The sequence below is a fragment of the Rhipicephalus sanguineus genome, chromosome 11, assembly GCF_013339695.2.
Source record: "Rhipicephalus sanguineus isolate Rsan-2018 chromosome 11, BIME_Rsan_1.4, whole genome shotgun sequence".
Classification (NCBI taxonomy): Eukaryota; Metazoa; Arthropoda; class Arachnida; order Ixodida; family Ixodidae; genus Rhipicephalus; species Rhipicephalus sanguineus.
The window spans coordinates 99,396,004-99,525,014 of record NC_051186.1 but is presented as its reverse complement, the minus strand read 5'-3'; the positions used below and the strand labels follow the sequence as shown (position 1 = coordinate 99,525,014).

General features: G+C 45.8%; 3 protein-coding genes across 4 annotated transcripts; 2 read left to right on the top strand and 1 right to left on the bottom strand.

The window, feature by feature from the left end:
- Window positions 1-7,324: 7,324 nt before the first annotated feature.
- Window positions 7,325-9,827, bottom strand: LOC119374480 (KIF-binding protein-like). Its single transcript, XM_037644587.2, is given in 3 exon segments — window positions 7,325-8,824; window positions 8,826-9,044; window positions 9,046-9,827. Coding segments are annotated over 3 exon segments (1,779 nt in total). The 5' UTR covers window positions 9,811-9,827; the 3' UTR covers window positions 7,325-8,029.
- A 109-nt stretch (window positions 9,828-9,936) lies between these two features.
- LOC119373672 (cytoplasmic dynein 2 light intermediate chain 1) lies at window positions 9,937-33,821 on the top strand. The gene is made up of 13 exons (XM_037643732.2): window positions 9,937-10,047; window positions 10,494-10,546; window positions 10,699-10,751; window positions 11,445-11,549; window positions 13,261-13,349; window positions 15,283-15,469; window positions 18,029-18,097; window positions 20,159-20,322; window positions 22,122-22,192; window positions 26,551-26,587; window positions 28,570-28,618; window positions 29,859-29,948; window positions 31,367-33,821. Exons 1-13 carry the CDS (start codon window positions 10,040-10,042, stop codon window positions 31,433-31,435), a joined length of 1,044 nt encoding a protein of 347 aa, XP_037499660.1. The 5' UTR covers window positions 9,937-10,039; the 3' UTR covers window positions 31,436-33,821.
- Window positions 33,822-38,037: 4,216 nt separating this feature from the next.
- LOC119374048 (dihydroxyacetone phosphate acyltransferase) lies at window positions 38,038-111,000 on the top strand. 2 transcript variants are annotated; one of them, XM_037644113.2, is made up of 14 exons: window positions 38,038-38,205; window positions 40,204-40,453; window positions 44,210-44,386; window positions 47,883-48,012; window positions 52,101-52,304; window positions 56,328-56,479; window positions 66,167-66,297; window positions 73,356-73,606; window positions 77,973-78,284; window positions 82,324-82,403; window positions 84,576-84,713; window positions 101,968-102,167; window positions 107,910-107,971; window positions 109,252-111,000. In XM_037644113.2, exons 2-14 carry the CDS (start codon window positions 40,259-40,261, stop codon window positions 109,317-109,319), a joined length of 2,100 nt encoding a protein of 699 aa, XP_037500041.1. In that variant the 5' UTR covers window positions 38,038-38,205; window positions 40,204-40,258; the 3' UTR covers window positions 109,320-111,000. The 2 variants fall into 2 exon arrangements, with proteins under 2 accessions (XP_037500041.1, XP_037500040.1); XM_037644112.2 differs by having other exon boundaries at window positions 38,038-38,208.
- Window positions 111,001-129,011: the final 18,011 nt, after the last annotated feature.

The following is a 129,011-nucleotide window of genomic DNA, read 5'->3' as shown; positions in this document are numbered from 1 at the left end:
CAAATTGTTTTTCGTCAAATTTCTCTAGTATGTACTCCTTCTGGTCGAGAAGAGCAAGTTCTGTTGAGCGGTGTTTTCAAAATCCATACTGACATTTCGTTATGACGTACTTGTTACAATAGGGATATAGTCGATTATAAATAATTTTCTTGAGACCTTTGGAAAATATCGGCAATATTGATACTGGCCTTTAATTAGAAACGTCTGTTTTATCTCCTTTCTTATATAACGCCACTACACGAGCAACTTGCATTTTGGATGGGAAAACGCCGGTTGAAATACATAAGTTAAATATAAATGTCAGCACTGAAGCAATTTTAATCTATTACGTATTTGACAGGTCTTACTTGCAGGCCATCCGCATCACAACTGCAACTGTTTTTAAGGCCCAGGAAAACTGCACGAACTTCATGTTCTACCTGTTGCTTCTAAAAAGAGTGTCTTTACATTATCAGGATCTAGACTTGTGTAAGGTGCACGTGGTCCGGTGTCAAAGTCCCGGTACACAAAATAGTCGTTAAACGCATTTACCATGCGATCGCCACTAATAATTTCCCCAACATGTGAAATTTCCGTCACCAATTCTTTTCCCTTGTTCCGTCCAGTAAGTGAGTTCAATTTGTTCCATAATACGTCCGTTTGTTTAAAGGAGGAAGAAAACAGATTAAAGTAATACATGTCTCTCGTCTTTCTAAGTTCTTTATCCAGGGCATTTCTAATCCGTTTAAATGTAATCAGGTCTGTTTCATTACGCGTACGCATAAATTTCTTAAATAAACAATCTTTCTTGTCGATTTTGCGCAAAAGCTCGCGTGTCATCCATGTCTTTCGACAACCTGTCCTCCTTTCCGAACGTTTGTGAATGAAGTGCTTTTTGTACACTGCCGTGAAACAACTCAGAAAAGCATCATAGGCAGCGTTTGCATCAGTCGAATGATAAACATGGTCTCAATGTACATTATTGATATCCGAATAAAAGGCATCCAGAGCTTTTTGTGAGACACACTGAAAACCAGGAGCAACATCAGTGGGCACCCTAGGACTATTAGTCATAATACAGCAGCATATTGGCCTATGGTCACTGATAGGGTACGAAAGAACTCTTGTTCTAACCAATGACGCATTAAAATTTGTAATAAACAAATCTATGATAGCCTGCGAAAACATGGTTGCCCTTGTAGGAACGTTTACAGTGTTTACGCAGTTGTGGCATGAAAGCAAATTTTCGAACTCGAACTTTCTTGCGTTATCGCACTTCATATCTATATTGCAATCTCCGCCAATGACAACATTATACGGATTTTCATTCACAAATGCAAGCAAGTTGTCCATGAAAAGAAGAAACGCCCGAATGTTGCCACCTGGAGGACGACGACATCAGACAATGACGACATTGTTGAAAAGAACACATACTGCTTCGTAATCAGCAGTTAGACAAGAAAAATCCTCAAGTAGAACTGCTTTAAAGGAACTTTTCATTAATAGACAGGCGCCTCCGCCTCGTCGGGTTAACCTACGCACGAAGAACGTTTTCATGTTGGGAATTTGAAAAACATCTAAGTCATTGGACTGCCAAGTTTCTGTAAACATTATAATATCGAAGCAGTACTTGATCCTTTTGAAAAGACATTCAAGTTCCGCTGTCTTGTTTCCAATGGACTGCACATTTAAATGAAGGCAACGAAGAAAACCACGATCGTAAAGAAATTCTCGGACTAATTCAGATAGTGTAACGCATCTTAAGGAATCCATTTCAAGTACCATAGCACGTTACTGAAACACGTAGGCTGGGACAAAAGAAAAATCAGGCACTCAGGGCAGATAAATCGTCCTCGCACTTGATAACTGTGGCAGGTTCGCCGCTCTTTCTCCGCACCAGAATCTTCCCGTTTGAGTGCCACGCGTAAGCATATCCAGCCTTTGTGGCCCATGCTCTTGCTGCCGCCAGGAGAGTCCTTGCATGCCTTGTCATGTTCTCCGTTATATAAAGGCTCTCACTAGACTGGCGAAGTACCTTCCTTTAATCACTCACACTCCTAAATCAGCACTCAGCACTCCTAAAATACCTTCCTTTAATCTAGCCAAGTGTGACGTAGGTCCTGGTGCACAAAACGAACCATCACGCCCCTTGCTTTTCCTGGCTTTGGTGCCATCCTGTGAAGGGCGGAAATGTCTGCACGGGCAAGTTTATTGACACCCAGCTTTGTAGCAATATCATTGACTTTAGCAAGAAGTATAGAGAGCTGTGATTTAGTATAGAGAGCTGTGATTGGATCTCCTAAAGGTAGACAGCTCACGTGATTTGTGCCAATCATCTTTCTAGGAAGCTCGCATTTAGTTTGCATCGCAAGGGGAGGCCAATCAAAAGCAAGACCATGGAAGGAGCTCTTCTTCTGGTTCTGTTTCATGTTTGACTGTAGCAACCTGTAGCTTTCACTGTACTGCAAGGTTTTGCTGCAACGGGGACAGCCAATTTAGATGCAGCACACACAATTACGTGCACCAGGATCATGCTTCAGTTACAAGAGAATTGATGAAAAATAACGGTGTCACCAAGGTGTGTTGCAAACATCTCAAAGCACTTCTGATTGGGCTGGTCTTGTGAGCATCAATTTCAACGTGCAAGGCTCTTTGAGCAAGGCAAGTTCAAATGCAGGCAGTTGTGTTTCATCTCGGTATCGGTACGTCACAACATAGTGGATCCACTGCTTTCATTATTCTTTACAATGTTCTACATGGAGCACACTTGGGGAAGGTATTTCTAGAGTATGCTTTGAAATAGTTAATGTTCTTGTATATGAATGCCCCATTGATGGTTACTGTTTAGAGTCCAGATTTCGTAAACATATCTGGCAAAACTCACTGAGGAATGGAAAATTCTTCATATGTTCCACAGCAGCAAACAAGTTATAGTTCTCGCGTTGCAAAAAAAAAAAAAGTACCAAAACTAAATTTTTCATTGACAAAACTAATCGCTCCCTAAAGAGGACAGACTGAAGTGAAGATCGTGTTTCAGCAACGTTCTAACATACTTTAAACTGCAGTTTTATAACTAGACAGCCTATCTGCTGGAAAGTGTTGGAATAGAGTTCAAGAGCTCATCGGGTAGATACTCCGAGAGGTGTTATAGAAGAGGAACTCCAGCTGCCCTTCACAGTAAGTGCAGTCCAACGAGTCAACGCAATTTTGACATGAGGCCTGTTTGTGAACTTGATTTTAATTTTGGTGAAACATGCCCAGTTCATAAACTCCAGCCTTTCAATCTTTGTAGTGATGTGACTCTACCACTTGTTTTTCATACAGTGAGTAGCCTGCAAGACACAATTGTTTCAATGGGCTTCTCTCCAAGGTGAACTAAAGCATCGTCCTAGCTGATGGTTATCAGTTTTATTACTGTTAAGGAAGTTCCTGCTACTTAGGCTTGTTTCTCTGCCATGCAAAAATTATAGTTAAGGCTATGTGATGGCAGACGAATGTGGCCTTGTAACTAGTAGATGTAGAGCTTACAGAAGAGCAATGGGCATCGGCAGGGGGATGCAAAAGGGGCACTTCCCCCTCAAGCTACACCAACGCTACCCCCTCCCCCAGCACTGATGCAACACGGCTTTGCACCCCACAAGACAAAATCCTGCCGATGACCCCATGACAAGAGCTATCAGCTATTGCTACAGATAACCTTGAGTGTCTCACCTGCGGTGTTATCATAAACAGTGTAAGCTTCAGCATGACGTACCGAAGGACACTGATATGTGGTTGCTATATCCATATTATAGTCTTTAAAAGAGCGCTACTATCTAGCAATACCTGCCTTGTTGGCCAGGCAACCTTGCAGTGGGTGCAGCCAAGGCTTGTATCAGCTATTTAGTAATGAGTACTGTGACTGCATCTCCCAAGAAGGGTGGACAGCTCACCCGTTTTGTGCCACTCATTTTTATACCAAGCTCACTTTTTTAGTTGGAATTGCGAAGGGGGGGGGGTTCAAAAGTGTACAGTGAGGGGAGCTCTTCTGAATCTTAATCATAGTTGACTGATGCGACCTGTAGCTTTCACCATATTGCATGGTTTTGTTGCAACGGAGACAGCCAATTTAGGTGCAGGCACACACAATTGTGTGCACCAGGATCATGCTTCAATGGCAAGAGCATTGATGAAAATCATATCACCAAGGTACGATGCAAACATCTCGAAGCACTTCTGAGTGGGCCAGTGTTGTGAGCTGCAGTTTTAATGTGTGAGGTTCTCTTGGCAAGGTAAGTTCGAAAGCAGGCAGTTGTGTGTTTCATCTCATTATCAATGCGTCAAAACGTAGTGTATTCACTTATTTTGTTATCCTAAGCCCTTTACTTTTTTGTCTGATGATGTGAAGTTCTTGTCACACTTTTCATAATCTACTTTACTTTTCTCAATGTGGTTAACCTCTCATGAAGCCTCTTTTCTGCCTTTATGCCCTAATGAAGAAAATTAAGACATTTTCTAATGAATAACGATGTGAACAGAGTGGCTAAACAAAGAATACAGTGCAAGCTTTGATCCCAATCTGGTTTATTTCACTACATCAGCACACAGAATCCAGCAGAACACATCACTACAAAGTTGTGGCCCAGAATTGTGCTTTAAGGAGATGGGGAAGGCGACATGTCTTTGACCCCTTTTCGTTGCTTCAAAGGCAACATTCGGTATGTTTGTAGCTGCCCTGTTGAAATGTTGCTTCAAAATGTTGCGCAAAGATTTGCAATACGACAGGTGTCTGCTCTGCATATTGATGACTAGCACAGACACAATGGCGTTAAGATCTTGGAAGAGCACTACCACAATTACCGATTACACCCAAACCTCGATGTAACGAACATGTATATAACGAATTATCGGTTATAACTAAGTAAATGAAGAATATTGTCATAGATACAGTGTTACAAATAAACGTTTATAACGAATTTTTGGATATAACGAACTTATTTTCGTGGCAGATGTGACTTTTTTATAATGAGCTTTGAGTGTACTTACAGCTAATGAAGTCGCGAAGCATTACTACAAGAACAAAAGGGAATTCCCAGTGCCACACGCTAAGCTCAATAGAGCTCAAGCGGTGACTCTGAGATTGTTACAGACAGGCACTTACCCGAATCCAAACTTTATTAGCAAGATATATCCAGAGAGAGAGTTACAAATCAATTGTGAGAAGTGTAATGGCATCATTACTCTGGATCATATGCTTTGGCAGTGTCCTGTCGCCTCCACAGACTGTAGCAAGGCGAGAGACTGGTGGCAATGAGTCGTTCACAGTGGAGTTCTCTTAGATCAGGTACAGGCCACCCAGAAGGCCCACGATATGGCGGCAAGGTTAAACCTTGCTGTGCTGACATGCGAGCTGCCTGCATGACCCAAGGGTCGATATTCAGGGCCTGGATGAAGTGCATCATACCATACCACAGAGAAAAAGTGGTGCCTCATCTGATCTGTCTATCTCCATTAATGCTTATCTGCCTGTCTCTGGTCTTCTGTAATGCCCACAAGGGCCTTGAAAGAAGCATTTGAAAGTGATTGAACAAGCAAATAAACAGCATGGAAGGTACGAATTATGCTCCAGCACGATGTTTTTGACATCGCTTACGTGCCACCTACAAGCACGCTGCAAAAAAAAAAAAATTTTAAGGGGGTACTGACACCTTTTTTTTCGAAGGAGAGTTTACTCTGCCATACAAATCTGTATGCAGAGCCAGCTCTGAGCTAGTGTGAAGCGCATCAAATGCTGATAAGATATGTTATTTTGGTATTAAAGTAAATTTTTTCATGGCGCACCTACCAGCATCGACAGTAGCTTGATGTCAGGCTACAGTACTAATTCTGGTGACTTCACGCAGCAGTCTGGCTAGTTGTCGTGATGTCGGGTACCAAAACTTCCAAGATGGCCACTTGTGCATCACCAAAACATTCAAAATGGTCGCTTGTGCGTCATCAATGGAGCCACGGTGTGGAGCGGCTGTGGAAACGTCACCATATGTTGTGCGAGCACGTGACGAGAAGCTCATACCGCGTTGCGACGTTGGGGTACCGTATACGGACAGAAACTAACTTTTAAAAACATGTTTAATTACTTTTTTAGGGTGTACTTGCGCTTAACGCTACCTTTTCTAAGCACTTGAGGCCTTTCATTTGACGCGAAAAAACGACAACTGAAACTTTTTGTGTCAGTACCCCTTTAAAGGTAGAACTTGGTGAACATCCTTGCCATGACCTTTTTTAGTTTCTTGATCGGATGGCTGCAAGCTAATCATGGTACCATTTCAATGCCGCCAGTTCAAAATGCACTCGTGTGCTTTGCCACTTGGAACATGAAAAAGGAGACTTCACTTGTCTCCAAAACATGGTGTGGTGATCTTGTCAAAGGAGGCACCACTGATGTTTACACACATGCTACAACAGCACTCCTGAAAGCCCAGTACATTCAGCACTCCATGGGACAAGAGGGGACAGTAGGCTCCCACTTGTTCCTAACAAAAGTGCACTTCCATGTTGTGACACTAGGTGAACGACTCGTTCAGTCACCTATATAGTCTCCCTTTTCGTGCCCAAATCTGCACTACACATGGGACATGTTATGTATGGGTTGCATTAAAGGTGCCATAATTAGTTCAAGCACTGCCAAGGAATCGGGGCTTCATGCGGCTATCAAAGAGGCCACAGCTGCATAAGGAACCAAAAAAAAAGAAGGCAAAGTGACGAATTTTTGACATCAGTAAAGCCAGCCATACTGAAATTACACTTTTTACTGATCATAGATGTGTTATCCAAGTGTGACTGACAAAGCTGCTGATAATTGCTTAATTTATTTAATGAGCTGCCTTGAAGTAGCACCTTAGAAAGAGATGCAGGCACATGGCAATTAAAGGCTGTGATGCACATTGAGAGCTGTGCATGTGATCATGCTGCCCCTTCTCACCATACATTAAACTGCATTGCTTGTTTAATGTTAACAGGTTGCACCTAATTGTGATGCACATTAGTTATGCGTTTTCTAGGCAATTATAGAAGCAAGCTTCTAGTTTTTTGTGTCAGCTTTCTACCATACAATGATACATATTTCAAATGTGAAATTTTGCATTCTTTGCCCAGTATCTATGCTGTTGGACACTACAATTTTGATGTGTTCCAGTGTTTCATTGCAGACCAAGCGCAGGCATTCAAGATGCACCGAAGAACCATATAAGCTTTTCATGTAATTTACTCATCATGCAAGGTTAGGCCACTGACAACTTGGCACAAATGTGCAAGCCTCTGTACACTTGGTAACAGCACATACGAGAGCACGGTGAAGTGAACGCTAATACAGGCACATCTACAGTGAGATCAAACACTAGGTTTATTAAATACACACAGGAAGAATGGCAGCATACATAAGTCAAGGGGCTCAACCAATGCCTCCTCTAGAAAGATGCCTGCCACGTGAGCCAAAAACCTCCTGCCCTACCCTTTCCCTTCTTCCTCGTTTCTAATGGAGGTGGTAGCTGGCGATCCTTGCGGTGGCCGCTTCCAACACACATATGCGCATGCGCACATTACACCCCCGATGTCACACCATGCTAGCCCCATTGAAAACAATAGGGCAGTACGTGGCGCCATCTCTCTACAAGCGACCACAACTCACTGCCGGACGGCTACAATGGGACAGCCAGCGACGCCGCAGGCATCTTTTTAGAGGAGGCGTTGGCTCAACACAAGCTCTAATATAGAGCAATGTCCATGGGTGCATTGTATTTGTTATGAATGAGCAAAATACATTCACAAGGCTCCCATGGCAGCATCACTGAGCTGCCACAGCTTTTGCAGCAGCATCACAGCAAAACGATGAAGGGTCGTATTCAGCAGTTTGTTCTTGGTGCTAACTAGAAGATGTAATGCATACAAATGTGGATTGCACTGGTCTCTGGCAGGTAGTCCTATTGTATATAAGCATTAAGCAAGTGAGCAAGAGGAAGTACACTTATTCATAATCCACTGACAGATTGCCCATCGCACGAAATAAATGAGATCAGTAAAGCGTCGTGCTCATCATCTGCTGCAGCTTCGCTGGAATAAGCTGCAACAGTTCGGCCATGATCTGAAGTTCATCCCTCACGAGTTGTCCGTGTTCCAGAACCCTCTTGCAGTACTCCTGAACGAACTCGTAGTGTTCCTTGGTCTTCTCGAAGTTCTCAAACTGCTCTCGCGGCTCCTGCGCTATTATGCTGGAGTAGAGCCGGCCGATGTAGAAGTGCGCCACCAGCACGGGACGTGCGAGGTCCTCCGGAAGTCTCTCCGGAAGCTTGCCTCCGGGATCCCTGACCGTGTCTATGAACGACGTGTAGTGCCGAATGGCCTTGTCGATGATGGAGTTGACCTTCTTGACGGCCGGCGACTGCGGACTGACGGCCGGAGGCAGTGCTGCCAGCTTCAGGCTCATCATCTCGCTGTAGACTTCGCCGAGTTCGAACATGATCTGGCGGCAGACTCCCAGGTAGTACCGTGGGTTGACTTCCTTAAGGACCTCTTCGTGCATGTCGATGCGTCGCTTGTGCATCTTGCACTTCCTGTCAGGCGCGGGTTCGAAGGAGGCGAGCTCCCTGTAAAGCTTGCTTATTTCCTGTACGATCTCGATGTAGTCGGTAGCGTGGTCCTTGAGAGTGTAGTAGCGCTTCGCATCTTCCAGCCACTTCTGAGACTTGAGGAACACGGGACGAGCGCCTTCGAAATCCGTGACGAGCTTGTCGGTGATGTCTTCCTCGATGCGGCTCACCTCCGGCGACTTGATCAAGACGTGGGGCTTCTTGTCCGTCCCCCAAGCCGTTAGGCTTAGCGCTCGTCGTCTTGGAATCTGTCAGATTTTCCCTGGACGCTATCAGCAGGAAGAGGCCGTACTTTGCCCAGCAGCGGGCCACGTCCGCGAACCTGTGTCGCAGCTTGTCCTCTTTCTCCGCCTTCTCCTCGGGTGACGTCGACGTCTCGGTGTCCAACTTCTTTTCGTACTCGTTCAGGACGTGACTTGAGCAAGCCAGGAGATGCCTTCCAGGCCGCGAAGTCTCCCCTGGCAATGAAGAACTGAGACAGCGTGGCGGCATTGATGGACCAGTCGATGCTGTCGAAGTTCTCCAGGGTCAGCTCCTTCTTCAGGGTGCTGTGACAGTACATGGCGGCCTTGGCATTCTCGCCCAGGTTCTCGTAGACTTGTGCGAGGTAGTAGAGCGTGTGGGCGTTCGCGAGCTCGAAGTTTGGATTGTTAGCTCCGCGTTGCGTCCCCTCGGCTTGTTCGGCCGCAGCGTCGGGAAGAAAGAGGTCCGCCGGGTTAACGGTCTTCGCCAACTCCCCCGGCGATGAGCTCACCTTGGCGTAGATAGCCTCGGCTTTCTTCAAGTATTCCAACGCCTTGGTCGCGTCTCCGCGCCTGACGTGAACAATTCCGAGCTGGTTGAGGGCGCACACGACGGTCAGCCGGCTCTCTGGATCCGCATACCGTTCTTCCCCGACGATCCTGAGACATTCTTCCAAGTATTCCTGACCGAGCGAGACTTCTTCGGTGTCTGTGGCGATGACTCCGAGCTCGTACTTTGCGAGCGCGCGGATGAAGTCCTTGCGCGGTGCGTCGCCGAACTCCACTCGGCTCAGGTCTTCGAGGAGCTCCTTGAGGATGCGTCTCGCTTCGTACTTGGACCGGTAGGGCTCGGTCGCCGGGTCGGAGCCGCTTTCGACGTCGATCAACTTTCGCACGCGCTCGTACTGAGACCGATATTCGGCTAGCTTCGCGGTCCACGCCGTTGCGGCGTCGGAGGTCGCCATTGCGGGTTTTGGATTTCAGCCAGCAGCTATGGCTATGGACGGCACGTGAAGCGGCTTGTTGTCGCGTTGGTCGCCATGGCGACCGCGAAATGCCGCGGCGTGGTTTCGCGTCTCGAGTTGCTTGTCAAGTCGCTTGTCAAGTCTCACGCCGTTAACGCTCGTCACCTCTCTCCTAGACCGCTGAGCGCTTCGCGAAGCGTTGAACTCCGTTCTAACGGAGGCGCTTGACATGCCAACGTAAGTCGGCATTACATCTCCGCGCCGTTGCGTAACGGCGGAGGATTTATTTTTAGCTGAACGGAGAAGGCTAGCGTGCGGCCGCTTCATTGCCTTTATAAGTCGCGGTCCGGAGCAGAACACACCTGACCCCACTCCGCCGACTGCACCTCTTTCGCAGCGTGCTCATGTTTGCTCGCTTGGGTGCGCATTCGATCGCGATCGAACCCCGATTAAAATCGTATTTCTCGACTCTTCCCTTCCGCATATTGCACAGATGAACAGCCGATTGCGCTCGAAAAAATCTCTAATGCGATCGAAATCACACCGTGTGACACCCGTATTGGGATTAGCCGATATTCCCGCATTGCGTGCTGTTACCACACTGTCAGCTAAGCTGTTCGTTTTATCACAAGCGCTCAAAGCGCTGTGTATATGCATTGACTGACGCATGGTATTGTTTTCAGGGAAACGATTTGGGACGCTGCAGTAAGACTCAGCAAAGAGGCTGAGAAGAATGGTAATTGTCCTTACTTGCTTCCTGCTTGCAGAGACTGCTTGTACCTTAATCACTGCATATCTATCCTTAATCAAGCTTTTTATTGTCCTTTTATGTAGAAAACACCCCCACCAGAAATGAAACGTCAGAAATGAAACGTTCTTAATGTGCAGGTACTTCGAAGAATATTGAGACTACATTCCTTGTTGTTGGCAATAAGCAGAGTGTAAGTATTTCAGCTCAATTAGATTTATGTAATTACAGCAAGTTGCTATGATGCAGCAGACAGTTAACGTGCACGCTGTTAGTGAGATGCAGCATGCTTTTTTCATCTACATAATGCATCTAATTACACAAGATGGATAGCTTAGTAAGCAATAATAAAAGGTTGCAGCGAACACAGTATGAATATTAATAATAAGCACCACTGTAATATTGCATCGAACACCATGACAATAACACCTATCGCTTTAATTGCAGCTGTAGTAAAGTAATTATCTCAGTAAGCTTATGAAATTAAGCAAAAAGTACACATCAATTTTGCTGGTCATAACATGAGCATGGTGAAGTTGTGCACATAATGTACATCATAATGTGCGCATGTCGTTGCACGTCTGTTCAACATTCGCTGGATAATTGTTCCTTGTTGACGGGGCGGTAAAAGATTGTGAAGAGCTGTTCTGTCAAACACAACTCCTGCATGCCAGTTGCTGTATGACATATTCCCACATGATAAGTGGGCACTATGCAATGTGCATGTTGAAGCCAATAGCTGCCATATACTGTGTATGCTATTACATGCACTGATGTTTAGCATATGTGATAACCATGGAATCTTTGCCTAGCTGCTACTTCTTTTTCTGCAGGCGCTTCACTGTCTCATACCAGTCTGTTTTGTTGGCGCATGATTGGGTTTCAGGGAAAGACAACGCTTCTGCACCGTTTTCTCGACAAGACGGACACTCCGAAGCCGTCGCTGGCTCTCGAGTATATGTTTGGACGACGGTCACATGGTGCCGGCGTGGTATGGCTTCCACAGTATTTTGCACAAATACTAGTCATTTGATACGTTGAGGCAAGACGTACAGCCTCGCACAAGCAACCTAAAGCGTAATGTGGCAACGGTGAAACGGAGTAAGAACTGCGTTGGCTTCCCCTGTATAGCACTCGCAGATTGAAATGCAAACTTTAAAAGAGTTGAATGTTGGGCGAGTTGGTGCTTTGACATTAAAATTCATCGTAAATAGTGCAATGAAATAGGGGCAGCTCATTATGGGCACAGAAAGGACAGCTAACACAGGCACAAACATTTAGGGTAAGTAATGCTTGTACTTTTGTTCCCAGTGTCAACAGTTTGTGTCATATTGGCGTAATTTTGACTCAAAACACTTATATGAGAGTGAACAGTTACCAATAGTGGCCAGATTTGCAGTGACATGATGTGGTTATCATGAGCAATTTCTCATCTCAGTCATACTAAAAAACATGATGTCACATATCAGTCCATGAGTACTGTACCTCGCATTCACACATTTTACAGATAGGAACAGGTTTGTGTGTTACTAAGTGAAGTTACCTCAAGTTTTCTTCTGCATTTATTCTAAAAAACACCAGTGCTCTTCGTCGTACAATGCCAATGATAGGAGCCCTAATTACATAAATGTTTACCTGCTTGTTGCGGCTTATACTCACTTTCGCATATCATTTTTTAATCTTCCTTCCCACCGTGAGATCACAGAGACGGGGGCCTATCACTGCATAATTTAACAGATGTGTCACAAAGCGATTCTTAATTATCTTAGGATAGAAAACTGAGCAAGTTGGTATGAACTCATAGTGAGTGTTGTGCAGCGCTCACAAAAAAAAAAGAAAGGATGAAAACTAACTCAAGAAAGGCTAAAGCATTTGTCACGTGGTCTGATGAATTTCCTAGATTTTTTCTTTTGTGTTTTTCTGAATAAAAATTCAGTTGAGAGCCACCACATGTCGTGTGCACTTCATGTTTTTAGATTTTTTGTGATTGCTGCACAAGCCTCACTATGGGTTCTTGATTAGATGTGAAGCGTCTTATAGCGGAGTTCAATCCGGTGGTGGTGGTGGTGGTGGTGGTGTGCGGCGTGACCACCCTTACTGCGCATGCGCAAACCTTCCCCACTTCCCCTCTCCACTCCCTCTCTCCCCTTTCCCTCTCCACATCACCTCTCCCTTTCCCAACCACTCTCCACTGCCCCTCTCCACTCCTCCTCTCCCCTTCCATCCCTCCTCCCCTCCCCTTTCCCACTTTCCCCCTCTCCCCTCCCCCTCTCTCCACCCCTTTACCCTCCCCCTCTCCGCATCACCTCTCACCTTCCCCTCCCCCTGCCCCTTCCCTTTCCCTTTCCCATCCCCTCTCCACTATCCCTCTCCCCTTCCCTCTCACCACTCCACCTCTGAAACGCGGGCTCTACATGCCGAAACACTGCTTCACAGCGCCTCATGGTCCCCTTTAGCGGGAGATGTTGTTCCTATGGTTTTTACTGTAATTGAAAGGGCCGTTGCACACACATCATTGCATCAGTGTTGCTTACAGCATCAGTATCAGCTTATATGAAATTGTCTGATATATTGGTATCAGACTTTCCTGCATTACATAGGAACACAGATAACATCTTCGTTCAGGACTGTAATGTTTGTGCATTTTCGTTGAGGTGACTATCTTGCATGGATATCATGATACGTGTGTACTTTAATTTCAGCTCAAGGACATTTGCCACATATGGGAGCTGGCTGGAGGTGCACTTGCCACCGACCTGCTGGAAATCCCAATCACCATGGAAACACTGCGGTGAGTATGTTGGTGCACGCCTCTGTATTAAATCAAGCGCATCTTGTTGAGAGAACTTTCTGCAGCTGATGGCAGCTGTGGGTTTTCGAACGGCGCACATGGTGACCTATTAATTTTGGTGCTCGCTTATAGACTTGCGATTTGAAGGATTGCATTTTCATATTTATACTTAATTAAGTATAGCATGAAAGTATAGTATGAAAGTATAACATGTCATAATTAACCCCTTATTAAATGTTAATTATGACATGTTACTGCAATGTCTGTCATAAGTGGCAACCAATTGGATGTTAATTTTGACATGTTCCCAGTGTTGTGCTGTACGCCACTGGGGGCACAGATATTGCGAAGCCATTGTAATATTTGGCTTTTTAAGTTAAGCGAATCTCCTGTGAGTTGCAGATTTCGGTAGTGGCAGCAGCATAATTTGTGAAGAACTCGGTGCTGGTGAGTTACATAAGTGCTATTGTATGCACGGGGTAGCCTCAAAGGTGTACCATTCCCATGCGTGTTTGTATGCGCCATTTTCCAATAACTGATGCCCTCTCGATCGTGGGCTTCTCTGCGGGCAGCCGTTTCCGATGTGGAAATCTGATCTTTCATCGAGGTAACTTCTCACTTCACACTGCCATGTTCATTGTGGCCTTCCAATTGTTGCCCTTCATTGTTTCATTCATGACTGTCGTTGTTGCCTGTAGCTACAGAAGTGTTGCGCTGCTGAGCACGTTGGTGAAGGCGCGATTTTGGCATGGAGGAAGAAAACAGTTAGGAGGGAGCATTGCGCAATGCAACAAAATGAAATAGTAGGTCAGGCACGCACACACCAAGCTTCGCTTGCCCCCATTTTACCGGTATAAAGGAAGAGCTCCTCATTTTTTGTTTTGGCCGCGCCTATAGTGCCGGCAGCCGGCATTTTATCCCGGAAAAAATAGTTGCCGGCAGTTTTTCCCCATTGGATGCCCATTACCATGTAACTTATCTGCCGGCACATTTCCGGTGAGCCTGTCGTGCCGGCAATACATGTGCATGATTGTGCATGATGCCCGTGTCACTGAGGCGCTTTGCCTGGCTTCGAGAGACGTTTCAACGCTATTGACATCGATGGTTTTCCACAAACGAGAGTACATTATTTTCCTGTTGCTCAGTGAAGGCCCTCTGCGCCCTTCGGGCGCGGAAAACTAATCGTGGCTTTGCCCTCTCTTCGCGAATGCGGCCATTTCGCTGCCACTCAATGGGCGGTTGGCAGGGTCTCCGTCACGCGCTACTGGCCACTGCCAAGGCCACGCGCTGTTTAGCCCGCACGCCTGCCCGAAGCGGTCTGGTCAATTTGAGGAGTCAAAGGACGCCCGAGGCTGGCACCTCCGGTATCGCGAGGCCGCCAATCCATCGTCAATTTGACTGGCTCTGCAGGAAACGTGCACTTCTTCTGTTACCAAGTGGCAGCGACCAGAAAAAGCCACGTTCACGTGGAGTGCCGTTACCGACTACACGTGCGGACAGCCGATGGCGTACGATCCGACACACGAACAAAAGCTCGAAAGGGGCCGTCCCGCAGAGGTCACGTGGTCGCGGGTGGCCAATAGGAAAGAACTGCCGGTAACCGGTCGACCGATATAATTGACCGGCAGCCGGCAATATAGACACTACCTTTTTTTTTTTCTCTCAGCATCTGAGGTGTTCAATAAATATTATGGACAATATTTTGCTTTGCTTAGTTGCCATATATAAATAAACAAATGCTCTTTCACCTGCCTAAGTTCTGAAAGCGCCTGTTTTCAGGCTCTTGCTCAAATGCACTTGTTAGCACGATAGCTCTCCGAAAGTCCTGAGCAGCCGTGGCGCACTGCTTGCAACACGTTGAATTACTCAGATATGAGTGGCTCTCATACTGCCGACTACTGTTTGCACTTTAACTGGTCATAAAAAATCGCAGGTCACTGTCGGTCGTCATGGTGTTGGACCTGTCCGCGCCCGAGGTCCTGTGCATCTTGTTTGAGACGTTGCTCAAGGCGCTGCAGTCCCGTATTGACCGAGTCCTCGACACGGCTCTGAAGAACGATGCCGGCATAAACGAGGCGATTCACGAGGCCACCTCATCTCGGCTACCAGAAGACCACCCTGTAAGCCACGGTGGTGTTTTTCCGATTGTTTAATGTGACCGCACCACTTCTAACACATTGGGCAGAAATTTGGAGATTAACGAGGAAGCTCGCGAAGGAGTTAAGAACCATGCAGGTTGTGACGGAGTGGAAAACGATAGGCATAACTCTGACATATGAAGATAGCAGAGTGGTTCAGAGCATGGAGTTTTCTAAAATTAACTCGAGGGGACTCTGGCGCTGCGATCGTTCAGCCACCATGAGAATGATGGGTAGTACACGGATTTGCCTAGTCTTCGTACTTGCGGGCTTCGAACGCACTTGTGGCTTTCTTTATTGCCGTGTTTGGGTTTTCTTCCGGATAAAAGAATGGATCGTTGTGAACTTCGTAACCAGATTTGAATTGGTGAGCCTAAAAAAAAGTTAAAGTGGTGAAGTGGAACTGCTGACTTTTTGCTGAACTTCGTTTTGCGACAAAGCGGATGCAGGCGACGCGGAGCCAAACGGAGCCGAAAGAACGAAGTTTAGACAAATCCGTGTACCACCCATCATTCCCATGCTGGCTGAAGCACCATGCGTTGCAGCTCCCATAGACACTAGCGCCAGGGTTCCCTCTAGTAAGTATGGTAGGGAACTCTATGGATACTAAAAGAAATAAATGGACATGAGCAGGTCACGTCATGAGAAGGACAGTCAACAGCTGGTCTGTTAGAGCGACTAAACGGATACCAAGAATAGGGAAACAGCCAGGGATGATAAAGTGGCAACCAGTGAAAAAACTCGCAGGAAAAAACTCACAGGGTCCCTTAAGCATTCGCCTAAGACGACCCAAAGGCGAAAGCCTTCTTTTTTTTCTTCTCAGTCGATGCATTGCTCCTGCCCCGCCTCCCTTCCATAAGCTGTTTGCACCTCACCTCATTTTGCACTGCCTCCGTGATCGGCCAATCTTTCGCCAAGCAATGACAATGTCCTGCAATGACATAATCACGTGACATCAGCATGACGTCGTAATGATGTCACTATATGATGTCAAACATTCTAGTGGTCTGTGAGGTCATGATGACGCCACAGGGTGATGCTACTGATAGTGTCATGTTACACTGAGGTCGTGTGACTTTTGGTACGCCGACGGCACACACACGGTCACTTGAGTATCACGTGACTTTGGACCGACTTTTATTACTTAGTTGTTTTTTGCATCATTCGTGTTGACGCCGATGCCGGTCTCATGATGTATCGCCAGGTCTCGTGAAATCTTGGCAGGTTTTGCAAAATCTTCAAGACGCTGACGCCGATGATCAATTTTCACATTTGATGAGGCATCTAAGCCTTTCGCCTTAAAAATTTGCGTGCATAAAATTTGCACTCGCAAAGTGGCAATTTGTTGATTTATTCAGTTATTTTAAGTACTCATGCCTTGCGCATAAATACATAAACCAGACACAGTACTGGAAAGGAGGGCTGTAATCGGAGAGGGAAAATACAATTTGAGCACTTTCGTGATCGCAACCTAGTCCACTCTCTCAGGTCTTAGACCTGAGATGGTGGTTTTGGGACGTTAAACCCCAGATATTATTATTATTAGAGGTATGGTAAGGCAACATCTTTTGAAGGTAACAGTGCAAAAGACGGGACAAGCCATACTTGAATGCACATGCAGAGCGATGAGTCCCAACCGAATGTAGCGTTGACATGAAGTGACCAATTGTTTACGCATTTATAGACAGGACAGCAGTTCAAGCCCCTGCACACGCACGTACAATGCAGTCTAATGCATTTACCGTCAAATCAACTTTTTCTCAGTGCAATTTATTCTCGTTCTTTAAAGAATGGTTGCACATGTAAACTCATGGCAGGCAATGGTTGGAACACGCCATATGCAATATTTTATATACTATTTATTTATTTATTTCGACACACTGCAGCCCATCATGGGGTATGGTGTGAGTGGTGACATGTCAATTGCAGTCAGAAAACCTGTCGCGGGCAAAGAGCAAGCATTTCCGGGCCACGCATTCCAACTTTAAATTGCCAAGGGAAAATAGCGACTAAATTTGTATAGTAAATTAATTCTAGATTCCAATGGCAGAAGGTTAATGTTGTGAAAGCTACAAATACAAGGAAGGTTGAGCAAACTTAAAGTACTGTATTTATCTAAGTTGGTACAGCGTGGGGAGTTCATTAAGGCCTCAGATGGCGTGAGATGGCCGTGTGCACTGGCATTCATCTCAGAGGCCATGATACAGGCAACCGCTCTTCACTATTGCGGATCTGTTTTTTTGCTCTGTTTTCTTAGAATATTTTGTGTATCATGTCGTGTGAAGAACTGTTCTATATAGTAGTAGCATCAGTGTATTTTACAAGCTAAAGTTATTTGATGCTTTTGATCAAATAAAGTAGCATCACTGTATTTTACAAGCTGAAGTTATTTGGTGCTTTTGATCAAATTTTGGAAGAAGAAATGCTTTTGTTGCTGTAGTGCTTATCTAGCTGGCACAGCCCACATCGAGTCTGTGCTGTGGTGTTCTCTCCTAACATCAAAGCTAACCTCTACAGTGACAGATAGCCTGTTGTTTTCAGGACAAGAAGGCAGTAACACCATTTCCAGTCCCGCTACTGATCATTGGCTCCAAGTACGACATCTTTCAGGTGTGTATTCCCTGTATTCTAATGCCTCATAGCACGTTTGACTCTTTCTGTACGAGGTGGGGTCGAACCTGTCTTTTTATATGTGTAATAAAGCAGAGTTCAGAGCGGGGTTGTATGAGGTTTTCTAAATTGAATACTCAACACTAGAGACCGGATTTTAGGCAAATGCCTGTTTTGTTCCTTGCGCTCCTATCATGCCACTTTGATATATGAGCATGAATTAGAGGTTAAGAAAGGCTTTTATAGTGTTTTTATAGTGCCTATAAATGCCTATTTTTGGCAATTGTGCCTAAATGCTCACAAATGCCTATAAATGCCTATTTTCAAAATTGGCACTTGTATTAACACTATTTAGCCTCAAGTTGCGCTCCCGGGAGCAGTTTGTGACCGTTATTCATGCTACCGCGCAACACTGGCTGTCGGGAACTATGAGGTACAACCTAGTCCTGTAGTTCAACCGACTCCCAGAAACAACTGCTAGCAGCCGTGAAGTGGGACACGCACATTCGCCGCCGCAGAGACATGGCGTGCGCGGTTCGTGAATGCGAGACCATGGAGGGCCGTCAGCAGAAGGGAGAGCGAAGAGCAAAAAAAAGAAAGGAAAATATGATGTGCACGCGGCTTTTGTTTTTGTAAGTTAACTTGTAAGGTGTTCACTGCGTCAGCGTAGCCAGAAATTTTTTTTCGGAAGGGAGGGGGGTTGGGGGGGCCGTGTTTCAACCATACTCTATGTATGTTCGTGAGTGCGCTTGTATGCATGCGTGCATATATACGCATGCAAAACTGAAAAGTTTGGGGGTGGGGGGGATGTTGCACCCCCTCTCCCCCCTGGCTACGCCAGTGATTCACCTACAGGGGAGAAATTGGCTCTACGCGATTCGACACAGACGATAGGAGGAACCCCTCGCTTCTGGTGTCTTAGCAATCTGGCTATCTGCTCGAGCTCTGCTCTTCTTAGTCATGGCGAGAAGACACCCAGGAGTGTATTGATTCGACAGTGGAATCTTGAATTACCGTGCAGAACACGGGAGAGACGTGTTCTGCGAACTGTGTGGGACAAAGCACATTGCACGGCTATGTTCAACTGTTTAACGCCTTTGTGCCATCTTAAGCAATAACATTTTTGTTTTCCTTTTGTAGGTAGAGCTCGCACACGTCTTCGTTTCAAATTATTTGCATTTATGTGAAAATTTATTGCGCCTATATTTACTATTTTGGAAACCTAAAACATTGTTTTGCCTGCCTATTTTTGGTGCCTAAAACAACCTTTTTTAGTGCCTAAAAATCCGGCCTCTACTCATCACTGTTCGTAATAAAGTAATAAAGTGTAAAAAAAAGCATCACTGTTTGTAATAAAGTAATAAAGAGTAAAAAAAAAAGCAAAGTGATTAGTTTAGCTTTACAATCAGTGAGTAAAGTGTCATACTAAGCAGTTCAGTCATTGTGTACACCATGAAGCACACTGAAAAAGTCTACAATTACCAATGACAAACCTTTCCCAGTTTCCTGTTTTATCGTTCTCGTGATGCTTTCATTCTTGCCTCTCAAAAAAGAAGGAATGAACGCATACTGGAAGGTGTTCTCCGAATACTGAAGGGCTTAGTGCTACGAGAACATGAATAATAACTAGCACATGAAAGGGAGAATGAATTGTCAAGGGATCATTCCACATGTTAAAACCAAGCAAATAATGCTCATCAAAATACCAGTAAAAACAAGCTACATTTTCACGCAATGACTTTACTATGCCCTTTTAAGGTACGTGATCTCTGTTCTAATTTGTGCTATGAATTGGGTGATTACACAGACATTACGCTGCTTTTTATGAACGTGCAGGCTTACGCTTTAAGCTGAAGTGCATTTGAGGTGATATTTCGGTGCTTCATGGTGTTTACTCATTCCATGCTATTTTTCATTTGTCTCTGCATCTGCTTTGCCATCAAAGGCCACATTCATCTGACCATTCTTCTAGTGTTGCATGGTGCTTTAATTTAACTAGCACCCACGTTCCTTTTACAGCTCGGTCTGGATGTATGACACTGATGTGTTCTATTGCCCCAGAACTACGAGCCTGAGAAGCGGAAGGTGACCTGCCGCTACCTCCGTCACGTAGCTCACGCTAACGGGGCGTCCCTTCTGTTGACGAGCTCCAAGAACGAGTCCCTCATCTCGAGGCTTAAGACCAACCTGACGTACCTGGCTTTTGGTTCCAGCGCTGGTCCCACGTAAGCACTCGCACTTCACGTCTAATCTGTTGCTTGTAAGGTAACCATCCACCCCGTATTTTGCCAGGCTGCCGCAGCACTACACAAAAATGCAGAATCCCAACATGACCTCGTTAGGACAACTATTTGTACCTAATCACTACATCCACCAGCATTTTCAGACCGTCGCTGTGCCACGAACGTAAAGGGCCAGTAAACAACCTCGCAGGCCCAAATGTGTGATGGAGAGATAACTGCATACGTATACAACATGAACATGCTGCCGTAAGAATTTTGCGAATAAGTGCTGTAATAAGGAAGCCACAGGGCGTAGAACAACCCTCTTCGGCTGGTTTCAGTCTCTCGTTCGGCCTTCCCACCCTTCTTGGCAGCCAAGAGGGGAAGGCGTAGCCTGTTGTCATGACTACGCCCAGTTCGTCAACGTAACACATGAACAATTACGTCATTGGCACACAGCCATCGACCAAGCAAGGCTTCCTCCACATGTTGCTCGTTTCAGAGCGGTGGCGAGGAAGTGCGCTGCGAGGGGTGCGAGGTACTGACAAGGTAAAGAAATGCGCCACAGCGCATGCGCCGTTCCCCTAGCTGTCAAATCGCGAGACGCCTCTCGATCTCGGAGGCTTTTGTTCTGGCGACATCACTTGTGCCAGTAGTCTCGGATCTACCAAAACGGCAGAGGGCAGCACAGGAAATTAAAAATGCGAACTGCGCAGCCAAAACTTCATCACCGCAGGGCTAGGGCAACATTTCGTAGTGCAAAGGACCAATCAGCGAAGTTGGTGCTACGTAGTGTTGCTACCCGTGGGCATGATTACATCACTGTGCGGGCGAAAAGGACTGGTCAGGTGCAGGAGAGGGGTCGGGCATTGTTTTTCGAAATGGAGCGCCTGTGCAGCACAAGGTGCTGTGATATTCGCAAACTGTAATTGCTGTGACCTTCTGCACAAGTTAGTGAGCTTGTTTGTGGGGCCGTAAAAAAGAAAATTGTATGCGATAAAAAAACCTTGGAACACGGGTTGTCGTTTAGGCCAATGTTTCGATAAGCAGGCATGTCTTTTTCAAGGCTGCAACTAAGGAAGATGGAAACTTCCCCTGTACTTCGACCTTAGTTGTACTAGAGTCACTGTATATGCTACCTTTAGGTAGCAGAGTTGCGCATAGGTCTGGCTAGCAACCACAGCTATGCGGTGAAGTCGCACTTCGTTTTTGCAGGCGACATTGCCACCGTGTCGCCGATTAACCTGTCTGGCGTGTCGAAGACCGGCGATAAAGTTTGGCTGTCGATGGCTAGTGTTAATTCAGTTCGCTGCAGTGGCAGCGTCATGAAATAAAAAAAATTGGCCCAAGCGGCAGCTTCTCCGCAATGCATGGTTGCTAGCGGCGTTGGAAGACAGATGCGCAACTCTGCTACCTAAAGGTAGCATATACAGTAACTCTAAGTTGTACATGATGGCAGTGCCATCTCTTGGTACTCATAACACACACTGCTGTGCTTGTCAACTCCCATTTAATAGTTTGTATGTACCGAGACAGGTACCACTGCAGTTCAAGAGAGTGGTTATGCACGAAATTGGGAGTGCATAATGTTCATGTTATTGATCACATGTGTTCAGCGCATGTTTTACTATATGTGATGGGCTCATTGAGTCCCTTCTCACCAACACTGTGACCCATTGGTGCCATCACACCCTGATGCATTGCTTCTCTACACGAATCGTGCAGGTAGTTCTGGAAGAGCTATGTTTACCGAACATTTTTCGTTTAAAAAATTTTGTCTGAAATTTGCCTGTTCTTTTCAGCAAGGCATCGCATGCAGATTATAACAAGCCCCTGCACATAACGTTTGGAGAGGATTCCTTTGAGAGGATTGGTAAGATTAAATTTTACACGCATTGTACAGGTTTATAGTTTCATTAACGGTTTCACTCGATGCTATAGGATGTTTCTGCAAATTTACTGCTCTTTCAAAGGATTCCTGACAGAAAATTTTTGTCTCGTTTTTTTATCGCTTTGTTGGACAGTCGTCAACCAAATAATTACACTTCAAAGCCTCATTTTCCTGCAAGTGCAACGAAGAAGTAGTTACATCTGTTTTTAATCTAACCATTTCGAAATGCACATCAGGCCAGCACAGCCTTGTATGTGCAAAATGGGACTCAGTTCGTCATTGAAACCAGTTGTGGTGGTCACGTGGTACCAGATACCACCGGAATGTAGGTATCCGGTACCACCTGGAATGCGGCATGTGTGCACACTCAGTGGATGGGTTGCTCAGCATAGGCTTAGCCCAGAAATTTTTTTTAACATGGGGGAATGTGTGTGTGTGTTTGATCCCCGTTTATGTAGCATGTTCGTGCTTGTGTTTGTATGTGTGTGCATATATATACACATACAAAATGTAAAACTTTTGAGGGGTGGGTTGAGCCCCCCAAAACACCCCCCCCTCCCCGGCTACGCCACTGGTGCCCAGGGTGTGGAAAGCCGAGTTAACTCCGCACTTGAGGAGACAAAAGGGGAAAACGCGTCCCCCTGCCTTTTCTAAGAAAATCGAGCAGTCAATTTCACAGCTTTCCTTATCGCCTCCAAGTGCTTGTGACTGTCACCTTGTCTGTGATCGTCGCCTCTGGTTTCGGTGACATGTTGAGACTTCTTTTTCAAGTCCAAAGCAACAATGTGCTTAATGTTTTTTTTTTAATGGGTCGTTCAAATGGCGCTGCATTGAAATATTTTGTGGCGCTCTTGAGAGATTGAGGCTTCATACTGTAATTACAAGGTCAACAGCTACCTCAAAAATATGCATATTGAGATTGCACAGTCCAAAGGGCATCACATTAAATTCAAAGAGCCCGTCAGGGGTCACAAAGGCAGTCTTTTCCTTGTCCTCAGGATGCATCGGAATTTGCCAGTAGCCGGATCGTAAGTCTACTGAGGAAAAGTAAGAGGCCGAATGTAGGCAGTCTATTGCGTCATCAATACGTGGGAGTGGGTACACGTCTTTTTTTGTCACGGCATTCAACCGGCGATAGTCCACGCAAAATCTCCAAGATCCATCTTTCTTTTTAACGAGAATCACTGGAGCTGCCCACGGACTGGCTGACTCTTGTATGACTCCCTTTTTCACCATCTCCTGCACTTGATCGTTGATAATTTGGCGCTCTGATGGTGAAACACGATATGGCTTTTGTCGAATCGGATTGGCCGAACCCGTGTTGATGGTATGGCGTGTTCGAGACGCAGGGATGGAGGGTATGTTGTCCATCTGCGCAAAGTCAAATACCGAAACGTGCTTCGAAAGCACACCCACTAATGTTCGCCGTTCGCTTGTGTTAAGCGACTTATTTATCATTGACAAAAGGGCCGATTCCGAACTGTGAACTCCAGGTTCTTCCGTTACATCTGTTAGTTCGGCCACCGATAAGGGCGCGTGGTCTCTGCTGACCCAGGCCAATTTCAAACCATCTGGTAACATCACAGGCTCTGAAGAACAGTTTACGGTCCATAAGCCAGTGCGTCCGCTGTTGATAGACACCACACAATGGGGAACCAACACATTCTTCTTCACGCAGTTAACGTGCATCGGCTCTACGCTTGCGTCGAAGCTGTCGCAATCGGCGCCGCAACAGACAACAGGCACACGAACGGTAGATGACGCGGGTATGACAGTATCGCCACAAACACACAATGTAGTTTCGCCTTCCGCAGAGTTTTCCAGGAGCCCTGATGGAAGACCACTCACAAATATCTTCCCTGTGCGGCAGTCGACAGTGGCACCACACTCCCGCAAAAAGTCCATGCCCAGAATAACGTCATGGGTCGACCGAGGAATAATTGTGAATTCCGTTGTAATAACATGACCTCCCAAAAGCACGTCAGCACTGCACACACCAATAGGACGCAACGGCTCGCCACTCACTCCGCAGAACTTTGAAGTTTCGTCCCACTTAAAAACAACTTTGCGCCCTAACACGTCTTTAAAAGAAACACTCATTACCGAAATTGTCGCCCCTGTGTCCACCAGGGCCATCACAGGCACATCATCCACAAGAACACGCACTTTGTTTTTGATCATCCATACAGGAGGTATTTCTGTCCGTAGCACATCACCAGCGACCTCACCTGCATCGGCCGCGCTAGCTAGTTTTCCGGTGGCGAAGGGGACGTGGTGCGACGCAGCGGTGAGGGAGAACGAGGAGCACGCGGTCGCGGTGGAGGCGTCAAACTCCTGTCAGATGCCGGGGAGTGATTCCGGAAGCTGCTTGGCCAATAATCGTTGCCAGATGGTGGTGGCCGCGGGACACCGCGAGGCCGTTCGGAGGGTCGTGAAAATTCTGGCGGTGGGCCGTATCGCGGAGCTACACGACGGTTGCAAAACCGTGATATATGGCCCGGAACACCGCAGGAGTAGCACACCGGCAGAGGTCGAAACCTTGGTTGCTCTTCAGTGAAATGAGCGTCACCATTTGCTCTTGTATAGCGGATGGGTTCGTCGGGAATGTCATGACGATACGTCGGTCGTTGGGGAGGCATGCGCTGAGCGCGTCGATCATAGCGCGGAGCTGGAACGCGCGTTGTCACCCTTGACTGTGGGGCTGGGTTGTACTCTACAGCCGCTGCGCTAATCGTCGGTTGCCAGGGGCCCGAAAGAGGCGCAGTCATAGCATCACGTTGCATGTACACCTCATGATGGTCGGCAGTTGAACGCAGCATTTCTTGGCGGGAGAGTTCCTCGCGGACAATCTGTCGAATGGTCGAGGAAATGTCGAGGCAAGGGCTCGTATCTACACTGGCAACAGTCGTCACGTTAGCCAGCCGACCAAACTTTGGCATGATCCGACGCATCTTCAACGTTTCAAAAGTTCTGCAGTGCCGAATGAAGTCGGACACAGAACTGAGGGTATCTTTTCTGATTAGAAACGTGTAGACGTCCTCAGCCACACCTTTTAGCAAATGCCCGACTTTATCTTCCTCCGACATATTAGCGCTGACTACCTTGCACAGCCTTAATACTTCTTCGATATATGTCGTGCACGTCTCACCTGGTAGCTGCGCTCTTTGCGACAGCGTCTGCTCAGCACGCTTCTTTTTCGCGACAGAGTCCCCGAAACACGCCTGTAGCTCCTCAACGAAAAGATCCCACGTTGTAAGCGCGTCCTCGTGGTTTTCGTACCACACAAGTGCGGTGTCGGTCAGGGAGAAAACCACGTTGGTGAGCTGAGCGGCTGTGTCCCATCCATTGGACTTGCTCACTCGCTTGTACTGGATGAGCCACGCGTCGACGTCTTCACCCGCTTTTCCTCCGAAGGGCGGTGGAACTCGGTAGTACTGCAACGGACCGCAAGGTGCTGCCCTGGGAGCATCTCCTTCTTCGGGCATGTCGGAGACAACCTCGTCAGATGGCGGGAGGCCGGCGAGTCGACGGCTTCGACGAAGCTGCAGCAGTGATGGTTCCGTCGTCGTGAGCGCGTACCCAGCACCTCCACCACGCTGTTACGCTCGAAGGAGGCCGAGACGTATACGACTGAAGGGGCCGTTTATTTGGTCGCGAAGGTGAGCGCAGGAGCGGCCAACAGGTTGAATCTCCGAGCGTCGTCGTCTTCTTCTTCAGCTGCCTCGGAGCGGCCAGCACGTTCACCGGCCTTCGTTTTCTTTGTCCATATGCGTAACAATATATAAAAACGAAGGATTTTTTGGTCAGTTCTTTAGACACACGACACATCAAAACTACAGAACGTCAAGTGGTACTTCGACAGCTGAAGAAAGACGTCTTGTCTATGTGAATATTAGCAGTGTAGACATAAAGTTGCTGTGTATACAGAAGAGATGGGGAGGGGGGGGGGCGTTGTACGACCAGTATCTGAGAAAGCCAGCAAAAATAACACTATACGACTTACATGAAAAGTTTTTTTAAGACGATTTCTTAATTAGAAGTAATAGGTGCTATGTACGTGTAGTGTGTCATTATGGGTACTTGCGACATACCAAATCCGGGAATGCTTGCAGATACAGCCACAGCCCACTGCAGCAAAGTCACGCATGACACAAAAATACCTTCATAATATCTGATATCTGTTATTAACATGTATTTGTTACACACTGACATAGGCAAAAAACATTTCTGATTTACTTCATGATGTTCATTAACCTACTGTATCTTTGTTTGCTATGCTGAGGTTTTTCTGTGCCACCTGTCTTTGTTCACAACACTCCAATGCTTTCTGTTGCCCTTAGATGGTTCCTCACCGGCCAATTCCACTCAAGTTTCAAAGTGAGTATAAATTGTTCAGTGGCCGTGATGATGGCGTTCTTGCTTTATTGTGTGGAAATTGAATTTGCAAGCATTTTCTAAAACTTTTAGGTGAAAGAGAGCACAATGCAATATGGTATAATGTTTGGAAGGCAGCAGTAGGACAGGCGTACTTACTGTATAAGTGCTGACCTTTTGCTGTTTCCCATGTCTCATTTCACATACCAAAACTTTAAAATTTGCACCGATGCACTCTGCAGTCTTAAAGGCGCACCGACGTGTCTTCCTTATTTTTCAGCATTAAATGAAGGTCCGAGACCTCGGAACTATAGAAAGAGCATTGGAAGAAAAGCCAAATGTCAGAGCACCCTAACTATTTCAGTATGTCTGCTATGTCTCGTTCTATCTAGATAGCAGTATTTGTAAATAAATAAATAAATATAATAGTTTCAAACAGCCAGTTTCAGGCGGCAGCCCCCCTCCCCCCTTGGCCGCCTTTGATTTCTCTTGTTGAAGTCTGTGTTGAAGTACACTGTTAAGTTAACAATTCATGAAAGGCTTTTTGTTAACTGTTGTGGCATGTCCACAGGAAGTTGATACTGCTGTTTTGGTGTTCACTATAGAAATAGTATCTCATAGCTCAAGAATAGCTCATAGTAATAAATAATAATAATATCTGGGGTTTAACGTCCCAAAACCACGATATGATTATGAGAGACGCCGTAGTGGAGGGCTCCGGAAATTTCGACCACCTGGGGTTCTTTAACGTGCACCTAAATATAAGTACACGGGCCTCAGACATTTTCGCCTCCATCGAAAATGCAGCCGCCACGGCCGGGATTCGATCCCACGACCTTCGGGTCAGCAGTTGAGCGCCATAACCACTAGACCACCGTGGCGGGGCAATAGCTCATAGTAGCCGCGGCATGGCGCAGCATTGGTTTGAAGGCATGTTGCCGTTTGCCAACGTTAAGTTACCTTGCATGCATATTTTAACTGGATGTGTAGCCTCTCCAAGTGCAGTGTTGTGGGAGAATGCAAACGAAGTGCTGCATTTGTGTCAATGCTGCTACCCAAACAGTTGCCTTAAATAACTGCTGTATGTCCACCTTTGATTAATTTAGCTCTTAACTACGTCATCTGTGTTGGTAGCAAATTTTTTCAATATCGCTGATGGCTAGCCCTGTTGAAGCAAAAGTCACAGCGTGCATGTGTGCTCTCACTGCCTGAGATTTTCAGATTTAGTGTGCTTACAGCAATTTTTAAAAAAATTTACCTAATTGACGTAAACACACAGTTTCTCTTGCATTCTTCTGCAAACTTTCAGCAGGAACAGTTAATAAGCTTGCTGAAACATAGATTTAAATTAGCCTTCCCAGACTGAAGGTTGTACTTTCTCATGTATAAACCACACAAAATGTACAGAAAATTCGGAGCTCAAGTCGGGGTCAAGTAGTAATCTGCAAATTTTGATGCGCAAGTTGGCTTCACGGCACTGCTTCGTGGTAATGGAAAAAAAAAAAAGGTGGCTACACGACAATACATGGCGATCTCTTTTTTTTTTCCTTTTAATTTTTATTTTTCTGGGGTTTGTAGTAGGCGGTGTAACTTACACAGTGTAAGGGGCCCTCTAACCGACACAGTGTCAGATCACAGCTCTTTTGGGAATCATGCAAAGCGTTTCTACATGTTATAGGAGTTTTGTGATCAGAAAAAAGATGTCCCTTGTTAAAAAACTCTCATTTTAATGAGCTCTGGGATGCGTAAATAATTGCAGAATTGGGTTCTTTATGTCATCACCCGTGTGCCAGGGCAGCCACATTTGTAGCGGGCTATGAGGATATGGCCGGTGGTCTCATGTCATGTTTATATGTCAATGATGGTAGTATTTTTGTTGTGAAAATCGTACATTCTTGCATGATTACTTCATGAATGTATTGTAATCACGCATGCAGAAACTCGCTTTGTCCTCCAACATCTTGTTTTATGTACTAATATTACAGCTGCTACGCGGTAGTGAAGAAGGCATTTACGGAGATCTTCCCACAAGTCGTATGTATGAGCATGGGAACGCACTTAGTGTAAAGCGTGAGGGACAGTTTGCATTGCTTTAATTAGTTCTGTAATTAATATTTATGCTATGGCACTACTACTCATAGGAGAAATATAATTTTATCGGGTGTTGCAGCACTGCTTATAATGCGCAGTGTGTTTCTTAATGAACTCGGCATGAAAATGATTAAACGTTCTCTTGGCCTGCACACAAAGCTTAGAATCTAAGGGGAATGCCACTACTTAATCATGATGTCTTTTTATGCTATGGCATCAGTTTTTTAAACTGCTTTGTGAAATGCTTTCTCTATTTTTAGTTCCCCACCTGTAACCGTTACAGTTTCTTTTTTTTTCGTTTGTTTTTATTGCTCGCATGTAGCATTTTCCGTCACTTTTCAGTGCTTCCTGTAGTAGGCACAATTCTTTTGCATTTCTTGGTGCTCAAATTTGACTTCAACAAATTTCGAACCGTTGCAGTTCTGTGTTTTGGCAGTTACCACCTGAACTGAAAAACATGTTTATGATGCTTCATCTGTGTAGCACAGCCGCAAGACAAAATTGTTTAAATAGATCACTGGTATATGTACACTAGCAGCTCAGCAAGCCACTGTGCCTTCGATTGGCATGTTCATTTTTGTCAAAATAATTAAAAGAAAATGTGGCCAACTTTGCCAATGGGAACTCTTGTGTTTGGTTGCATCTTTATTATTATTATTATTATTGTTATTATTATTGTTATTATATTATTATTATTATTATTATTATTATTATTATTATTATTATTATTATTATTATTATTATTATTATTATTATTATTATTATTATTATTATTATTATTATTATTATTATTATATACAGTCATTCCTTGACTGCAGGGTATGTGTGAAGCATTTTATAGAGCAATGTCGACAGATGCACTAAGGAGACAAAATGTGGGCAAATGTGGCTGTTATATAGAGAGGCAGTTATAATGAGAGGCAGTCGAAGTATTATGCAAGTAAATGTGGTAGACTTCACTAGCAGGCTTGATACAAACTCGTGTATTTTTAATCTTCTAGTGTATAATATTTCATCTTTATCGTAGTTTTATACCACATAGTTTAGTACTTTCTACTTAAAGGGTTACGTAAAGGGTTAATGAAGGGTTAATGGTTTCTACTTAAAGGGTTAATGAAGACTTCTTCCCAGCATTGTTTCTGTGACATCGGTTGGCTAAACTTCCAACTCTTGTTGTCTTCAGGAACAAAAGATGACAATTCCAGAAGATCCCAGTCGTGATCCTAAGTTCAAGGAAAAGGACATCGACGTCATGAAAGCACAGAAAGAAGCAGTAAGCTTGCATGAAATCTTGTTTTGTGTGTGATGTTAATTTGTTTAAACTTGGCAAGCTCTGTTGATTAAGGGAAATTCATGATGGCAACAGTAGCCAGAAAACACACGAGACGTGAGAAAGGAATATTGAAAAATGAAAACATCAGTGACATAATTTATTCTGTATAACTTATCCTGCCATAATTTATTCTGACATTGTTTGTAGTTTGGTGTTGCAAATGTGATGCTCTCTAGGGCACAGGATACATGGAACCCATCATGCCATTAACTCTTAAAAATCTAGGATAAGTTCTAAATCGATGCATTTAAGCTCAGAAAATTGTACCTCGCCTGCTGCATTCCATTTGATTTTAAGTGAGACTTTTGATTAATACTATATAAGTTCCTTGATTTTTTTTTTGCTTCCCTGGGCAACGCAATACTGAAAGAATGCAGGTTTCTCAACTTAAACACACCTAAAAAAATGTTGATAAGCATGTTAACAGCTACTGTTACTGCTTCTGATTAATATATTCTGAACTACTTGAAAGATTTCTGAGTCTTTGAAAGATTTCTTGAAGAATGGAGGTACTCATTGGGAACTGACTTTAAATGGATGTTGACTCATTCACTCATTCATTCCTAACAACTCGCACAAATTGTCTTGAACAGGAAGTTGTTCCACAGAATTTTCACTAGACTTTTATATATGCAAACCTGATTTTACCTAGGGTACTGCAGAAAAAATGTCTAAAAGTATTCTTGTGTGTACTGCTTTGTACTTTATGATGTAAAACAACATCTCGATTCAGCACCCTTCCCTGACACACTGCCTACTGCATGCCTTTTCTAACAAAGTTGAATTTTTTTGTTTATCGAAACGTTGCTGTCATGTGTTATTGTTCCTTAGCGTAGCTCCGGTGTTTCGGCCAGCCATTATGCTGACATAACGCTTTAGCTATAACTTCATTTTTATTGTGTTTGTTTGCTTGTGCATGTTCATTGTTTTGCTTTTGTATGCAGTTCTAAGCAACTACCGTTTACACGATGTCAAAGAACACACTTAATACAGGAGACATTTTCAATGCCATCACGACATGTGTACCAAGAGAAGTAGTGTTGGTTTCACATTTGTATGGTGTGATGAACTTTATTCGGGTCCTGAAGGTCAACCCTTAGGTTGACACGGGTGGCTCCCACGTCGGGACAGTAAGGTTTAACTTTACCGCCATATCGTGGGCCTTCTGGATGGCCTGTACTTGATCTGAAAGAGCTCCACTGTCAAGGACTCTTTGCCAATAGTCTCTATCCTTATCACAGTCTTTGAAAGCCACAGGACACTACGAAAGCATATGATTGAGTTCACATTTGTGTATAAGTATTCATTTGAGCATTTGTCCGGGCCTAGGGTAACGATATCGTGTCCTCTCGTTTCAGGAACTGGCTGAACTTCGCAAAAGGCGCCAAGACGAGGAACGAGCGAGGGAGCTGCCAGATTTCGACTAGGCAGAGTCTGTGGGTGGCCAGGAATTTCGTAACGAAACATTGTCTACGCATTCCTACTTTTAAGTGTAGAGCAGTTTTAAGGGACCACCCCGTCGTCATCTCATGCCTCGCGTTAGCGTCACGCAGGTTGCACGTTTGATGCACACGAGCCTAACAGGCTGCACGTTTGGAACGCTAGTGCGCACTTGCCCGTAAACGCCAGCGTCGGCGAAGAGCTAATTCATCTGTCCGAGCCAGCGAAGCAACAGTGAAACGCCAGCATGGGGAGTTGGACTAAGATCTACGGAAGAGAGAAGCGGAGGCGAAACACCAGTGCCGGGAGTTAGACGCTCGGAGCAGCAAACAGTAGAAAAACAGTAAAAAGGAGACCATACAGCAGAAAATAGATAATTGCAAAACAAATCAGATAATCACAAAAAAAAAGGAACACAAAAGGATGTAAAATATCACATAATCACATAAACACAACAGAAAACAGTGGATAAGCAGAAAAGGAACGCAGGTGAATCAATGCTCTGCAGTTTGTACAGCTTTCACTTGGGATGGAACTGGCTTTGATTTTTTGCATTCTGCCAGCTTCTGCACTGCAAAGCACCGCACCCATTTAGTCTCCATGTGGTCACCTGTACTACCATACCACCTTGCAACACTACTCCTCTGGGTTTGTTGCATCAAGAAGCTTGCAAACCCACATCAGTGATGCAGCGTTATCTGCTGGCGTTGCACACGTTGACCGCTATGTGTTGCCACTGATAACTGCCACTCGTGAAAGCCTGCTATTCGGATAGAAGGATCACCGTCAACATGTTCAGAACGTTACTGGTTGCTGACCTCAGCATGACTAAAGAAGTCACAAGCCAAGGGGCTGACATTACAAAGATTTCCAAGCAATATTGTTCACTAACAACTGCTCTGTGACATTCGACACTTTCATTGTCATCATCCTCCTATGCACTGTCCACGGCAGGATACAGTCTTCACCCAGTGATCTCCAATTTACCATCTCACACAGGCTGGTTTCATTTTATGCCTCCAGCCTTCTTAAGGCGAAAGCCTCAGATGCCTCATCAAATGTGAAAAGCAACCGTTGGCGGTAGCCTCGTCAACACGAGTGATGCAAAAAATCATCGTCATGTGGTCACGTCAACCTTTGACGTCATCGTGATGTCACGGGTCACCAAAATTTATGACGTCATCATTATGTCAGCCTCTGATGTCACGTACCGTGACGTCATCACATGACATCATTGCTTGCTCAAAGGTGGGCTAATTCCAGAGCCAGTGCAGAACAACGTTGGGCGCAGAAAGCTTTCGGGTAGGGAAGGGGGGAGGGTGGTCGATGAATACAAATTGACTGAGAAGGAAATGGAGAAGAAGATGGCTTTCACTTTCAAGTCGTCTTAGGCATATGTATAAGGGACCGTGCGACTTTTAATTTCATCACACCACATAACCTTCTGCCGTCCTAGGCTGCATTTCGCCCATCCCTTGTTATGAACTGCTGCTCAGGTATGTGATGCTCTGTGGAAATTGAATTCATGTAGCCAGCTGTAGGTGCCCAGAAAGTGGCAGCTTTTCTTGTTACGTCAAAGCAATCGAGCCAAGCACAAAATGATAATCGCGCGCTTTGTTTATTTTGATCTGCAGCTACTACTGCTAAAAAAAAAAGGTGTCAAAACACTGAGGCTGTAATAGTGAGCTTTGTTCATCTGGTAATTAAAATGGCATAATTAAATCTGAGTGCTCGGTGCCAGTGATAACAACAACACCCAAGCCGGTGACAACATCCATGATGTGTCATGGCATGACCATGTCCAGGCCAATAACCAAGCCTGGAAGGGTTGAAATTAAATGGGAATCACTATAAAATGAAGCCACTTGCAAGGATAGTCTGAATGCAGGGAGCCATGCTGCATTTTAGTTACTGCGTATATTTGGCCTGCAAGTTTGTTATGGATTGCAGATTATAAAGCATTTATTTATTTATTTATTTATCTCAAAGTACATAATAGGTTTGTAATGCCAGTGCTTGAAGTCAGATACGAATATACTAATGTATAGCTCAAATTTAATGCGTCCATTTAGACGTAAACATTTGTACACTTTACTGATATTTACGTTTCCCATGGCCTTGCATACATTTTTTATTTTGAAGGATGTGAAACTGCAGTTTGAAGCTTTCGTAATCAATGCTCATTGTAGAGACCTTGTTTTTTTAATGAATAAAACTGAATAGGGAGTAAACCGGGATTTCTGTGCACCACTATAGAGCACCAAAAAATTAAAGATTAAATAATACTATTCACTATGAGACTAAGAGTGTATGAGCTCTGCCTGCTGTGTAAAAGCTACCATAATTGCTCGCATAATACCAGCATTGCCTAATTCTGGCTCTCCGCTTTTTATAAAAAGTGTAATAAAATGATACTTGTGCACTGCTATGCCTTGGCCTCACTATATAAAGTGCTTTTCACGCTTCTACTGTTCACCTTAGGGAAATTAACTGCAAAAATTTATTCATGTCTCTATTATACAGTAGACTCCCGTTAAGACGAACTCGAAGGGACCGCGGTCATCTGTTCGTCTTATCAGGAGTTCGGCTTATCAGAAGTGCCCCCAAAAAGAGACATGCTAACATGCCAAGTGCATCCAAATATGTTACTTGAAAACGCTGAATGGAGTAGACTTACAAAAAAAATTAAGAGACAAGCACAATTTTCCTTCAAAGAATGTAAAATTTATTGTCCTGGCAGTTCGTTTTCTTCTGTGAGCCTGTTTTGCTGGCTCTAAGATCACTTCTGGATACGCCTCGGTCGCGTGCTGTTGCCTTGACAAAGTCATTATACGCTGAGTTGCTTAAGAAAGTCTGCAAGGTATTCTTCGAGGTCCGGATATTTTCCCGTTTTCGGCCCGTAGTAACTTTTCCTGATCGATGTGCAGCTGAAGATATCCCATCGGGCTACTCACGGTCACAAGCCTTGCCACGAAAAAGACACGACGCAGCTATATTCACTGTGCAAAATAGCCTTCCTTTGTCGTGCGCTTCCGTAATCAAAATGTCTCATCACAATTTGCACTTCACTGGGAACAGATAGGACGCGCATAGGTCCCATCATAGCCTCCTATAAGTTATATAGGAGGCTATGGTCTCCCATGTGCTCGGCGATGGCGATGGCGATCTGGCTATACCCTTTGAATCGGGTCGCCTGCGCTCAATGCGCGGCGTAGCCGGGGAAAAAAAAAAGAAAAAAGAAGAAGAATGAAAAAGAAAACGTATTTGTCGTGTACCTTCCATGCTCTGTGGCTGTCACCTTTTATTTATTTATGTATTTTTGATTGGCCTTGTATTTTTAAACCTGCCGAACTTCCTTGGTTGGTCCAAAGAGCTGCTGTAGTGTCCCTGGGCGGTTCGTCTTAAGCGAATTTTTTTTGCATTGAGTCTATGGGAAACCAAACAAATGGTCCCGTGTTGTTCGGTATAAGCGAGAATTCGTCTTAACCGAGTTCGTCCACCATTGTGTGATGGCGATGCCAATGCGCCTGGCCCCTCTGACGGGAGTGCGCCGCGATCGTGGTTTCGGTTTCGTACTCGATTGTAATGCACTGACCATTTTTGTTCCTGTTGTCGCTTTCTTTTTCTTTTTCCCCACTCCCCTTGCGTTTGCCCCTCAGACCACGGCAGAGGGGCCCCAAGCTTTTGTGTTGTTCTGTTCTCCTTTGTACTCCAGCTGGGAAACCGAAGAACAAACAGGGGGGGGGGGGTACAAAAGGACCCAATGGCTTGGGGGTCCCACTTGTAAATCCCCCTACTCTTTTTGTTGCTTTCTTTGCTGATAAAGCCCACACCTCCCCCACCCATAGGCTGGGGGTGAGAGGGGATACAGGCTTTATCCGCTGACCAGTCTTCTTCATTTATCTCGAGCCCTCCGCGTCGTCGCGATTTGCTTCGCGTCTTTGCTCCAGGAAGCACTTTTTTTCATCTTTTTTTGCTTTTTCTCGGTCCCCTGAATGCCCCACCAAGACTGCAGTGTTCGTTTCGCAGAATCGCTAGCGTTGTTGATCACCGCGAAAGTTCGTCTTAACAGAAGAGTACAGTTGGGCGGTTCGTCTTAAGCGAATTTTTTTTGCATTGAGTCTATGGGAAACCAAACAAATGGTCCCGTGTTGTTCGGTATAAGCGAGAATTCGTCTTAACCGAGTTCGTCTTAACAGGAGTTCACTGTATTGTGAAAAAGAAATGTGTACCTTCCATGCTCTGTGGCTGTCACCTTTTATTTATTTATGTATTTTTGATTGGCCTTGTATTTTTAAACCTGCCGAACTTCCTTGGTTGGTCCAAAGAGCTGCTGTAGTGTCCCTATATGGCTACAGAACAGTGTAACGGGTTTTAATTGCTGACCACTGCAGCTGCGTTCTACCTGGGGCTTAATTAAATAATGCCCCGAGCTTCGTTTGCACGTGAAAGAACTCTATGTGGACTCTCGCGTATGTCATAATGTTCCTGTTGCATTGGGATCATCAGGCCGAGTCAACCAGTCAATCACGCAAGTAATGTATCTTTATTTCTCTTAGTTCTTTTGACTCTTAAGTCTCTCGTATTATCGGCATAGTAGATGTCTAATCTTTTTGCTTTGATGTGAGGGATTTGATAAAGGGTTGGGAGGGAGAGCACTGGCAAAATTAAAACAATTTTTTATATACCAGGAAAGGATACAGGAGATATTTCATGAAACTTTTCTGTGTGGGTCACAGCTGCTTGTCAAGAGGCACTGTGGACATGTGCCTAGTTTGCGAAACACTTCATGTACACAGCTGTAGTAGACAACCGTATGAAGTCAGCCATATGAAGCTATAGCTTGGAAGCTTTACAAGACATAATTGCAGTATACAGAAAGGTGACTTGCATAGGCAAGCTAGCCAACGCATAACTTTTTTTTCACTCCTGCAAAATTTAGAAATGTAAAGGACATACCTTCTCTATGTTTGCTGGCATGGGGAATTCTTGTGGCAGTACATATTTCTACCCACCTTTTCTTCTCGTATAGATGTGGTGTGTACGTTGTTTAGAATAACAGAGAGCTGAGCTAGTTGGTAAGTATTCATTCTAAAAAGACAGGGCGTGCAAACACGGACACAAGAAAGAAGTCAGGACACCACAAACGCCGACTAACGTTGTTTGAAATTGACTTGCTGCTTACATTTTTCTTAGTGAGAGAAGATGGTGCGGGTTTTAAAAGAATGCAAAGCTAAGGACTGCTAGAAGATGTCTGCTGTGGCAGTGTTTTGTATTGTCAGTCAAGGCAAGCAAATCGTATCGGGTATGGTGTACACACCCAATGCAGAAGCACACATGGTCAAGTGCTAGAGGTACCAACGTAAGCGTTCTAAATTATAGAATCTAAGCCTGCAGTTTTTTCATGCATCTTGTTGTGTGTACTGCAGTGAACTTCCTAATTAACACTGTTAATCGAATAAGTGGGACCTAAGACTCTTATGAACACAAATCTTGGTCATCCTGTTGGTCTTTGTACAGATGTACCGGTGCTTTCTGGTCAGTGGTTGGTTATGACTCTTTGTTGCTCACCAGCATCCTGATATGAAATAAAACAGTCAACAATCCAGCTAGTCATCAAGGCTGGCTGACAAAAGATTTATGTTGATGTTCAACAACTGCAAGCTTTGGGAAATTATACACGAGGGATGTTAGGAGGTGAAACCTTATGTGAGGTTCGTATGCTATTTCCATGGAAGCAAACCAAGCACTGAAGAATCGAGACAGAGAAACGTTTTTCTTACGTGCATGTCACAAAGGGTTCATATGCTATAACATCTATTAAATTTTCTTTAATGCTACACTGCACAAGTAATGCAAGTGCACTAAACTACTGAGTTAGTTGTATTAGCTAGTTAATAATTAAGCTCATGATACAGTTGAATTTTTCTGCTCATGGTCTGTAATGTATCTTGTCTCCCTCCCACTCCCTGATTATTATTACTGTTACTATTATTTATTTTGTTTATTAATGTTACAGTCAAACTTGGATATAGATCACAAAAGAGTTCTTAAATCGGTAATTCGATATATAAAATATTTTACATATCGAAAATATATTCAAGGAGATCTTTCAACTGTCCGATACACACAATAATTCGTTATATGTGGGTTCGACATGCTTTTGAATAAAATCTTCGAGATGAAAATTAATATAGGAGTCTTGCCGCACGCTGGCATCGGTCCCTGCTTTTCATGTACAACACATTTTAATAGCATCACGGAACACGGCGAAAAGAAAAAAAGGCAAATAAACGCAAAAAAAGTAGGCTGCTCTACGCGGTTTTGGTTTCGGTTTCAGGACTCAGTCTCGTCTCATTCAATTGACGGCGACGGCAAGGATGAACCGTTTTCGAGTAGTCACACTGTTGAGCAATTAAACAGGGACAGCTGCGACGCATTGTAGCTGCAACCACAACGTCGTTGTTGACATAAGAGATGAGATCGCAAACACCGAAACACTCAAGCAAGTGAGTCGATCGGCTAACGAGTGGCGTGATGGCCGACGAGCCAATCCGGTAAGCGTGCAACATCGAAGAAAAAAGCAGCAAAAAAATGCAAAACAGAAAGGAGAACCACGCCTGCCGTGGTTCTTTCTGCCGGCTAAACATCATCGATGCTTAGGCAACGATCCTACGCTCGTTTGAGCGATAATCGCATCGACTGAAGAAAGAAAAGAAGCGTCGATTCGTACACCGCTATGTCGTCGACGTGAAAGGTAGTACGTAACTGGTTTTTCTCTTCTCATTTGCAAGGGCATACCGTCGATGCATGCCGTTTTTCCTGGATGCCTGCGGCATTTTAGAAGTGTGTGCTGTTCTCTCTCCCACCGGCGCGATTTTGCGGTTTTTACGGAGATCTTGGCGATTGTATAGATCCTTCAGCGATCGGCGCGTTCGGTAAGGTATTCCGAAGGTTTTCGTGAAATGCCTACGCTAAATGCAGCCTTGCTTGCATGTTGCTCCTGTGTTTACACCGGCATATTTGCTGGGACATATTCGCTAGCTGTGTCGGGAGATAACCCCTGCCAATGTTCGCGCTAATATTCAACGAGCTTGTGAAGCTGTCCTTTCGGAACACACCTTTTTCTCTTCCACGCTATGCCCTGCGAGCCGGTCAAATACACACCTGTGCGCGCTGCAATCACAGCAACTGCTGTTGCTGATCGGTTTGGGCTGTTTACCGGTACATTCGCTGTACTGTTATATTTTTAGTGTTATAGGCAGCGTAAATCTTTGCGTCTTTGACGAAGTTATGCAGAGCGTTAGAAGTCGATGAGTATTGTCTTATCGGTTTAACGTTGTTCCTACCTGAATAGATAGGGACGGGGTACAATACACAGCGGTATATATAAATTCCGATGGTCGGGAATGTTTTGTTCGTGTGTTGTGCACACTGTTATTGTGTTGTGCAATAACAGTGTCGAAAATGTTGTGAAATATATATGTAGTAACGAGCACGCGACGGTATACTAACGCTTTAGTCATCGGGGCTCAGCCGTGTATATTTTTTTTCTTTTTTTTTTCCAAGAGATATGTATCGGTTCTCCTACATCTGTAGGCTTTAATGAGAGGCTGCACGTTGCATGTGGTTAGTAACAATTCTTGATGAGGGCTAGTTGATTCATATTTAGACGAGAGTATCGATAAAACAGCATGGCTAGAACAAGGACACCGATGGAACGAATACCACAGGACATGCGCTGGCTGCCAACTGCAAGTTTATTTGCATCAGGAAGCAGGCCTTTTACACACTCTCAGACTAGATGTAAACACTGTTCACAATCAGTAAACAAAGCAGACAATCTTTTTTTTGAAAAGTTTATCCTCTATGATAACGATTCTCTCTATGACACGATTCGAAAAGAAAGTCACAACCATGTCAATGCCCCCTCACTTGTGTTATCAGAAAGATAAACGTTCTGAAAGAAGATTGTCAGTTTTGTTTAGTGATCTAGAAGGATTTGTACATGTCTACTCTGAGATTGTATAGAAGGCCGGTTTTCTTGAAGTAAACTTTCAGTCTGCAGTCGGCGCTTGTCCTGTGGTATGCATTCCTTTAGTGTCCTTGTTGTAGTTACACTGTTTCATGCTCTCATCTTGCATGTGACATTCTAATACTGCAGCCTGCACAACCAAGCAAAATAATTATTTGACGAAACTAATTCATTTTACTCCTTGCCTGCATGTTTTGCCTTGATGCTGGTTAAAAAGGGTGGACGTATATCATGGCATAGGTTTACTACATTTTGTGACGTCAAATGTTGTATCTTGCAGCATCTTACCCAATGCATCTCCTACACCGCGTGTTGTCTTCCTTGTAAAATGGATAAAGCAAATCTTCGGCAATCATAAGCTTGATTTAATTCATGATTTAAGTGTATCTCCAGCATGTGTATTTGAAAGACTAGTTTACTTTCATGTTCATTGATTTGCACGTTTAAGACTGGCTGATTATTTCATTTACAATATTGTCACATATTGTTAAGTTGCCTATAGCTTCTCAAGCTTGCATCATAGCCTCATTCGTGACACATGCTTAGTTGAGAGTGATCAGTAGCAAGAAGAGGGTGCCTTGTAACAAGTGAGTCGACGTTAATTCCTTCCGCATTAGTTTGTTCTTGGTAGGAGCCTTTCAGACTTGCAAATTTCATGCACATCTCAATGCAGTTATCCCTTGCATCTCATTTTTCATGCATCATGTGCTGAAACGACAGGAGCCTACAGAGCTGGAAGTGAAACAGTGAAGGAAGCACAGCTTCTGTTGCCATCATGAGCACCGGCTACATCACGTTGAATGGCGAAAGGTTCGATGACCTTCTCCACGACCGGCGCACGATCGGAGACCTGTCGTGGTGCACGCGAGAATGGAGCTGCCCCAAGTACCGCTTCTTTGGCAACCGGACGCCACACCAGATCAAGCAGGAGGTTCTGAGCAGCGCACGTGTACAGAAGGCCATTGCCGAGGTAATGCACTTGAATTGTTGAAATCGTAAGTTGGCGGGAGCATCGACAAACTTTGTAATAATGAGCACATACACTCCTGCTCTGACACTTTATGTTCCCAGGACTACACCTTCTCTATACTTTTCTTGCTTTTTTTTTTTCATGAACCATAGCTGTCATGTTGAAAATTTTGCACTGAAAACGACACGTAAGGGAAGGGAGAGAACGCCACACGAGCGCCTACTATGAACTGCAGGTTTATTTTCTGAAAGGTAAATGTGTGGTGAAAAAAGTTCTTGTGCTCTAGCATGCGAAGATGAACTACCCTGTGAAAAACTAACGTAAAAGTCAAGAAAAGGTATGTATGTGTGAACAGGGCTGATCACACAATATAAAGCAAGATATTAAAGTTCAGTGGTCTTGCCGCTAAAGCATCTGAAGAAAAAGATCTTTCTCATGCAGTTCTAGAGAGGGCCACCTTACATATCTCAGCCGATTTTTCTTGGTATTCTGTGCCTCGCTGATCTCTCTCATCATTCAGTCCACATGTTGAAGCAAAGCTGACGAACATGCAATACTGACTGCTGATCTGCAATCTTGGCAACATATTGCCAAGTGAGACCAACTGGCTGGTCCCTTCATTGTGTTTAGCCGTTCTTTCAGGTGTGCACACAAGCACCTGCGACTCTGTCCCAGATGACCACAATCGAGGTGCTTGGGCTTCTTCGCGGAGTGGTCAGGGCTACTAAGTTCCGATTTCCCCAACAATGCTCTGTCGCGCAGAATACGTGTTCATTGTATGTCTGCTTGATCTCTTTGCCACCAGGTGCCGCCACAAAACCCGGCAGCTCGCGTTTCTTGCGAAGTACAAACGCGAAGGAGCCTATCAGATCATTTGCACGAGTGATATCACAAAACCGTGCCATATCCCAAATGCGAGGGCGGCTTAGAATACGGTACAGTGGGCGCTGTGATCTGTAGTGATCCATGTACCTTACACACATACTACAATACAGTAGACTCTCGTTAAATAGAATCTAAAGGGACCAGGAAAATATGTTCCAGTTAAAGGAGTTCCGTTTACTGAGATGAACAGGGGAGCAGAATTCCAAGTACAAAACCAATAACATTAAAATGAAAGAATGGGAATTTTAAACCCTTGAGGGTTTTCGCCGTACATGTACGGCAGAAGCTTCCTGGTACCAAAGGGTTTTCGTCGTACATGTACGGCATAGCGTTTATTTTTAAAACGCGCGCCTTTTTCGATCATTTCTCTTGCTTGGCCTGTGCTGCCACACTTCGGGACCACGTGGAATTTTTTTCATGCGCCGATGTCTCTCCGTTGTATTTTTTTTTTCGCTTCCCAAAACGGCGCGCCGGCTATCGCTCGCCCATCTGAGCGCGTTCGCGGTGCAGCTGGTTTAAAGTGCGCGCCTTTTTCGATGATTTGCTTGGCATGTGCTGCCACGCTTTGGGAATACGTGGAATTTTTTTCATGCGCCGATGTGTTTCCCTTGTTGCTTTTTTTATGCTTCGCAAAACGGCGCGCCGGCTATCGCTTGCGCAACCGTGCGCGCCCGCGGCGCGGTTGGTTGGTTTCAAACGCGCGCCTTTTTCGATCATTTCTCTTGCTTGAAATGTGGTGCCACGCTTGGATTCCCCAAACGTGGAAATTTTTTACTGCGCCGATGTCTCTCTGTCTTTTTTTTTCCTTTCCAAAGAGGCGCGGCAGCTTTCAGTTGCCCATCAGATCGCGCGCACGTGGTCCGGCTGGTTTCGGTTTCGTCCTTCGGGTGGTTTTCGCTTCTTGCGCCCGCAAAGCTGATGGCTGTTTGGTTTCTAATCTATCAAAGGGTGTCCGCTTGTTACTTTCTCGTTTATTGCTCCCCGGGCCTGATTACATCTGTTTCCGTGCGGCGCTAAATCACATAAACGACGCCGCCATGATTGCGTTTCCTGTTTTGGGATTTCGGAAAATCTAACTACGTCTTGTTGGCGATAAGAAAGGATTACTGTAGCTTTTTCCCTCGTTTTGCTTTCCGGACGGGCGCACAACCATAGAGTTTTCTTCCGTGCGCTCACTGATGCAGTTCGCTTACGCTATGGAATCGCGCGCTGGTTGCTCTGCTGCCGGTGAGTCGAGCAGCGATTCTTCGGATGCGGACTATTCCCCAAGTGCCGAATCAGAATCTGATTCATTGGATTTCAGTTTGTTAGACGAGGATTTTTTGACGAGTTCAGACTCCGATGACGATCAAGGAGCGACATCTGAAAATTGTGCGCGGCGAGCCATGCTTCAAAGACTATCACACGCTGAAAACTTCTTAGTGTTACAGCACAAACATTTTTAGCTGGAAAAGTACTCTTGCTGCGCTTATTTTTGTATGTCTGTGAGCTATGTTTAATACAATGCATAATATTTATTTATAAAAGACTGTTAAGTTTTTTTGGGGGGGATATTGCTTGATTTTACTACGAATAAACCATGTGTATATAACAACAAAAACGATTTTTTTGTCACTTTACGGTCATGAAAAATCTTTTAGACAATTTTTTTTAAAATAGAATCGTCTGAAGAATTTATTTCAGCAATAAAAAAATTACACATTTTTGGACTGGATTTCGCGAAAAAATTCAGCCCTCGAAAGGTTAAAGGCTCCTTTTTTTTGCTAGACACAACATTAATTAGAACTAACAGGCAAGAAAGCCAAGGAAAGTATAGGACAGGAGGATGACCGCCGCCGTAGGTCAGTGGTAGAGCATCGGACGCGCCATTTGAAGGTCGCATGTTCGGTCCCTGCCAGCGGCAAGTTAATTCTTGTCCGCTTTACTTTCTTCACATTTACATCATAATTACTACAAATAACATCCCCTATACGTTCCTTGGCTTTCTTGTCTGTTAGTTCTAATCAATAATATTAGAGGCAGTTGTTCCATTTAAGAGTCTGCTGTACTTTCAATCAATTACACATTTTACGCAGAGGGCCTAAATTGGTCTGTTAATGACCCGAATAACTTGCAATACTGATTGGCTCAGTGGGTTTGTGCACGTTAAAACCACGTGGGGTTCCGTGTTTTGCATACGCATGCCTTTCATCCTCTTCAGAATGCTGCTGACGCTGCTGAATGATTCTACAATTTCTGATTCAGCGCCGAGACTAACAAAAGTGAATGGACTAAGTCCATTTTTGTCGTTTTGCTTGTTACTCTTGTTTACCAACATCTACCAACCAGCCCCAATTAGCAATTTTTTTATAACGAGGTAAATACTTCATATTTTTTGTGTTTTCTGCATGCGACTTCCTTGCATGTGCTTCCGAGTTTTCCTTGTGCAAAAAATACAGGTGGTGTCCCAGCCAGTGGTGAATTTTCAAGTAAGGAAAGAGTGTCACAGGGCTCTTGCGCATCTTTACACCTCGCTTTAAATGACATAAGAGTAGAAAAATATGGCAATTTACAAATGTGTGCCGAGTAACGACACATTTATTTTAAATTACTTTTTTATTCTTTTTCAAGCACGAACTGTTCTTTTCAATTACATTTGTGTGTCACACTGGAAACTCCTCTAATTTAAAACTCTTGATCATCTTTTCTGACAACACCTAAGTGTGTATTCCATTCATTTCCTTGACTTTGATTGGCTTATATGCACAAGACATGTAAGGGAGCCAATTGTGATTGAGAAATTTGATCGCGATCAAAACTCACCCACGGGAGACCTGCGTAGGTCTCTGTCTTCGTTCCTCAACTGTGTGCGACTGTGTGGTCATTTTGCAGGTGAGCGCCGAGCAGAAGCGACCAGTCGCGGAGGTGTCGGAGGAGGCGCGCCGCATCCTCGAGCAGATGGGGCACAACATGCGCATGGGCAACATTCGGTTCCTCGGCTACCTGTTCAGCAAGTCGTACAAGAGCATGTACAGGGCCATCTACGTCCACACTGAGGGCATGGAGCAGGTAAGGAGGAGAGCAGGGGGTGCTGACCCTTATAGTGTCCACCAGAAGATGATGACCTCTGCCAGCGACCTATAATTACTTTTGTCTCATGTCAGCTGACCTCGTCCCACGCCTGCTAAGCTCCTAATTTCATCACACCGCCTAACTTTCTCTTGATTTTTACTCTGCTTCTCCTCTTCCGTCACTCATAGGTTAACTGTAGTACTTGAAGGATTACAAGCATTACTGAAAGGATTAGGCAACTGGTTGTCTACTATGTGTACTGCATATCCCATCCAACTCCATTACTCTTTCTTATTGTGAACGGTAGCATTGGCTGCCCCTTTTTCTCCCTAATTCACACTTTTCTTGACGGGCTCCTGCAACACTTTTTGAACATACAGTCACAAAATGCTGCCCGTTTGTTGACAGGGCTGCTGTGAATGTGTGAGCCAAGTATTTACTGCACAAAGCAGAGAATATGCGATTTCCAGTCAGAAACAGCTGAAAAAATTGGTCTCTCTTTGGCAATGTCATCGTCAAACACAGAGCGAATTGGAGCAAGCAGATACAGCAAGTATTGGCCAATGTTATGAGTGGCACGACCTCTGAGAGGGCCTCTGAGGTCGTGCTCGGAGGCCATGTGCAACATCGTGTAGGTACAGTGGCTACTCACGGCATGCCGTGGCACATAGAGTTTCTCATGATTACCTAGAGGGAAATCTGGCACTAGTGAGCTCTTGTATGCATGGGAATGCTGGGATATGTGAGCTTTGGACTTGGCTCGGATATGTATCGTTCACGAAGAGCCCGGACACCTCAAAGACGCGTCTGGCTTCAACGTGTTCCTTGCGTCACGATGGTTGATTTCGTACTGAAGGAGCACGTAGTAAGCTATTTCTTTTTTATCATTGCGCAGAAACGAGTTTTATTTAACTTTGGAAACTCATGCGTTGATGTAGAATTTTACAAAGCCTAAAAAGTAACGAACGGACGCTAAACTTGGAAGGCAGACGACGAGGCCAGCGTTCACTCTGCGACTGCTTGTCGTCTGTTTCTTTCTTTCGACGTTTGGTTATGCCATTCAGGTCAGTGGGCTTTTATTCTAGATTATAATAAGCATGAATGAGATCCCTTTATAAAAGTTTTGTTTCAGAGAAGCTTTATTTGTGCAGTCGTATCCGCTTTTTAGCCGAAGCCTTGCTCAACACCAGCCAACACAAGCTTCGCAGGCATGTATACCGTCATTCTCATCGCGGAAAAAGCACCCCTTAAGAAATTCGCATAGACGGTGGCGCCAGATTTCCCTTTGGGTATTATTGTGAGAAACACTATGCCATGACATGCCGGCACCACGCAGAGCCAATATGGTCGAAGAAAAAAAAAGAAAACTGAGAAAATCTCACCCACTCCTAATACATTTGCATTTGTCTAAGCCAACTTGAAGGTGAAAGCCATCTTCCTTTTCTTTTCAGTCATTGTATTGATCCTCCCTTCCCCCCAAAAGCTTTCTGCACCTGATGGGGTCCCTGCACTGCCTCAGGGATCGTCCCACCTTTGACCAAGCGACGATGTCACGTAATGATGTCATCATGTGACATCACATTGTAACGTCACAAATATTGGTGATCTGCGATGTGCTGATGACATCGTCACACGGTGATGATATTTTGTGTCGCTCTGTGATGACGCTGATGCTGACGGTCACTTTCCGCATTTGATAAGGCATCGGAGGCTTTTTAAAATGCTCAAAGCCATGACGTACGTTGGCGCAGTTTTTGGATAGTGCACTTCTGGCGACGAAAGGAGAGAGAAAGTGCACGTTTTGTGTGGTAACTCAGCTTGAAAGGACTGAAAGTTTTTGCGGCAAGAAATTCATGAGTCAACGAAGTTCAATAGAAATATCGTTCTGTGATGACTTCAAAAGGTGTTACAAGGACACTTTAAGCCTGTCATGTTTTATTCCAATGCACATCGCATGGTCTTCATTTTCTTTCTGTTTTGTTACCGGCGGTAAGAACAGCGCGAACATAATAGCACAGGACGAAGAAGGAAAACACGCCAACGACACGAGCACCGACTATCAACTGTTTATTTCCTGCGTTTGCTACATAGAAATACAAACCCTTAGCAACAAGCAACTGAACAGAAAAAGAGAACATGCGATATCCATTGAACAACTTGGCCTGGTACTGACTGACAACAATCTGAAAATGCAATCTCTTTGCTTGATAGTGCCCGAGATGCCATGCTCACACATTTGAGCGCTGATATTGCCTAATCTCCTTTTCTGTTCCGTTTCTGTTCTTGCTGATGGTTTGCATTTATACGTGGCAAACGCAGGGAATAAAGATTTGATACACAGTTGGCTCTTGTGTTGTCGTGTGTGTTCTTTCCTCGTCCTGTGCATTTGCGCTGTTATTACTGTCATGAATCATCAACTTGCCCTGCGAGCTTTGCTGTTCTTTTGTTAAGGCTGGTTCACACCGGCGACTAGCACCGGTCGCGCGACTAAGTTAGTCGCAAAGCGACTGGTCGCAAACGGTCGCAAATGGCCGTTTTGGTCGCAAAGCGACTGCTTTGGCTCAGTCGCTCGCTGCTCGATTTTTCAGTCGCGCGACTGCAGTCGCAAACCTCTGAACCAATCAGATGAGCAGGAACAGGACATCAGCCTATTTTACGGGGCAACGGCAATTGCGAGCTGTATACGAGCAGACGTGAATTCTATATGGCGACGGTTATAAGTCGCACGCAGGTGTGAACATCGGTCGCTTTGAGTCGCTTTTTGACTTCCAGTCGCAAACGGTCGCGCGACCATTGCTAGTCGCCGGTGTGAATTAGCCTTTAGCCTTCCTGTTACTGCCCGATGTGTTGGTACAGTACAATATTAATAATTTCACTCTGGCTAGTTCAATCTTGACCACAGGTTGCAGCCAGCTATGTGCCCAAAGTTTCGTTGATTCGTTCCTGAATTTGGCACTCGCTGGACACTTAGAGTTCGAATGGTCAGCAAGCATGCACTTGACCCCAGTGGCAGCATCTGGTCTCGGTAGTGCTAAGGGGACAATGAATGCATTTAACACAATAATGTCTTGCCAGAAAAGCCAATTTTTCAAGCAATCTTGGAACATGTTGAAGCAGGAATGGTTGCTCGCACTTCATGATACAATATGCATTTACCTGATTTTAAGAAGCATCTTGTTTTTTCGAAGAAAGTTACGAACAGGTTGAAGTAACCTTGGCTCTCCATTTCCAGTAAAATAAAGGAAAGACACAACTTGGGTGCTGGCTCCTTGATCTGAGTACCATGTAATCTTTGATCTAAGACCTCTTTTTGCATTCTTTGCATTAAGATGACTCAGGACCATCAAGCAAAGCGGACTATCACTTTGAAGTTCTTACTTTTGCTCCATCTCTCTAACTCGTGCTGTGCATTAGCTGGAGTTCGTCTCATGCAAAGCACAATGTGAGATGTTTTTGAGTGCTCAATGTTCCACTTTCATGCCCGTTCACGCAGTACCGGAAAGCCGCGGCTGAAAACCCGGTGCTGCTTCTGCCAACGCACCGCAGTTACAACGACTTCCTGCTCATGTCTTACGTGTGCTTCTACTACAATGTACCGCTTCCCGTCATCGCAGCGGGCATGGGTATGTACCCGTTGAGTTTTAGCCGCAGAGTAAGATAAGACGGGAGTGCCATCTCCGCTCGTCTGGAAGGGACACTTTCTGCAATGCTGGTTCCAGCTTCACAGCGTGTTCACCAGGTGGTGCAACAAATGAGGAGAAGCTGTGGCAGACAGACGCTGGTACACCGAACGAACAGAGCCACAGGCAGGTCTCCCTGTCGTTGCTATAGCAACGAAGCACGGTCATGCTCAGCCGTGTTCCCACGTCTGCTTGCCGATCCGTTTTTGTCGTCTGCTTCGCCTTGTCATTGCCACCACCTTCGTCTCTTGGAGCATGCACACGGGAAAGCAGGTTGTTGAATGACTTCCACATACCTTGACAGATGGCGCTACGCAGAATGAGTGGTCGGCTGGGAGCGCAAGGGAAGGACAAAGCACGTACAAAGGCGGGAAAGAGGAGCTGAAGGAGAGAGCAATGGCATGAGCTAGACCCCCGCGTCTGCATTGCAGCATTTGTTCGGAGTGAACGTGTTGTGCAGCGGCAGAGTCTGCGCTCCTGTATGTCTTACTTTGTGCACAGGATCTAGAACTCTCAGACAAAACAGAAAGGAAATAGAAGTGTGATTTCGGTGTTCATGCTTGATTGAAAAATTTTAGAGAATATGTTATTGCATATCTTACTAGATCTGCTTATGGCTGTGTGTCTTCCTGCTTTGGCAGGATGGAAAATACTCCAGAAAATAATATGAAACACCTTCAAAACTTTAATAGCATGTGTGGCTCTGTTTCCAAACACTTGGAAGCTTATGACAGTCGAATGGACCCCACAACTGTGGTTATCTGAAATGTAGAAAACAAAATTTTGTCACAGGCCTTGTTGTGGAACCTTGGCACATATTGAAAACAAGAAAAAATATTTCAACCAATTATTAGAGATGTTACATCCATTGTATGCCACAGAATTGTGTGGCACTGTGGGCCCCTCTGGATGAGGTGGTTGCAAAGAAAAAGGTTTGAAATTGATGTTGCTGACTCTAACAACCTCACCCTTGAAAAAGGTTTTGGTCCAGCTTTGAAATGTCAGCACACTATCGTTAAGATGTTTTAGTTTGTTTCAGACAGTTCTGTCATTGAAGTTTATTCCAACCAGATAGATATCTGTCAAACGTTCATCCTTGGATTATTACCTCTATAACCTGTCAGGAGAAGTTGGGAGCGTTTACAGCGACATGTTTTATGAGCTCACAACATGAGCTGATTTTGATGGTGTAGTTGTCTGCCACCGCCACTGGTGTCCGTTGCAGCTATTCGCACAATGAGAAAAAGGAAGCCAAGTGTTAAGTGGGATTTGAACCAAGGCTCTCTGTGTAGCAGTCGAGTGTTCCGCCACAGGGCCACTCTGGTGCGAAACTTCTTCGCAAGAACACCCCCTACAGGTGTCATGTCGGGCAAGGAATCACGTTAACAGATGTGGGTCATTCCACGCCAACTGTCCCAGTCGGGGCGCTCGACAAAAATCAATTTCTTTGAAAAAATCTGAGAAAATTGCACACATATAGACATTAGTTCTACAGTATTTTCCCAAAATATTTTGAGTGGCAAAAATTTTTCGGGCACGTGAGCGCCATTTCAACTTCTCGATATGGTGGAATACCAGGTACGAAAGAAAAATTCGCTATAAATGGACCGTTTCATGCATTCATTCGAAACTTGCTTTTTTGTGTTCTTGGAGCATCGTGCTTTTATTATAGGACAGTTGCTTAGAGTAAGCTTTATATTTTCACTCCTTGGCGCGTAGGTAAAATTAAGTAAATTGCAGCGTTTTCGGGAGTTTTTTTACAAAAGACAATTGTAGACCAAATACATAAATTATTTTTATAGAACTTTCCATAAAACGTACCACCACCTAAAGTTTTTGTTTTGCCTGTGTGCGATGCCCAGGCTCTAAAATAAAATCCTGAACTTGGAAAAAACGCTACATTGGCCTATGTTCAGACGTCTGTAGCACCCTAAGGTGGTCCAAGAAAAAATAAGCAGAAAAGTGCATACGATTGAGAATCGGAGCACCTTCGTCCACAGAAAGTTTAATCGAAGTAGTTTTTTTTAGTCAAGAAAATTTTTTTGAAGTTTAGTCCCACCATTGCATTATTTTGCTAAGGGGGCAGCACAAACCCACCGAATTTACTGAATAAAAAGAAGAGGTAGTGTATTCGTAGCACATGGTTTTCAGTTCCTTTTGTTAGTACTTTATAATGTATATTATATATCAAGGAGATGATAAACAGAGGTAAAAATGTAACAATACCATTGGCTTAGATGCCGAAATTCCCCAATAATGAATCACGTTACTTATTGCACTGTTTACGCACACTGGAGGCGGCGGCGGCGCCGGACAACTACGCCATGAAAATAGGCTGTTGTGATCTCTTAACAGCTGTAAAACAGGGCATGTTACCAGACAGAGAAATTCTACTTTAACCGAAATCTGCTGCCTGCAACCAACCAAATAAGGATGTGAAAAATAGCTTGGCATACCCCGTCCGTAGTGTCGCGGACGACGGACGGAATGCGTGAATACGCGGTGCGTCGTCACGTCACGCGCTGTTCGCTGCGGAACACATAGATGAACTCCGTTTGGTCCGCTATCAATGGCCCAGCTCACGCCTCCTTTCTCCGGTTTACATGAACTTTGAGACTTGACTTATTTTGACGCCAGATGATTCTCAGAGCTGCATGCAATAAGTAAATCGATTCATTATTGGAGAATTTCGGCATCCAAGCCAATGGTATTCTTACATTTTTACATCTGTTTATCATCTCCTTGATATGTAATATACATTATAAAGTACTAACAGAAGGAACTGAAAACCATGTGCTACGAATACACTACCTCTTTTTTTTTATTCAGTAAATTCTGTGGGTTTGTGGTGCCCCCATAGCAAAATAATGCAATGGTGGGACTAAACTTCAAAAAATTTTTTCTTGACTAAAAAAAAACTACTTCGATTAAACTTTCTGTGGACGAAGGTGCTCCGATTCTCAATCGTATGCGCTTTTCTGCTTATTTTTTCTTGGATCACCTTAGGGTGCTACAGACGTCTGAACATAGGCCAATGTAGCGTTTTTTACAAGTTCAGGATTTTATTTTAGAGCCCTGGGCGTCGCACACAGGCAAAACAAGAACTTTAGGTGGTGGTACGTTTTATGGAAAGTTCTATAAAAATAATTTATGTATTTGGTCTACAATCGTCTTTCGTAAAAAAACTTCCCGAAAACGCTGCAATTTACTTAATTTTACCTACGCGCCAAGGAGTGAAAAATATAAAGCTACTCTAAGCAACTGTCCTATAATAAAAGCGCGATGCTCCAAAACCACAAAAAAACAAGTTTCGAATGAATGCATGAAACGGTCCATTTATAGCGAATTTTTCTTTCGTACCTGGTATTCCACCATATCGAGAAGTTGAAATGGCGCTCACGTGCCCGAAAAATTTTTGCCGCTCAAAATAGTTTGGGAAAATACTGTAGAACTAATGTCTATATGTGTGCAATTTTCTCAGATTTTTTCAAAGAAATTGATTTTTGTCGAGCGCCCAGACTGGGACAGTTGGCATGGAATGACCCATGTAATATAGTGGGGTGGAAGAGTAAAATAACAACCAGGCGTCACACAATCCGAATTACGTAAAGAGTGGGTCGTTTAATGCTTTCAACCGATTACAAAGGGCTCAGCCATAATGCTTCATTGTCATCAGCCACAGCATCAACGAAGTGCACATAATGCCTTGCAGATGTGTAGCGGGTCCCTCGCTTCTCTGCGGAATGACGAATAATGGCGTGGTGGGTGCTTCCCCTACTTTCTAAAATTATGGCGACTTATGGTATAGTGGGTGCCTTGGGGTGCCTTGCAACTGTACTTGTAGAAGTTACCCCAAGAGAGTTTACAACGGGCTCTAGAAAGGCCGCTCCTCCAGCATTCGCTGTGACTGTGCCGCATGTTCTGTGCAGGCCTGGTGCTTTTTCGGTTCTTCTCCACTGATGACTTTGGCACCATAAACGTCCGCAGTTCCTTGCTTATGGATGGCCTTGACGTGCCTTTTGTGTTTGCAGACTTCCTGGGCATGCCTGCCGTGACCATGCTGCTTCGCAACGGCGGTGCCTTCTTTATCCGGCGCTCGTTCGGCACGGACCGACTGTACTGGGAAGTGTTCCGCCAGTACATCCACTCCCTCATCGCCGGCTCGGAGCACGGCCTCGAGTTCTTCGTCGAGGGCACGCGCAGCCGCACGGCCAAGTCACTCTGTCCGAAAATCGGTGTGTAATGAGTGCATTGTGTTTATTGATCAGGAGCAGTTGCCAGGCTTGCTGTGATTAGCGAAAAAGAGAACCTCTATCGAAAAGAGGGAAAGGTGTGGCTTGTTCTCATCTTTTTGTGTAGGGTACTGTATGCAGAAAAGGTATACAAAACAAAAATAAATTAAGCTAGCAATATGCTGAGTACAGAAAAGGTTACATGACAGAAAAATTATTACAAAAAAAGTTCTTATTCTCTTTAATGTCCTAAGGCTGTCGTTGCAAAGAATTTATTTGTTATTAAAGAAAAGCTTACGTAGAAGTCTAGATGACAACGAAAGATACGAGTTAATTAAGAAGCCGAGAACAAGCTTACCTGAGACAATAATTTTTCTGCTGTGTACAAGTAGTAGACAGAGTACTTCTGGCGACTATTAAAGGGCCAGTAAACAGGCTCCGACATTTTTTTCACATTTCCCAAACAAGCTTGCAATTCGTGCCAACAGCCGCGGCGATCACATTTTATGAATAGCACAGCACTGCGTGCCGCGCAGACGCTCCATTTCGAAAAACAATGCCTGCGTCCCTCTCCAGCACCTGTCCAATCCCCCTCGTGCGCGAAGTGATGTAATCTTGCCCATGGGCAACATTACGTTGCACCGGCTTCGTCGATTGATCCTCTGCACTACGAAACAGTGCCTTGGCTCTGCGGTGATGTCTGTTTTGGCCGAGCATTGACCGCGCTCCTTCACCACGGCGCTAGGGTTACCCTAGCAGCGCTGTGACACATGTGGCACGTGGAGAAAGCGCTGCTCGGTCGTTGGCTACGTGCCAATGACATATTCGCTGACACCGTGTTACGTTGCTGTAGGGGGCATAGTCACAGCGGCGGGCTATGCCTACCCCTCTTCGCTGCCCTTGAAGGTGGGAAAGCAGAGTGAGAAAGCGAAACCATCCGAAGCGGGTTGTTCTACACCCTGTAACTTCCTTATTACAGCATTTATTCACAAAATTCTTGCGGCTGCATGTTCACATCTTACAAGTGCGCAGTTATCGCTTCATCACAGATTTTGGACCGTGGGGTTGTTTCAGGATGAAGAGAAGGCTTGGTGTGTTTGATGTTTCATTGTCTCTCGTGGCTTTTCCATTTAAGGTTGTGTCATTAGTGAATATTGTGGCTGGAAAAGTAAAAAAAAATGGAACTCGAACTTTAGTTTTTCTCTCATTATCTTAGCTCGATGACTCCAGACAGCAGTTATGAGTGCTGAACTCAAAAGTATGTTAATTAAATAGATAATGATGCAACTGTCTCAGATGTCCGTCAGAGAAACATTGTCATCGCAACTTTAGTTGACTAAAAACAGCTGTGCCCTTTTGGGACTTTTTCGGTACCACAACAATAATTGTCATTCGACTTGCTTGTATCCCCATTCCTGAAAACTTGCCACTGGTCACTTTCCTATCAAGAACGCTTTGTCATGGTGATAGTGTGCACGCTATTCGTGACCTGGAAATAGTGGGAGTGCAACGTTGCAATGAGGAAAGGTATGTTAGATGACGTTTATTGTTGTGTGACAAAAATACGCTCCGAAGGGTGAAGCTGTCTTTAGAGTGTTGTCAACTTTTAGAGTGTTGTCATTGTCATAATGTCTTTGTCTCCATTGTCAAACTACTGTTGTCACTTGACTGCCTAATCATGTGATCGCACTTCATCATTGCTATGCCATCCCTTGCACTGTGAAGTTGCACACTGTGAAGTGAAGGCCGACCGCGATTCTAAGCTGACTCCCTAAAGTCCGGAGCCCCCCCCCCCCCCAAAAAAAACTTACCTCGAATGTAGGCCGGGTAAAATTCACAAAGAGAAAACATTTATTGAAAATATGAAGATGAAATGGAGCAGTTGGTTCATCATCAAGATGCCGCGCTCATTCCGAGTCGTCGTCGCTGATCTCTTTGTCGCTGTCCTCAAACAGTGCGCAATCCTTGGTGCCATCAAGCGCATTTGATATGCCGCACTTCTTGAAAGAGCGCACGATCAAAGTTCCTGGGATGTCGTCCCACGCTGCAGCCACTCAGCCTGCCAACTGAGACAGTGAAACCGCTGAGACCCTTGAAAGCGCCCTCGCCGTCGCCTGGAGCACTTCCGTTGTCACTGGAAGGGCAGCTGCTCGCTGCGTCTGAGTGAAGTTGGCCAATGCCGTCTCCATTTCAGGGTGACGTCCTTTCCGTGGACCGGTAAAAGCCATCCTCGTTGCGGCGCACGCGAAGAGCTTCTCCCGTTGGCCCCTCCAGCGACGAACATTCTTTTTGTCCACTCCAAAGTCTCGCCTGGCTTGAATGTTGGAGGACGACTCCGCGGCTAGCACAACTTTCCTTTTATACGCCGCACTATAATGACTACGCCCGTTTGGCGCCATTGAGCTACGCCACACACAGCCCACTCGAAGCGAGACTTGAACTGACGAACGGCTCGCCTCAACCCCTCAGCACTCGCCACAAAGATAAAAATGGTGGCCTCGCGTGCGTACTTAAGCCAGGTGTTGGCTCAGCTACTAACGGCTACAATACTGTCGAGGTGGCGCTAGTTTTGCAACACTTTTCTCGATGAAAAATGGCGCGTTTTTCAAAATCCTCGAATCTAAGCTGAGCCCCCACTTTGGCACATCGTTTTTTCGAAAAAACCATCGGCTTAGATTCGAATAAATACGGTAACAATGATAAATCGGCATGCAGCGTGCTTGGTCTTGCATTTTGGGGCACCAACGTGCGAAGCTGCTAGCCACTTCCACCAGTGCTCTGAGCGGTCGCTGTGCGGCGAGCTTGGCCGGGTGTTCCGCTGTTGATCCGTGAAGTGCCCATCCATGATTCCGAGGAGCAAGCGGGCGATGCGATTCGTTGCTTGCGACGAAACACATTGCAGCTTCTTCGCTTTCACGAAAAAGCCGCAACTAGCGCAAGTTAGGCCTAGCCACGACTTCGAGCAGTAAGCTCGCTCGCGATGTGCTTAGTACGCAATGCTTGATCACGAGTACAAAGAGTCGTCCAGCGATGGTCTTTGTCACGAGGTCCGAAGCGCTGACAACCAGAACCTCTAACCGCAGGTCCCACGAGTCGATCCGAGATGCGCATCCGCGATGTTCGCGACGAGCACAGCGCACTATCGTAATCTGATGATTGACGTTCCGCTTGCAGCTGCCAAACTAAAGCGTAATTATATTGCGAATGATTGTCAACCCGTGAACGCAGAACGAGCGAATGCATCACTAAGTAGCGCGATTGTCAATAACCGTGACCTCGCGACGTGCAAGCAGCAGACGACGCTCTCCCGGAGCGAGCATTGGACCAATGGCGAGGTGTGCTGGAGCTTCATCGCGGACACAGCCAATGGGAGACCTCGAAACGAACCTTAAACATTTGCTTTTTGTGTGCTTCTGTCTGAATGGAGGACCTAGCTGAGGCGGGAAATTTAAAAACGAAGAAATGCTGTTTCCGGTGAGCCCAAAGTGGCGGCGCCCGGTTGCGCAATTGTGGAACTATAATGTTTTTGAAATGTAATTTAGAATTGCAACTTTCTTTCTGTAATTTCCCTTCGAAGTATTCGAAAGATATTAAAGAAATATTAGAAAATTATTTGATTCGATTCGCACTCAAACTTTGTAATTTGAATTCTCTTCGCACTCAAAATTTTGCTTTTCGCACAGCTCTAGTTGTAACTAGCAGTCTTTAGAGGTTTTCATATGAAGAAATACTTATATGCAGGTGGTAGCTATTCAGTGTGGGAGTGTATTTCGAGGTTTGGTGTAGGAGCTGTCACTTATTTAGACTATCAGGGCTTTATTGTCAAAGTAGGACTTATTTATATTACCATACACATCAGAGTGTTGTCAGCGCTCGAAGTTGAGAGGGCAGTACCCATTGTAGTTGCTCTGTTCAGGGTGCTCGACCCCACTGCCACCTGGTTCCAGATCGCCCTAGGGCTAGTTATGCATTTTCTGAAGGATTGCACAAGATGTATATAATTGCATGTCTACACGGTGTATCTAGGTCTGCTGCAGACGGTGTTGGAGATGTTCTTCACCTCGCAAGTGTCGGACATCACCGTCATCCCCATCACCATCACCTACGACCGCACGCTCGAGGAGAAGCTCTATGCCTTCGAGCTGCTGGGTGTGCCCAAACCCAAGGAATCCACTTCGGTGAGTGCGGGTACCGTGTTTACGTAGCAACGGTATGGCGCCACAATGTGGACCAGGGCATCTGGCATGGAAGATGTTTGCTGGTGTGCTTTGAACGAGCGCAGTACTTGCATTTATCCGATGCACATGTACAGTACGCACAGATTGAAATGCGACATAATTTTTTTTATTATAACGGCTGCTTGAGCGCTTGCTCGTGATAACTGTGTCTTGCTGCTGCAAATCTGGCTTATATAAGTAATGTTGGCTGATGTAAGTGTTTGAGTCAAAATTACGCCAGTACATAGTTCGGCAAAAAATCTCGAGCTCACTCAGACTCACTCATGCAATATATTTTGCCCTTAGGGCTCGCTCGGACTCAGAATCACCAAAGTTTTCCTCAACCGGACTCACTCGCACTCAGACTCACTAAAATTTTTCTCAGCCGGACTCACTCGGACACAAACTCACCAATATATTACCGTATTTATTCGAATCTAAGCCGATGTTTTTTTCGAAAAAACGATGTGCGAAAGTGGAGGGGTCGGCTTAGATTCGAGTACAATGATTACGTTTTTTCTTTTTTCTGCCCTTGCGAATTTCGGGGGTCGGCTTAGAATCGGGGCCGGCCTAGATTCGAGTAAATACGGTACTCACTCGGACTCACTCAGACTCATGGCTTGATCTGAGTTTGAGTCAGTCTGAGTGAGCCGAATCATGAGTCTGTTAGCGTGTAATTGTTTTTTTTATCAGTATTTCAACGCACTGAAACGGGAATATCTCGCATAATTGGTGCTCTACAATACACATATTGATCTCATACCTTCACTTGAGAGTTTTCAGTGATTGCAGTTCAGTAAGGACATTTTTATTGAAAAATATGACACAAGATATTTCAGTCAAGAACTTCCTTTGAAAAATTTTGTCGGGTTGGGGGGAGGGGTCAGGGCACGCCTCTGATCAACAAATATTGAGCTGACGTATGAACGCTAGTGCGTTGAAGTATCTGTAAGTACAAGTGAGTATCAATGTGAGCCGTCATAAGGCTGATAGTAAAGGAAGCTGAAGTCGAGTACAGTGGAACTTCGATTATACGACTTTCAGGGGACCGCGCAAAATCGTCGTATAATCCGGGCGTCGTATAATCGAAAAACCGAGAATATAGGCAGTGACGGTCATTTTTGCCCCACAACAGCGGGCACATAATGCCTAAGAAAGTCCGCGGCACAAACGTACGCTGCTCCGAGGAACGTAGATTAAATTAATTGAAAAAATGACAACCACGCATTTTATCGGAGGTGTGAACGAACCTTTATTTCTCACCTTTTAAAAAAATCTGTGATTTTCTTCTGAGAGTTTGCCCAGCCACGACGCATCAGCTTTCTTTCGATAGCTGCAACATCTGGCAGCAAGTCGCCGATCTCATCGCGTGCGCAAGCAAACCGCCGAATGTGGTCGACGTAGCACAACACGTCCGCGTAAGTCGGAACGGACACGCTAGCCTCTGCAGCGTCGTCCATCTCTTCCTCGTCGGAAGTTCCCGCAGTGTCGGGACGCACAGTTTCGATAATGTCATCCAGCGACACTTCACTGCACACTGCAACGTCGTCGTCGGCACCAACATAGTCCGCGAAAGATCCAGGCAGCTCCAGGCTGCCGAACTCTGGGTCATCATCAACAGGCAGTGCAGCTTCACTGGTAGAACAAGCACCACTTCTATTAAAGCCGCAGTGCCTGAAGGAGTTGGCGATAGTTTCTGGCGTGACTGCGTCCCATGCACTAGCAATGTAGTGCATTGCGTCAAGCACAGAAAGTTTCTTATCCAACTGCTTGCGTTCCATGCCCGCCAGCCGACGCTGCACCAGAAACTTCCGATATTTCTGTTTCATGCACTTGATGACGCCAGCGTCAAGTGGCTGCAGCTGGCTAGTGCAATTGGGGGGCAGAAATACAACTTTCACATTTCTCAAATGCGACATATCTGATGGATGGCATGGCGCATTGTCAAGCAGAAGAAGAATCTTTCTGTTCTTAGCCCCCATTTTGGAGTCCAGCTGCTGCAGATATGTAGAAAACATAGCAGCCGTCATCCAGGCTTTCCGGTTGAACGTGTACTGGCACGGCAGCCTTTTCAAATTCTTGAAGCATCGCGGCTTCTCAAACTTGCCGATCACGAGGGCAGGAAGCTTTTCAGAGCCGTCTTCATTAGCGCAAAGCAATACGGTAAGACGCTCTTTGCTTCGCTTACCCCCGTGACAGCTCTCTCCTTTGAATGCCAATGTCTGTTCTGGCTGCATATTATAAAATAATCCAGTTTCGTCTGCGTTGAACACGTCGGACGGTTTGTATTCCCGTATCAATTCCGGCAGCAATGCAGTCCATTTTTCTACAGTGTCGGAGCTGACTGACGCGCTCTCTCCACAGCAGCGGCTGTACACAACTCCAATGCGTTTTTTAAAGCGATCCAACTAGCCATTGGAGGCTTTAAAGTCGTCAATGCCGCAGCGCAATGCAACTGTCTCAGCCTTCTCCTTCAAAATTGCGCCATCCACGGCGATTCCTGAACTGCGGGCCTGACGCAACCACTCAACGAGGGCCTTCTCCATGGCAGCATATTTGCCATCTTTCGCGGCCTTCCTGTTCAGGCCGAACTTTGCCGCATTTAGTAGGATGCTGTCCTTCTTCGCGAGGATCGTTTTCAGCGACGACTCGGGAATGTTCAGGTCGCGGGCAATGCTGGCCTTTGTTGCTCCGTTCCGCTTCTCTGCCTCCTCGATTATGCGAAGCTTTTCTCCGAGCGTCAGCGGTTTTCGGTTCCGCGACATTGCGAGACGCAGCACTCGCAACCAAAAGTTCGAAAGCTTCCTCGCACACCAATGACCGAACACAGAAAATTTTGCACGTGGACACAGCAGCTGCGGCGCAGCACAACCAACCGATGAGGCAAACACGTGAAGGAATGGCTGAATGGCAGCACGGCAGTAGGCCTATTCGATTTGCAAGCTTCGACCAATCGCGAGCGGCTAAAACGCCCCAGCCCTGTGGTAGCTAGACAGCGGCGAGTTCCGGTTCCCGCGGCTGTCGCAAACATTGGCTCAACAATCGCCGTTCAACACGTCCGGTATAACGACACGAAATGTAGTGAAAGTTATCGTATACTAGAAAGCGAGCTCGAGATTATCTGCCATGTTATCTGCTCACAACGGTCACTGCGGTCACAACGGTCACGGTCACTACAAAACCACCCAAAAGAAGAGAGAGAGAAAAAAGAAAAGCGACAACGGAAGTGCGCAGTGCAATGCGACAAAACGAATGCGCTCCGGCTGGCTCCGGCCAACGTTGGCTCTGGCTAGCTATGGCCGACCGCGTGTCGAAAAATTGAAGAGGCCCTGTGGTGGCAGCGCGGATACGAACTCGGTTCCTCGGTTTCCCGACTTTTTTCGCCCGGCCGCAGTGTGTTTGCGTGCCAGCCCGCGTCATCGTAGGTCTTTTTTTTTCTCGGACAGTCCAGCAAAGCGTCGTACGAGGCGGGGCCGGCGTAAAATTGCGTCGTACAATTGAGGTTTTTAATACATTATTTCTATGGGGGTTTTGCCGGGACCAAGCCAATTCGTCGTAAAACGCGGGTCGTCGCAGGACCGGGGGACGTATAATCGAAGTTCCACTGTAGTTGGTCGGTAGAAAAATTCGCAGCTCACTCAGACTCACTCAAGAAATATATTTTGTGCTTAGGGCTCACTCGGACTCAGGCTCATCAAAATTTTCCTCAACCGGACTCACTCAGACTCACACTCACTACAGTTTGTCTCAACCGAACTCACTCGGACTCAAACTTAATGTATTACTCAGACTCACGGCTTGATCTGAGTGTGAGTGAGTGAGTCGACTCATGAGTGAGTATGCTGACCTATGAGCCAGTATGACACGGACTGTAGATGCGGGAAATGAAAATACGAGCAGCCCTAAAGTTTCACGTTTCAGGTCGTGAGTACTGTTCAGTGCTCACGAAATGTGACTTCAAAACTTCAAGTATGACAAGTGGCATGCGCAGCTGCTCGCGATAACCGCGTCATGTTGCTACAGATCTGACTAGTACAGGGGATGATGTTGGCTCTGGTGTAAGTGTACGACGCCATATTACCCCTATCTGACACAAACTGAAGAAGGTGGAAACGAAAGTACACCTGTGAGCAAAAGTATATAGACCACGAAAGTGCAGGCCGATAACACTGTCTACGCCGTCTAGTTGCAAGCCGTCTGTTGTCGACAGCATTGCTATGACGGAACAGCTATTGAGAGCATTACTCAGACAGAATTTGCCAGAGAAATGCTCTCAACAGCAGACGGCTCGCCACTAGACGGCGCAGACGGCAAAGGTATATGTATGGTCTGGATACTTTTGCTCACGGGTGTACATGCATTCCTTAGCTCTAAATTGTCGCACTTAAAGGGACACTAAAGGCAAATATTCAGTTGACGTTGATTGTTGAAATAGTGGTCCAGAAACATTGTAGTGCTACTTTTATGCCAAGGAAGTGCTTATTTTGAAATAAAATCACGTTTTAGTGGTCCGCATCGCGTTAGTGCACTTCAAATCACCCGCCCGAAAGCGGTATTTCGCACGTCACTGTTGCTGTGGCCAACATTGCCCGCCTTTACTGCGCGGCGGCGTGCACTGGCGGCATGCACCATTCGGGCATCCGGCAACATCACATGCATGCGGTATTTTGTCGAACTTTCTGTCAGAGTGACTTCGTGAGGGTGCAAAACACACCCGGCAGTATGCGATACCGAAACCACCACTGAAACGTGACCGCGTGAGCGAAGCAGGGCACCGGGTGAAGTGTAGTTCGGCGAAAACGGAACTTTTGAACCTCGCGCGCCGTTCCCCATGGCAACGCCAAAGAGGTTCTTTTTTCCCTGAATGAAGCAGAAACAAACAAGCAGCATTTTATTACGTCTCTTGATGCACGGAAGGTTCTTTTTTTTATTGCAGCTAGTTTGATTACTAGCGATTAATTGTATTCAGACTCTCACATGTCATCGGGGTCACTTCCAAAATGTCCCACTCGTGGCGCTCATTGTGTGATACATTTAGCTTACTTTCTCGCTAAGTAGGGCACTTCTGTTGATAATATTGTTACACTCGAAGGAGGCCGAGACGTATACGACTGAAGGGGCCGTTTATTTGGTCGCGAAGGTGAGCGCAGGAGCGGCCAACAGGTTGAATCTCCGAGCATCGTCGTCTTCTTCTTCAGCTGCCTCGGAGCGGCCAGCACGTTCACCGGCCTTTGTTTTCTTTGTCCATATGCGTAACATTCCTCTCCTCGCAGACGAAGGCCGCCGGGCGAGTCGGTCGGGTTGTCGCGACGTGAAAAATTTCAAGCGGGCGACATGGACCACCTGGGTCTTGGCAGCTCGTCTACCACTTGCCGTAAGGCGAGCGATGGTATAGGTGACCTCTGTGAGTCTGGTAATAATAACAAATGGTCCATCGTATGTGGCTAAAAACTTTTGACATAAGCCGCGTTTCCGAGTAGGAGTCCACAGCCAGACTAAGTCACCGGGTCGATAGGTTACAGGTCGGTGGTGAATGTCGTACCGTGCTTTCGCTCTGTCTTGAGATGCCAAGGTGCGTAATCGTGCTATACGACGCGCCTCTTCAGCAAGGCAGAGGGTCTCGGCGACTGTGACGTTTTCGTGAGTACAGAAAGGGAAAACAGTGTCGATTGTGTGCCGGGGTGGACGTGCGTACAGCAAAAAGAAAGGGCTATAGCCGGTAGTCTCGTGCTTGGCGGTATTGAATGCATATGTGATGAAAGGTAGCACGTCATCCCAGTTCTTATGGTCGGATGAGACATACATAGACAGCATGTTGATAATTGTCCGGTTGGTGCGCTCCGTAAGCCCATTCGTTTGTGGATGGTAGGGTGTCGAGTGACGCAAGTGGGATTCACATAAACGAAGAAGCTCCTCCACGGCATCCGCTGTGAATTGTCGTCCGCGGTCGCTGATGATCACGCGAGGTGGGCCATGTCGGAGTATGACGTGTTGCAGCAGGAACAATGACACGTCACTGGCCGTTGCGGAGGGGACGGCCGCTGTCTCACAATAGCGTGTCAGGTAATCGACACAAACAATTATCCAACGGTTGCCCTTAGCCGTTTTTGGAAAAGGGCCCAGGAAGTCAATGCCCACTTGTTGGAAAGGTGTGCTTGGAGGTGGCATCGGCTGGAGGAGGCCACCTGGAGCAGTAGATGGGCGTTTATGGCGCTGACACTGCATGCCGCTGGCCACATACATCTCAACGGACTTTTGCATTCCAGGCCAATAAAAACGTTCTTTAGTCCGGTGGAGCGTTCGCGCAGAACCTAAGGGTCGTCGTGCATGGCACTCATAATGGCTGTGCGAAGGCTCTCCGGCACCACGAGAAGAAAACGTACGCCATTGCCGGAAAGGTTTTTCTTGTACAAGAGTCCATCGCGCATGCAGAAATGGCGCGCATTAGTAGAGGCGGACGTGGTGGTGAAGAGCGGTGCCAATTTTGCGTCCTTTCGCTGCTCTGCTTTGAAACTGTCGAGGTCTGGAAAATTAGGCGATACAGAAGCTATAAAGTGGTCAAAGTCATCGGCGTCACAGTCCGTAGTGCTGAGTGGCATACGTGAGAGGCAGTCCGTATCGGCGTGTCGTCGGCCGCTCTTGTAAGATACGGTGAAGCTGTATTCTTGCAGCCTAAGCGCCCAGCGCGCAAGGCGGCCACAAGGGTCGCGAAGGTTGACAAGCCAACACAGCGAGTGGTGGTCAGTGACTACTGTGAATGGTCGCCCATACAGGTAAGACCGAAACCGCTGGATCGCAAATATTACTGCCAGGCATTCTTGTTCCGTGACAGTGTAATTCTGTTCAGGCTGGCTTAGTGAGCGACTTGCGTATGCAATGGTGTGTTCGCAGCCACCATAGCGCTGGACTAGAACGGCACCAATACCTACGCCACTGGCATCCGTGTGAAGTTCTGTTGGGGCCAAAGGATTGAAGTGCTGAAGAACAGGTCGTGACGTGAGCAGAAACTTCAGTTGACGAAAAGAAGACTGACACTCCGGAGTCCACTCAAAGGGAATGCCCTTTCGTAGCAGGCATGTGAGAGGGTGCGCGACTTCAGCAAATTTGGGAATAAAGCGTCGGAAATAGGAACAAAGCCCCAGAAAACTGCGGAGCTACTTGACAGAGCGCGGTGCACTGAATGCTTCAACGGCTGCTGTCTTCTGTGGATCGGGGCGTATGCCATCCTTATCGACGAGATGCCCAAGCACGAGGGTTTGGCGGTCTCCGAAGTGGCACTTCTTCGAGTTTAAAACTAGTCCAGCGTTTCGGATGCAGTTCAGAACAATATCCAGACGCGAGTTGTGCTCATTGAATGTCCGGCCAAAGATGACGACGTCGTCAAGGTAGCACATGCAGATGTTCCACTTCAAGCCGCGCAGAATGGTGTCCATAAATCTCTCGAACGTCGCCGGAGCATTGCACAGTCCAAAGGGCATCACATTAAATTCAAAGAGCCCGTCAGGGGTCACAAAGGCAGTCTTTTCCTTGTCCTCAGGATGCATTGGAATTTGCCAGTAGCCGGATCGTAAGTCTACTGAGGAAAAGTAAGAGGCCGAATGTAGGCAGTCTATTGCGTCATCAATACGTGGGAGTGGGTACATGTCTTTTTTTGTCACGGCATTCAACCGGCGATAGTCCACGCAAAATCTCCAAGATCCATCTTTCTTTTTAACGAGAATCACTGGAGCTGCCCACGGACTGGCTGACTCTTGTATGACTCCCTTTTTCACCATCTCCTGCACTTGATCGTTGATAATTTGGCGCTCTGATGGTGAAACACGATATGGCTTTTGTCGAATCGGATTGGCCGAACCCGTGTTGATGGTATGGCGTGTTTGAGACGCAGGGATGGAGGGTATGTTGTCCATCTGCGCAAAGTCAAATACCGAAACGTGCTTCGAAAGCACACCCACTAATGTTCGCCGTTCGCTTGTGCTAAGCGACTTACTTATCATGGACAAAAGGGCCGTTTCCGAACTGTGAACTCCAGGTTCTTCCGTTACATCTGTTAGTTCGGCCACCGATAAGGGCGCGTGGTCTCTGCTGACCCAGGCCAATTTCAAACCATCTGGTAACACCACGGGCTCTGAAGAACAGTTTACGGTCCATAAGCCAGTGCGTCCGCTGTTGATAGACACCACACAATGGGGAACCAACATATTCTTCTTCACGCAGTTAACGTGCATCGGCGCTACGCTTGCATCGAAGCTGTCGCAATCGGCGCCGCAACAGACAACAGGCACACGAACGGTAGATGACGCGGGTATGACAATACCGCCACAAACACACAATGTAGTTTCGCCTTCCGCAGAGTTTTCCAGGAGCCCTGATGGAAGACCACTCACAAATATCTTCCCTGTGCGGCAGTCGACAGTGGCACCACACTCCCGCAAAAAGTCCATGCGCAGAATAACGTCATGGGTCGACCGAGGAATAATCGTGAATTCCGTTGTAATAACATAACCTCCCAAAAGCACGTCAGCACTGCACACACCAATAGGACGCAACGGCTTGCCACTCACTCCGCAGAACTTTGAGGTTTCGTCCCACTTAAAAACAACTTTGCGCCCTAACACGTCTTTAAAAGAAACACTCATTACCGAAATTGTCGCCCCTGTGTCCACCAGGGCCATCACAGGCACATCATCGACAAGAACACGCACTTTGTTTTTGAGCATCCACACAGGAGGAATTTCTGTCAGTAGCACATCACCAGCGACCTCACCTCCATCGGCCGCGCTAGCTAGTTTTCCGGTGGCGAAGGGGACGTGGTGCGACGCAGCGGTGAGGGAGAACGAGGAGCACGCGGTCGCGGTGGAGGCGTCAAACTCCTGTCAGATGCCAGGGAGTGATTCCGGAAGCTGCTTGGCCAATAATCGTTGCCAGATGATGGTGGCCGCGGGACACCGCAAGGCCGTTCGGAGGGTCGTGAAAATTCTGGCAACAATATTGCCGTTTTAGACGTTTCCATACATTGAGCTTTTACTCTGACATAAATTGTTATTTGCCTTTAGTGTCCCTTTAAGTCTGCGAGCACTGTGCTCGTACGTACCATCAGTGTATCTTGAAACGCTGTGCTCAGAACTCTTGTTACGTGCAATTGTATGAAAGTGCAGTGCACAGTCGCTGCTCTTTTGCCAGCTTCTAAGCATGGTGTAGTCTCTAAAGTACGTTTTAGTGTTTTAATTAACCAACGGATAAAAGGCAGCCAAGTCTTGAAACTCAACGAGGGGCTTTAGTTGCTTTTTGCATTGTTTGTGGTTGAACTTATGCTGGCACAGCAAAAGCTTGTAAGAAGAGACCCGGAAAAAATCTCTTGTAACCAAAGAAAAATGCAAATACCGCTCTGTCATGGCGGCTTCACGGCAGTGCTTCACAGCTATGCAAGGAAATCAGCTTCGCAGCAAAAAGCAGGGAGCATTTTTAGAAAATTTTCCTAGAATCGTTGTCGAGGCTGCATTTTATACGCAAGAAAATACATCTTAACAAACGAGACTTTTTCATTTTCGTTAACTTTTATTATCATAGCTTTTTTGTTAGAAAAAGGTAATTAAAAAACGTACTCTTGTGACGGATACATTGTTTTGTTCCTTCAATCTGGTGCAGGGCCTTGTGAAGGCTCGGGGCATCCTAAATGACGACTACGGCAATATCTTCATCAAGTTTGGCTCCCCCATGTCGGTGCGGCAGTTCTGCGGTCGGTCGATCGACCGGTCTGTCCACAGCAGGCACCCAAGGTGGGTAACTTCGGGCAGGTTGGGTCTCTTGAAGGCAGCCTTTGCGTTTTGGCTCCCGCTTCTTTTATTTCGACAGCAGTTATATGGACACTCTCGACGGGTTTTTGCCATCGCCATCATGTTCTGTATAATGTCCAAATTGATAGCATCATCCCGCGCATCGTACGTTCTACTCGCGAGTAAATGTGCGCAAGCGCTGGCGACGAACATGGCTGAAGCAGAGATCAAATGAGCCGCCCCATCTTCATTGCACGGAGGGCACTTGCGAGGCCTGCCGTCAATTGCTGCTCAAGCAGGGCGGAAACGCCCCCCCTGTCTTGAAGGGGCATGAAGGGACGCCGGGAAGGGGGGGTGTTCCTCGAGCAGCAACTGTGACCTTTGATCGTAAGGGCATGGTTGCAATCGCTGGCATGTGCGCTATCTCGGCAGGCATCAGCAAACGGCTAGTATACCCTTCCATGTGCTTTACTTCAACGTGAAGAACCTGCACGAAAACCGCTTCTTTCCCTGGTGCGGTCATATTTTCTTACACCAGTGTTTTCTAGAGTAACGCGAGATAGGATCCAAGTGAGTTAGTTGGTAGCCTTACTGCGTATAACATTACAATGTGTTGCTGTTGCATTCATTGCTTCGCCCTTGTGGTGAAACTTATTTTTTTCACTGTGCTCACTCATGCTTTTGCGATTGTACAACCTCCCTATACTAATGTCTTTCCACGTGACTTGGTTGCCTGGTACAGTCGAGCCGACTATATCGAACCCGTTTATATCAAATTATCCCGTATATCGAACAATTTCTAAACACGGTATATTTACATTGAGAATATCTAGCAAAAGTTACTGTTACATCGAACGAAAATAGCAACGACAACCGATATATCAAACTCCATGTGCCTCAAAAGTGCCCCAGCAAGTTGGCTTTCCCTCGCGGTGGCAGGGAAAACTGCCGGCGTCACCCTAGAAAAAGTGGTTTAGACCCGGTTGTGCACGGGCGAACACCCCCTTGCAAGAAATGATCCTTGCCCGCTCGCAGCGCTTACAGCCAATCAGAGGCCGTCGTGCTTTCTCCGAGGCGCGGAGGCGGTAGAAGTGAGCTCTATTTTTTCTTTCTTTATGCTTGTGTGCCTGCTGCTGCCTGTTTTCCTCGAGTCCCCATTCAGCATGGTCCGTGCTGGTGGTGTTGCCTGTTGGTGCTCTGTGAACTTTATTGGCGCGCTGTCGTCATGGCTTGTGCAAAGAGGCAGAATTTGCCGTTCGCCGCGAAACTCGAAATCATAAATCGGGTCGAGCGCGGTGAAAAGAAGTCCGACGTCGCCGCCGCGTACAAAATTCCAAGGAGCACCTTGAGTACTATCCTGAAGAACAAGGCAGACATCAAAGCCAAGTCGGACAAAAGGCCAGGTGCCCGTGGCGCCCGACGTGTGCGCACTGCTGTGTACGAAGATGTTGAAGCGGCCGTTTACAAATGGTTTGTGGACGTTCGGTTGCGAAACATCCCGGTCTCCGGCCCTATGATCGAGCAGAAAGCCAAGGACCTTGCTTTCCTGTTTGGCAGGAACGATTTCCAAGGCGGTTCAGGCTGGCTCCAACGGTTCAAAGAACGGCACGACATCGTTGGCAAAGCTGTTACAGGTGAAAGCAGAGCGGCGGACCTGGACAGCGTAGACAAATGGCTCGAGGAAAACTGGCAAGATATCGCAGCAAGATATCAAGCCCAAGATATCTTCAATGCGGATGAAACCGCTCTATTTTGGCAAATGTTGCCAAACAAGACACTTGCGTGTCGTGGCGACAAGACTTGCAGCGGCGAGGCAAACAAAGCTCGTATGTCCGTGCTGTTGGCAGCTAATTTAGACGGATCGAAAAAGCTTCGACCTCTGGTTATCGGGAAAAGCACGGCACCGCGGTGTTTTCGAAATGCGCTGTCGCTTCCAGTTACCTACCGAGCAAACTCAAAAGCGTGGATGACCGGGGAGCTTTTCGGCAGGTGGCTATCGTCGTGGAATGATGATTTGGTAGGCGAAAATCGCAAGGTGTGCCTGCTCGTGGACAATTGTTCATCGCACCACTGCAGTACGACCTTCAGCAACATCGAGCTGCATTTTTTGCCCCCAACACTACGTCTGTACTGCAACCACTAAATCAAGGCGTTATACGCGCACTGAAAGCCGGCTCTCGGAAGCGCCTGGTGGAGAGGCTGCTGCAGAACCTTCGTGTCGGCAGGGAGCTTAAGATCGACTTGCTCAGAGCTCTTTCTATGTTGAGTAGATCGTGGGCAGATGTCACGAAGGAGACTATCCAGAACTGCTTTAGGCATGCCGGCTTCTGCATGCCTGGTGATGACACCCCAAATTCCGATGACAGCACTGAAGACACCGCAGGCGTTTCCGCCGAAGTTTGGAGCGAGCTGGCAGAGTTCCCGGGAGCTATCGACGGATCGACATTCGACGAGTTCGTCAGTGCGGACGATGATGTCGCCATCATGGGTGAGATGAGGACTACGTTGCAGACGTCGTGCCGACCACAAGCCAAAGCGACAGCAATAAGGAAATTGACGATGGCCTATTGCCTACATCCTCCGAAGTGATTAGTGCACTTGCGTTGGTCCGGCGCTATTGCGTGAATGTGGAAGGTTGCAGCCTCAGCTGCTTTGACTCGTTGGACAACGTGGAGGCGTGCGTGCTGTCGCAGGCAGTGAAGTCGTTGACACAGAAGAAAATCCAGGACTATTTTGTTTCAAAGTAGGGCACGCAAGTAAGCCACCATATTAATAAAGTACTTTTCTTATTGTTATGTGCCTTTGTGTCAAAATCCTAATGCGGGCCTATATCGAATTATGCCATATATCGAACTAATAAACGTTTTTTGGCGAGTTCGATATACCCGGGTTCGACTGTAGCGCATCTGGGTGCATGTTGGAAGTGTGGAATTAGGGAAAGGGAAAGAGTGTTATATTAGTATTTGTAGCGGCATCATCATCCCTTACAATCATCATCATCGTTTTACCACTTGGGCGCCGCGCCTCTCGCGCAGCTCATGCTCAGAGCTCGAGGCGTGAGCAGTAGAACGAGCTGACGCTCCTGGCGGTTAGGACGCTTGCAGCCGCCGTAGAGGTCGGTGGTCTCTCGAATAAAGTGGCGAGATTTTCGGCACAGCCACATCGGCAGCCTTGACGTCTCTCTCTCTTTCGCTACACTTGGTGACCCGGACAACCGTGCCCTTCGACGACCGGCGCTGCAATGCTTCCGTGACTGTGCCCACCGGTGAAGCCGTTCCTTCCTGCCTACCCACGAGCGTGGTTCTTACAGCTCGACGCCACCCTCGCGGTGAATGCCGTCACCGCGCAGCCACTCATGCATGACATCCTGCTTGACGCCCTCCCGGCTGAGCTGCGTCTTCTGTCCGCCGTGTCGTCCTCCAGGCCGCAGCCATATGACGACCTCTGTGCTGCGGTGCTGGCCCACTACGGCGAAACGTACCGCCCGCTACCGGGGACCCGTTAGTTCCGGGTTTCCCCTACGCCAGCGCGAGCGGTACCACCCGGCCCACAGCCCTCCCATGACCGTGACCTACCTTCCCCGGCTACATCTCTTTCCACCTCTCGTCCGACCACCAGCGCAGCGGTTCCCGTGCCGGACGACTCGCCCGACGATGTTCAGGTTCCCAAGCCCGAGGTTCCCGCACCCGACGACGTTGCTGCTGCTATCGAGCAGTCCGCCACAAGGTGCGTTTCTTCGACGCTCTCGGCCAATGGTCCATCAGGCATGCCGGCCATCCGCCCATCGTCCCTGTCCTCGCCGGCTCTCGACATGTCCCTGACCTCAGCTTCCACGCTGGCTACCTTGCTGCACGACCTGGAAGCTGACACGCACATCATCTCCTCCACCATTTGCCCCTCGCTTGCGGTGGTTTTGCCGTCAACGATATCCGAGTGCGACCTTCCATCAACCTCAAAGCTCTGCGTTTCTTGCCAGCAGCGACCAGCATCGCCCTCGACGTCTTTCGCAGCAGCAGTTCATTCCACCCACCAACTTTGGCTGAACATGCGGGACGCGGCAACGATGACGGAATCACCTGAGCAGGACATGCATGTTTCACCAAAGGCAGCACAGCAAGCAAATGTCACGCCTCCCACGACGTCAGACGTGCAGCATCCCGACCTGCGCACAGGCCCTTATGTGCCGTCTACCATAGATGCTTCACTGAGCGCAGGTGCTCCGTCAGAACCTGCAGAGACTGCGCCTGCTCGGTTGCACCATGGGTTTCCTCCGGAGCTCTTGACGCAGGGCGCCGCCCACCTGAGATCTGAGCACCATCCAAGCGCGCTGATCACAGTGCCGACGATGACCAATCGACAGGCGTATCGTGCACAATGCTACGACGTTTTGGATGTCTTACGACACAACCTGCCAGCACCTGTATAGGGCTGCATGCGCGCCAGCGCCTTCGATGTCCCCCAGCGTAATCCTCGCAATTCGTTCGCAAGCTGCCGCCTCATGCTCACGCCGACCGTACACGCCGATATTGCCAGTTCAGCGTCTGTCATCGTGCCCAGTCATTTTTCTTGGTTCGGCTCCGACGTGTACTGCCGCGGGTGCTTTCGCTCCTACCTACCACGTCCATTTGTCACGACCCCCGCCCGCTACGCAGCTCCCAGAGCCGCCCGCCAGAGACTTACTGGTTCCCGAAGGTCCTTGCACGCTGACGACCTGGACTTCTCACGGACCCCATTGTCTCGCGTTACCAAAACATTTTTGTATATACGCTCACAATCATCATCATGCCTCACAATCATCATCATCGTTTTACCACTTGCGCTCCGCGCCTCTCACGCAGCTCATGCTCAGAGCTCAAGGCGCGAGCAGTAGAATGAGCTGACGCTCCTGGCGGTTAGGACGCTTGCAGCTGCCATAGCAAGGTCGGTCGTCTCTCGAATAAAGTGGCGAGATTTTCGGCATGGCCACGTCAGCCGCCTTGACGTCTCTCTCTCTCTCGCTACAGTATTAATAAATTTGCCACTGTAGCAGTGCTCAAGTGATTAGAGTGTCCATTTACGACACAGAAAATACAGCTCAGACCACTTATAACGTAACCGCTTACTGTGCAGTACTGGCTATAATGTGTTTTTTTCCGACTCCCGCTTACCCTCCAATAGAACTCCACGTATAAGCATACCGCTTATTGTGCAGTCCCCCGAGATTAAAGACCGGTTATAATGCGGCTGCCGGAACGTACGTTCGCAGAGATGCGAGGGAGTGAGCGTGCTTCTCAGTGGAGATGCGCCGACGGGGGAGAGAGTGGCGGCGGCGTTATGAAGGAGGAGGGGATGCGGGAACGTACGAACATGGAGCGGGGGCAGAAAGAAAAAAAGCGATGGCAGTGGGAGGCAGCAGCCAGGCACGGGTGCGTGGTCTGAGGAAGAGGCGCGGTTGCATGGCCGATGGAGAAGCCTTTGCCCCCTTTACTTCGGCCGCTTGACATGCGTGCTCCGCTACGTACGTGTGCCCGTGTTCGCATCAAGAGTGCGTTACCGCTGTTTGTCTCCGTCAGGAAAATAGTTGCTTTGTCGTAGAGCGCAGATATCGTGCGTGCAACCTCGATTGCCCCGCAAGTGACAATGCTTTGAGACCCGATTGAGCTTTCGCCTTTGCCACCAACAGGCGGACTTACAAGCTTGAAAGACTTTTTCAGGATAGTTGCCGCGGCTGTTCTCCCGACCGCGAACCGAAACTTCCTTTCACGCGTGATGCCCTCGGTTTAGCTCGCGAGTGTGATCTCTTCTACGCCCGATCTCTGTGTTGTCTAGGGCAAGCTTCTCGTGACGGCATGCCAAGTTGCAACGCGCACGCTAGGCCTAACAAGCGCTAGCTGTCATGTCGGCGACTGTGGACAACATAAGTTGTGGTTTGGTGCTGAGTCAATGAAACATTCTGCAGTTGTTGCATTTAGAAGGGGTGACTTACAACTTTAACGAAAACGCAGCAGTGCGTGTGAAACACTCGGGTGGTGGTTTGTGGTCGCCACCGTTTTTGACATCGGGCACGCGCAGTGTGTTACCGTGGCAACTTCCCGTGACGGCGCATTTTTTCCTCGTTCGTTATGTCGGCACTGCAGGTCCGCGGATGCTAACCGTTCAACATATTCAAATGTAAGCAGATGCAAACTTACGTCCCAGTTGCATGCCTCAATAGTCGGAATCGCGCGCCTGCCTGTTCATCATGTTTTCACACGTGCAACCTTTCAAAAATGTTGTTTTGGTTATAGTGCGGTGCCGCTTATAGTGCGGATATTCGCGACTCTGGCGACTTACGTTATAAGCGGTCTATGCTGTACTTGGTTGATACCCGCTGCAGAAATGGATCTTATTGTTCTGCTTAATAAAACAGCAAAAATAATGAGTTGATATGTCAAGCATGTATTAGACATGAGTGGGGGAAAGTATACGTAGCTCACATTTACTGCATCATGTTTCCATCTTTGTTTGATGTTTCCTTTACCTCTTTCAGCAAAATTTTAAACTACGCAAAGAAGACAAGACGAACACAGGAGCACAGGCACACATGAGACGCGCAGAACTTCCAACTGACTTTATTTACTGAAAACAGGTTATTTATAGGTTCTGTAAAATGACAAAACAAGAGATCAAGCCACGCACAATCGCAATGGCATTGTTAAAAACAACAGCAAGAACGCATGTGCATCACATATGCGGGAGTGACATGATCTGCCCATCTAAGAATTCTAATTCTTTCCTTGATAATGATATAGAAGGAGAGTTGACACAGCTATTTTCTCCTTTTGCTATGTGAAACACCTCGATCACTTCACTTTTGGTTCTAGACTTAGCCTTCGTTAGGAACTTAGTCTTTTCCAGATGGGACATGCAGTTTTGACTGTCGCAACTCTCGTAATGCAAGGTGAGATTATTGCCTGTGCCGGTGCGCAAGGATCTGTTGTGCTCATTGAAACATTGGCCGGTTTGCACAGTTTAAAGTTCTGCGGAATCTGTGAAGAAGCTAGCCCAACAACATGCCTTGCTCTTTTACCTGTCCCTGCCAGATTTGAGACCCACGTGACTCCTGAAGAAACCGCGGTGTGCAACCACCTTGCCCACTGGGTGGTCCGGGCCCACCACCGGTCCCTGGCCCTGTCGGCCTTCCCCCTGGTGTGCCTCTGCTACCAGGCGCGCGTGAGCCAACAGCGCAGCCGTGGGCTGTCGCAGCCACGGGTCATGCTACACGATCTGGCCGATGAGGTGCTCTGGCTGCGAGAGCTGGTGCAGCGTTTAGGCGCCCTCGTGCACCTCAAAGGTCGGTGCTCCGGTTATTGTGAGAGAGCTGTGGTTGAACATATTGAGTGGATTCAGTGCGATACAACGCGGACAGAGGTGAAGAAGGGACACGAACACCAGCGCTGTTCTCACAACTAACTTTTTTAGTGCAGAAACGCATACTTTAAAGCGCAACCTATAACCACATGACCACATGCTGATTACATCAGACAGAGATTAAATGCGAAAGATTAGGACTAACGATGAACAAACTGTATCATGTGACAAAACTATTCAAGAAAGAAATTCCTCTGTCATGCAGGGCTATAGAAGGCATGCTTACGCAACCAGGGCCTTTTTTGTGAATGTACAAAGCTGTGGTCTTTTGTGAGAAAGTGTTATACTTTCTCACAGCACTTGTCCGCAAACTTTTCCGCAAAATTTTTTAGTGTTGTCGTTCGGCAACACTCACAAAAATGTTATGCAGTGGTACTTTGTCCCCTTGCTAAGAGATTTATTAGTGAGGGATGTGGGGGATCAGGAAGTGGTCAAAAGTGTTCGGTCAAGCACAGCAACCGCGAGCTCATGCCAGTGGCAGTGCTGCTGAGGATAGGCCACTCTTCTTAATCAATATAAAAATGTCAATGCGGAGAATTCTTTGATAAGCTTTCCATCAAAATCTTCTCGACCCAAGAAAGCTGACGCATACCCATTAGATGTACCATTCTGAACTACCTCTATATTTTCTGACCGCCGACTCTCCTTTTAAACTGGAATAATGAGTTTGGTGAGCTGCTAACTTTCTTTCGAAAACGTGGCCAGAGTTAAAAAGAGTGACGCAAGAAACAGTGGAACCTCGATTATACAACTTGGAGGGGACCACACAAAGCTGTTGTATAATCCAGGGGTCGTGCAATAAAGAAACTGATTATTTAGGCAGTGACGCTCATTGTTGCCCCCAGAAAAACAGACCACCTGAATAAGCCTGTGGCACAGACCTGCACTGCTCCAAGGGAAGTAGAATAAATTATTTTTAAAATATGACAGCCAAGCATTTAATTGGAGGAGGTGTAAGCAAATCTATATTCTCACCTATAGAAAAATTGAATCCAATGCGCACCTTTGCTGCAATGAAACGAGTGCAAAAGCTGCCTGCGCATAAGAATCAAGTACGAAGCCGAAATCACATTGGCAACAGCCTCTTGTCAGAGGGGCCAGATATAGTGTCACTGCCATCACTAGATTGCGATGGTGCACATTTTGTTGCAAGTTCGCACGGGCCGTGTAGGTTCATTTCGTACATGACTGCGACCTGCGTGTGACGTATCTGTTCCAAATGAAGTGCTGTTGATCATGTGCCACTTTCATTATGAAAGGTTGCGTCAAGGGTAAGTTATTTTGCACGCTAAAGATAGCTGCATCGTGCCATTTTTGCATGCTCGAGCCCTGTGACCGTGAGTAGCGCAAACAAAGGCAGGTCTTCATCTGCATGTTGACTCGGAAAAGTTTCTACGAGCTGAAAATGGCAAAAAAAAAGAAAGTCACACTGTCCCTCATGCATTCGCTTAAGACAACTCGAAAGTAAAAGCCATCTCCTTCTTTTTTCTTCTCAGTTGATTGAAGCTTTCTGCTCCTCACACAATGTTGCACTGCCTCTGAGATTTGCCCACATTTGACCGTGCAACAATGTCGTGTGAACGTCCTCATATGATACGATGGCATGACTCGCAGTAAGACTTTGGTCTGGGCGAGTTGGTTCATAGCAATGGGAAGGCACAGCGCAACTGAGACAATGGACAAGAACACACAACACAAACGGGCGCTGGGAGAGCATGGGAGAGCGCCCGTTTGTGTTGTGTGTTCTTGTCCATTGTCTCAGTTGCGCTGTGCCTTCCCATAGATGACCTCACAAGTTTTGGTGATTTGTGACATCATGATGATGTCACATGATGAATTCATGATGATGGCACATGACGTCATTGATGAAGTCATGTGACATTGAGGCTGTGTGACCTTTGTGTGCCAACGGACACTTAGTTTCTTTTTTTGAACATTCATGTTGCGACCGAGTTTTTGGGTTTTTGGACCATTGTGTTGATGGCGACTTTTTGGACCGTTCATGTTGATGCCCACGTCGATGTCCATGTTGATGCCCTCTGTGCTGATTTTTTCAAATCGTGCGCTATGCAACATAGCGCAGCTGCTATCGGAGCAGCTTCTTTGCCAGCAGCAGTCGAGGGGCAAGGGAGAACCTGAATGCTCGACTCCATAGCTGAGGAAGAGCAAGTGCCCTAGCGCACCCTACAACATAGCGTTCCGTGGCTGCGCATATCTGGCATCAGTGCGTGATTTGGTGCTTTTAGGTTCACTGGGTGTGAAGGAACTAGCAAGAGAAGCCGTTCAGGTGGTAGTAAAAGCTTGTCAATTTGGATTTCATGGGACTGGAAAAAAATGTCTGAATTATCTGACTGCCGAATTATCGAAAGCATAAAGAAAACAATAAACTGGTGTCTATTACATCAGTGCATTTTAATTTTTTTGATGAATGCGTAAATTCAGCAATTATTTTGCGTGAGAGCAATGTAAAAGCCGCAGTTTTCGACATAATGTGACCGCAGCTCAAGACCCCTGTGTCTTAAGCCGAAACACGCTCTGAACCCACCTCTTATCACCTACTGCCACCACTAACACCACCTTGGCATGTGGGGATAAATTTTTCACCATAAAAATGGCCGGTAACTGATCGTACGAATGTAGCAAGCGAGTTTTATGCCAGCATGCGGACCGTGGCTGAAGCTCTTCATCTTCAACAGCTTCATCATGTCCGAGTTTCTTTACATTGCACGCGCGTTGCCCAAAGTCAAAACAAAGCTACTGAGGGCTGCATCCGCTTTAAATGAAACCAGGATCGCTAAAGACAGAATCATAGTGGCCAAGTAGTGTCTGAAGGCACGTGCGTGGCCTACGTTCAGATTTGAAAAAGAAACTGCTGAGCACTGCATCTGCTGCTGAATGAACCTGGCTCGTTAGTGCATAATCATGGATGGCGACTACGCAGTTCTGAAGGCATGCGGCTAAAACCAAACTACTGCTTGTCGCAACTTTGACCATAGTTGCTGTTGACGCGATCATAGATTGCGCCCATGCAGTTCGTGTGTGCTGAGTATAAATTCAAAAACGGGACACATTTGCTGCAGCCGCTGAAGCCTTTGTCACCAACAACGCTGTTATGGTAAGATTGTGGATGGTGATCATGTCTTTCTGAAGGTCCGCGGCCGTCTCAGTTGTTCGTGCACACCATTTTCGCTCCTTTGCATCGCACATTCACGGCGCTTCATGCTTGGCACGCTCCGAGGATCGTCCGAATTAACTGGGTTGCAGCCAAATATGACCGAATTAATAAGAATTTGATGCCATTAAACAACACGTGCTTTCCGGGACCAGAGAACATGTCTGAATTATCCAATTTTCCAAATTAACGATTGTCTAATTAACAAGCTTTTACTGCACTAAACACAACACCTCTTCTTTATCTTGGAAACAATTTTTGTTGGTAAGAAAAAGGATGTTGCTGCTTGTTTCGGGATACTGCTGAGCTTCCGCTCCATAGTCTTGAAATTGAAGAAGGCTTGCTGCCTTGCTGAAGGAAAGAAGTTCTTACTGAAAACAGTTGTAACTGACGCGCACCTTTACTAAAAATACTAAATGTATTTTCTTCAAATGCACTGCCCATGCATCTGTAATTGGATGTGGCCAAACAATTCAAGGCGAGTAGCTACAGAGCAAGATAAGGAAATGAGCTATGAATAGAGCACTGCTCGATTCATAGCCTGATTCGCCAGTTGCTCTCTAACAGCCTTGGCAGCAGGTGTGGAATGTGTGGTACACGGACATTTTCTAAGCATTTGACTTGGATGCCACGTCTTTTGTGTAATTCGCTGTGGTAGCTTAGCAGGCAAGGTGTTGCCCTGCTAAGCTTGAGGACACGGGTTTGATTCCCGGCCATGGCGGGAAATGCAAGAACGCCCGCGTACTTAAATTTAGGTGCACATGAAAGAACTCTAGCTTGTCATAATTAATTTGCAGCCCCTTACAACAGCGTTATCTCATAATCATTACATGGTTTTGGCACGTAAGAGCTCAGAAATCATTATTTTATTTATTTATTTGTTTTATTTACTCACAATGCCATTAGAGGCGTTAAAGTGAAGGGGTGAACACAATACAGGCGGATTTATACAACTTCACATATAAACAGGAGAAAACAAGAAGTAGGCACAATAATCTATTATCCTGGTAAAACTATTATCATCTTCTTTTCTTATTTGTATTAGTACTGTATTATCTTTTGTGTCCCACAAATATGGAGTTCAACATAAGCGTTGCCACTATACATTGTCTTCCAGGAGGAAACAGCAACCAGACGAACCCAGTGAGCTGGCTCCGTCGCGAAGTCCGCCTGCACTCCAACGTGTTCCGGTTCACGCCAGAGGGCACCATCGAACTGGCACCGGCCGACACGAGCGCGGTGCTTCCGGTGGTAGCCGAAGCCGGTGCCAAGCCGGTCAGTGCCCTGCTACGGATAGAGGCCGACACGGTGAAGACGGCCGTGCCCGAGATGATGCTGTATCACTACGGCAACCAGGCTCTCCAAGTGGTGGCGCCGGTGTGCATGGCATCGCTCGCGCTTCTGGTCACGCCCCTTCCACGGTCTCAAGGTCGGGCAACTCCTGCGTTCGTTTGCAAGGGCATATGCGTGGCATGTTGGTAACTGAAACCTCGATAGAAAGAACACGGATGTAACGAAATATCGGTTGTAACGAAATAAACGAGCACTAGTCTTGCAATACACACATTGTTAGGAATGTACATTTATAACGAATTTTCGGATATAACGAAGTTATTTTTGTGTAAGATGTAACTTTATTATAATGAGGTTTGAGTGTAAACCATTTTAACCTTTATAGCGCACAAAAAGGACTGAAAGGGACAGTGCAGACACATCATATTTGCAGGCTATTTTTAAAGGGTTACTGCAATGAAAATTAATGTAATTAAGCTGAAAAGCATGGGAAACAAGGAACAGGAGTGAGAACAGATGATACCAAACAGTGTTGTCGCTTCTCAGAAGAACTTGTCGCTGGGCTAGTTGCTACATAACCTTGAGGCAAAAGTTTACACTCCTAAGCACCACCTCAAGAAAGACGAAGTGCAAGAGAAGATGCTCTTTTCTTGTGCTTTGTCTTTCTTCTGGTGGTGCTTAGGCATCTAAATTTTTGCTTCAGAGTTGTCAGTTCTCACCTGCGTTTCTCATTTCTTGCGCTTTTCAGCTTACTTATGGAATAGCTACTCGCCTAGTATTAAATACTTCTTGGTCTGATTAAGCATGTTGTTTTTATTACGTGCTCGCTTAGTAGTGTAGTACCCGATGTTCGAGCAATTAGTATGCTACATTTCGTTTTTCTTTATTTCTCTTTCTACTATAAGCATGGCATTGCACGAATGTTCCTGAGATGCATTAAAGAAAGCGTTTTCAGCTGTCACTGTCTTCGCTACTCTAACAAATGACACATGTGGCTACTGCAACCACAGTAATGACATCTACAGGAAAGCGTGCCTGCAAGCTTTTGAGGATGCCCCGTGTGCTATAACTAAAAGAAAATCCATCTGTATAAAGTAAATGCTCATCACACATAAGGTGCATGCAGGGCACGCTTAAAGAAAGTGTGTGCTATTCCATTCCCCACATTGTTGTGTCTGCAGCATATTTATGGCTCTTAAATTTCGTAGACTGGCAGGTATGGCATTGTGTTGGACATCGCAGTTCCTGTAAGCAAAGGCCTTATGCGCTGCATTTTGAGGCTGCTGGTTTTCCGTCAACTCGGCTTTCCTGGTGTTTATTGGGCCTACTCCAACAACTGCTTGCTGTATTTGAACTTACTCCCTCTTTGATTTTTCACGTGGTGCCTACATGACATATTCATTAAAATATATAGTAAAATTTAATAAATATTGAACGATGCAGCCATTGAGTCTGAGTCTTTATTTCAGACATGCATACAAAAAATACATGGCTGAGGAGGAGGGAAAAAAAGCCGCACAGTTGTAGTGTGAATAAAACAGATTCTACATTGCAAGGGCGTCATCAAGTGCTATTAACCAACTAACCCAAGAAGAAGTTATCAAAAATTTTGAATGTTGCAATTAGGCGAAGCTGTGCTGCAAAATAATGATGTCACTAAGCATGCATCCATGTGCAGCTAGTAATGGCTAGTGATGATGGTAAATTGAACCATAACGACATAAAGAAAGTGGTACCCGTATTTTCTGATTGAAATGTAGTGGATGATATTCCACTTGAAATTAAAAGGAAATGCTCGAGTTAGGCACTGAAGGTGCATTGAAAATCTAGTTTTATGATATTTCTTTCGTCTTCGAAATTATGAAAAAATCACAGCTGCAGAATGTAGAATTAATAACATTTCATTAGATTTCATTGAGTTTACAGATCGTGTTCTCCAAGCAACAACTGTTTACACGAGAATGTTGTATGTGGAAGAATTGCTTGTTATATCTCTAGCATGCTTAGAAAGCAACCACCCAGCCATTTTTTTAAAAAAATACGCCTTTTGTTGCATATTTTGAAGAACAATGAGAGAAGAGAACCCCCTATGTGCTGCCGTACTGATGTTGAGAGTGAACCCTTGCTTGGTGTTTAACCTTGAACTCTTTTGACCAGTGCCATACACAGTTAAACCTTTAGCACAGAAAGCAGATGCATTACACAGACATGCTATCCTTATGTTGTTTCTGCACTGAAATAAAATACCAATGTACGAAACTTATGTTGCTTCGCCTTACACAAGTCATTCAAGGTTGCTCCAGATGTCCAATCAGAATTTAATTAATTTTTTGAAAAGCTGCTTAGAATGGTAAGGTACAGGAGGAATGTACAGATCCAGTGCACATAAGCCACCTAGGCATTCATCTTGCTTTCTTACCTTAAGATATGGCGATTGCCTCCAAAACCAGTCTAATGTTCATGTGACACCTTATGTTTGTTATGTATTTACCATATTATGTTGTGCAAATTGCTTTGGTAAATTAACAGAAATGACCACACTAACTATGCTCGAAGATCACAGAGACATTATTTTTACGTGGTTTCACTCACCAGTGTCACACCCCTGTCTTCACCCACTGTCAGTTTCAGTTGTTGCTGTCACTGACACCTTCTTTGCACTACCACAGCGCATTGCTGCGAAGCCCCTTGCACACTCGCACAGCAGCTTTAGCTCCCGAATTTTCTTTATTTCTTGTGTGGGTTATACATGACAAAATACAGTAGTAGTACAATGAGGCATGGCTGATGCGCAAAAACGTTCTCATTGCATGTGAAATATCTCCAATTTCCCTTCTCCTCTAGTGATGGTTCATGATCAGTTGTAGACTCCCTCACTCACCATTTCCCTCAATCTAAGTGCTTTTTTTCAAAGACAAACCAGTGCTGATTCATTTTGCATCGGTCAGAAGCATTTCAAAACGTTTGCGGCCTTTTTAAAAGGGGCCTTGCGGAATTTTCCTTATGGCCACCAATTTTTACTCCCGACCATTTCTTGGCAGGTAAAAAAAAACTAAGACCAAGAAGGACTGTGATAATTATCGCACATAAACCCAAGCTGTCAGTTGCGGAAATGTCAAAACAAGTCATCCTCTGAATGCCACATCTGACTCACCCAAGATGCAGTAGTGTCGCGTCTGATAGCTGAAGACCATCGAAGTTATGTTAAGCATCTTGGTGTGCCATTGTTGCCAAGCCTGCTCGGTTTGTTGAGAGTGTCATAACGGGTTCTGCAGTCAAGTGGCTCGTGGTTCAATCATGGAAGCCATGTCGTCACTTTCGCCAGGCAGCCTGTGGCATGCCATGTGTTCGGTGTGTCGATGTGTCCTTGTTTGTGGCTGCGTGATGATGGGATTATGCTTAAAATGGCCGTAAAACATACCACTGTGGTATTTCCACACTCCTTTCAGCATCATGCAAACGTAAATTGCAGTTTGTTTACATGATATTTTTCATGACGATGTTTGCACGAAACAAATGCATGTTTGCATTTTGTTTGTTTGCACATCGCATTTTTAACAAACGATCTCTGTGTTGACAGTGTGCTAGGTTGTGCTGCATTGTGTCAGGCTGTGTGTGACTGATGTCGTGCCCATTGCATGAAGTGCACCTAATCACCGCATCGTCCTGCTGTTGTCACTGCCACCTAGAAAGCTTTATCAAGAGCTTGATGAGGGCTCTTTAGCTATTGTTACCTTAACCAGTGATTGCTTACCTTAACTTGTGACCTTTTGGTGCACTGTCACAGCGGGTTACGTTATGTGCACATTGCCCGAAGGATTTAATGTAATCTAATTGGTACCATAGGAAAGGATATACAATGGAGGACAACTGAGGATTAGTTAATGTGATCAACTAGGAAATTTTCAGGCATGGGATATTGCAACTGATGCAAAACAAGTGCAGTTAGAGATTGTGCGGAGAGGACGTCGTGGCTGCAGTGGATGTTTAGGCTTGTGATGATGATAATTGTGGTTATTACGATTGCGAGTACGAATATGACAAGTGTTAGTCGTGCACACGAGTGCTGAGCGTAACATTTTACTTGGTTTCTTTACATCTTCCGTAATGTGGCAAACAACAATGGCCTTGCTCTGTAGCCATCTTCACCTTCACAGCCCTCTCCCTGCTTTCAGGTTCAGTGTACGAGAACTTCAAGAAGCTACAGAGCCTACTCCAACGAGAGTTTGTTTTCGAAGTGGACAAACTGGAAGAGGTGAGCTCGGATTGTGTGGTTGTGGTGTGATGGCTACTGCCTGTCCACTCATGATTGGCACCACTCATTGTGGTGGCTTACCAGCTATGGCGTCGCGGTGTTAAAAGGGCACTAAAGTGAAACAGTGAATAAATTTAGACAAATAAATACTTCCTTGAAAGCTGTACTGTCGTTAATGTTACCATGACAGGTTTACTAATAGAATAGAAAACAAAGATCAGAGCTTTATTTTCAAATTTTGTGCTGAAAACTCTGTACAGCACTCATGCATTGAAACAGGACAATTTAGGGTTAAGTAATGCACATAGTTTCGTGTCCACCATCTACAGTTAGGGTCGTATCGCCGTAATTTTGACTCGAACCGTAGATCAGAGCCAACATTCACTTTAGAGACCACATTCATTGCAACATGAAGTGGTTATTGTGAGCAGTTGCGCATGCCAGTCGTTATACTAAAAAATGTCATGTCGTGTTGAATCAGTGGGCACAGTACATATATGTCAGCATGACATCGCGGATTTCAAAGTTTTTTTTCGTATGTTGACCGTAGTGGCTCAATAATATTTTCCGATACTTTCTTTGTTAAGTCTCTAGCTCCCTGTAAAACAATGTAATTCAATTCTGCCAATTAAAGACTATGTGGGCTGCAGTAGAGGCCATCAAAATCTATGACACCAAACCTAGTTGGTGTGGGAACCTTGGGTGTCAGCATCTGCATTTTTTTTGGACGTTTTCTCCCTTACCAAGCGTTTCCTTGCAGCAAGAATGGTGTTTTTAGTATTGTGAAGGGATAATTTGTTAATAACAAGAAAAAATCCTTTTCCTCTTTAGTGTCCCTTTAAATGGTGAGCGTTCATTAGAAATTTATTCTTTTTTCTGCATAACCCCCCCCCCCCCCGCCATGCATTTTGGCACTGAAGGGTGAGCTGTCGCAGACCGTCACTGTAGAATGTCTCATTTTGAGAGTTCAGGCAGAGCTATCATTAAATCAGCACAACACAAAAGAGGACGCAGAAAGGAAATACTAGATGGGACAAGTGCCATCTTTCAACTACTGTAATTGCCATGTGCTTCTGCCATGTATAATTTAATTGCTATTCATATCTTGCTGATTTGCTGGGAAGGCACGTTATTTGCTACATTGCAAAACCAATTGCTGCAGATTAATATTAACACAGCATCACCGCTTCCCTGAAGCCTTGTTTCACATAGGTTCAAATGTGGCTGTTGGGTCTGTGTAATTTTTTTCTTCTGGAAGATGTGTCAGCAGCGAAATTTGACTGTCGGAGTCTCATAGCTTCTCTAACAATATTTCTTGTGTCTTTATCGGTCTTCCTGCTCTGTAGAGACAGTGAATTATTACAATCTTTCCCAATTTGCTGAAGTAATAAATATTATTGCTGGCAGACCTGTCTGAAAGGGGAGCCGAGCACCTGTTCATTGCATTTTTCTGTACCACAGAAACATCATAATTACTAAATTGCTTTCTGTCCGAAGGTTTTCTTCCAATCAAATGCGGCTTCTCTGCTGCTAATCGTCAATTTTGCCATCGGAACATACAGCGTAATGGGAACAGTTAGGAAGTTAATTAGTGAGCCATCTGGACATCGTAGCTTATTGCTCAAATGGTATTCACTGTTTCCAGTAATCTACTTCAGTATCCTCTGTCACACTGCACTCTCCAGGTGATCCAAAAAAGGTAATTTGTTCAATCTGGAAAAAAAATGCACAGTATAAATTCTCCAAATTTGACAGCAGTATATTTACCACCACATTCGCAGGCTGTCATTTGCAACATTATTGGTTGATTAATTTGTTCATTTAAAGTGAGTGCCTAATGGGTTTACGGCGAGGAATGGTTTACACATATATTGTGCAATGTTTTGGTTTTACACAGTGATATAGGCAGTGCTGTCTCAGTTAGCAGCAGTGGTGTTTTTTTCGATGGGCTTGAAGTTGCAGGTTTGAATCCCAACTAACATGGCTGTACTCCAGCAATATCAGTGTGTAAGAACACCTGTGTAGTTCAATTTTTAAAAAATTTGTGGAGGTCAAAATGTAGCCATAGTTCTTGTACGAGTGCATTCCTCATGATCGGAATGTCGTTTTGGGCATGTTAGAAACGCCAGAATTTACTTGAAATGTCTTTCTTTTTCTTCCGACCCATCGCAGAGTTTCCTGGAGGCAACGTATGCGCTGCAGAGTCTCAACGTGCTCGCCGTCCTCAGGCTGGAGCCGGCTTCTCCGGAGAGCACAGACAGCTTGCATTTCCTCGCTAGTCACATGACACCCTTCCTCGAGGGACTTCAGGTGAGCAGCTCTGCACGGTGCTGCGTGCGTTGCTTTTCTGTTCTCGAACGTCCTCTCACCTTTACATACCTTGGTTATCTAACCTGACCTAACCTCTGGGAATGGCTCGCGAAGCATACCAGTCTGGCCAGGGTAGAGAAAGAAAATGGCGAAGTCGAAGAGCAAGCAAATGCTGCCGACTTATGGTCTTGTCTTTGCAGCTGTTCAACAGTGACAAAGCCAATTCAACAGCCACTAGTCTCCATTCGCATTCAATCTGCCACCTTGCGTGGTAAGTGCTAACAATGTCGGTAACTCGGCGCAGCGCATCCCACTGGAACTTAAAGATCAGGGATAGCCCTAACCACCTATTTTATCCTGTTGTTTAGGCCTTTTATACCTTTTCAAGGAAGCATTTGGCATACCCACTTTGAGATGTCATGGAATGGCACTCTTCTCATTTGCACTTTTCCACGTAGAGCACTGTTGATAATTTGTTCACCTCAAGCATGATGCACGCTGCACCTCAGTGACATGAAATAATGTCAGAAAACAGCAAAGCAATCAGATTTTTTGCTTGTGTGAGGGCCATCACATCTCTGCGTAGCCCTGGTGAGGGTGATTGGACATTGGAAATACCGATCGGATGAATTATATCCGTTTATTTATCAATCTTTGTACCTGTCTTTCGCGCATAGTTTATGCAGATTATGATATTGCCACCAACTCATTATGATTGACACCAACTCAAACTGCATGTGTGGTTGGTGAGGGCTGAAGTAAATACAGCCAACAGTACAACTTCGCCTGTTACTAGACTTGTGGGAATAATCGAGCACTGAATATTCGACGAATATTGCAGTGTTTAAATGAGCTTCTATTTCGTTTTATTTATTTTACAATACTGCTAGCCCCGTGGTTAGGGGCCGTAGCAGGGTGGTATTAACATCAGTACAAACCAAAATAACAATACAATAGAAGAAAACAAATCTTGAACAAGACATCATCTGTAATACAGAAATGGAGGTACAAAGTACAAAGTCCATAACAAAGGAAGAAGAAAACATAATCATAAAGATAATTCAAAAAATATTTTCAATGAGTGCCTGAAATTCTTCTACGTGATCCACTTCAACCAATTTACTATCCAGCATATTCCACTCGAAGACCGTGCGAGGGAAAAAGGAGTACTTGAAAACATTGTTTCTTGTTTGAAAAGGAACTAAAGTGAAAGGATTTCTGCGTCTTGTGGCGTAACCTGAGGAAAACATGACGTATTCTTGAGTGTGGCTTTTTAGTCTGCCTTTGACAACTTTAAAGAGAAAATTTAGGCGAGCAATTTTATTTCAGTCTGATAATGTCCGCAAACCTGCTCTACCTTTTAGTTCAGTAACACTCGTAATACCATACTGGTTGAAAATAAACCTGACTGCTTTATTTTGCACCCTTTCCAGTTTATTGATATCAACAGCGGTAAATGGGTCCCATATTATATTGCCATATTCAAGCAGGGGTAAAACCAAAGACTTGTATGCTAAAAGTTTAATATCTTTAGAAGAGTTACGAAGGCATCGCTTCAAATAATATAATTTTGACATGGCGATATTAGCAATGTGGTTTATATGATGACTCCAACGCAGATCATGACTCATGTAAAGACCTAGGTACTTGAATTCTGTAACACGTAAAAGTTGGTTCCTGTCGGCTGAATAGTCAAAAATCATAGGGTGCTTCTTTTTTGTAAGAGTCAAAACAACACTTTTAGCATAATTCACACACATCTGCCATGTATCACACCATTGCATTATGCGATTGAGGTCAGCGTTCAGTTTGACTTGATCATCATGTGAATTTATAACAGAATATAAAACACAATCATCCGCGTACAACCGAAGTCTTGAGTTCCACCCGTCACCAATGTCATTTATGAAAAGCAAGAAAAGCAAAGGTCCCAGTACGGAGTCCTGGGGAACTCCCGATACGACCGGTAGAAGTTTACTTGGAAGTACATTGTAAACAACATACTGCTGCCAAGATGTCAGGTATGCTTGAAGCCAATTACAAAGCTGGTTGTTCTTCAGTATTCCGTGTAATTTAATTTGTAGTTTCATGTGGGATATTTTATCAAACGCCTTGGCGAAGTCCAAGAACACTATATCGATTTGACTTCGGTCGTTTATAGCACAGGCGAAGTCATGAACTGCTTCAACGAGTTGCGTTACGGTCGAAAAACCTCGCCTAAAGCCATGCTGACCGGGTGAGAGAATAGAATGAGTATCAAGAAAGGAAGTAATGTGTTTATGTATGATGTGCTCTAATAACTTACAGCAGCCACAGGTTAGAGCTATAGGCCGATAATTTGCAATAAGTTGTTTGTTACCACTTTTAAATAAAGGCTTTATTTTGGACAGTTTCCAGTCGTCTGGCAATGTACCTGATGACAGAGATGCATTGAATATGACTGTGAGAAATTTAGACGACCACTCAGCATACCTTTCTAAAAACACATTAGGTATTTCATCTGGTCCAGGGGATTTCTTCTCGTCTAACTTCAACAAAAGGTTAAACACTCCTGCTTCATCAATTTCCAAATCATCAATGGCAGGCAGGTTTTCAAATCCAGCAAAATGAGGTGTGCGTGCGTTATCGCATGTGAAGACAGACTTAAAATCTTCATTAAAAGCGTCAGATATCTCTGTTTCATCAGACGTTAAGCGATCGTTTATCACAAAGGTGTTAGTACGAGATGTTTTTGGCGATATGTATCTCCAAAATTTAGCGGGTGATTCTTTTAATAGCCTACTTAAATGAACATTATAAAAAGCATTCCGCTCATGACGAATTTCAGTTTTAAGATTCGAGGACAAGAGGCTGATTTCATCACGTATGTTATCAGTGCTGTGTTTCTTCTTTTGTTTTATAAGGCGGTTGATTTTCCTTTTTAGGTGAATAATATTTCTCGTGATCCACGGATTAGACACATTTGTTTTCCTAAGCTTAAATGGGACGAAGAGCTGAATACAAGCATGCACAGTGTTCTTGAACTTTAACCACATTGCGTTTACATTATCAGGATCGTTTACTTTCAAGAAGTTCATCGAATGATAATTTCAATCTATCTATAATGCTAGTGTCATCGGCAGAAGAATAGACAGGCACGCGAGTTACATTAGTTGACCTTGTTTGCATAATGGAACTTAATTCAACTAAGACAGCTTTATGGTCTGAAATGCCGTTAACTACATCGCACTGAATTTCGCCAGGAATGTTCCTACTTACAAAGACAAGGTCTAGGACGGACATACTACTACCTTGTATGCGCGTATGCTCTTTGACTATTTGGTTTAAGTCAAAGCAAAAGGCAATGTCAATTAGCTCTTCGCCATTAGCGACATCGCTGTTACCAGCTGAAAAGGTAGACCAATCAATAGCCGGAAGATTGAAATCCCCACACAATACGATCTTGGTATTGCTGTTTGTATTGTTCTGAATGTAACTTTTTAAACCTTCTAGCATTTCTATATGAGAACCTGGTGGTCTGTAAGCAACACCAACCATCACGCAATGTTGATCACAATAAACTTTGCAGAATAAACTTTCTATATCTACTGGGTCATTCATACGCACAACTTTTAGTTTTTTCTTGAACAATAACGCAACGCCACCGCCCCTTTTATTGCGATCGCGACGATGAACTTCAAATTCGGGAGGCACAAATTCATTGTCATATATTCCGTCGTGAAGCCAGGTTTCAGTAAGTGCTACCACGTCTGGATCGTGCACAGAAATAAGGTATTCTAAATCTGCAGCTTTGCTTACAATGCTCCTGCAGTTAACGTTCAAAAGCTTCAGTGGATAAGAACCCTTCCCTTGTCACGAATGTGCTCGCTTTGGAACGGCTGTTATCTCATCATTTTCGTCATTCCACGTGTAAAGTTTTCCATTTATTGATACTTTATCAAAAATGAGTTTCACGCGTTCCTTGCGGGCTCTTTGGCTGGCGGTGCTGTCCCACAATTTCTTTCTAACGGTACGTACTTTTTCGGAGAAATCTTCCGTAACGTACTGATTAGACCCTTTGAGTTTTGTACAGTTTTTAAAGATCAAAACCTTTTCGCGGTAATCAAGAAGCTTAATAATAACCGGTCGACATTTGTTAGAAGATTTTGCTCCAAGCCTGTGACATCTTTCAATACCGCCAGTTGATACATTCAGTTTATCTTGCAAGAAATCCTTGCGTACTGTGTTAAGAAGCGATTCCATAGTTTCATCCTGTGGCTCATTGAGCCCATGAATGATGATATTGTTTCGTCGGCTGCGATTTTCAAGTTCATCCACCTTATCTGCGATTGTAGCAAACACTCTTTTCTAATCCATGCACTACAGTCTCCACCGCTAATACCTTCTCATGCGTAGCCGATAAGCGGGTAAGGGACGACTCAAGCGAATCAAGCCTTGTCTTGCACTGATCTAGCGTGACAGTCAGGGAAGTTTGCGTAGCACTGAATTCGTCCATACGGCGAATCATTTCTTTCTGTCCTTCGAGGATGCTGAGAAGAAGTTCATGGTTAGTACCCGAGCCTGCGTTAGTGCTAAGCGAGTGATTAGGCCCTGGATTTGGCTCTATGTCCCCGCACAGAACAAGTAAATTAACAAAAAATGACAAATAATTCAAGAACACACTTTCCGTACTGTTTGGGCAAAACAGCAGCAAGAGACAAACATCGTTACTTCTAAAACATTTGACATTGGAGAAGTAACTAACCTGCACGAGAAGAAACACATGCCTGTTAAGCATGGTTGCAGTCCCACTGCCGTTTTGCCCACTGAAAGACCAGTCCGTCAGCACTGGGCATATGTAGCCAGGACCGCATGACGTCACATGCAGGGCGGCGTGGCAGCTGTCGATAATTTCATGCGTCGGTGCCTGGGAGTCATAGGCATCACAGGTCTGCGGGCCGCCAGAATCATTGTTGATTAGAAGAATTTTCTGGCCGGCATCGAGAGGGTGAATGTAGCTCGCAGATGGCTGTCCGGTCAAGATGTCGAAAAACTGCACGAGAAGAAACACATGCCTGTTAAGCATGGTTGCAGTCCCGCTGCCGTTTTGCCCACTCTTCGACTTGAATTTAAGCTTCCCGAAGTTTTGAAGCATTCGAAACGAACCAATAGACGTACTTTACCGCATGTAACCCACTTGAAAAAGTGGTTTCACTGCAGCATGAGGTTGTTTTGCCATGAAACCGCCTATCCAAGAAAAATTCCCACTGCCGTGAGGCCACACTTCACGGTTAAGTGTACGTATTACGTGCACCTTTATTAATTGTTTTCTTCAATTTATAAGTGTGTTTTATAAACTTAATGTAGGCTAAATATGGCAAACTTTAAAATGTAACACACTTTACCGCTTATAACTACCTAATCATCAGAATGAACGCGGGTCCCTTTACAGTCTAGTACCTTAGGACCTTCGTCTATATATTTTATTTTGTAATTATCTTAATGGTATGTCATAATAATAAACCCCTACTACCATTCAATTCATACTACTGTTCGCTTTGAAATTATCTGATACTACTTGCCGTTCACTTCAACTTCGCTCTGAACCAAGAAAGTGGTGTTCACGCCAGCCTACTGGTTACCTATCAACTGACTATTCACTCAGTATGTATATTCCAATGACAGCAATGATTTCCGCTGAACACTAGCTCCTAAACATTGCACTCCTCAATGCTGCTGGCTGCTTTCGTTGCCATCCGCTATTCATTCCCAGCATGCTTTGTGCATGCAAACAGATGTGCCACTCACAATATGGCCAATACGTATTTACTTGATTCTACCGCGCCCTCGATTGTCACGCGCACCCGTTTTTCGCGCACCAAAAAAAAAAAAGTAATACATCGATTGTAACGCGTACCCATTTTTTCGTGAGAGAAAAGAAAAAAGTCCGTAGGAGTCAAACTTCGCACATTCATAAGAACAAGTATTTGGGTTTTAAAGAACGAAAGTTTCAAAAAAGTAAAACACAAAGTCCAAAAGCGGGCCTTGCCGCTAGAACTGTCACCACTACAGCGGCAATACGAGTCGCGTAATGGATCAGTCCTCGTCGCTGTCGGACAACTCCTTGTCGCTGTCAACGCTCTTCGATTTCGGGAAACCGGCTCTGCCTTGGTCCACTGAAACCTTTTCGTGAAGCTTTGCTGTAAAAAATCTTCTGCTTCCATTTGCGCCAGTCTTGCACGCACGTTGCGCGAACTCCGAACGACCACGATGCGGCCCGATTTCCACCCGTCTCAGCACATGTAATAACTACTATTCTTTTAAATGCTGCATCGTGGTGCACTCGTCGAGTATTTGGAGTCGGCACTTCCATGCCGTCGATGCGAACACAGAACGGGATGACAATCTTCTCGGCACACGTACGAACTGAAACAACAATGGCAGAAATGGCCAAGGCGCGTAGGAGGCGGCCATTTTGAAATGCCGATGGCAATACGATAACAGAGTTTCGTTTTTTTTTTTTGGTACTCGATTCTAACGCGCATGCGATTTTTGGACTCGTTTTACTGGAAAAAAAGGTGCGCGTTAGATTCGAGTAAATACGGTAATTGTGGGAAGAAAAGTGGGTGGTTTTTCGGTAATCTGTAAAATTAATTTTCAGTGAACCTGCACATCTATCAAACATATTGTTTTAGGTAATCACAGAAGTACATGTAGGGGAACATTTTATGGAGATCAATCGACCTATGAAAATTGCGAGAGCTTTTCACGAAGTAGCCCTGCTCGTGGTGACAAAAGTACGTTTGTGTTGATAAAAGAATATTTGAAGCACTCGTTTTGTACGGTAACTGCAGCAATACTTGACCAGTTCAAAACATTTTTCTGCACGACATTCATGAGGCATCACTTCAATAGTAAGGTCGTGCTATGATTGCTTAAAAAGATGCTGCAGGGTGCCTTTAACATCGTCATGTGCTGTTTGTTCAACTTTAGCGTAAAAGTGCAGAAACACAACAAAAGATAAGAGGGAGCACCGATAAGTGCTAACTTGCAACTGAGCCTTATTATTACACTTATAATGTAACCGCATATAGTGCAGGACCGGTTATAATGCGCTCTTTTTCGACTCCCGTTTACCCTCCCAGAGAAACGCATGTATACGCGTACCGCTTATTGTGCAGTCCCCCAAGATGAAATACCGTTTATAATGCGGTTGCGGGAAAATATTTCTGACAAACGTGGTAGCGAGTGCGGTTCTCAAAGGAGGTACGGCGCTGTGGAGGGAGCGACGAGGTCGTTACGAAGGGCGAGGGCATGCACAGTGAACGAACGAGGGGCGGAGGGAGGAAAAAGACCGCGGCAGCGTTGTGCGGGCTCGCCGAGTGGAGAAGGATGGTGGTTGCCTAGGTGACGGAGTAGCCTTTCCACTGGCGGCGGCAAGGCTCCGCAGCCACTTGCCGGCAGCGCGTTCCGCGTGTAACATACGATCGGGTCCTCATCATGTGCGCTTTAAAGTAAGCTTCCTGTCAGGAAAAGCGTCGTCGTTATCACACTTGCTACAGATATCGCGTTTGCTACCTTGTCCGCAAATTGAAAAGTTTTGCGGCTTCATGACGCGAGCTTTCGCCTTTTCTGCCAGTGCGCGGACTTGAACGAGCTTGGCGGCTTTTGTCGCCGTTGATCTCCCAGCCACGAACACAAACTTCGTATCACGCGCGCTGTTCTTGGGTTAGTGCTTGAGTGCGATCTTTTCGACGTCCGACCTTCATGTTGTCTTGGACAAAGTTCCCGCGACAACATGCTAAACCGCAGGCTAGGCCCAAGGGCGTCCGCAGAAATTTTTCCAGGGGGGTGCATCCATGGGGGGGGGTTCACTACCGTGACTTGACCGGCAAGGTTAGTCAATAATATGTAATAACGTGCAAAGTTGGCTGGCAATCCTGAAGGCCGTTTCACACGGATATGCGGACCTTTTGTGTGCTAACGAACGTGTGCAGCTTATTGCTACTGCATAGAAAGATATTATCCGAAATTCCAGGGGGGGGCAGCCGCCCCCCCTTGCACCCCCCTCCGGACGCCCATAGCTAGGCCTAATCAGCGTTGGTTGCTTTTCGGTAGCGGTCGCGGGCGATAAAAGTTGCGGTTTGGTGCGGATTTAACGAACCTTTTGGCGATGGCTGCACTTGATGGGAAGGGAATCATATCGTTAATGAAAACGAGGACATGGTTGGCACAAGCAACTCTCGAATGGTGGTTCCGGATTCGATTGCAATGTCTTAGACGTCACGTGGGCGCCCGTGAAATCGAACGATCGGTACCGCACTCAGCACGTGAAATTTCGGTCGCAATTCGACATGGTTTCTGTGTAATGCGCATACCTGAGGTGGCCTGAAACGTAGTTGGCGAATTTCCACGATGGCACTTTGTTTTGTTTGCTTTTTTCCCCCGTGTTCATTTCGTTGGCAATGCGGGTCTTTGGCGGTTAATTTTTGAACATTCGGAGATTTAAGTGGTTGTAAGCGCCCCAAATCGCATATGTCGATTATCGGACACGCGAGGCTACATGCTCAACACGTTTTGCGCAAGTGGAGCCTTTGAAGAAGGTTGTTTTGGTTTTATATAGTGCGGTACCGCTTATAGTGCGGATATTCGCGACTTCGGCGACTTACGTTATAAGCGGTCTATAAAATGAATCAAGACACACACACACACACACACACGGTATTTACTCGAATCTAGGCCAATGTTTTTTTCAAAAAAACGATGTGCGAAAGTAAGGGGGTCATCTTAGATTCAAGTATACCATTGTTTGACCGCAGCTGCTGCATACGTAAAGGCTCAGCCGCGCTAGCGGCATGACGGCTCCCCATGCGCTGATCTCAGGCTGCCATGTGCAGGTGGTTCAGCGTGTGCCCAAGGCTCATTTTTGCGACATTCTACGGTAGCTGCACGGTGATGTGGTCGCTCAGGCTCAGCGGCGGAGGAGCGGTCGCCACGGCTGCACAGACGAACTGCGTTGTCTGCTTCATATTGTCCATTGTTCCGAAATTTCGCAGTCCCACGTTCATGCAGCGAGGGTCGTCAAGCCGGCAAGCTTTCACGCCGACAAGGACGGGGCAAGGGTGGATTGTGTCGCGTGATTACGGCGCCAGCAATTGCCATAGACTTTGACACCTCCTCCTCTCTTCCTCTCGCGTGGCGCGGGCGTGGTGTTGGCAGTTTTCTGGAAGGAATCGTTCAGTGCAGTCGTGTCGGTAGAGTTTTGGAAATGTCACGCCTTAACCACGTGCTCGCAAAACACCTGTGCCACCTGTGCTTGAGAAGCGATGGCACCAACCAAGTGGTGCCACTACAGCATGGCCTTAAAGCTAAAGGTTGTTTTGCACGAGAAGAAAACTTCACACCTGCAAGTGCAGCACGAGTTTGACATGCACGAAAAGAATGTGCGATGATGGCACAAACAACGGACCAAACTGTTCGGCTGTGCAGTGATGTGGTCAGGGGTGATGGGACCGGGGAGCAGCCAGGTTTCAGGGAGAAGTCGAGATCAGGAGCCGGAGCTGATAACAAGAATGTTTATTTACATGTCGATTTGGTAACACATGGTGGCATGTTTTGGAGCGTCTCCACGCTCGCGTTATAAAGCCTTGGTCTTCCCCCGATCCTTCGTTGGATAAAACCATTGAGTCCAGAACAGTCCAATCAACAAGTTGTCTTCATCTCCGCCACCTAAAGGAAAAGTAAAGCACTGCCTCCTTCCCACCCTAGGAAAGAAGAGAAGTGGCGCTCCTGTCACGACGGGAGGTGAACTGAAGACACAATAGGGCACCATACACACGATGAAGGGATCACGGCAGCGCCCATTCCTGAAAAGTGGCCGTGTTGTCAGGTGCAGTGTTTCCTTGCCTCGATAGCGTCGCCAGCGCAGGTGACGGCCAGCTGCCGGTCGGGTCACAAAGCCACAAAGACACCGCGTAGTGTGGGAAAGTTGCCCAATGAGGAATCGCAGGCGCTCAGCTAATTGTCCGGTGCATCTCGCAGAATGCTGAACAAAGCAGTGCACAAGTGACTGCCTCTTCGGAGCAGCCATGATGGCAAACAGCTCACCTCCAGGCCATAAAACTGTCAAACTCGGCTGGGTGTGTCGAAGGCGATTGACGAGGGTAACTGACAACTGGGAAGGGTTAAGGACACGACAGCTGTGTTGTCGCCGCATCAGGTGCACTTCGGGGAACGTTGACGACGAAGAAAGCAGGGCAGATGCCGCAAAATCATCCCCACGATCCAAGGCTGGAACTCCAGCCTTGAAGAAGACAAGTCCACTTGTCGAAACGTTGGCTCGAGCACCCACCCCCTGTTCACGGATTTTTTCATGGCAGCTTCCATCTTCCACTTCCCAACGTGAAGGGTGTCACTTGAGCCAATTTTAAAGCAAGTAGGGGCTGGGAAATGCGCTTCGTGAAACGGTTCGGGTTCAGCCTAAGACGACGGACCTCCATGTGTTAGAAGCTGCCTGCTGACTTTGAGGAAAAGCTTGTCAAGTTTCAGTGCTACGTGATGGACAAACTGTGGGAAAAGGGCTGCCAACTGGGCCACATTGCAAACGTCGATCAAGACCCCGGTGTTCTTCGACATGCCAATGGCATACACCATGAACAAAAAGGATGCAAAGGAAGTCAAACTTAGGACAGCAGGTTACGAAAAGCAGCAAATGACAGTAATGTTGTGCTGCACTGCTGATGGACAAGAACTCCCCCCATACATAATATTCAAACACCGGACTCTACCAGTGGGCAAAAAGTTCCCTAGAAATGTTGTGCGCATTCACAACAAAGGTTAGATTTCCAGCGGCTTGATGGAAGCCTGGGTGAAAACAGTTAGGGAACACCGTCCGGGGGCCGCGTTGTGCAAGCAATCACTTCTAGTACTCGACACCTACTGTGGCCATCTGACTGACATTGTGAAGACCATGCTTTCTTGTGCTGGGACAGACATCACCATAATCCCTGGTGGCATGACCAGCCAACTCCAATCGCTTGGCTTCGGAAGCACTGTACCGATTGGTTTACGTCGGAAGAACATTAGCTAACCCCAATCGGGCGCATCAAGCGTGCTTCGCTCGGCCAGCTGGCGAACTGGATTGCCGTGGAGGGGAACAAAATTCCAGGTGAAACAATCATTAGAGCTTTCAAAAAGTGTTGTATTTCAAATGTGATGGACGGAAGCGAGGACGATGCCCTCTGGGATGAACTCGGCAACAAAGAAGACAGCGATGTTGCGGACAATGGTGACGATGACGACATATAAATTTTATACGCACGTGCTACGGATTGTGCGCTTACACAATGAAAGGGCTGGGTTTTCTGCCAATAAAATGGTGATTTTTCATTCAGCCTGCATTCGAAGTAAGTTTTTTTTTTCTAGCCTTGCGAATTTCGGGGGTTGGCCTGCAGTCGAGGTCGGTCTAGATTCGAGTAAATATGGCGGATATCAGAGTCAGAATCAGAAATGCTTTTTTTTTCTAACGAAATTGTTGGGGGTCCTTCAGGCGAAAAGCTGCACAATACAACTTGAATGTGCCTGAAGGCCCTCACATGGCAGCAGTAGCACTAAAGCCAGCGTATATATACATGTTTAGCATATATCCAAATATAATACACCATTTTAATCCAACTAAAAATTGCAACATATTGAATAACACTTGTGTTTTCCTACGAACACATGGTATTTAAAAATAACATAGAAATCTAATACATATAATGAGAAGAAATGTGAAAATACATTGTCATAGATCATAAACAGTGGAATTTACAACACTAAGAAAAGCACTGCTGTAAACATGACTATGATGCACAATATGATGATGCTTTGTACATTGAAACACTGAGCGCGAAATAGACATTACAACAGAAAGTGCGAAAATGTAGTAACGATTTCGTTTATATATATATATATATATATATATATATATATATATATATATATTATATAGATATATTACACATATATTGTAGAATATATACATGCATATGTTGTATAACAGGCAATGTTTACACTGACTAATGAAAACAGAATGACACAGAACAGAACGTGTCCCCTCTTGTCTTTTGTGGTGTTTCCACGCTGTCACGCTAAAGGTCATGCAGTATTAACTAGCCTGAACCACTACCCTGCTGTCTGTTCAAGTGTTCTGATGATGACACAGCTAGGACCAGGGTGTCGGAACGAAATGTTTTTCGTTTTGGTTTTAGTTTCGTTCCACCGCAAAAAGTTCCGTTCCGTTTCTGTTCCGGAACGAAAAAAAAAAAATGTTCCGTAACGGTTCGTAACGGTTTTTTTAATGAAATTTTTGAAGGTAATGATAAAAGACATTGGATTTTTTATGTAGTTACTTGCCCTCTTCTTAAGAAAGTGGGACAAGGGTAAAACACGCTCTTCAGAGGAGCGGAAGTAACTGTACCACGAATTCTTACCAACTAGCACAAACCAGTATACCTTTCAAAGTCGTAGTATTTATTTTCTCAAAAGTCAATTACGATTTTTTTAGTGGGCTCGATGCTGTGTGTCAAGGGAGTGAGCGCGATCTCAGAAGAAGCACGTCATTGAGTGTATTCTCTGATGTACGAGACCGCTGTTCTGATAAAAATGCCCCCACCTCCCCAAAGGGAATCGTGAGGAAATGCGAATGCATTTCTTGCGCCGAGAGTACACGGCGTAGTAATTTTAATGGTGTAAAGCTGGACACATCGACGCGCTCAAGTGTCTCCCTTTTGGGCGCCTCTTTCTACGAACGCTTCCTACGTGCGTTTGTAATCACCTCAGGGATGTTGCCACCGCCTTCAATGCTGCACAAGCACGTTTAGAACGCGCTGTTTTCAGGCTGTGCCAAGGCAGCACAGACGCTACAAACGTGTTTCAAATGCACTGCATTGAGGCGGTGGCGCAGGGAGGAGAGAGAGCAAACGGCGAGAGAAGGAGCGGCGAAGCACTGCACCTACCCTCTCCTACACTCTCTCCACACACGCGGCAGCTCCGCCGAGCTCCCGCGATGTGAGCGCCCTCACACGCCAGAGCGCGCTCCTCTCCACTCACTCTCCGCTACTCCGCCCGCACCACCTGCTCCGGTTGCTAGAGGCGAGGAGAAGCGCGCGCGCCCGCCCCTGTTGCTATGGGAGAGGGAGTGAGAGCGGAGAGGCGCGCGGACAACGCCGGATGCCTGACATAGCCCGACTAAGAAATGCATTCGCATTTAAAAGATCACCAGGCCTGTGCGGAACACCCTGCCACGGTGGTCTAGTGGTTGTGGCGCTCAACTGCTGACCCGATGGTCGCGGGATCTAAAGCCCCTCCGTGAGTTTTCCGCCGACCAGGTTAAGTAGCGCCAACTCGCCTTCTCCCTCTACCTTTGAACCGGATCTCCCGCAGCGGAAGCGGACGTGCCGCCATGATGTTTTTCGGTTGCACTCTCCCCCACCCCCCGCCTCCGCCTGATTGTCCTGCCGCTCGGCTGTCTCCGCAACCTTCCTGCCGGCGGAGGATCGGTCGTGATTTTGCATTAATGGAGCTTTGATGTACATCGATCTCGCTAAATGCACACACTAGGTGATGTAGCTAAGCGTCTAGGAGATCAATGGGAACTGCAGCTGTGCGTATGTGATGCGTGCGCGGGCATTGCAACTGCACGAGTGCGTCTCGCCCGATGGAAGGACCTCCTTGATATGTGTGTTGTGTGAAGTTTCGTGCGATGCACCGAAAATGTGCCTTCGTCATGCGGCGAAAAGGCGAGCCGAATGAATGAATGAAAATATGCCTAAATGACAATTGTCAGTGCATATTATAGGCGCCTAAAACCTTGGTTTTTTCGTGCCTGAAGTTCGGGTCTCTACTTATTTATAAGTATTAGATTCTCGTGTCTGCAGTTCGAGGTGAAAGTGCTCGCAATAATGTGAAGTGAATTGTGCGTTTATTGCTTTTTTTTACAATTTTGCGGGTGTAGTCGTAGCACCAGGTATGTGGGTAGTATACGTGCGACGGCGACTGGCAGGCATTTTAAAGTGGTCGCACTATGCCGTTCGCTCATTTCTGCTAATTCAAATCTGCGACCAGGCGACCGTCAGTTCTGTTGTAGCATATTGCGATCTGCCAGACCAGCGCCTCATTCAAGCCTCGTCGAACGCCCCGTCTCAGAACGTTTGTCAGGACAGGATGAAAGAACGCCGTCAACGATAGAAGCACTTATCTGCGTTAAAACACCGGCTAATGTCACTGTAGTACAGTGCTTTATAACCGGCGAGGAGACACTTTTAAACCAGCGAAGAAACACTGCCTCATGGCTGGTATCTCTGTGGCAGCAAGAGGTTTGACAGCTGTGTGAATCGTCCGCGTAACGTAAGTAACGTAAAGGGCGGCCTGCGTCAAGATTTACAGTGCAAGACGTACCTCGCAGAGCTTGTCCTACTTCTTTGGCTGGATGCCTTGTCGTCCAATGTGCTGCAGCCAGACGGCTGTTCTCTCTTCATCATACTTACCAAGGGGTAAAGAAAAGAGAGATTTGCCGGTATTCCATCGCGTCGGACAGCCTGGTGCGCAGCAGCGAGGCGGCATCCCTCGTGGCGCAGAAACACCGAGCGAAAATTCCCTCGGCGGCAGAGGTAAAGATATTCTAGTTCACTGTAGCAGAGGAAAATAATTGCTGTCTCGCGTGTGTGGAAACAAGATGGAAGGAAAAAGCGGAAGGAGGTGGCCCAATAACTTCCTTCCGGAAACTCCGGAACCGGAACTAGGCGGCGGCGGCGGCGGAACTATGCTTGGCACTACTTAAAAAAGCGGCAGTAGACGTGATGGAGGGGCTTTAGCGGGATCGACTCCCAGCCGTGGCAGCTGCATTTTCGATGGAGGTGAAAATGTTTGAGGCCCGTGTACTTAGATTTAGGTCCACGTTAAGGAACCCCAGGTGGTCGAAATTTCCGGAGCCTTCCACTACGGCGTCTCTCATAATCATATCGTGGTTTTGGGGCATTAAACGCGAGATATTATATATTATATTATTGCGCGAAGCACGCAGCACAGTCACAGCGAAAGCTGGAAGAGCGGACTTTGTAGAGCCCATTGTAGAGTCCCTTGGGGCAACTAAAACAAGCGCACATGCAAGGTACCCACAACGCCATAAATCATCGTAATTTTTCTGTGGCAGCGAAGTTCCCACTATGCCATTTTTCATCGCTCTTCAGAGAATCTTGGTACCCGCTACACATCTGTAAGGCATTATGTGCACTTTGTGCTGTGGCTTATGATGATGAAGACTTATGGCTGAGCACTTTGCAGTCGGTGGGAAGCAGTGTTGCATAATGGGCACTCCATTCCATTCCAGTTCCATTCCGGGGAATTAGAACTGGCCGCAATTTCAATCCTTTCAATTCCTCGGAATGAAAAAACTTAGCCCATTCCCACTCCGGGAATGGCCGGGCAGTTCAATTCCATTCCTGTAATTCCTCAACGTGGGAAAGGTATCTTGATAGTTTATCGAGCTCTGAATGAACGTCCCATAAAGCTGATGTCATCAGATGCATTAAGAACTGCAAAAGTACGCAAAACACGTTACCAAGTTGGAGGGATAGTAGCTTGGTGACATATCTCGTGCAGTACAACCACCACCCTACTAATTCTCATAGGGGCAGTCCTCCCGCTACCTATAGTATTTGCGTGATCAGCATGTTTGAACAAATGGTGGTGTTTTAATATTGTTTAAGCTTGAACGTGTTAGTGCTGAAATGACACAACAGTAGTATTCATGAAGACTAAGCAGATTTGGTTAATGGGGAATAATACCCTCTAGATCTGCTGGTATTAGTTGGAACAGTGCACCGCTCGGGCACCTTGTGCATTTGCATCGAATACGGAACACTGGGCCGCACTACTCGTCAGCACTCACGCTTGTCAAGCACGCCTCGCAACTATGGATGGGTGAGGAGAACTTTCTGTGTTCGCCTGTGCACAGGTATGCAATGTCTTCCTTGTCGCAAATGTTACTTACGTGCGTCAGGTACCAAGCAGCTCGTGAAATAGAGATCAGGCTGTGCATAGTGTATTCTCCACTTTCGTGTGAGGGTATCAATGGGAGCCAACGCGCAGGGTTAATTTGTTTCTCCCTTCAGTATCTGCTGGGATAATGCATTTGTTTGTACACTAACTTATGCATCGGTTTGTAGCAGGCGCGTTGCTTATAAATGTACCGTGCTTGTAATCAGCGAAGCCATTTTAGCAATGCTGCTTTATTGTTAATTTCGAGGCTCTGATTTACTAATGTATGAAGTTTCAAAAATAGCATGTAGACCAAAACATGCTCTATTTTCGGAAAAAGACGTAATTCCATTCCCATTCCATTCCTTCAAGCGTTGTCCTCATTCCATTCCGGGGTCGCGAAAATGTGGAATGATTCCGAAGTCATTCGAATTCTGGTAGGGCAACTCCTCAACACTGGTGGGAAGTGTTAAACAACACACTCTTTGCGCTATTAGCATTGTGTGATGACTGGTTGTTATTTTACCCTTCTGACACGCTATATTACTTATGTTAACACGATTCCTTGCCCGACATGACGCCTGTATAGAGTATTTTTGCGAAGGAGTTACAAGCACCAGCGTGGCACCGTGGTGGAAACTCTACCGCCACGCAGAGGGCACGGTTTAAAATCCCATCCGATCCTAGAAATTTGCTTCTCATTTCATTTTTTCTTATTTCACGCGATAGCGGTCACGGACACCGGCGGCGGCGGACAACCATCGCGCCAAAATCAGCTCTTGTAATCTCATAATCGCTTTCGCTGTAACAAACTTCAGCGTCGACAATCCCCTCTCCACTTTGGCCTGCGTGACAGGCACACAAAAGTCTACTTGCATTAATATAAACATCTCTGGTTGTCACTGTTTTCGTTTTTCGCACAATTTCAATATATCTTTATTTTGGAATTCCTCCCTGAGGTACGCGCTAATACTGTATCCTAAGATATGCACATTGCATGAGCTCAGTTGTTCCGGATTGCGAAGTTGTTTTCTCGTGAACCGAAAAACGATTGAAAAAATTTCGGTTTCACTCCGGAACGAAATAATAGATAAAGTTTCGGTTACGTTTTCGTTCCGGTCAAAAATATCACTTTTTTCGTTTTTCGTTTTCGGTTTTCATTTCGTTCCGACACTCTGGCTAGGACAGTGGTTGTTATGACGACTCTGGGGGCTGCATTAATGACACTGTTTTTCATTTTCCATATCCTACACAGACGGTGTGCGTCTTCCTGCGCGATCAGCCCAGCGACGTGGTGGAGGTGCCCTTACCCGAGCTAGTGCGGAAGTGCCAGTGTGCCGCGGAGAAGCGCCTGCGCCAGGGCCAGCTTGCGGACTACCGGGTGCTGTCCCTCGACATGCTCAACAACTGCCTCATCTGCCTCTGCAACCTGGGCGCAGCACACAAGGAGAAGCGGTACGGTGCACGCTTTATAAAGTGCATTAATGAGCATGTGCTTATTGGCTGTCTCAACTAGGCCACTGGCTCACTTGCTTGTACTCAGGTTTTGCACGTGGGTGGTGGACATCCTTTGTTGCTGTGGTTGATGGCATAGAGTTTCTCACAATAATACCTAGAGAGAAATCTGGCGCCACCGTCTATGCATATTTCTTAAGGGGTGTCATTGCTACGATGGGAATGACGGTATATGTGTCTGCAGGGCTTGTGTTGGCTGGTGTTGAGCGGGGCTTCGGCTAAAAAGCGGATACAGCTGCGCAAATAAAGCTTCTCTAAAACAAAACTTTTATAAACGGATCTTATTAACGCATATTATATTCCGGAATAAAAGTCTACTCACCTGTACGGCATAACAAACAACCAAAGAAAGAAACAGACGACAAGCAGTTGCAGAGTGAACGCTGGCCTCATCGTCTGCCTTCAAAGTTTAGCGTCCGTTCGTTACTTCTTACGCTTCGTAAAGTTGTATATCGACGCAGAAGTTTCCAAAGTTAAATAAAACTCATTTCTGTGCAATGATAAAAAAAAAGATCGCTTACTACGTGCTCCTTCAGCGCAAAATCAACCATTTTGATGCAAGGAATGTGTTGAAGCCAGATGCCTTTTCGAGGTGTCCGGGCTCTTTGTGAACACTGCCAATCCGAGCCAAGTCCGAATCTCACATATCCCAGCATTCCCATGTGTACAACAGCTCGCAGCGCCACTTTTCCCTTTAGGTCAGTGTAAGAAACTCTATGCTTGATGGCATGCTTGGGTGCTTCAGACAGAATAAACTGCAGCTATGTGCCATCTGTACAGAGCCATACATGTCTAGACCTTCTCAGCAACAATGTGCTGGTGCCTCCTGTGCCATTATAGCAAAAGGCAGTGCATGCCTGCTGTTAATGATGACAGCATCTGCCTGTGTCTCGTTCACTCGGACAGATACCGTATTTCCTCGTGTATTGGCCGCGAGGCCCACCACTGGAAATGCTGGTGCTACCGTCGTCGTGACGTGCTTGGCAGGATCACGTGGTCTCAGCGGCCGCGTCGGCTGCTTGTGGAGCGCTGCCGCATGCTTTGAAAATGAATTTCAAGTCCCACATGCACCGCGGTCTGTTCAAATACGGAAGTTTTCTCGCATTTTCTACTCAAGTGAAACCATTGTAATAGAGTGGCTGCCTCCGAAGGCGACGAACATGGGGCTCTACCGCTCGGTGCAGCAGTGCTGAGCTTACGCAACGGAGCCCAGTGTCAGCCTGCACCGGTACCCGCGGGACAAGAAACTGCGTGAAGCATGGGTTGTAAAGTTAAGAACCGGCAAGTAGCCATCGGCTACGAGTCTTGTGTGCAACAAGCACTTCCGTGACAAATACTTTCGTTACTGCGTCGGGCCTGCGATGTTCGGTGAGTAGCAGACAGCGCGCACTGAGACGATGGCTCACGCGCGCTTCCCGCCGGCACATGATGCTTATCTGCCACAGGATGGAAAAGACGCTACCTTTTACCACGTGTAGTGCCATCTCAGAACCCTCCCGTGCGACCTCTTGATCGTCTGCCCCGTGCTCAGCGTGCACAAAATCGGCTGCAGATGCGCAAGTTATTGTTTAGATACGTTGAATTAAAAAACTCACAGAGTCCCTTATGCATTGGCCAAAGATGACTGGAAGGCGAAAGCCATCTTCTTCTTGTCAGTCGATGTATTGATTCTTCCGCGTCCCCCTCCAAAAGCGTTCTGCACCTAACGCGGTTTTGCACGGCCTCCGTGACCGATCACGGAGGCAATGCAAAGTGACCATCACGTGTGAATACGTATGATGACGTCATAATGACGCTACATGTTTTGGTGACCTGTGACGTCAATAGGACGTCATATGGTCACGCCATCACGTGACTATTTTTTGCATCACTCGTGTTGACACCGCCGACGCGGGACGCCGACGGGCAATCTTCCCATTTGATAGGCATCTAGGGCTTTCGACGTTTTGCGTTGCCTCCGTGATCGGCCCACCGATCACGGAGGCAATGCAAAGGGACCATGTTGTGTGAGTACGTCATCATGTGACATCACGTTAAGTCACGTCATGGTGATGTCATAATGAAGTTACAAATTTAGGAGACCTGTGACGTCATATGGTGCCGTCATCACATGACGATTACTTTTTGCGTCACTCGTCCTGATGCCGTGACGGTCAATCTTCCTGTTTGAAGAGGCATCTGGCTTTCGCCTTCATAAGCTACACGATGTTTGCTGGTGGACGTACATAGCGAGAGAGTCAAATGCTGCGGCTTTGTGCTACATTTATGTTTGCAATAAAATTTGTTCAGTCAAGCTTGCGTTCCCCTGACGCAAACACTATGTGCTAAAAAGATCAGATTTTTTTGTGCCACTCTCAAACTAACGTTGGGCCTCTCCAACCCCATGTATTTTGTTGGAGCCTCATTTATTTACGTGGGAAAGATGTCACCCTGTTGGCGTTAAACACGACACTGCTGCCAAAATTGCTGGGGTACTCGTCAAATATTTGCTATCCTGTTTTGCCCAGTATATTTTGCCCACCCCAGTATATAACCTGCACCCACAACTATAAACTGCAGAAAAGAAAAAAGAAAAATTCCCGCATGTTGTTTGAAAGCCACCTTCCTTGCATTACCATGAATCAGTGCCATGAAGCCAACTTGCACACCTGAATTCGTGGATAACCCACACCCTGACTTTAGCTCCAAATATTCTGTATATATTGTGCAGGTTATGCGCAAGAAAATGCCGTACATTTCAAATCGTCACATCACTGCGAGTGACCTGTAGTCATGGTTTCTTTTGTGCGGAACAAGCGTTCATTTAATCCAAACATGGTGTTATAAGAAATGCACTGCATAAATGCCATGTTTGGGGGGAATTTGTATGTGAATATGTTCAGACAGAAGATGTGCCCATACTTGGCTTCCTAATTCTGCACAACTACAGTAATACTTCATTATTAGGGGGAGAAAGAATGTGTAATCCGGAAAAACGTAATGTTCGATAATGCTTGCAGCAGTGCTACAGATGCGGCAAAAAACTACTTTCACATAAAGCTTTTTTAATAATAAATTGAAGGTCAACAGACTACTAAAATGCACCGCAGAATTTCGTTTGAACTATGTGAAATTTGAATTATGAGATTCGTGCATAGCTATGACTCAGTGAAACATATCAGGAAAAGCAGAGATGGTTGATCATGTTAGTAGAGTATATTGCTTACATTGCTGCCAATGCAGTAGTTTTTTTTTTCTTCTTTTATCTGCTTGGGCTTTCAAATGCTTTGACAAATACAGTTGCCTTTATGTCTGGCTGTTTTAAAAGTATGCGCGCGAATGTTCAGCAATAAGAAACAAAGGCAGCTAATATTTCTGGTACGGATCAGCAAAAAGCGTGAATTAATCAGATGGCGATGTCTGAATGAAGCAGCTTTTAATTACATTGAACTTAAAGCAGGCCAACCAAAAATTTGCCAAGATACCTTAAATGACAAATTCGCCATTCAAGGATTTGTCCTAGAACCAAGGACACAAGGATGCGCATGTCACAGTGTATCTGTACTAAATGTGTCGAAAGTATTTGGTGAATGCCGCATGCGTTTTCTACGCGGAGAAGAACCTGCTTTGCAGATGATTTAGTATTTAATGTTGTGATAGTGCTAAGGGAAGGCCATACATATTTAGGAGTCAAGGAGAGCAGCTTGAATATGATGGTATAGTGCATTTAATTTTCTTGCTGTCAAGTATTTCATATAGTGCGTTGCTCAGTATAGGCCTGTGTGAACGCTCGAGTGCTTCAAATACTCGCAGGCATTACAACAACTTCTCACAGCATTCGAATTTACTTCGATATGAAAAGAAAATTTCTGAAATTTCGAAGCATTTGAAACGAACTAATAGATGTACATTTACCGCATGTAACCCGCTTAAAAAGGTAGGTTCACGGCAGCTTGTAGCTGCTATGTATTCATGAGAAATTTGCACTGCTGCGAAGCCACAGTTTAACCCTTTATGGGGCATAATGTTATGAACAATGCACGCCACCTATTGAGGGCGTCATTGTCATCTCTATCAGCTTCTTATATGTACAAAATTTGAGCCCTCTATTTATTGTTAAAGGTTTTCGAGAAAAAAGTGGGAAATATGTGTCCCACTGACCAGTGCAAGACGGTTGTTTCAGAGAAAAAAAAGTAATTTTATTTTTTTATGTGAACTTGCTGCTGCCTTACGAACCACAAAGGACAGAGCCTACAAATACCTACTCTCTATCACACAAAAAACGCTTGACTAAATATCCATTGTGCATCCACTTGCTAACGGCACTCGAGCAGCAGATGTGGGTACTGGGCGTGCCTGCAACAGTCGAATTTTTGTCCATGGAGGAAGCTGAACTGCTTCCTCCAATGGAAGAGACTTCCCTGCATGAAGCAGGATGAAAATTGGATACTGCAATCAGTTGCACACCATGTTAGAATGGCTACGCTTTGGGAAATATATCACTGAAAGGTTGTCAATTTTTTTGCATTGCACAAGATTTTGAGGAAAACTGTATGGGTAGGAAAGAATAAAACCACTATAATAGCACATTTAGGAACTCGTTAGTATGGAATAAGTCTCTCAAGCTTACCGCTTATGCTGAACAGGGTGGAGAGTGCGCCAAAATGAAAAAAGGATGCAGCGTCTGCAAGTGGAATGGTTTGCTTGGAACACGGGTATGTGCTGACACCTTGCGAATAGTACCATAAAGACAACTACCAAAACAGCTTTCTAGAACATCCACGCGGTCGCATTAAAAGTCTGAAAGCAATCGATTCATTCTTTTCATTCTAAAATGAAGATGGCGAAGAAAAAAGGGGGACATATGATTCCCAGTGCCCCACAAAGGGTTAAGGTTAAGTTACTTTCGTACCAATTAATTTTTTTTTAAATTTAAGAGTGTGGTATACAGCCTCATATGGGCTAGGTATAGTGAATCTTAAACCTTATTGTATTTTGCCAGTTATAACTTCCACCCTAGTACCATTCAAATCTCACTGCCATTCGAATTAGCTCAGGAATTACCTGATACTAATTAACGTTTGCTGCGACTTCACTTAAAACCAAAAAATTGATATTTGCACAAGCCTAGCTCAACCATTCAAGGCTACGTCATATTGGTCTATTGGATCAGGTGACACCACAGGTTTGCTGGCCAATCACCTTCGCAGTGTGGATTGCAAACCACTTGTTTAAGATGACAATTTGTTCCTGGGCCTCTTTTAAAAACTCTGTATTCAGTAAAAGGGTCCAGTTTGTGACCAAGCTCAACTACCATATTTATTTGCGTGCTACAAACACTGGCTAGTGCTCATTTGTTTATCTATTTATTTATACATGTACCTACGGCACCCTCTAGGGTCAATGTTGCAGTAGGAATTACAATGCAAAAATACATTGACGACGTGATACAGAACACAATAGAGTAGAACAGTGCAATGTATGACGCAATATAACATAGAGTGGATGACTGTTGGTTACTGCTGGCTAATTGTCAAGTAATGTTTCTTATCCGCTGCTTTGGCAGCAACATTGTATTCTTTCACTTTCACTCGAATGATTACGTTGTTTGCAAGTCATTTAGAACAGGTTCTTCTGGGATATCAGTTGTAGTGGTTTGGCATGGTTGGTCCTCAGAAAAAGTATCTTCGATTCACACTGCAGGGACGGTGCTGCCATCTTGGTCCCGAATGGCGACGTCATTTCCAAGGTTCTGGAGAGCATCGGTGAGAAAAGCTGCTTTTTTAATGGCTGCCTTCCTCGCTCTGTTGCCAACTGTCTTAGTGGGAGATCGGTTCCTCGAGGTTATTTTTAGTTACGCAGATGTTTAAGTGTAGCCGAGGTTTAAGTGTAGCTCTTGGAGGGGCCTTTTCCCCATCTCCCTGGGCTTACAGGGGCTCAGGAGGGCTGGGTCCTCCACCATCAATACTAGAGGGGCGTGGTCCTCCTTGTCTGGTGATCAACAAAAATTTGGAGAGGATGCTTGAGCTTCGCCTTCATGAGTAGAACGCGATAGCGTAATCGGACCCTGTTCAAATTATCTTCTCAATCGCTAGCCTGGCATAGCCTGTCTGTGGACACTTAAAGCGTGCCGGAAGAAAAGGAGCATCTGTGCACCTGTAAATTGGCCCTTTCAAACTATCTTAGAATGCATACTGCAAGTACAGTTGTGAAATGCCCACTACAACATAATACTTCCTTTTCCGAGTTTGCGAGGTGCCCACTATGCGTTTGTAGAACAACACGTGCACCTGCGCAGCTGCACGTGTTGTTGATAATGATAATTAATTATGCCTCTGTGCTTTGTGACTGGTGGGCCTTTAAACCAGCCACTCGTTGCACAATTCACATGTTTTGATGCCTGGTATGCTTGTACGCCTCTGCCACGCAATATTACATGTAATATTGACGTTCCTTGCACTACATAACATTCATATAGTGTTGTTTTCCAAAGCACTTTTGAGCACGGGTGTGGCTGTGTGGTCGAACACCTGTTTTTTATTTATTTATTCGCATTCATCACGAATTTTCACTCACGGACAGGCTGATTTTTCGCTCACAACCAACCACGCCGAAGCCAGAGTTTCTGCAAAACGACATCTTTAACGCTATCGTGTTCACACGTATGCGGTACAACACCCCCCCGACACCCTCGCCTTTCCTCTTGAACAGATACGCACATATAAGCAGCCCATGTGGGGGCCTTTCCCAATTCCCCCAATATTAATTTCGCTTGGATTAAGCATGCACTTGTATTAAGCTCTGCACCCCCCCCCCCACTCCCCCGTGCAGCTTCTAGTCTGCTCATGGGAGTGAAAAAGAACGGAAGAATGCCACTTAGAAGGTGGAATTACTCTCTGTAGTCTCCGTTTATACTTGAAGGATCCAAAAATTGTTTTCGACAGCATATTGATCAGACAATCTAGTGAGGTCATTGTATGATTACTTATATGTAAGGCGTTTCGGTGCCACCGAAATGATTCTATGATTTTTTGCTTTCACGCAGATGTTTTCCTTTCCGTGGCTGCGAGGCCCTCGTCGAGAAACGCCGAGTCCTGCCAGGCCAAGCTGTAGACGGGCAGATGCCGCAGTTTATTTATTTCCTTTCCATAGAAACAAGTGGCATTGTTGTGATATATACCCACCTGCAGTCAGTTTTGTATAGCCCAATACACGTAATCTCTACGAGTCACAGGATCTAATCTCGCACTTCTTTATTTTTCCCGCCTCTTCCAGTGCTTCTTTTTGCACTCGCACTGTTAGTTTCAACTGCACTTATACATTTTATTTTCATGTTCTTTCTTTGTTTATATACATCGAGTTTGATAGACCTGAGGCTTTTGCTTCAATGTTGTGTTTTAATGGCATTTAATAGTAATTATATGAAACAGCGTACAGAAGGGCATGGCTCATGTTTCAGCACAGCGGAAGAATTTCCCAGTATTCCTGAACGAACAACGTCTTCATGTTCGGCACATGTTAATGGCTTGAAATCAGTATGTCTACATATTGAGCACCACTGTGGAATTACTATATTGTGTTCATTGAATGGGATATGAATCTTCTAACTTGATGTGTTAGGTTAATGACTAAAGCTGACTTGAAGAACTGCTTTGCATGTAATTATGTACAGTCATTTGTACACTTTGATGATACTGACTGAACCTTAAAACTGCTGAAGGCACTAAAAAGTATTAGGGAGCAAAAATGCTTTTCTGGAATGTTTTATGGGTGAGTCTGCTCGCTCCCTTTGGATGTGGTGCCGATCGTAAATATAACGACACAATGAAAATGTGCATTTTAACTCTACAAATGTTGCCTCATAGTGTACAGACAGTGCTCATTATATAGGTGCACGTGCTGTGTTGGTGCAACTGGAAAAGATGGTCATTTGCACAATACATATACGAATACATGCAAATTTTTGCATGAGTTGTGATGATTTCTTTTTGGCTCCAAAATGGAACCTTTATTGTTTTTATTGTAAGCCTTCGTTTTTACAATGACTTGTGAGGCTAGTAATTTAGCCATATGACAAAATTGGTTCATTGCACTGCGTGCCAAAATGCAGCTCGCTCAGATAATTCATGCTTAGATAATTTAAAGATGTGGTAAATCACAAAATAAAAATTTTGGTTCACCTGCGATGTTTTTATGTCACATCACCACGTCATTTAATTGAGGCTTGATAAGTTTGAACTTTCTGTGCTTTGTTAGCACAGACCAAAAATAGCTAATACAATGGCGTTAGTAATTGGAATGTGTCCCCATCTGACGATCGCTTAGGTGTGTTAATTATTTTACATGAGATCATCTAGCATAGGTCACGTGCCTACTCCTTTGTACACAAAAGAAAGTTCGTGTGCATAGCTCTTCATTCCAGTACCCATAACTACTCCTAATTCTGCCTGGGCCGTGCCCTGTTTAGCTGAAGTCCTCATATTTCAGGTGATAAGTTGTGGTGCCTGTGTGATTGAATTGCGTAGACCAGAATGCAAGCTTCTATTACACACCCAAGTTGGCCTTTGCTAGGAATGTCACAAGTTTGCTGTTGTGGTGTGCTTATTTATGCCATTAGGTCTTTGCAGTTGGATGCTTCTTGTAATGAAATTTTGACGCTTTCGTATTTGCACTGAAAGCACCTTCATTAACAACAGTCTTTGTTGGCCTGTGCAGTGGGTTGTCTTCCTTGTGAATGCTTGTGAATGTGCAAAGATTAAATAGGTCCCTGTGGCCTTTGTTGTTTCGTTTTTCAGTCTTACGAATAATCTCATTCACTTTATGAACACTAACCTCAAGAATACCTGAAATGTGGTTAATATCAGGAACATTGTGGTTAATATGCGGAAATGTGGTCAATATGTGGCGCGCAGTCTCTTCGTCCCCTTCATCTTAGGATTGACTATAAGCCAAGACAGTTGGCTCTTGGCGACGTACATTCGAGAAGTGAGGATACTTATAGTACATTTTTCTGTACCGCCTAGTAACTTGACGGATAATGAGGCCTGTGGCCAGCACATCCATTGAGGTTTACATGATAAATGTGCAATGTAGGCATTTTTTCAGTGAGTGTGCCTTTTAAGGAAAACGAAAGAGAAGCACAGGACAGATAAACGGAAAAATGAGAGAAACGGAGAGAGAGAAAGAAATAGAGAAAGACAGGAACTGACATGCTAGTTAGGATCATGGTAATTTAAACCACGCTAATCAAGAACTTGATAATTAAGATTGTGCTAATTAAGATTTTCAATTAGAACTTACATTACACCATACTAATTAGGTCCTTGCTAATTAAGACCATGCTGATTAAGACATTGCTATAATCTAGGTCGGCCACAAGCTCCGCTGTTAGTCCAGCCCAGATTTGCCAGATTCTACCGAGCTAACAAGCAAATAATCATCACAAAAAAGCCCAAAAAAGCGGCGCGACTTTCGCGAGGAAGCCCAAAAGAAGTGGAAATTTAATGAACTTTCGTGTTCTTGAAAACGTTTTAATTAGAATAAAAAATGTTGCACAAATACGAAGGGGAGCTGAAAAAATCACTTTAATTATTACACCACAAGTGCAAGCTGCCCACTTGTTTTTTTTTATAGTGAGAGAGTGAAAGGGCCAAGAACTTTGAATGGATGCTGCTGGCACAGCTTTCGTTGGGAAATTTTTTTTTGTTCACTGCCATGAGGTCAAGTGCATTTATATTCGACGGGGAGTTTTACAAGTATGTAACGCAAACCCTATTTTAGCCCAAATCTCCACCCAGAATTGCTACCATGCTCCCCTCCCTACTCTCCCCTCCCCCGAACTTTCTGCTTCCAAACATTATTTACATTATGTTGCAGTTTACGAAAGTGCCAAGAAGACTAGAAACAGTTGAAGGGATACTGAACAATACTTTTACCACCGAGATTTCCAGCTCGATTGAAAGCTTCGGTACTGAAACTGGTTAGCACAACCTCGTGTTCATGCAGGCAAAACCTAAAAAAAAATAGTGCGTTTTTCACAAATTGCCACATCTAGTGGCCGCGCTGTCAACTACAGGTGACATTTAGCCCTTTCCCTACCGAAGACGAGCCGAGTTCGCGCATGTGGTTTGTACCGCTTGCACCAAAGATTAGCTGGGCTTGTCCATGCGAAAACAAGCGTTTCGCGATGCCGCTATTAAGCTATACCCTGATCCATTTTAATGAGTTCTGTCGAACAGCATCAACTTTCTGCCCGGATCCGGGAGGCGGACCATGCCAGAGGGTTCCTGAAAGAAGGGACCCTCCCACATTCACTAACTAGGTATTCTTCAGTAGCCGTTTTCTTACTCTCTCTCTTTGGCTTTGACAGGTGGCTGCATGAAAAAATTAAAAACTTGCTCAAAGCATGCATTTTGATCAAGAAACGACTTAATTCTGGCAACCGGAATTAAAAATTGTGTCCTCCTGTGTCTGTGTGCGCACGCGTACCGGCAACAACTCCGTTTGGAAAAAAGAAAAGATGCTTATTTAAGCATGATGAACCACACAGCGCGAGTAAACAACGGGGACACAGGAAGGGAACACACACAGCGCCAGCGCTGTGTGTGTTCCCTTCCTGTGTCCCCGTTGTTTACTCGCGCTGTGTGGTTCATCATGCTTAACCAACACGCCCAAGTTCACTCTATTGCAAATGCTAATTTAAGTTTCGTCGGACTCTGAGAGTGAAGAATTTCTGTTCTCCTTCGAGTGTGGCCGTGACAACACAGAGTTCTCTGATAATCTCTGAACCATCAGATTCGACTTCAGTGGATGCCATTATATTCATAGGTCGGCAAACTCCGAGTCGACTCTGAGTCAGATCGGGCCGTGTGTCTGAGTCCGGGTGAGTAATATTTTGGCGAGTTTGAGTCTGAGTGCGCTGATTGGCTGAGAAAAATTTTAGTGAGTGCGCTTGAAGAAAATGGTGGTGAGTCTGAGTCTGGTTGAGGAACAATTGTTAGTCCGAGTGAGCCCTAAGCGCAAAATGTATTTCTCGAGTGAATCCGAGAGAGCTCCGCTTCATTGCCGACCTATGATTATGTGTAAACAAAACCCCACCGGTCCAGAGTTCCTGTTCACGGCCTCGCTTTTCACTGTGCTTCATTTTTTTTTATTTTGAAGACGCATTTCCTGTACCGAGGATTCCGGAGACGCTCCTTCACTCTCAATGGTGCAGTACAGAGAAGCCAATCCTTTACACATTTTCAAGAGAATATTTTTCCGTGTGTCTTGCAAAGAAAGCACATATCATTATCTTTTTCTTTGTCAGTTGTTTGAAAATACGTGGAATCATTTACGCAAATAAAAAAATGGTATTTTTCTATCAATTCTGCACAAAAAGCTCGGTAGGGAAAGGGTTAACGCCCCCGTGCTACCAAACATCCCAGCCGTAGCCCGCGTCTCAACCCACTACGGTTCCTAGAACCAGTACGAACTACACCGGCAGCGAATAATGCAAGCCCCCCCCCCCCCTGTTCACCCAAGATGGAGGGGCACAGTGTGCCGCATACCTTGACTTAATAGGGGATGAGGCGGGGCGCTGCGATGAACCTTCGCTCACCCTAATGGGGAACCCTGCGCACTCCAATGGGGGGGGGGGGCACGGGCCCGGTGTGCCAACCCCCTGGCTACGCCGCAGGGACGCTTGGCGTCACGGCCGTCGATGCACAGTTCCGTTTGCTCTGGCGTGCAGCCGCCGCGCGCTCAAAATGCTCCAAAGATACTGCGAACTGTTCACAAATATCTGAAATAAACTCGTTATGGAATAGTCGCGTCTTCAGAGTGGAATTTCTATGTTCGACATTTTAAGGCGAAAGCCTTAGGTGCCTCACCAAACGCGTAAATTGACCGGCGTCCCGCGTCTTTCGTCGGTGGCATCAATATGGGCGATGCGAAAAATCATCACGTGGTGACGTCGCCATTAACGTGATCATGACGTCACAGATCGCCAAAATTTGTGACGTCATCGTGACTTAACGTCACATGACATCGTGGCTTTATCAAAGGGGGCCGATCACGGAGGCAGTGCAGAGCCAATTGAGGTGCCTCCGATCCTGGAGGCAGTAGCAAAACGTTAGGTGCAGAGAGCTTTCGGAGGGTGGTGGTAGGGCAGGATCAATATATCGACTTAGAAGAAAAAGAAGATGGATTTCGCCTTCCAGTTGTCTTAGGTGAGTGGATAAGGGACCCTGTCAGTTTTTTTAACACGATAGTATTTTATGCCGGGGTCAACCAAGACTTTAATGACGTAATTCCGTCACGGATATGACGTAGACAAAATGGACGCTGACAGATGAGAAAGAAAAAACTTTAAAAAATCAAACCTATGACCTCTTGGGTCCACGACGGTAAGCGCCCGCCGCGCTACCGACAAACTTCACATGGAATCCGGTTTCTCTCCGTTGAAAATGAAGATGGCGTACGGCACCTTACGACCTTATGCTCCTGGGCCTACAAAGTATATGGCAAACCCGAACGGCCTTTCACAATGCCGATGTGGAAGTCACACCTGTTCGCGATTACTTTTGCGGATGTGTGTGCCTCGCTTTGTCGAAATGCAGAATTGTGCAGATGGATGTACTGGAGTGGGTTTTCAGAGTGGAGTCACTGTTACACATGCCAAAGTTTTACCGTGCAGTCAGCTAACAGCTGTTGGTGTATCATTGTACTGTTCCCTGGTTTACGATTAGTGTGTGAAAGTACTTGCAAGGTAAATGTAAATGGTAGCGAAGCTTCCATAGAAGCCCATACGTTCAGAAAATGGCTGCTCATCAGCTGCTCATGGGGCTTAGCGCCATCTGTGTGAGGAGGGAACACTTCCGGCGGAACAAAAAATAAAGCGGATGTGCCGCAATATCCGGTAAAAAAGTGACGTCATTTTGTTGGCACCATCGCGAAATTTGACCTCAGAATAGTTTTCTTAGGCCCCTGATCGCTAAGGACTCTCGTTACGCGGCAAGCCGGCAAGTCCTCGGCGAGTGCGCTTGAAGCCAATGCTGGCTAAACTAATATCGACTCGTGACTAAACAGCGGTGTTTAAGTGTACCGCCGTTAATTGGCCTTGGTTTTCCCAGGAAACCTTATTCTTGGAGCTTTTATTCTGCGTTCTTGCCATCTTCCACAGCGTGAATAAAGTAGGAAGCAGCGTACCTCTTATGTTTGCAGCGTTGCCTATTTGCTTCGCATATGCGCAGGGAAGAACGAGAAGAAATGACGCCTGGTCACGCCAAAATAATGATATTTCAGTTTTATACAATGGTCACAATAACGAAATTTTATCACACCCTACGCAATGAGCAAAAATGTCGTAATAAGTACAAAAAGTGCGTACACGATACGTGCACTTTGTTTTGCGTTATATTCCGATAAATTAACCTTACGTGTAACGTATCAATGCATGCGAATTGTAGCGTGACAGATAACTTAGGGATCTGCTCACCGATAACAGGAAATATAGTAGGCACCGCGTGTTCACGAAGGAAACCGGACAGCGGGAATACTGATCCTTGGAACACCACATCGTTTCCGCGAGTACCGAGGAACACGCAAACAATCCAAAGAAGGATTTCACTGCGCACCTTTCGGCGCATTGTAAGACCTGCTCTTGTGTGCCAAGATTTAATGATGTGAAGATTCTGGGCAGAAGCCATGATAAAACGGCGCGTGAACTTCTCGAGGCTTTCTACATCAAAGATAAGAATGATGATTGCGTCAGTCAGACGTCACTCTTCCTGTACAATGCGGAACACAATTTTTTCAAATCTTTGATATGATACGCCCCCTATGGTTTGTGACGTTGCGTTTGCGCATTGGGATGTGTATATATGTGCCACAGTCTCGTAGTCTTCATTAAAGTTGTGAGTAGCGCCTGTCACGTCGGTTTGTGTTCCTTATTTTGTGGTGTGTGTGTTTTTAGCGCTGCATTATGTCATTCAGCAAGCACCAACTCGCCCAACAACACGTTCTTCTACCGAGGAAAGCGTTGGGCGATAAATGTTAGCCGCGCCATGCCGTTGCCCGTTGAACACCGTAACCGACACGTTCACCAACGATGAAACGCACCTCGTAACTTCGCGCACAGCAAAAATCAAATTCTCACCACAATAATTTGCAGAACGCATGCAAGTGCGAAACACCAGAACACGTGAGCTAGGGGGAGTGTCGTCACAGAGAGAGAGAGAAACAACATTAATTGAAAAAAAAAATGTGGTTCATTGCGGGTGGGGCCCTTCTTCCAAGGCTCCGAGGAACTCACGAGCGCGCCTTTCCATGCACCGCAAGGGCTGCACTGAACAACAATGACGTGCGCCTCTTTTCAGGGGGCACTAAGAAAAAAAAATCGTAATAATTAAACACTGCCATACATTCTTGGCACATTGCACCTACATAATATTGTTCGGGAAATAAATGCAATTTGTAAAACATAAAAATTGCTTTACCCTTGAATAAAACTTGGTTTTTCGCTATTAGTGTTTGTTCCCTCCAAACATAGTCGCGCTTCAATCGCGGCACCCATAACTCCCCTTGCTGGTGTCGTTGGCAATAGGTTTTGAACCGCTTTTCGCCCGAAGCTTCGCGACCTATTTGGATGGACCTTGGTACTTGTGTGAGGCAATGAAGAAAAAAGAAAGACTTAAGCTAACAAGGCAGATGCATAACACACCACAATCGAAAGTAAAGAATTTTCGTTATATAGCATGTTGATCACTACAATTTCTGTTTCATGAAAAAAAAAATGACTTTTGAAGTTCCCTATAGAGGGCCATCTTGCCATTTGGTCATACGGCAGCAACCTCGTTGAAATCCAAGAGACTTTTGGGCTGGTTGGTTTGTTACGTTCACTGAAGCCATAGCGCTGAAAAGAGAGCGCACGTCCTGTCATCTTCCCCGGTCCCTGTTTTTTCAGCGCTATGGCTTCAATGAATCCTCGTTGCAGTTCCCCATCGCCGTCAATGGGGAACTTCAAAAATTACTTTCTTCCTGTAAAAAAAATGTAATTATAAAGCCTACCATATAAGAACTATCTACTTCCTATCAATTGAGTTATAAAGCTGATTTTTAGTTGGAACACCACGTGTTGCAAATTGCGTCTCTGTATGTGTACCAAAATGAAGAATTTCTGAAATTCGTGATTTTTTCTCGCCAGATTTACAAACTGTCGCGGTCCTAAAATATTTTATCGCGAAATATATCTGCCGTAGAGTAAGTATTGATTACTAAGATATTCATATATAAGGAAGTAATAGAAGAGAAAAAATGAAAACATAGGTCATTCTGACAAATTTTCTGGAGGCGTATATGGAAGAAAAATTGCAATAATGTTACTGAGCTTCAGACACCTTACACAAACGGCTTTGCTTAATATGTAAATAAAATTTGGTATTGAAACGAAAAATGATGCTCTTGGAATAAATTTTCAGACAAACATTTCTTATACGACATTCCGCCAAATTCGGAAGGCTCCTACATGACCAAAATTGCTTTTTCTCTGAAATATTCTAGCAGTTCACTGTTTTCAATACAATAAGTCGGCACAATTTTTCCTAATACATTTGAGATGGGCGCCAAAATGGCTGCGACGTTTGGCGTGGAATGACCCTGAACGGACTCGATTATTATCATTGATTAGCGAGACATTTAATTGGTCCTTGTCTTGACTAAAGTTATGCTCCGATATCATACGTATCGTATACAACTGTTAACTTGAACCGTTACCTCCTTTTTATGTGCTTATTTTTTTTATTGGGGTCTTATAACATTTGGGCCAAAGCTCAACTTTCGGTTGTGCGGGGGCGAATTCCGGTGTGCTCCTTGAAAAACAATGTCGCATGTGCTAGCGCCATAATATAGAGACGATTTAGAGTATAATGCTCTAAACTATGGGAGAGGCGTAAGATGTCCCGAAAAAAAGCATGAGACGACGTGTGTTTAGAACAAATGGTTAACGATTATTTCGAGTACTCTACGTACAGCAGTGTCACGGCCGCTCGATTAAGAAAAAGTAAAAAAAAAAACATGATTGATCCTTCTGTCATAGGAATCGGTATAACACGAAAGTGAAACGTGTCTTCACAGACGTAGTTCAGCGTTTGTTGTGCATTCTTTCACACCAAGGGCGAATGAATGAATGCTACAGCAACAAATTGTAATGTCACGCGAAGAACGGCAAGTACCTCGAAACTTGCAACGCGCTGCTCAAGGAGAAAGGACGCACGGAACAAACATACACAGGATGAGAGCGAACTAACTGTCACATTTGTAACCTATTTCTGCGTGAGCACCGCGCTCTTGTCGCAAAAGCGGCCGCTGCAGTGAGCCAAGTGACCTTCGTGCTCTCAACGCAAGACGTACAAACCACCGCGATCACGAGATAAGCGCACGCACGAGCGATCACGCCCTGTAGAGGCGGGCGCTCGTCACATCGCGCCATCTCGCTAGTGATAACGAAAACACGCTGTAGCACCGATCTCCGAGTACCGCCACCGGCAAATTGTGTATATAAATAGCTCGCCCTTAGCATTGCGAAGAACGTGCCGATCGTGGCCGAATCGTTTCGCGCTGCGCGCTGCGGAGCGAGGGGTCGTAAGTTCGATTCCCGGTGACGGAGCTTTTTCTTTGCCCTCTGTTAGTCTTTATATTTTACAACGTCATATCCTTGGCGGAAATACGTCAGTGGAGCCGTGGTGGACGCCGGCATAAAACACTTTCGTGTTAAAAAAAGGGAGAGCGGCTCTGCGGGAAAACAACAGCGGGAGCTGCCTAGTTGAACTTATTGCCGGTGTGGCGCCACAAGACGGGTCGCATTATAGAGGGTTTCACTGTTTACTAACACAGGCCCTGGACCGCTTCCGGTTTCCTGCGCTGGCGTAGGCTAGCAGAATTGGCGGGTATAGTGAACTAGAATATTCTAGTTCACTATATTGGCGGGGAACAAAAGCCTTGGCGAGTAGCCCGTAGAGTTTCAACACTTTTCTCCCTGTGTCTAGCAAAATATTTGAATCAAATATTCTTCTAAGCTACACACAACACTAAAAGAGATAGTGTGTAACTATAGGCGCCTTTCTTTTATGTGAAACTTGAAAAAGAGTATTCCCTTACTCTGACAAATCTTAAAAAAAAAAACGCTTCACGCTTCGGTGTTGCAGAATAATAAATGAGGTGACCGGAAGTTTCTTGGGGTAGACTACGTGCTCCTGCTATCGCAATCTTGAATATTCCTCGCCCGCCGCTCCGTACGGAGTGGAGACAACCGCGTCGTCTGCTACGGTATTCGCCATTTTCACGCCTGCTTTGATCTACGGACGAGTTGCCGGCACGCGTGTGCGCAGTTTGCAGGCAGTATGGGTCCTTTGTGGAAACTATAATACTGCGGAAAGGCATTAATGTGTGATCATGTTTAAACAAACAATATTTTTGATGGGTTACAGTACAACAACACTGAAATTCGCCGCTTCACACTGTCATCTTATGCTGCTGCCTGGAACAGCTTTCAAACGCGCTGCGGCCACTTGTTGGCGTGATAGTTTATTTTTGCAAACTGGGTCGTTTGACACTGGCTGATCTTGCTCTGCAGGTGGAAAATAACGCATTTGCTCAGGGTAGAGCAATGGACAAGCGACGTTCGAATGAACATATTACTTGGCATTGCTGCTCTTCGGAAAGATTTGCGCTGCGAAGCTGTGCTGCTTCGAAACAGTCAGTACACAGCAATAATAATGAAATTCACTTTGTGAATTTCACTTTGGGAATTGTTCACTTTATATATTAATGGTATAGTCCATATCTCCCCAGAAGTTAAGTTAATTATCTATGCAGATGACGCGAATATATTTGTCACCTGAGCATCAGATGTTATTCTTTCTAATAAAGCTAATGACGTCTTGCAGAAGTTAGACAACTGGACAAGTAACAATGAGTTAAAAATAAATGCAACTAAAACAAAAGCCGTAGTTTTTCATTCGAAAGGTCAACAAGTGACTTTGGAGAATAACATTGTATTCAGAGGCTCAGATATAGAAATAGTGAAGTCAGTAAAAGTACTTGGGGTACATTTCTCCAGTTCTTTGCAATGGGATGACCATGTCAATAATATTCAAATAAAATTAAGCCGGATAACTGGAATATTCAGCCGTATCCGGTGTTTAGTTCTTATCTTAACTATTGCTATTTGGTTTGGGGAACAACTACAGAAACAGACTTAACAAATTACTGAGAATACAGAAGAAAATACTGAGGCTGATAGACAACGCTGCAGTTCTAGCACCTAGCGACCCACTGTTTAAAAATATAAGATAATCAAAGTGAATGACCTATATCAATACATACTACTACGAGAGTACTGTATCAGCTGCAAACGCTCAAACTCTTTGTTTACGGAGATGCCGAATCTTTGCTTAAAGGGGTACTGACACCTTTTTTCAAAGGCGAGTTTACTCTGCCATACATATCTCCTCTATGCAGAGATGGCTCTGAGCAAGTGTGAAGCTCAGCAAATGCTGATAAGATATTTTAATTTGATATTAAAGTCAATTTTTCCATGGCGCACCTACTGACATCGACACTAGCTTGACGTCAGGCTACAGTACAAATTCTGGTGACTTCACGCAGCAGTTTGGCTTGTTGTGATGACGTTAGGTACCGAAACTTCCAAGATGGCCGCTTGTACGTCATCAAAACTTCCAAAATGGCTGCTCGTGCGTGGAAACGTCACTCCATATTGTGCGAGCACGTGACGAGAAGCTCATACCGTGTTCTGACGTCAGGGTACAGTAGAAACCGAAACTAGCTTTTAAAAACATACTGTACTTACTTTTTCAGGGCGCACTCGCGCTTAGCGCTACCTTTTCTAGGTACTTGAGGGCTTGACCTTTCATTTGGCGCAAAAAAACGACAACTGAAAATATTCGTGTCAGTACCCCTTTAAAGGAAAAGGCGTATGAAACAAGAAATACAGAAATATGGAACGTTCCTTACTTTCGTACTAATTATGGTTTTCAGATGCTTCGATGTACTCTTCCGCGAATTCTAAATAATTACATTAGCAAAGGTATAGATGTGTCTCATTTAAGTGTCGCAGAATTAGCGGCTCTTTTTGTTGTGTAAACTATGTAGCAATTTATTTAGGTGCAGAAGATTGCAGCAGGTTTCTTTGTTGTGTAAGTTATGTATAAACCACGTTTTCAGTTTTCCTTTATGACATGATATTGCCACGCCCACTTCTTGTCTTGTTTTGATGTATTCGGGTTTGACCGGCAGGGACGGTTATCAACGCTCGACGCTGTCCGCGAAGCAATGTTCGAGAAGCTTCACGATTGTAGTAGATCGTTTTGTTAAGATTGCGACCCGCACACGAATGTTCCAGCTTTGTCTAGAGATAATGCCGCCACCAGCGATATTGCTGGAAAGTTCGATAGCGCCTGTATAAAAGCCGACGCGCTTGACCGCTTGTCAGTTGATCGACGGACGACGCCCTGTTCGCCGCTATCTTTGTACGGCGTGTATTGCTGTAGTACTAGTTCTCATTTGCCGGCCACAAGTTCGGCCAAATAAACAGTTTCATCTTGCAAACGCCGACTGCTGTCTTCGTCGACGTCACGACCACGTGACAATATTTACGTAAAATAATGTGACAGTTAAAAAAGTGTATGATAGTGTATTTGTATGGTAGTGTATGATAGTGTATGATGAAGTGTATGATATTGTGATGTCCTTCAGCTGCTGCCATAGGGTGTATGCACGACAGGCATCGACAGCGACATGCAGGCACGTCTCGCTGTGCACTCTGGGTAATTCGCCATTTTGAAGCAATAACAAGCAGACCAAAGCAGGCAACGTTTGTGGGCTGATCGTCGATGTGTGGTCGCAGTCGGTCTTCGGGCGTGCGGTTTGGCATCTCTGTGCAAGAATGCAACATTGTTTTGCGGCAAAATGACGCATGATCAAACGGATTATGCAGCGACGCTGTGCGTCAAAGACCAGGCGCGCTACAGTGAGAAAGTTGCCCTGTGTGGTGTGGACCCCTTTGAGCTTCGGGAAAGCGACTGAGTAAGAGACGTCAACCTGTGGCCGCGAATCGACGCCGCAGACATAAGCGAGTTCCTTGTTTTGAGGACCAACTTCCTTACCCGCCAGCAACTAAAGGCTCAAAAAGGATTAGAAGGCCGCAATATTGTGACCAGCGGTAGGATGCTCGAGCCATCGGTTAAGGAAGTTTCCTCAGACTCCGTGATTCTTAAAACAAAGGTACGTTAAAGTGTTTTATTCTTCTAGCAGAATACAATGTTATCTTTTTGCCCAGGTCAACCACTCGCATAGCCTCAACAAGCCACCTGTGGATTCATAGGCCCTGTGCAAGTGCGACGGTGAAGTCGTTGCCGCGCACTGTACGTGCATGGCCGGGAACGGCGAGGCGTGCTCCCATGTCGCGGCACTGCTTTTTTACGTAGAGTACGGCTTGCGCGTGCGGCAGGAGCGTTCGTGCACGGACAGCGCCAACTCGTGGCTGCCGACGCACATCAGGAAATTGGATGTGAGGCATATCGCTAAAATGGATTTCGCGTTGTCGATGAAAAAACGACGATTAGGTGCCGATGCCAGTGCAGCTCGTCAGCCGAAAAGCTCTTGCAGAGCCAGCAGCACCCACTGGAGACTGTGGCCCTGCGAAACAGAGTACACCAACGCTCTGCTCAAAGCAATGCCTGCATCCGCGGCGCACAATGACAGGAACGGGCAGCGCCTTAAAATAGGTAAAATAGGTGCGAGACTTGCATACCTGATAAAAAGTGTCGGCAACACACTTTGTACTTCTGCGGATTATCGGCGACACCCTTCCTCTTGAGGCGGGCGATCCACTCGCGCTGCCGGCGTTGCGACAGCTGCCTCGTCTTGCCGCATTCATGAACCCGCACCTTTGGAATCTTGAAAAACCGAAAGTTGCTGAGGTTCTGACTGTTCTGCTTAGCCTTCTCTTTCTCGGCTTTGGTGTACGTACGGCTTTTGCAGCCTACAACGGCGCATTAAACCATGACTGGTCATACACGCTGCTTTGCTCGTCTGCTTGTCATTGCTTCAAAATGGCGGATTACCCAGAGTGCACAGCGAGACTTGCCTGCATGTCGCTGTCGATGCCGGTCGTGCATACACCCTATTGTTCACAAAGGGGGCGGAGGATCCCTCAAGCCGTCATTACGGCTTCTCCCTCCGCCTCCTTTTACACTGTACTGTGACGAAGCAACTAAAGCAATCAGCAATCAATCAATAGACCGATCCCACCAGACCATCTGCGCATGCGCGAGTTTCCGACAGTGGCACTGTCGCCATCTTAGTTGTAGTTCTCGGAGCGCTGCTGGTGCGGCTGCTTGCTGCGTGTTTCAGGTGTATTGGCGTTTTGCACCAATCCTCGACACGCAAGACGATTGAACGCGGTGGAAAACTGTGTCCGCACCTCCAACGTATGTTATTTCATTTCAGGTCAATGGCATCCGAGCGCTAAAAGAAAAAAAGAACAGTTGATAGTGCTTACGTGTGACGAGGTGGTCTCGTCGGGTTGATGAGCTTGCGTCGTTTTGCTGAATAAATATTAGTAATAAAAAAAGAGAAATCACGTTCCCGTCGTCTTGAGAGCAAATATCTTCTCCAGTGAACGCAAGCACGCAAGCGACACAAGCTACAGTATCCGGAAAATAACTTGCCCAAACTGCGCAGAGCTCTCCGCTATACGACAACAGGAGAAAAAAAAAAGGCGAAGGGCACCAAAAAAAGAAGCTTATTGCGCTTTTTTTTTTGTCGAAACGACACTTTCCATGTGGACTGTGTTGTCAACGCAGGACTTCGATCACAGTAATAAGTTAAACGTGAATGAAGATAAAACGGTCGCCGTGAAGCAGGTTAGAGGCGCGTCCGCTGAACAGTGACTGGCCGCTCATGCCGTTTGGCAAAGGTTAACATCACGAAATCTCGTGAATGGCATAATATTTCCTGCTGTACAAGGGATGGATGAGTCAGTAAGAGATATTGGCGGCACACGCAATGCGGCGGATAAGCAGTAGCTCGCTCCGGTTGGCGGCGGCGGCCTCAGCCGGTGGCTCGGCGCCGGTATCGTCGCTAGGCCTACCGCTTCGAAACGGCAGTGTACGGTAAATAGCCTACGCTCATAAAGAAGTCCAGCTTTGCTACCGCTGTTGCCCGCTTTACGATGCGTTCACAATAATATCGCATATTGAAAGGAACAGGGAAATCCCGGCGGCGGAGTTGGCTGCGATACCGGCACGGCCGAGTTTTCGCCGTGCGCTCCACGGCGCGAGCTGTACACAGCATGCAGTTATAATCTTGGCTTGTATCACAGGTCTCGTTCATGCTAGACGCTTGACAGTCGTCATCGCATTTGGTGAGAGGTCGGTTTAGGTCTTCCTATATATTAAAGCGATATCTGTTGAGCCCGGAAAGGACGTTGTATCCAACCTGTTGCCGCTGGCGGCGATCGGCCCGGCAAGGGGATCCAGCTCGCGTTATATGAACTTTTGCTGTCGCTGATCGGTCCATCGTTCGCGCAGCAAGGTTGTTATGACGCAATAGGGCACTGCTAAACCACGATGCATCATGCACAGGGAGTTCACAAACACTTGAACAAGAAAGTGCGCGGTAGTTGCCTCTCTGTCCGACTTCGTTGACTGTCGCACACATTCCTGTCGGAGCTTGAAATCCTTTGAGAACACGCAAAATCCGAGTCATTTTGCTTCAGGCTCCTGTTGTAGCATTCCAGTACACAGCACGTCAACCCAACCATCGCAATTCATCCAAATAAGGCCGCTAAATCTGGTTAATGCAGCTCGCCAATGCACCAGCTGTAGGCAGCTGAACGTACCGACGTACCGAGTACTACAAGTACCGGCATGCACTGCGGCAGCGGTGGCGTAGTGAAACTCGCGGTGAGATCGGTCTATTAAATTCCTTGAGGAATGCCAACAGTAAAGATAACCAGTTAATAAATGACCAATAAATATTGTTGTCTCGAGGTCTTGATTAAAATGCATTCTTTTATTATCTACCGTTATTTCTCACACGTCTTTGGCAGGCCTTCTGGGTCATAACAACATAAACTAGGAAAATTGTCATTTAATACGTTTAAACGAGGCAAATGAAGATATTACTCTGTGGCTGAACTTGTCAAGTGAGGAAAAAGAACACAAAACCAGAATCTGCATCCGAATGGGCAACGGGATTTAAACAAAATGCCTGAATTATGGCTAACTACATCAAGACACGACTTCAAAGTTCACTGTAGCTCACTCATGCACATGTCTTGCTTGCATGCCTGTTAGGTCCATTCGCTGCAACTTGACTTAGGTTCACGCACGCGCAGCCTCGCGTAGTTCGAAATTACAGTAAAACCTCGGTGATACGAATCGCACGGGACCACCAAAAATATTCGTACCATCCAAAATTCGTATCACCAGCAAGCATGGAAAATTAGCGTGCGACAAAAGAAAGCTGGCGGACATTTTCATTTATTGTTTGTCAGGGCTGCGGCAACGTCAGGAAGAATCCTGTAATGATTGTCAGTAAAGTATTTAGATGTCGGCAATCATAACAGCACTCGTAAATATACGGCCCGTACGCGCGCATTTCATTAATGAAATAGGTGCGTTGTGACCCGCGACACTCGGAGGCCGTGATGCGTCTCTGAAGGTTTATTCTGACCGTAAGAAAAGTGTTTTTCTTACACCGTGATTCTGACAATTTGGCGGTGCGGCGCGCATGCCCACGCTTGCGTTTCCGCGCTCGCACGTGCTTGGCGCGTCTTTCGCGACAGCGCGGACAGCACCTCTTCGTACCTGGGCGGTAGCGTACGTTCGTATCAAACGTCGCTGGTTGAAAATCAGTTCGCAGCAACCGTACTCCATTACACTTCAGGCCAATGGGCCTTGGCCGGGGCCAACGAAAAACTCGTATCGCCCCGAAATGCGTACGAGCTGTGATCGTGTCACTGAGGTCTCACTGTAGTTGCTTTTCAGCAATGTCTTCGTGTTGCTGACGGCAACACAATGCATATAGATAAAGTTTTTGTGTCGCGCTTGATCTTTGCCACTAGACAACTTTTGGGGGGCCTCTCGGCAAATGTAGCAGTCGCCAACCATTCCTGGACTGATTTGAGTAGAGTGGCATGCACCAGCCGGGCATTTCCCATAATGCCGCTTTGAACTCACTGCTGGTAATTAGGCTAACTGATAAATTACTTTGTACCACACCGTTTTTCCTTACAAAACATTCTCTCAATCGCAGAGTATAAAGGAAAATATGTTTCAGTCACCGCACTCATACCATAAAACTCTTGCAGAAAAAAAAAACAATTATTCCGGGGCCGTTAGCCGTAACGCTAACACTGAATAGATATGAGATTTTTTCTAAGCTGCCACTTGTCGCGCTTAATCTTCGCCGCGTAGAAAGCTTTCCTTTTTGAGTCTCCTGGAAAATTCAACCATTCCTGGAATGTTGTGAGCACAGTGGCGCACAGCAACTTGGCATTTCGTTCGACAGTGCTCAGTGAACGCCGAACTGACACCCGCAACAAATTCTTGCCGACTACTGCCACGTCCTGACACGCCAGCAAGGAGTGAAAATGGCGGACAGTGCCGCGAAAACCGGTGGTGGCGGCAAGATGTCCCCACTCCGTACGGAGGGGCGCCGAGGAGGACATAGAGGCCCTCTAGGTCGCACCAAGGTAGTTGAAGAACGCACGAGTCTTTGTGTTGCGGGTTTTCTTCGGGAGCCTCGAACTCTTCTCAAATATTATTTGGGAACGCGTCATAACACTCCTCTGGACGCACTATTTTCTTCGGAGACAACGATGTCTTATTTTATCATAAAGGCTTTTAACGCAACTCAGTGTCACACGGAAATTCGTGCTACCCGATGTTGACATCCTTTATTGTCGTTCGACGACACAGTGAAACGCGGCGGCTTTTCAGCAAGCCCATACATGGCGGGATACGACGTCTCGCGCATGCCAGAAACCTGTGTTTCTTGTTCCTTTTTTCTTTAAGTGCGCGTGGCTGTACGTCTACTAGCCCCAACCCGGACGGCACTGTCAACACAGTGTTCCCGCTTTTGCCCGTGTGGTTCAGCGCGGCGCAACAGGGCGCACTGTTTCTTTTTTGTCGAGCGGCTGTAGCAGTATGCTGTTCAGTGCAAAAACACAATGTGTTTGGTAAAATAGTTGACGATTTAGAGTACCGCATGTACTTTGCTATGGGGGAGCGGTGAGCCGTCACGAAAATAACGATGGAATACGCATAGAATACTACTCACGCTACTTAAGAGTGAACAACTGTTCCAGCAACGTTGCAGCTACAGCTGCACAACTTTTTTGCAAACCGACACAGGGGATCTAGGTGCCTTCGAAACATTCCTTCCAATATTTCAGTACAAGAACACTTTAAATTCCGTATGATTATGTATTTGCTATCTTAAGCGACATCTACGACTACTTGTATATTTGTGAGGTAGTTTTCAAAATTATACGGTATAAATATTGTTTCTTTTTTTTTCAGCTCCTTCTGTGTTTTTGGGGTACTTGTGCAAATTGTGGAATTGCAATGACGGTGAAGCAGTTGGCAAAGTCGCGCTCCTCGCGCCATCTCGCCGGTAATAAAGAAACGCTTATAAGCGCCTGCCGTCTCTGAGGCCTGCCAGCGGTAAAGGGTGTGTATATAACGCTTGCCGTTAGCTACCTGAAGGATCTGCGTTTTCTGGCGTAGTGGTTAGCGCCACGCGCTGCGGAACGAGAAGTCGCTGGTTCGATTCCGCGCTTCGGAAGCATTTTTTTCTGAATTATTTTTTTGGGGACTTTGATATATGTATACATCCTTATACTTATACGGTGCATGACGGCGGCGATGGCGACGGCAAAATCCAGCCGAGACTGTCCATATAATTGCTGTCGCAATAAAACATGGTTGATCCCTCCGTCATAGGAATCGGAATAACCCGAAAGTAAAACGTGCCCTTATAAAAGTAAGGGAATGTTTACTATACATTGATATAAGAGAGAGATCGCACAATGTATATTGATGTCTGGCATCTATAGAACCGTTTAACGTGGATGCATCAAGGAGGTTTAAAACAAATTCTGGAGTGGAAGCTCTCGCAACGTCTTGCCAGTAAAACTGAAGCCAGTTTTTCCCACCCAAGGAGGTTAAAAAAAAATTGCTGTAGTGGCGATTATTGCGCAAGAGTTAAGCCGTGCCCACCAAAAGATGGCGGCTATGCCCGCCATCTTAGTAGGGGCATGATAAATCTCCATGCCGACGACTAACATCGATGTTCAACGATTAAACAAACCCCTGTGGTAGCTGTAGTAGTTAACAGTGAAAGCGTAATCAGAGAACGAGTTGTGATAGCCAGAAGAACGTCGCGTATTGGACGCACAACTTGGTCGCCATCCTGCGGCATGCTAAAATGTCATTGAACACCAAGGCCGCACTTGAGGGAAACAAACGCAAAGCACGTCGGGCCGCCCCGGTAGCCCGGCCGCAATTTTAAATGCGGAGGGTTCCACGTCGGCGCCGTCCACACCCCCACTGCGCATGCTCGGCTCGTCTCGTGCCGGCAGCAGGCCTCTCCTCTCACGATCTCACGTCGTTGATGATGATGACGCGATACCCCCACCACTCCAACCACTCTTCGACGCATTTACTCGAGTTCCCTCCGTGGGAAGATGCGGGCGGCTTTTTTTTTTCTCTGGGCGAACGCGTAGGCGGGGAACGCGGT

Coding starts and splice junctions, on each gene's coding strand:
- LOC119373672 (XM_037643732.2), top strand. Junction 18,098..20,158: donor CCAAGTACGACATCTTTCAG/GTGTGTATTCCC, acceptor CTATTGCCCCAG/AACTACGAGCCTGAGAAGCG. Junction 22,193..26,550: donor GGATTCCTTTGAGAGGATTG/GTAAGATTAAAT, acceptor TGTTGCCCTTAG/ATGGTTCCTCACCGGCCAAT.
- LOC119374048 (XM_037644113.2), top strand. CDS start 40,259: ATGAGCACCGGCTACATCACGTTGAATGGCGAAAGGTTCGATGACCTT. Junction 48,013..52,100: donor CGTCATCGCAGCGGGCATGG/GTATGTACCCGT, acceptor TTGTGTTTGCAG/ACTTCCTGGGCATGCCTGCC. Junction 84,714..101,967: donor CCTTCCTCGAGGGACTTCAG/GTGAGCAGCTCT, acceptor TATCCTACACAG/ACGGTGTGCGTCTTCCTGCG.